Raw genomic sequence first — 123076 nt, forward strand, 5'->3', positions numbered from 1 at the left:
AGTGATCGAAACTATCGTTGGGCGTTCTCTATTTTTCCTTATATCAATTATTTTGTTAGGAAAATGGAATTAAATGAGTAAAGTGGCCTGCAGATTACTTTTTCGCAAACCCATCTCTTTCTGAATTCTTTGTCAGTGAATGGTCGGTGCTTTGTGTGGGAGTTAATTGCACTGTTCCTGATGAGGAAGAAGCCAGGAGTTTGGCTGTGCACAGGGTTCTGTCTGCTCTGCCTCTGATCATTTTCTAGTGAATGTCATTAACATTATGGCTCCCAGGTGTTTGGAAATGACACAACTGCTTCCAATTAACCCTCTCTGGGTGAGTCACGCCAGGCGAACCATCGCTCACTCAAAAGCCCAAGGTGGAATAGCCCATGAAGATGGTAACTGCAACCATTGTTGCTTATCATTGGTACATTACATGTTGTTTGTTGGTGTTGACCAGCGAGAACCAACCAACAATTTTGCTAGTGGGTTGAGGACAGTAATGGGGGGCATATTGCCCTGTTTGTTTTGCTTTCATTAGAAGTTCTGTGAATGTTACTGTCAAGTAGAGGTCAAACAGGAGTTAGCCTCTCTCCACACAAACACATACTCCTTTCTCTCTCTGAGTCTTGTCTTTACATATGCTCTACAGGAGGATAAAAGACAAATAAACTTGTGAGGAACATGTAGCAATGATTCATAATTCTGAAGCAACATAATGAATTTGTGGCAATTTATAAAGGGGATTCCGTGCTTTAAAGTCACCTTTTGTAAAATCCATCACTGAGACATTTTATTATTGGCCATTTTCATTCCCAAAATTTACCAATAACTGGAACTCAGGCAGACCCGTTAACGAAAATTCTCTTTTGTGAATCCTAAATGCTAGAGTCGATTTACGAAGTACACAGATGAATGAATGCCCTTTGCCGTGGAATTGTTGAGATCAAATAAATCTATGTTATTAACTTTAGCTACAGGATGATCATATACTCCCCAGTAGTTATACCAGAGGGATACCTGGTTTACCACCTCTGCCTCCAGATTTCATTGAAGGAGCTTCAGTTCTGTATCAGGTAACATTATTTTTGGAATTACAAGCATGTAATTACAATACTAGTTCCAAAGGTATGACTCCCATTGCTACATGACAGAGAGGTCAGTTCCCAGTAAAAGATCTTCAAAAATCTAATGCTCTATCACTCATCTAAAGAGTAGTGTCTTACCAGGGTGAATTGCTTCGGACTTCAAACTACTGGTTAATAAGGCAAAGACTATCTTTTTGCCACCGTCTCATTTATCCCTAAATTTATTCCCAGTCTCTACTATTCCATTTGCGACATACACTCTTTGGGATGTTCTTTTACAGATGATTCAATGCAAAAATCTAATTAAAACAACGAAAGCTCACGTAATGTAACAGCAATCAAAGTGGATTGTTTCTGGTTGAATAACCAACACTGAATTGTCACCAAGAACATCAAGGTGGCTGGCACATTGCACATTATCTTATTTAGGTCCTTCCACCACACTGAAGGCAGATGTTTGTCGAATAGTAGCTGATGAGAAATCTCTGGGTCCAGGAAAGTGTTATCTGGAGTCTGAGTTTGTGAATACATGCTCAAATATTCAGTGCTTGGTATGCAGAGAAGTAAGCAGATACTTGTATTTACAGCATTTGTGGCAATAACTTTATTCCTTCTTTAGAGAGACTTGAGTGCTGAAGGTGGATTTTCATTGTCAAGATACAACACTTAATAAATCTGGTCTGCTCCAAGAATAAGAAAACAAAAAAATCCTAAAAACTGTACATTTGTTTAATTCTGTTTTTGAAATAGTTGGAGTTAGAAATCATTAGAAAATGCTCACCTTGTTGTTTAATGAAGTGTAGTTTTTCCCTAAGCCTGTTGTTAAAGAGTAATGACTTGGCCTCCAGATTGGTTAGCAGTGGCCTGACTTTGATGGGATACACACTCACTAAACGAACAGTCAAACATGTCACGTTAGTGTGGTCATTTCTTACTATATTACTGCAGAATTTGCCTGGTTCAAGGTTTAATACAAAGGATCCCAAAGGGTTTTTTCTATAATACTGAAGACTGAATGGATCACGAGAAAATATTAATTGATTAAACTGTGTGATACATTTGTGAGCATTTCCTCATTAGAAATAACCCTGGATGTTATCCTGAACACGCTTCTATATGGTCAGACGATCTATAGTAACTAAGCACATGTTAGTTGGTGACCTTCATTTTTAACTTTAAATGTTTGGTGAAACATAGAAACAGGAGGAGGCCATTCAGCCCCTCAAGTCTGTTCCGCCATTCTGTAAGATCTTGGCTGATTTGTACCTCAAGTCCAATTACCCACCCTTGCTCCGTGTCCCTTAATACCCTGACTCAACAAATATTTATCTATCACCTCCGTCTTGAAGTAGAGTTGGTGTGGCTTGTCCTGTAACCGTAGCTTATTACTTTTCAGATTGTCCTTCAAAACAGCCAAGTTCCTCCCATAATGCAAGACATTTCATGGCCCTTGGCAATTCCATACAAAGAGCAACGCTATTTCAGAAGCCCAAGCGAATCAATCGCCAACAACTACACGCCGTCGGCAAACAACATGAAAATAAAAGATTTACAAAAGAAATTCTCGATTCCTAAGGAACCCAAAGTGATTTCGTCCTGCATACCTCAGAATCAACCCCGTATCTTTTGAATGGAAGACGTGAGGAAATGTAGACGTCTGCTTTCTCTTGAAGGCGTTGTACTTAATGTTGCCGAGCGGGGGGACAGGACTGATGTGATTTTGGTTATTACAATGTTGTAGGGGGTGGTGGGGGGGAACAACACGGTTTGGTTGGAAAATGTGGCTTATCCCCAGCGAATGAAGTGTAACCTTTAACGAAAAGATGATTTACTACAGTGTACCTGCAGGTGATCATTTGGCTTTCTTTTTGGAAACAGCCTTAACTGCCTCACTCAGTGAGAGAGACATCTTCTCCACCCGCTCCGAAAAAGCGAAGAATGAGACCAAGAAAGGTATCATTCCAAAGCAGGTAATGTGAAGCCTCCGCTAATTCTTCCTGTTTTATATATGGAAGAACCTAGACAAAGAGCCAAGGCCTCTGGTGAGAGAGGCGTTTAAGTAGTTAATACAGCAAACGATTGACTTTGTGTTCGTGTGAGGACAAGATGAGATAAGGGAAGGGCAGGAAAGACCCAATGCAGTCCTGCCTGAAAAGCTTGCTCTTCGACCGTGCTTATGGTCACCTCCGCGCCAAACCCCCTCCCCGGCTTAAAGTCAGGCTCCGCCACTGTTAAGCGCTCTGAGTCGCTATCCTGCGTGGAGGGCGCTATATAAGTGCAAGTTGTTGTTGTTATTCTGACGAGTTTCATTCCATCTGAAATTAGGTAGATCTTCATCAAATGCGTTCCTGTAATACTGTAAGCTGCAGTGCATTCAGTATCTTTCTGAGAAAATCAACTTCAGGTCAAGTTCTGCCTAAAAATACAAAAGTACTCCTGAAATGTCTCTTCCATTCTGTTTCCAGTTCGATGGAGGACTCTAAAGCTGTTATTCATTTCACTAATTTGATGGATCAATCCGCTGGCTATGGATGTGATGTGGGAGAACTTGGAGTAGATTTTCATAGAAGTCGACCAATGACCCCAATGGAGCAGATGAATATAATCATCGAACAGGAAGAAGAGATCGAAGAAATAAAAGGAAGCCCCTCTCGAAGAGATTATGAGGTTGCACGTTTCCCAACTCACCTATAAAACAGTCTTAAGTTGCTTCAGCATTCTAGCGTGTTAATACCCTGAAAGATTTGACTTCCACCAGCCTTTCAGATAATGTATTCCAGATCCGAACAACTCGTTGTGTGAAAACATTTCTCCTCACCTCCCCTCTGTTTCTTTTAACAACTGTTTTAAATCGGTGTCCTCGGGTTATCCCCTCATAATTTTGAAAACTTCTGTTAAGCCTCCTCATAACCTTCTCTGCTCCAAGGAGAAAAATCCTAGCTTCTCTCGCCTCTGCATTCCTGGTACCATCCTGGTAAATCTCCTTTGCACCCTCTCCAATGCCTTGACATCCTTCCTAAAGTGTGGTGCCCAGAACTGAAGCAGTGTCAAACTGTCACCTTGAGGAAGGTGTTACCCCAGAAATATTCCCTGCAAATATAGCCCCATTTTGGGATTGCATCTGCAGAAAACTTTTTAAGACAAGTGAAAAGGTGCAGAATGATCGAGAGCCAATAATGTCATCATTAATTTGGTATAGGATAAAACCAACTTTCTTGACTCACTTGAAGATTGCAATGATATTTCTTAAGAATATCCAAATATTAGACACAGTTAAGAGTGTTACATTTCTCCCCGTGTGTATGGAGAGGAGATGGTCTGTGAATCAGTGATAGAGAGCATCAATTTAAGATATTTGGTAAATGAGCAAATGGGGAGGTTAGGAGAATTTGTTTCACACAGATTAGTTACGAATGTTTGAGGCAGACTCCATATTGGCTTTCAAAAGGGAACTAGATAAATAACTTACAAGAAATTACCAATAGGGGTTTGGAGAAAGGACAGGTTAAAGAGCCTGAAAGGTTGCTCTTAAAGGAGCCAACACAGACATAATGGCCTTCTCCTGTGCTGCTAATTTCTATGTTTCTAGGTATTTGCTGATGTGACATTTTACATACACCCAGTAATGTGTGTTACATCAGAGAGTTAACTTTTTTTTTCTTCTGTTCTGCAGAGATACCTTCATTACATTGAACACGGAATCCAAAATCACATGCTGGAACCACAAGACCCAGAACAGATCAATCGAATACAAAAACTTTTATCGAACGAACTGAAAACTGTGGCTTCCTTGCAGGAATTGCGTACTGAGTTGATTGAAGAAATTCACAATGATTACGTTTACAGCCTTAGGAAAAGCATTGGTAAGAATATGCATGTAAATTATTAATTTGGACATTCTCCTGACGTGAAAGTTGCTTTAAAAATGTAACTTTGTGGTTTTTGTTGCATTAGTTAATGGAGAAGGAACCAGATAGATCTTTATTCCAATGTTATCTTTTAACTGGTCACTTTGAATCCATTTACAAAGGTTTTCCACAACTGCGTGAAGTTTACTTACGTTTTCACTGTAATATCCTTTTGTTTTTAGTTGACTACATCCTAAAGGATCCTTCTGAAAGAATGAGGCTTTTTGTTTGTTGCATCCCTCGCTCTTTCCCTCGTAGAATAATTCGTGCCCCAGTCCCTTGGCACCAAACCTACAATGAAGCTAAGACATGGAACGGATATCATCTCTTCAGTATCAATCCAACAATGCTTTACCTACAGGATCTCTGGTTTTCACAGTAAGACAATCTAGTAGAGACCAATTTTAAGCGTGAATACACAATCCTGTATTTTTAAAGGATTACATATCATTAGAAGGGTCCCAGAATGATATGGAAATACATTATTCCAGTAAAGTAGCACCATAATCATTTGGGCTATTCCTATTTCACCTGCCTTTATATTTAACAAAAAAAATTTAATAAATGCTAACCAAAGTTTTATTACCAGAATATTTTTCGCAAGATTTTGTGATGGATTCATTTGTTTCTCCGTCTAGGGCCGACTAGTACTCATTTGTGCATTTTGTTGTTTACGCCACCTTGTCTATACATCACAACTGTAGCTACAGTTTAAGTGTCATTTGTCCTAAAACAATCATTTGGATGTAAAACCACAATAACCTTCACAAATCGGTCCTGTTCAAAAGTGCAGTAATGTACATTAATCCCTTGCAAGGATCCCATACTTTCTGCATATTTGCTGGTCTTTCCCTCCTGACGAGACTCAGGTTTGACTTCTTAATCATGTTTGATTTGAAGCCTGATTTTAATGCTTATTTTTAATGCTGGGATGAAATTCTAAGAGTTAATTTAAAACAATTGACACGAAGTAATAAGCATGGCTGAGCTTTGTTCTGAAGTTTGGCGTGGCTTTCTGCCGTTAGATTTCTGAGAAGCAACAATCTGTAGCGGTAACTAATAACCAAACCATTTGCTTTGTTCAGGTTTAGTAACGTGCGTTTTATTCAACTCGATGAATTGCGTGTGGCCAGTCTGCCGCTGCTTCCTGAGGAGTTTGAAACCCTTATTCAAAATCAGTGTTTGGAGGCTCGAAATATCTTTCAAGACAGGTCAGAAAGTCATAACAACACTAACGTGGATGAAAATGTTCACAAACAGCTTTATATTTCATGGCGCATTTTACCTGTAATGATTTAACTTTTAGTGATCAAATAGGATCAGAGCAAAGTCGTTCAAATCAATAAGTTAACTTTTTGGCTGAGGATAGAGTAGATTTTATAATAATAATAGTAATAATAATCCTTGCATTTTGATACGGCGCATTATCACATCATCGAGACGTCTCAAAGCGTTTCACAGGATATAAAGTATATCTGCAGCATAAATGGAGCATTGATTATTTCACACTTTAGTTGAGCCATGAGATCAGTGAATGTCTCTCTTTTCACTTCATACGAAGAAAGCTCCTAGAACCAGAATTTTTTTTTACAAATGTACAGCAGTTGGAGGCCATTCAGCCCCTTTCTTCATGTCAATATTGCGTACATGTTATAGTCAAGGCCCATCTCAAGATCCTCCTCTTCAACTGCACCTTCGGTCACCCTCCTACCCCTACCACCCAACCTGCTCTCCAACCCTTCTGATCCCAAACCCCAGCTCGGGTCGAAATCCCTGCCTGTCCAGTGCCTGGGGACGTTCTCCCGATGTGAAATGCGCTGTGTAAACGTAATTTGTTGTCGCTTCTCCAAGAAACCATCCATTTATATCCGTAGGTGGCTACCAGCCTGTGCTTCTGTTTTCCTCGCCCATAAAGAAAACTGGATGCATCTGGTGCCTCTGAACGACTGCGATTCTACTCAGCAAGTCAGAGAGTTCTTTGCGTGCGCCGCCTCTCTCATGTCCCTGCAACTCAGGGAGGCCGTGATCAGCTCTCTGCAGGATCTCCTCTCGTTTTTCTCAGTGCACAAGGTAGGCTACAGATGCTTTGCAAAAACAGCTAGAATTGCAAAGAGCGACATGGCACGGAGACAAACCATTCGGCCCAACTAATCCATTCGGGTGTTAATATAATAACAATAATAATCCTGCATTCGATACAGAGCCTTATCACGTCTTCGAGATGTCTCAAAGCGATTCACAGAATATATGTAAAGCGAATTGACTGTAGATTTTGTGGGCGAACCACAGCAGCCAATCGCACACAACGGTGTCTCACAAACAGATGCAGATTGAGTGACCAAATTATTATTATTATCATATTCCACATGAATTCCCACCCTTCATATACCCCTCTCCTATGGCCCTCTATTCCCTTCTTCCTCAAGGTATGCATCCACTCAGTCACTCTATTTGAATCAAAGTCTATTTATATCCTTTAGTGGAAACGACCCCCCCCTCCCCCATAGAAATGCTATAGTTCTATTCAGTCCACATGATACAATACGTTCAAATTCCAATAATAGTTGCTGCGTTTTGATAGTTTTGAAAGTGAAATCGACTTTTTTCATCAAACAACTTCTCTTATATCAATGTGATATTGACGCTAATTCTGAATAAATGCATATCGGTGTGCACACTTGGCATAGTCTGTGATATAATGTGATATAATTTGCTGCTATTGATTGGAATAGACCGGGAATGATTTTGGAAAGGAATACAACGAACTACTATACGTCTTTCCCCAAATCATGATCATCAAACTGAGAGTGGAGGAACCGAAAATTGTCTTTGAACCAAACCTGAACGAATGCTGGGATCTGATCAAAAGAGCCTTCATGGAAATCCTAACCAACGCTGAGGGAATCCCCAGGGTATGTGAACTGATATCTTGCGTCCAAAGAGGTTAGGAATCCAGCTGCTCCTATCAGTGGCGAATCGTTCTGGACGCACCAGCTTTTAGCATTTATTGTCTGAGGGTTTCCACAGAGTTTATACGGATGGGTTGTTATCAATAATTTGGCCCAACTGGTCCGTGTGGGTCTTAATATAATAATAATAATCCTTGCATTTGATATAGCACCTTATCACGTCTTTGAGACGCCTCAAAGCGCTTCACAGAATATACTGTAAAGCGAAATGCCTGTAGATTTTGTGAAATTCACCGGCAGAGAGAATATGTACTCGGGTCTCTGCTGTAAGATTATATTTGTGATGCTCTAAACCTTGGTTTATTACACCACTGTGTTGGTTGTCTCCATTCGAACATCTTACACTGCTAAGCTGATCTGTATAGTTACAATCAAGTTCATGAGAGCAGCCCTGGCTGAAATGTGTGTCCTGCAGTTAAAAGAGGGGCTTCACCCCTCTCCCAAAGGAAGCACGTGGCCTCTCATAAACTGCAACACACTGTTTTCCAATCGGAAATAATTGACGTATTCAAAAGCATCAATAAATTATTGGTGAGTCACATGGCGTTTTCCTCTTTCCCAACAGGTGGAATGTGAACTCTTCCCAGAAATTCCGGGTGAAAAACTTGTACTTCGTACAGTAAGAGCAGAGGAATTTCTTGTCAGTGATTTTGTCAACAAAGCCTTGGAAACGTTTCATGTAAATACCATCGGTCCTCAAAAGTAAGCCTGCTCTTAGTTATAGAGGGTACACTTTCCTTCAAGACCCATCTCAAGTCCCTTCTCTCTGACCGTGCTTTGGATCTCCCTGCTTACCCCCCTGCCCTCCACCCTGCTCGGGTCCGAAACTCTGTCTGTCCAGCGCCTTGGGAAGTCCTCCCGATGTGAAAGGCGCTATACAAGTATGATTTTGTTGTTGCTGTTGTTGTGGCTGTAAACCTGTACCTGCAATTCTCCAGTGATGTTTAACAATAGATAATAATAATTTTACCCCTGGGGAAAAGCTGGAAGCTATGGGAGTTTGTGGGAGTCCTGGATTTTATTCCAGCTCTAAGGTCAATGGAAGTGTTTATGGCAGACTCACTGAACCTATCTTTTGCAACGTGGGTATGGCCGAGTTGTTCACTGTCACCCAGCCTGCTCTCAGGAGAAGGTATGGAGACTGTTAAGCATGGTGATGGGTTTCCATGCGAGTCAGACACCCAGTTGATTAAAAATAAAAACATTTGGAGTGCTCCCTGAGCTATTGTTAGTATACACTCTGGACTCAGCCGCTGGAGTTTCGACCCCATTGTTTGTTACACCTTTTCTTCCTTTCGTTCCAATGTAGATATCTCAACGTGTACAAAATCTACAACTCTCTTTTGAACAATGTGGCTGAGCAAGATATTGATAATTTTCTGAAGGAGAAACATTCCTTGGAAGCATTTGTAAAGGTGCGTGTACCAGTTTCTACTTAAAAGCCTTTGAGGGAATTGGCAGCTTTTCACGGAAAATCCAAAAACTACTAATTTAGCAATCAGGATTTGTGTGTAGCCTGATGTAATGCATACATACAAGTAGGGTTCTTGTTGGATTTACTTTGGGTAACTGGGCAACACAGCTTGACTTTAATTTTGAGTGCTTTAATATTAGAAACGCAGGCTCCAATGTTTTTTTCCCCCTCCCATGTCCCCTGCTCCACCATTGGTCAAGCCTTCAGCCTTTCTACCCCCACCCTTTGGAACTCCATCCCACAGTCCCTTTGCCTCACCCCTCCCATTTGGGTCCAAATGCTTGATTGTCCAGCACCTTGGGATGTCCTCCCAAAGTGCAAGGTGCTATGCAAATGTAATTTGCTGTTTTTGTTGTGTGATGTAGAGGAGAGAGGGAACAAAATCAAATCAAATTCTTGAAATAAATCAATCCTATACCTTTTTGTCAACCGCACTTTTCTTCTCATTGCCAGAAAATCGAGAGTTTACAGAACCTGAGGAATGAAATAGCTTCAATGCATATTACCATCCCGCTCGCTATGTTTTGCCTTGACGCTGTTAACCTGAACGCAGACCTCTGCTCTCGTGCTGAGAAACTGAAGGAGCGTTTAATCCATTCTGTGGTGGAGGAAAATCGTAATCTTAATAACAGGTACGTCAAACCCCTCGCTACTTTGATAATCTTGGTGTCTGATAACTCAACAGATCTCTCAATTTGAATGCTTGAGTGCTATGGGCCATCATATCTATCCTAGTCCTTTCTCAGAGCAATCCATTAAGTACTGTTTATCTGTCTACTTGGAACAGCTGGAGAGTTTTATTTATGAATTAAAAAAAAACACACTTTTGCTAAGTGAGATTATTTTAAGCAATTAAAAATTTTCCGAGATGTTGCAGACGACCTTTTTGAGCTCTCTGCTGCAATGAAGAAAGCACCATACATCATTTACCAAAGAAATGTCACGCAGCGTTCCACAATTCTCACCTTGTTCTTCCCAAATGTCCAAAGTGAGTCCCAAATGCCACTCGTGTCCCTACATCGAATTAGATTTGTACAACGTCTTGCCTTTCACGTCACAAGGACTTCTCCCAAAGCGCTGGACAATCAAGGATTTGTACACAAGATGGGGTTTGGGATCAGGGGTCGTGGAGGTAGGAGGATGACTGCAGGCGCGGTCGAAAAGGAGGGTCTTGAGATGGGCCTTGAAGGAGGGGAGGGAGGGGGCGAAGCGAAGGGACAGTGGGATGGAATTTCAAAGGGTGAGGGCAGAGAGGCTGAAGGCCCGACTACTGATGGTGAGGCGGGCTCTGTCGGGGGAAACGTGCATCAGGCCAGAGTCTGCTGAGCAGAGGGAGCGGACAGGTCGGTATGAACAATCCTCCTCACTTGTTACCCGATGAGCTGAAAGATTCTGGCCTTTCGGGCGTAAAGGAAGATTGGAGAATAACGTGCAATTGTTGCCCTCTTCCAGTATATGTCAGCGTTATGACGAGATCGCCAATCGTATCAGTGAAATACCAGAGACCACAGAAGAGCTGGTCATTCTTGACCAATTCCTGAAGAAAGCCAGCGAGGTCACTGTGTACAAGCTGAAAGATGAAATCTATGAAGCGGCAGAGAGACTGGATTTCCTCCTGGACTACGCAACACTAGTGTGTAAGTCAGAGACGCTCGGCTCCCGTGTGCTTTAGGGGGTTGTGAACATCTTACGTATTGTTTCTAGGAAAGCATTAGGAATACCGTGCAATGCAATGCTTTCCTTTTTGTGTATTAAGCGCTCACAAGGTCAAGTGCAGTTGGAGTTGAGAGATGCTGTGACGCTCTCTCCTCTGTGCTCCAATCCGTTTTGGTTCTACTTTACTGCTCCAACAATGACCTCTTTTGAGTGAGGTTGCTGATCCCAGTGTCAAATTAAGAACAATTTTGTGTTACATTCTCACTGTTCAGTGGTTGAGCTCCCACTACCCCCCCACCAGCCCTCCACACACACACACACTCTCCGCAACATTTATCTAAAAATCTTACAGGCATTTGTCCACTTCACTTGTCTGCAATATTGTACATTTTGTGATGTGCGTAAATAAAGGAAGAGACAAATGAGGGATTTTGTTTCGATCATCTTGACATGATTAACCAAACAGGACTTTGTGGATGATCAGAAATTCCTGGTGTGTCTGTGGATTCTACGCACATATTTTTGCTTGTCTATTCCTTGGCAAGGCAGGACTGCTGAGTGCCTTGCGACGTCCTCCAGATGTGAAAGGCGCAATAATAATAAAAATGATAATAAGCCTTGTGTTTGATACAGCGCCTTATCACCTCTTAGAGACGTCGCAAAGTGCTTCGCAGCATCTACTGTAAAATGAACTGACTGTTTTTGTGGGCAGAACTGGAGGGAGAACGTGTCATTTTCTAATGTAATTTGTTGTTGTTGTTGTGGTCGTTTCCCACCTTTCACAGATGAAGATATCAAGCTGAATAGTCAGGTGTTTCATTGGCCGGAACAAATCTACAATCTGCTCGACTTCCACCGCAGCCGTTTGATGAACAGGAGGGATCACGCAGAGGAGGAACTGAGGAAACAGTGAGCAATCACCAAAACACACAGCCGATTCACTTTACAATACACAGTATTCTGTTAAGGGCTTTGAGATGTCTCAACAACATGATCAGGCGCTGTATCAAATGCAAGGATTATTATTATTGTTAAATCGTCAAAAGTAAAACCACAAACCGCACCCTCTCCCCGACAGACGGTCTCCCTGTCTGTCTCCCTGTCTGTCTCCCTGTCTCTTGGTCTTTCTGTCTGTCTCTTGGTCTCTCTGAAGTGCAAAGGCACCAGAGAAACTTGTCAATAAATTCACAAGGTCAACCATAACAACCTGAAATTCACAAAAGCAGCGGGACAGACATGGAGTGATCTCAGATCCTGATTACCCAATTATTTTTGTTTATTTCTCTCTTAACATAACGTTTGTGTGGAGATCACACAAATCAGGACATTAATTGCATTTTCCCCCTCCATGGAAATTAATCCCTTAGAGGTTGGGTGTCACAGTGTTCTACATAGCAGCTAATCTATCATTTAGCAGTGCCTTTTGTGTCGATTGTACGTCAGCATTGTTTGCCTTTCAATGGCACAGAACAGCGCATTGCAAATGATCCTTGCCTTTCGAACAACGAGGCTTGATGGATGGATTTGAAAACAAAATTCGGACTTTATAGGCGTTCAGTAAAACAAATTGAACATGAGCAGAGCACTTGTGGTGTGTTTGTGCTTAGCAACTGTCCTAAGGTCAAATATTCCACCTTGTTCTCAGGGACACACATATAAATCATTTAACAACAGTTGATTAACTTGTACTTGAAGCAATTTCATATTTTAATGTAAAACTTTATTCAGACAAACACAGCAGCCAATTTGTGCGCAGGAACATCCTGCAAAAGGGTCACAAAGTGAATGACCAAATTTATTTGGAGGATTGTTGGCCGGGACACTGGTAGAGAGACACTCCCTTCTCTTTTTGAATAGTGTCGTGGGATCTTTAATGTCCACCTGAACAGGGAACTGAGACTTCAGTTTAATGTCTTCTCCGAAGGATGGCATCTCCGACAATGCATCGCTTTGGGTGGCACTGCTTTGGGTATTACTGTAATACCTGGGGGGAGGGAATTTATTTCAATTCTCTAAAGTAATTTCTAGGATTGCAAGTGACATTTGAAAAAGAACTTATTCATTAATTGGGCGATGTTTTGCATTCAGAATCAAAGAATTCGAGAAGAAGCTTGTCATGTACAGCAAAGAAGTTGATAGCTTCAAGAAAAAAGAAGTTGTAACCACTGAGGAAATGAGGAACAATGTGGAAAAACTCAGCGAATTGACTAAGAATCTGGATACAGCCTTGGAAGAGCTAGAGGTTTGTCCTTGGTAACTTTTTCATGTAGATAATGACAGACTGTGGAACTTTGGCTTACTAGATGTGTTTTGCTTACCAGTCCTTGGAAACTCTGTGTGTTTGAAAATGTCCTTGTTCTGCATTCTGAACCAGAGAATGTTTGGTTTCCGTGGTACCTGGCATTAATACTGTTGTTTCTCCTTTAATTGACGAAACATAATAAATACATCACAAGCACTCAGCAGCACTCACCTCACAGGTAGAGTGCGTTGGGGAATCAACACATAGCAAAGTACCATACCCTCAAGTACTCTTATGACAACAGCAAATATTTGTTATCAGTCAAGTAGCGGAAACCAAAACACACACGGAAACCCATCACAGGGCTTAGGAGTCTCGAACCCAAACCACTGAGGTTTCCATTAATGTATGCTTTCCATTTGCCCGGTATGGACTACAGATTCCCTGTCTGGAGGGGAGGGGAAGCACCCTATTTTCTTAATACCAGAGAGTTTAGTAGAGATTGGTACAAGATGATGCTTGGGCACCCAGCATGTGGTGTACTGTTGGGATTTAACCTGCTGCATACCAATTGGGATAGGCACCTGTATTATATGATGATGTGAAGGCTTTCACACGATCAACATGCCACTAGAATTGAAATACCTTCTATACCCAGTATACTTTTCAAAGTGTTGGTATGTTCGTCCGATTAATATGCCCACAGCCAGCAGTCACCTTATAGTTTTATACAGCATCAACTTGCCTTTATATGGAAGAACTCCGGGATGCTACCCTGTGTGAGGGGCGCTATATAAATGCAAGTTGTTGTTGCAGTTTTGCTCCGATTACTCAGCCAGCGATGCACTTTAAAGTTTACGAACTTCAGTGCGATGCTTGTCTTTAATCCAGAGATCTTAACCAGACCCAGGCAGTCACTTGCCCAAAGGAGTGATTGCATCCATCATGAAGTTTGCTTTGTGTTTCTACAGGCCATCAATCGAGAGGAGGAGCTGCTGGAGCACCAGCTGACCCATTTCCCTATGCTCCTGACCACCATCAGCAACAAGCAACCTTATGATCAGCTGTGGAAGACAGCATATAACTTCTACACCAAATCAGAAATGTGGCTGAATGGTGAGTTTCACAACGGGGAAATAAAATTGCCTCAAACCAAAGCCTGTGAAAACACACCGTGCAATATTCTCCCCCCTCGGCCCACTTATTACAAACAAAGGAATAAGTGGAGTCTTCATTTTACCAGAAACACACCAATCAGGTAAAAGAAAATTGACTGAAATGATAGCTTTCATTGATACCGATGACTGGAGTAGTTTTGATCATTTGAACCATTTCCTGCTGATATAACCGTCCTCACTGTTTCCCAGGACCATTTCAAAACTTAAACGCCGAAGAAATTACCGAAGAGGTGGCCACAATGTGGAGAACAATGTATAAACTGACAAAGACATTCGCTGACCAGGCTGGGCCCAAACGGGTAGCAGAGAATGCTAAACTTAAAATTGAGAAATTTAAGCCACACTTACCAATTCTCTCTACCATCTGCAATCCTGGGATCAAGGAACGACACTGGGAACAGGTAAAGCTCTTTAAACACAAGTGGTGGCAGGAATACGAGTTTTCCTCTTTACCCGGACACCCAATCTTGCACCTATTTTCCACATAATTTGCCTTCAAGGTCTGAAAAATCTTTCCAGTTCAGTGATCTATCATTATTTCAGCCTTTTAGCTGTCAGGGTTTGGTTGTATGAATGATTCAGCTGCATCGATGCTGTCTGGTCATCAGCATCGATGCTGATGGTGGATTGTGAATTGGCGTGGCTGTATATCCTTGCTGAACGATGAATTTATTTTCAGATCAGCGTCGTTGTTGGGCAAGACGTCAAGCCTACTGCAAACACCACCTTGATGGACATGTTGGAAATTGGATTTGCCAACTTCAACGCACAGTGAGCAATTAATACAGTTCTTTGCCATATTTGGGGCGTGTGCATGTGTTTGGGGCATGTGCGTGTATTTGGGGCGTGTGCGTGTGTTTGGGGAGGCTGTGTGTGTGTTTGAGGTGTGTGTGTTTGAGGTGTGTGTGGGGGTGTGTGTGCGTGGGAGGGTGTGTTTGAGGGTGGGTGTGTGTTTTTGTGGGTGAGTGTGTGAATGGTGTGTGGGAGGGGTGATTGAGACTCCCTCTTCAATTGTAAGATACTTTCTTCCTTCCTTCTCTCTGTTCCCTGTCTGAGAGGGTGTAACTGGGGACTACGTTGAGGTCCTCTGTGAATGCAGTTCAAATGGACTCTGCCAGTCAGGGGATCAGTTGGTGATGATATGAAACTCATCACATGCAGAGTGGTCTTTGGCTGATGCTACGTGGGGCAGTGGGCTGGGCTCCCGTCATGTCTCTTCACTGTGCCACCTACTTTGAGCCTTCATTCAGACGGTGATCAAAGCTACACTACCATAACCCCTTCGTTATTTAAGTGTCCCCGTTCAAACACATAAGCCTGAAGAAGAAACAATCATGTTTCCTTAGAGCGGTAACTGATTCTGTGAATGTTTAACAATAACAGATTGCATTTGCACAGAGCCTTTCACTTCAGGAGGGAAGATGACCGAAGGCACGGTCGAAAAGGAAGGTCTTAAATTTTAATTTGTTCTCCACTGCTTGCTAAAATAGTCAAATAACTGAAGCCTCTTGTGTTTAGACTGGAGGAGATTGGAGTAGCAGCAACCAAAGAGTATTCGCTGGAGAAATCTCTTGAAAAGATGAAGTCCGAATGGGTGGACCTCACCTTCAATTTCACCAAATACCGAGAGACTGTGAGTACGCAAAGCCAATGGAACTGAAACAATTATCCTTTTTTATCTACAAAGTACGGGAGATGTCTGTGTTGGAGGATGAAATGTATTTCCATCTGTGACATCCAATGTTAATGGACAGAGCAGAGGCCAGATAGAGCAAATCTCTCTCTGCTCTGCCCCAATAATGTACATTAACACAGTGCACTGGTGCAGATGTCTCCAATTCACACACCAGCCAACTGGGAAAAGAATGTTGAAAAGAATCCTGTCCGAATACCTGCAGGTCAAAAACCATTGCCTTCACCTGGCTTGAATAAATCCCTCGAGCTTCACTGAATCCCTCCCCCATCCGTCGGTAAAATGCTGTAACACAACCTTCTGTTTTCAGAACATCAGCATTCTGTCTGCGGTAGATGATATCCAAATGCTACTGGATGATCATATCATCAAAACACAGACTATGTGTGGATCCCCGTTCATCAAAGCAATTGAAGTAGAGTGTAAGGTAAGAGCAAACCACATGAACAAAGCCATCACCGTAATCACTCAGGCCTAACAATACAAGAACAACAAAATTACATTTGTATAGAGCCTTTCACGTTGGGAGGATAATAATAATTATAATAATAATAATCTTGCATTTGATATAGCACCTTATCACGTCGTTGAGATGTTCCAAGGCGCTGGACAATCAGTGTTTCGGGCTGGGCAGTTGAGATCGGGGAGGGTGACCGAAGGCACGATTGAAAAGGAGGGTCTTGAGATGGGTCTTGAAGGAGGCAAGGGAGGGGGCAAGGTGGATGGACTGCGGGATGGAGTTCCAGAGGGTGGGGCAGAGTGGCAGAAAGCCCGCCTGCCAATTGTAGGGCGGGCGAGGTGGGGGCATGAAGCAGGCCGGAGCCCGCTGAGCGGAGGGAGTGAATAGGTTGGTAGGGGGTTAGGAGGTCGCAGACAAATTTACATTACTATAGTGTCTTACATGGGTAACTGGCTCAGGGGGAGGGGATGGGCAGGGGGTTAGGAGGTATACAAAGGGGAACGATGACCAAAGGCACGGTTAAGAGGAAGATCTTGAGATGGATTGTGAAAGGTGAGAGAGGGAACCAGTCGGAGGGACTCGGAATGGTTTTCCAGGGAATGGAGGCAAAATGCACCAGTAAATGTAGGTACCAAATCGAAGCCCATTCAACCAGTCGTTCCATAAAGCGAGAGTCAAAAGCAATATTCTGATTTGTTTCTGCTGTGTATAATCTAGCAATGGGAGGTGAAAATCACCATGATGCAGAACATTTTAGATTCCTGGTTAAAGTGCCAGGCCACCTGGCTGTACCTGGAGCCGATCTTCAGCTCTGAGGACATCATCGCTCAGATGCCCGACGAAGGTCGGAAGTTTGGCATTGTGGACAGGTACTGGAAAGATATCATGACAGAAGCGGTAAGTGAGAGGCTTCATTGACTTAATTAACTGTATATTCAACTATGTACTGTTGTTTTATTTTTCAATCAATTTGTTCAGTGATGTGCCCTACCTTTGTGACCATTTACCGTTGTGTATATTTTGACGAAGGTGAAAGATACACGGGTTTTGGTAGCGACAGATCAGCCAAACATGTTTGAAAGGCTTCAGGAGTCGAACGTACTTTTAGACGAGATCCAGAAAGGACTCAATTTATACCTGGAGAAGAAAAGACTTTATTTCCCAAGGTAACAGTTGCCTGACATTTTTTAGAATGTGCTAAATGTACTTTCAGGCATCTATCTTGAGTCAGAATGTTTTAAAAATGATCTGAAAAAAGTTATTATTATTATTATATCAGGAGTCCTTTATAGGAGCTTCATTTTGACCTTTGGGGTTAGAGAACTCAAGTTCAAATCCCTTCACTCTCTGGCCCCTCCCTACCTCTTCAACCTCCTCACTTCCCAATCCACCACCCGGCACCTCCGCTCGACTGACACCGGCCTCCTGCTTGTCCCTCGCAACCTCCGCCCCACCATCGGAGGTCGTGCCTTCCGCCATGACGTCCCAAAACTCTGGAACACTCTCCCTCAATCCCTCCGCCTTGCCCCCTCCCTCCCCTTTTTCAAGTCCCACCTGAAAACCTTCCTCTTCGACTGTGCTTACAGCCACATCTCCCCCACCCGGCTCGGAGTCAAGCTCCGCCACTGTTAAGCGCTCTGAGAAGCTACCCTGAGTGGAGAGTGCTATATAAGTGCAAGTTGTTGTTGTGGAGCATGAAAGGAGCAATTGAGTTGAGGGGAGAAAAGTTACAATGAATTCAATGAGATCTGAATAAATAATCACCATAGCTTGCCGCTCCTTCACTTGGCTCGCTCATGCTCACGAACTCGCATCTCTCCAAAGGTTCTTCTTCTTGTCCAACGATGAGCTGTTGGAGATTCTCTCGGAAACCAAGGACCCGCTTCGAGTTCAGCCCCATCTGAAAAAGTGCTTTGAAGGAATAGCAAAGCTTGAGTTCACTGATCAGCTCGAGATAACGGGCATGATCAGCTCCGAGAAGGAAACTGTACCGTTTGTTAAGAAAATCTTTCCAGCAAGAGCAAAGGTACGCAAAGATGTCTTACCTAAACAGCTATCACAAGACCTTCCTTGCGACCGTACCTACGTGTAGATGGGATGCATGAAGGGAGCTATATTTGTTGCTGTTGTTGGGGGTTGGGGGGGAAATTGGTTCATTGTCAAACCAACATAACAATACCTCAAATCCTGTCAGAACATTTTAAGGGAATGTTACTTGTGGTTTCTCTGTTTGCAGGGGATGGTGGAAAAATGGCTGCTGCAGGTTGAGGGGATGATGCTTGACAGTGTGAAGCACGTCCTTCAGCAAGGTGTGGGGAATTATGTTCAGGTAACAGGAATTCAGCATTAAGCCTATCAGCCCGTGCATTGTCACAACACCAAAGCATCCGTGCTCGCAAATAACGTTTCCTCTTATGGACGTGAGGGGAAGAAAGTTGACGTGAATTCCTCGAACAATATTGCTTTTTGCAGCCTGGCTCGAACCTTGGATTTTCCTTTATTATAGCGAATATTAATAATACTTATATTTGATATAGCGCCTTCCAGGTTGGGAAGACATCCCAAAGCGCTTCACAACATATCCCTTTATTTTGTTTCTTCGGTTAAACTCAGGTGTCCGATACATGCAGAAACCCAAGAGCATCCCTAAGAGTATCTAAATCAAACCGAGAGTATCATGCATCCCATCTACACGTGGAAATTCCAGAGATGTTTATTGGAAAGCAATGCGCACTCTCTCCTTGGACGGCACATCCCATCCTGCTTACCTAATTCCGGAAACTATTAGGGGTAGGTTGGCAAAGGCCAAGACTTGGGGAGCCCAGAGCATACTGCTGCAGTCTACCCAGCTAAAACACATTAAAGTGAAGTGACTGTGCGTGTTTTGTGGGCGAATGTGACAGGCAATTTGTGCACAGCAATGTCCCACAAACAGCAATGAAGTAATGGCCACTTGATGGATTGTTGGCCAGCAATAGTGCCATCAGATCTTTTCTGCTAAATGGTTCCATAGAACTTGAAAGAACTCCAGTTTCTTGATGCCCTTGTGGTTATTCTTTTTCTTTTTCCTGGTGCCTAAAAAATCTTAGTAGAGAGCAGCTTCAGTGATTGCTGCCCCCAAACGCTTTGCTGTTGGTGATTGTGAATGACTTGTTCGATGTGTGTGACGTTGTTGGCATTTGACAGGTTCATCGTAAGAAATGGGTTCTCCATTGGCCTGGACAGGTGGTGATCTGTGTGTCTACAATCTACTGGACCAGTGAGGTCTCCGAAGCGATCAGGGACGGGAAGCTAACAGTAAGCTCCGACATCCCAGAGCATCCTCGCACCTGGTGCTCAGCATCGTTCTGAAGTGTAAAAGCAAAATCGATCGCTTTAATAATAATAATAGTCCTTGCGTTTGAGATATAGCGCCTTTCACAGCAGGAAGATGTCTCAAAGCGCTTCATAGGATTAAATGTAAAGTGTAGTGGGTGTATTATTTTTACAGTATTGTCATAGCAATAGGTTCCCATTATTACCCATTTAACATTGCTGCTGGACTACACAGACATCTCTCTTTCTCTCTCCTGTGAGCAGCAATCCAACCTCCGTGATTGGAATTTTTTTTATATATAAAGGGAAAGGTGGGGGGGGGATTTTTGGGTGGGAAAAAAGTCATTGATCGATTTGCAGCGCCGTTAATTAACCCTCTGATGGCCATTTTTGAAGGACTATCTGAAGAAAAGCAACGAACAGATCAGTGACATCGTGGAGCTGGTGCGAGGGAAGCTGTCCGGTGGAGCACGGCTGACTCTCGGAGCACTTACTGTTATTGACGTACACGGTAACTAATAGTCTGTGTCCTCTCAAGGTTAACAAAGAAATTTACAGTGTTCTACTGGCTGCTAAAGGCAGAGCAGAGGAGAGCAGCAAGGATGAACCCCAGTGTTAGAGGAACAAGCCATGAGCAACAGTTGAATAAACTAGGGCTCTTCAGTCTAGCGGACCTTGTAGATGTGTAGAACATTTTAAATGGGATTGAGAAAGTAAACCTGAGCCACATTTTACAATGCACCGACACAGTAGAACAAAAGGACATTAATTTAGAGTTGCAGGACTGACACAGTGAAATGTTCCTTTACCCAGCGGGTAATTGAGGCGAATGCGTACAAATGTGTCAAGATCAAACAGGTCGAAGAGTCTTCTTCATCCAAACCAATCTTGGGATCTGATCTGTTTTGAAGGGCTCCTCTAACATAGAGCGATCCATAGAGCGATAAGGCACGGAAATCACCCATTCAGCCAAACTAGTCCCTCATGTGTTCTATCCCTGCAGCTCGTGACGTGGTGGCTCTCCTCAAAGAGGAACACATCTCAAACCTGAACGATTTCCAGTGGATTTCCCAGCTGAGATATTACTGGGAGGAGAACGATGTGTCTGTGCGCATGATCACAACAGAGCTGAAATATGGCTATGAGTATTTGGGCAATTCTGCACGGCTTGTCATTACGCCTCTCACTGATAGATGCTACAGGTATGATAGGTGGTCTTACAGGCTAAGCCGAGGTGCAAGTCTTCTTCTGATTGAAACTAAAGCCAGTGTTTTACCAGTAGCAATAATACAATTGCATAGCTGACCATATGGCAACTGCTATAGAGATGTTGGAAGGATTTTGACACAGCTGTCCTTCAAGGCTCCTCTGAGGCTCAGCTGGGAATGAGAATTAATACCAATAATAATCCTTGCATTTGGTACAGCACCTTTCACATTGCGCGGATGCCTCCTAGCCCTTCACGGGATAGACTAGAAAGTGAAGAGACGGTGCATTCTTAGACATACACGGCAGTTGATTTGCGCACAGCCAATGCCCTACAAACAGCCGTGAAGTGAATGACCAATTTCACATGGGGGAGTGTTAGCCAGTACTTTCCACCACTCTGCAGATTGCTGGTGTAATTTTACAATTTCACTGGGTAATTTTAAAGAATCGCTGACATTTCGGTACGAAAGGACCTTTAGCCTGAGTCGGCTGGTTTGCTTAATTATTTTCTGTACTGTATCTAGGACCTTGATGGGGGCCTTAAAGTTAAGTCTCGGGGGTGCCCCAGAGGGTCCCGCAGGAACTGGCAAAACAGAAACAACAAAAGATTTGGCAAAAGCTGTAGCCAAGCAGGTAATTACTCACTTGAAATCTTTCGCTGGACAGTCAAGGATGTGCTCCCGAGCTTGGGGTTGGGATCGGGAGGGGTGGAGGGCAGAGCGGATAGGGATAGGAGGGTGACCGAAGGCACGGTTGAAGAGGAAGGTCTTGAGTCAGGCCTTGAAGGAGGTAAGGGAGGGGGCAAGGCGAAGGAACTATGGGCGCTGGAGTTCCAAAGGGCGGGCGCCGTCTGCAGTGAGAGAGTGTTGAGTTGTGAACTTTTTTTTAAAACGTTTATGTTTTCCCTCTCGCTCTCTCTCTCTCTCTCCTCTCTCTCTCTCTTCACAGTGCGTCGTTTTCAACTGCTCAGATGGGCTCGATTATAAAGCCATGGGGAAATTTTTCAAAGGCCTGGCACAAGCGGGAGCTTGGGCTTGCTTTGACGAGTTCAACAGAATCGAGGTAATAAAACAGTGGATGCCGAGGCCCGAACTGTACAAACTCCTCAAAGTTTCATTGAATATTGAAAAGCTCCAAACTCTTCGGTGCTTTGCTATCTCGCTAATGTTATAGCCATGGACCAATATAACGTGAGTCCAGACAGTTATTGTTGGTGGTTTTCTGGACAACTGGTGGCCAGTACAGACCCACATCCCGGATACTCCTTGAGGTGTTTCCGTGCGATAAGGCGCTTCATCAAATGCAAGAATTGTTTATATTAATAATTATTATAGCTGCCCGCCCAAACCAAGCTCCACGCCTGTCATTTAGTTGCAGTCATTTATTATTCTCGCAGTTTCTGACTGCCAGTGTTAGCTCTGTTGACTTTTGGCTGAGGGTGAATTATCTCCACAGGTTGAGGTGCTGTCTGTAGTTGCACAACAGATTCTCAGCATTCAACAAGCTATTCTTCGCAAACTCAAGAGATTCAATTTTGAGGGCACGGAGCTTGCTTTAAACCCCACATGTTCAGTCTTTATTACCATGAATCCCGGCTATGCTGGCAGAGCTGAACTCCCCGACAATTTGAAGGTAAAGACTTAAATCTTTCGTCCCATGTGTATTGGTATAACAGCTGCAGTAGGTTGAAGAAAATGATAGTTAAATTAAGTTTGGGAACTTCAGTATAAAATATTAAATGTGACTTATGATAAATCTTGTTAAACATGCTCGTGCTTGACAAATGCCCCATTTGGATCATGCGTTTTCAGATTAACCCGATGATAGTTTGACCGTGTTAATCACAAAAAAATGTTTGGATAGCAGGCTGGTGATCATCTGAGGGTTCAGACCTTCTGTTTTAAAGCCCTGTATGTCCAAATGATTCCCTTCAACCCCACACACGAGGATTGCTGTACCTGCCTTAATATCATCTACATTAAAGCAGCTTTTGGGAAACAGTAATAGGACAGAACCTCAAAGGGTCAAAAGACTATTCTTACTCCATTGGAGTCATGGTGAATGCCAATGTCCTATTCTATCTATTGAGTTCAGTACCGTCTTTGAGGGCTGAGGTCTTTCTTGTCTCACGTGCCTTTGCCTATGTTTTCCAAAGGCTCTGTTCCGGACAGTCGCTATGATGGTGCCAGACTACGCTCTGATCGGTGAAATTTCTCTTTACTCAATGGGATTTATAGACTCCCGAAGGTAAAGGACAACCTATTAAGAATTGTTACTTAAGAATGTTCTGCTGTTTCTATCTTTTTTTAAAAAAAATTCAATTCTTTATCTATAAAATGTGATACTTTATTTATCTGCAAGATATGTTTTTTAATAGAATTAAGATATTTATATGTATTTATAAAACCTTTAACTGGAGGACCACTGCCATTGTGCCTGAAATTTGCACAAATGAAATGAAATATCGCCATAATAATCCTTACATTTGATACAGTTCCTTTGATTACGGAGAATGTCTCAAGCACTTCACGCAATATACTGTAAAGTGTAGTAACTAGGAATGAAATGTTCAAGAGTGATCTGTCATCTTCTCAGCGCATCACTGATGTTGTAAGTAAACAACTGTTGGTAGTAAACAACTGAGGAAACCTTAAAGCAAAACATCCATCCTCACATCTCCACTCTTAATATCTGGTCTTCTTCCCTCCGCACCCCAGGCACAGCACCAAAACGATTACGTCCGCATTTCCTCGCCTGAGGGTCTTGTTCGACCCTCAACTGTCCTTTCTCCACCCCCCCATATCCGTGCCCTGAGCTGTTCTGCCTTCCCTCACCTCCGCAACATTACCCGACTCCGCCACTGCCTCACCCCTCTGGCCGCCAAAACCCTCATATTCGTCACCTCAAGGCTCGACTACGGAAACTCCCTCCTTGTCGGCCTCCCAACTCTTCCCTTCACAAGCTGCAGATCATCCAGAACTCTGTAGCTAACAAGTTATATAGCACAGTCCTGACCTACACTTGAAGGTTAATGGCTGGAGAGTGGGTAAGATCCTGGAACATTCATTTGAAGTAACACTCTGACCCCAATAAATAATATATTCTGGTGAGTGCTTTGAGACATCTCAATGATATGATAAGGTGATATATCAAATGCAAGGTTATTATTATAATGATTATTATTATTACCAACTGAATCGGCTTCTTTTATTTAAACATGTGGAGGTTTAAATAAAACCGCTGTGGAGTCCTGTAGCTCAGTGGTTAGAGCACTCGCCTTGCAAGCGAGACACCTGGGTTCAATTCCAGGCACAGGGCGAAACCTTGAGCAAGTTTCCTTACTCCACACACCCAATAATAATCCCTCCAAAACAATAATAAATTGGTCATTTTCAATCCACGACTGTTTGTGGGACATTGCTGTGCGCAATTGGCTGCCGCGTTTCACCCACGAATATACAGTCAATTCACTTTACAGTCTATTCTGTGAAGCGCTTTGAGACGTCGAGAAGACGTGAAAAGCGCTATATCAAATGCAAGGATTATTATTATATTATTAGTATTAACCTCTGGTAGTTTTGTACACAATCCGAGCTTGAAGTAAACATTAAAAATCATTATTTTTGTGCAAGGTAAAACAAAAGTTCTGAAGCAAACTATTTCTCTCTCTTTCCTCCCCCCCCCCCACCCCCAACCTCCTCCCCCGCTACTTCTTTCCTCCTCGGCCCAGCCTTGCCCAGAAGATTGTAGCTACCTACCGGCTGTGCTCGGAGCAGCTCTCATCGCAGCATCACTACGACTATGGAATGCGAGCGGTCAAATCCGTCCTGACTGCAGCCGGCAACCTGAAGCTGAAGTACCAGCAAGAGAACGAGAGCGTCTTGTTGCTGCGAGCCCTGTTGGACGTCAACTTGGCCAAGTTTTTGGCCCAGGATGTGCCTCTGTTTCAGGTACAGTGTGGGTCAGTGCTCCGCGACCCTGGGCGGTGTGAAGGACGCTGCATAAATTGCAAGTCTGTTTATAGAGGAAAACCACGTCAGCTGAGAGGCCGCTGAGCATAATGTGCGACGGATGTTACCTTACGGACGATTCAAATGAATTATCCAACGCAAGACGGAACACCTTTCTAGTTGGAGCCGCGAACGTTATCATAGAATAGAATCATAGAATCGTACAGCACAAAAAGAGGCCATTCGGCCCATCGAGTCTGTGCCGGCTCTTTGAAAAGAGCAATGTAACGTCAATCCCACTCCCCAGCCCTTTCCCCATCACCCCGCAAACCCCCCCTCCTCAAATACCCGTCCACCGCATTTTTAAAAGTTGTTATTGAATCGGCCTCGACCGTCCTTTCAGGCAATGCGTTCCAGATTTTTCACTCGCTGCGTGAAAAAATTTCTTCTCACCTCCCCTCTTTTATCCCTTTGGTTTTAGGGCATCATATCTGACCTGTTCCCTGGTGTGGTGCTGCCCGAACCAGATTATGAGGTCTTCCTCGAGGCTCTGAATGCAAATATCAAGAAGTTGAAGCTTCAACCTGTTCCGTGGTTTATCGGGAAGATCATTCAGGTCACTGTGCAGTTGCTCCACACTGTCTATTCCACATTGAGCACCGGTCTATTTGCTTGTAATTTACAATAAGCAAAACTCTGGAGCACTAGTTGATGTTTTAACGAGTACTGATCTTTCTTCCCAGCTGTGTTAGGTTATTAGATTCTAGACTATGGAGAGGGAATTGAAGGTGAGGATGAGGATCTTGAACTCGAGCTACTGGGGAAAGGGGAGTCAGTGGAGCCGGGCAAGGAGGTGGGGAGAGAATGGGGTGATAGATACTCACTGAACCTAATGTGGGAGAGGACACGAGGACACGGCTACAGTGTTCTGTGTAGTCTGCAGCTCTATAGGGAAGGATTGGATAGTCCAACGAGCAGAGTGTTGGTGGAGTCAAGCCCGAAAGTCATAAATACATGGATTAGGGTCTTGTAGCCCGAGGGGTAGATTCACCTGACCTCATGTCCCAGAGTGTTGTACAGCAGTGTTTACTGTTGTGCTTCTGTTAATAAAGGCACACACCAGGCAGATGTCTATTCTTTCTGACTTTGCTGGTCCCCGAACAATGGCAGTGCAGTCAGAGGGTCCAACACCGAGCAGGACCCTGAACAAACCCCCTGCGTGACATTCCAGCGAGGGTTTGCTAATGATACGTCTAATCGTGGTTGAAACACTGGGAAGCGAGTGGCATCTCGTGACACGGTAAAAATAACCAGGTCGGAGTTTGGTTTCTTATATTAAAAAAANCTTCTAATTCTTCAACACTCATCCCTCAGCTTGTCCATCATGGCTTGTCTGACTATAGATGGATCTAAAACTCTCTTGTTGTTAGTTACACCAGCGATCTCATGTTTGGTCTTCGGTTGTTTGATTGGAAGGCTCCTGTTCAGGTTAATTGAAGGCTCTGTTTGGTTTTGCTTCCTCAGATTTATGAGATGATGATGGTGCGTCATGGATTTATGATCGTCGGGGATCCATTGAGTGGTAAATCCTCTGCCTACAAAGTTTTGGCTGGAGCCCTCGGTGATCTGTTTGCAGGTAATTGCTCATCACTGCGACCTAACCAGTCTAGCTATATAAACAGTGTGATAGCTTCCTAGCTGTGGTGTGACCAACTGTGTTGGCCCCACCAGGTTCTGGGAGGTGTGTGAAAGTGATTTTCCGACTTTCTGCAACCTCTTCCATCCTTGCAACCCCTGAGTCAGAAGGTTGTGGGTTCAAATCCCACGTCGGGACTTGAACTCACACAGTCTTAACTTATGCTCCAAAGCAGTGAGGGGGTGGGGGGGGGTGGTTTGCATTGTCGGAGGTGCCATCCTTCGGATGAGACGTTAAACCGAGGCCTCGCCTGTTCAGGAGGATGTTAAAGATCCCACGGTACTATTAAAAAAAGAGAGGGGAGTTTCTCTCTCCTGGTGACCTGACAAACAATCCCCCCACAAATAAAAAAAAAGGTAATTTGTTTCATGGCCGTTTGTGGGAAATTGCTGTGCGCAATTGTGCTGCCACGTTTGCCCTCAGCTGCACAGTCACTCCATTTCACACCGAATCCTGTGAAGCACTTTGAGACATCTTACCGACTCTATACCAAACACAAGGATTATTATTATTTTATTATGAAGATACATTTAGGCATAGCTCAGCTCTTCCTGTGTTTATCTTTTAGGTGGGCTAATGGAGGAGTTTGCGGTTCAATATCGGGTAATAAATCCCAAGTCTATCACCATGGGGCAGCTGTACGGCTTCTTTGACCCTGTAAGCCACGAGTGGACAGACGGAGTCCTCGCCACCACCTTCCGTGAACAGGCGGTGTCTGTCTCTGAGAAGCGCAAGTGGATTATATTTGACGGACCCGTCGACGCTGTCTGGATCGAAAATATGAACACCGTGCTGGACGATAACAAGAAAGTACGTGCAATAGCTTTTCCTACTTATTTTGCCTTAATGACTGACCTAAAATAATTATTTGCCAATTTGAACAGATAAAGACAATTCCATTACATCTGACTCTCTTCACTTTCCACCAGTCATAAAAAATAAGGGCAAGAGTTATTTTATAATCACATTTTATGCGTTAAATTGCAGGACAAGACATTTGCCTCGCTATACTTTTTGCCAGTGGTTTTGTGCTGTTTTCCTTCTTCCTCTTCCAGTTATGCCTGATGAGCGGTGAGATTATCCAGATGAGTTCCAAAATGAGTTTAATCTTTGAGCCGGCTGACCTGGAGCAGGCCTCTCCCGCCACTGTCAGCAGGTAATGGGGTTCACGACTGTTGAATGTTTCAGCACAGCTTTTTTTTTTTTTGCAGCCATTCTTGGTCAAGTGTTTGACTTTTCTCTTTATGCAAACAGATGTGGCATGATTTACATGGAGCCCCACCAGTTGGGTTGGTTACCTCTGAAGAATTCGTACATGGACACTTTACCACAGTCTCTCACCCCTGAACACAAAGAACTGGTAAATCTGTACAGTGTAAAAATAGTTACCATTTAGACCAGTGAACCGAGTGTCAGTGTGTGTGTGTGTTTGTGTGAATGTGTGCGTGTGGATTTTTTAAAAAGTTACTGGAAATATGCAATGTGCTTAAAGCAGACCTAAATGTTGAAAATCTGCAAAATCCTCACTAATTGTTTAAAATAGCCCGGGAGGGAACAACAATTTACATTTACATCACGCCTTTCAAATCGGGATGACGTCTCAAAGAACTTCACGCAGCTGCCTGGGAGCCCACACCTGTTTCCGGGGGTATTATTCCCTTCAAATAATTTGGTCACTCAATCCACAACTGTTTGTGGCATGCCACGTTTCGCCCACAAAATATACAGTCAGATCACTTCTCAGTTTATTTTGTGAAGTGCTTTGAGACGTCTCGACGACGGGATAAGGCGCCGTATCGAATGGGAGGATTATTATTTAAGAATCTTCAAAAGAATGAAGATGGCTGAAAATTTCCAAGAAGCTCAGCATGGAATGTGTTGCATTTAACAATTCCACCGGGTGCAAATGGCTGTTTGGCTTCTCTGTTTTTAGATCAACGACATGTTCCACTGGCTGATGGCACCTTGCTTGGAATTCATCCGACTAAATTGCAAGTTCTTTGTGAAGACATCTCCCATCCACCTCGCCTACACGATGATGCGTCTTTACACCAGCTTAATGGGTAAGGTGGGCTGGCTCCTCTCTCCAGAGCCTGATTGGAGATCAGACTCCAAGTTCAAGCTTACACTGTTTAAAAATGCTCTCAGTCCGGGTCGTTGACTTGTTCGTGTCGTTTCCCGGTAACCGAGTTGTTGACCAAAATGCCTCGCTGTGCGGTTTTTGCTGCTCCTCCACAGATGAAATCGCTGAATCGGGAAAGGAGGAGAAGGAGAGCATGTCGAGCCAGCAGATTACCCTGTGGCTGCAGGGTCTGTTCCTCTTTGTTATGGTGTGGGCTGTGGCCTCAACAATCACCGGGGACAGTCGCAAGAAATTTGACGTTTTCTACCGTAACCTGATTTTGGGGATGGACGACAATAATCCCCGGCCAAAGAGCGTGAAACTTACCAAGAACAACATCTTTCCCGAAAGAGGTCAGATTGAAATGAAATACCAGCGCTAACAATCACCGGGTGTGACACAGCGCCTTTCACGTCGGAAGGACGTCTCAAAGCACTTCACAGGATTTACTCTAAGCATGTAGTGACTGTATATTGTGTAGGCGGTACTACGCAGCTGAAGTTAAATGGGAAATAACACAGATCGCCTTGGTTTAAAATCAATGAACAATTCAATTTTTTTTTAAGCCGCAGCATTCATTGTGTCTTCTAGTTGCTTGTTGAATTGAAGAACATCTTCACTGTCAATTAAACGCTTGCGAAATTCCTCAACACACCGGGTTTGGGAAGGTCGGGTTAGAAGCAGTGCTAAACGATGCACTGTTACTGCATTTCTCACCCAATCCAGTTGTGGGTTGCATTGTTTTTACAGCCATTGTTTCTGTTTCTCGTGGCCTTTAAACAGGGAGTGTCTACGACTATTATTTCCACAAGCAAGCCAGCGGGCAGTGGAACACGTGGACTGATTACATCAGCAAGGAATCGGAGGCCATCCCCACCAATGCAAAGGTGAAGGAAACTGTCATGGAATAATAGACCGTCTTTCGAGTCTAGGAGCTTTTGTTTTTGCCGGAGGCTGATTTCCCTGAGGTTGCCACAACAAAATATTGCTGCAAGAATCTTTAGCAATTTGTAATGAAGATTGCAGTCAATGCACATCATGGATCCAAACGTGCAGCTGATTGTATTTAGGATTTTTGACCTTCAAGTCGACTAGTATTTTGACTTTCTGCACGTCCACTAAACGCTTTATGTTTGGTTTGTTTGCCACTTTTCCAATAATCCACTATCACGTTCAAGTCAATCTGTTCAAAGACAATCAATAACAATCAATTCATTACTCCCAATCTCTGCTTGGACAATATCTGTTCAGACAGTGGGTCTCTTGAGCCTGTCCAGTCCAGCAGCCTTTCTCCTTGGATGGAGTTACCTGCAGCTGATTATTTCTAGGAGCATTCACTCGATTGCTGCTAGCAGCTTGCCTCTGTGCCTGACCGACTTTCTTTGTCTCGTCCGACAACTTTAATGAAGGCGAGAGCTCGCTATAAATTCCTTTAATAACTAGACACTGAAGAGCAAGTCTTAACATACACTTTTAAAAATCAAAAGGGCTTCCACAACATAATACTTTCCTGTCAAACCTGAGACCTCAGCGAAAAAGCTTCATCCTTTGGGCTGAGTTAACAATGGCGTATTTATTGGTGTTAATTCGTGTTCCTTCTAATACTGGTGACTTCTCCAATTATTACACAGAATGAATGTGTAGCATATGAATTATAGAATTCAATTATAAAGGAATAAAACAACACAGGCAAGCCAGGTGCTTTGGTTTTAATTTTTTTTAAATAATGTATTACAATTTTACAATATATTGCTTGCAAGAATCTTGATTTTTGTCCCTTTTGAATTGACAGGTTTCAGATCTCATTATCCCGACCATGGAAACAGCTAGGCAGAGTTTCTTCTTAAACACCTACGTAAAACACAAAATATCTATGCTGTTTGTGGGCCCCACTGGCACAGGAAAATCTGCCATGACGAACAAATTCCTCATGCTCCTGCCCAAAGAGAAGTATATTCCCAACTGTATCAATCTCTCTGCCAGAACGTCCGCAAATCAAACCCAGGACATTATCATGTCCAAGCTGGACAGGAGAAGGAAGGGAATCTATGGCCCACCTTTGGGAAAGGAATCCATTGTGTTTGTAGGTAGGAGATTTAATAGTAAGATAATTAACCTTACATTTCATATGGTGCCATTTGATCATGTCGCTGAGACATCGCAAAGTGCTTCACAGAATACACTGTAGAGCGAATTGACTGTAAAGTGAATTTTGTGGGCAAAATATATTTTTATTATTGATTTATCGATTTAGAACTTTTCTTCCAACAAACAGTTTTGGTGAAGCTGTTTAAAAAAAAAACCTACGTCTGTGAACTTGTTGTTATCTAATAATGCATTTAAAACTGCGGTTCACTTGCCTCCGCGCTCCCGTGTTTTGTGCTCACTGAACTAAACTTTTTTTAAAAAAAACAATGGAGCAGAATCTGTAAAACCAAAAAGACTTAAATGTCACTGGCAGAGAATAAAAGACATCTAATTTTTGTTAGCCTAACGTGCCATCCGAGAACAATAGATTTTAGCAGTTTGTGTTTGTTGGCGGCTTTTAAATTGCAAAGCAATCTTTATAATTTCAACAGCAACGACAACTTGCATTTATATAGCGCCCTTCACCCCAGGGGTAGCGTCCCGGAGCGCCATTTTATATTGTGCAAAAAGTGAAACTTCTGCTGAAGTGTTTCGATGTGTGTTCTTTCTAGACGATCTGAACATGCCTGCAAAAGAGATCTATGGAGCGCAGCCACCGATCGAGCTCCTTCGACAGTGGCTGGACCAGGGCCACTGGTACGATAGGAAAGACACATCAAAGCTTCACATTGTGGATGTGTTGTTCCTGTCAGCAATGGGGCCGCCTGGTGGTGGCAGGAATGACATAACTGGTAAGTCGGATTGCAAACCCTTTCGATTCGGAAATCGGTGAGATAATGATAGTGAAGAGTTATTGTAGGTCGTAGCAGCGGGAGGGTTCTGCTTTTAAGAAAAAAAACAAACAAACATTGTAGGCATTTTATTTGCAAGTCAGACCCAATCAATTAACTTCACTCTTGTAGCTTAAGGTCCTCTTACATTTAAATGCCCTTCTCATTCCCCACCTCTACGATGTCGCGTGAATATATTCTGCGAAGCGCTTTGGGACATCTCAACGACGTGAGATGTTGTTGAACCTGTTCTTATTTAATAATGGATTTAAGTACATATTTCTATGTCCAACACTGCGTAAATTACCACACTGTCATCTGTATGGACACAGGTAAACCCCTCAGTGATATCAGACGCAAATTGCTGTTTCTCGATTCATCTCAAAGTTCTGCCAGTGTCTCTTCTGTTTTGATTGACAGGCCGCTTCACTCGCCATCTGAACATAATCTCCATCGATTCATTTGACGATGATACGATGGTAAAGATCTTTACTTCCATCACAGACTGGCACTTTAACCAAGGGTTTGATGCCACCTTTATCCGGTAAGTTCTACACCTTCTAGTCAAAGCGAATCAAAATGACATTCTTCTGGGGAGCTAATACCTTGTTTTGGGGTCATCACCAATTAGATAACAAAAATAATAATAATTCTTGCATTTGATGTCGGGCCCTTATAATAATAATCCTTGCATTTGATATAGCGCTTTTCACGTCGGGAGGACGTCCCAAAGCGCTTCATAGAACATACTGTAAAGTGAGTTGACTGTATATTTGTGGGCGAACGCGGCAGCCAATTGCGCACAGCAGTGTCCCACAAACAGTCGTAGATTGAAAATGACCAATTTATTATTTTTTGTTTTGGAGGGATTATTATTAGGCTCTGTGTGGAGTAAGGAAACTTGCCCAAGGTTTCGCCCTCTGCCTGGAATTGAACTCAGGTCTCTCACTTGCAAAGCGAGTGCTCTAACTACTGAGCTACAGGACTCCACTCCAGGACTTATCACATCGTTGAGACGTCCCAAAGCGCTTCACAGAATATACCTCAAAGTGAATTGACTGTATATTTTGTGGATGAAATGCTGGTTTCATGTAGCTGTTCTAAATTGTTCTGTGTCTTAGATTGGGTAAGATACTGGTGCAAGCTACCATGTCGGTTTACAAGGCTGCTATGGACAATTTCCTCCCAACTCCTTCCAAATCCCATTATGTGTTCAATCTGCGAGATTTCTCTCGAGTCATCAGAGGGGTGCTGCTCTGTCCGGGAACCCATCTTCAGGTGGGTGATGGAGATCTCTGAGAGCATTTTGAATGTCAAACACATTGTGTGTTCTATTTGAAGTAGCCTTGAGCTATTGTATAAAAAAAAGTTTGCATCTTTGGAAAAGTGTGTGTGTGTGTGTGTGTGTGTGTGGTTGGGGGGGTGGCCGGGCAGGGAGTGGGGGGGCAGGGCGAGAAAGAAAACGCCGATAATAAATTAACTGGCAAGATTTGTTTAAGGTTCCATCCTTTGGATAAGACATAAAATGTTCGCAGGATATCTGCCTGTTCAGGTGGACGTTAAAGATCTTATGGCACTGTTTGAAATGAGAAGGAAGTTTCTCCCAGGATTCTAACTAACAATCCCTCAGATAAACTTGGTCATTCACTTCATAGCTGTTTGTGGGACATTCTCTTCTGCTTAACCCACTACCCAAGGCTTCAGGGGCTCTTACTTTTTGAACGTGGATGAAGGAGTGATATTGACCAGGACAGCATCTCTACGCACAGCATTACATTTGCAAACTGCCAGAGTTACACGCTATGAATATTTTCCTTTGCTAGGAGGGAGAGAAACTAATCCGTCTCTGGATTCATGAAGTTTACAGAGTCTTTTATGACCGGTTGATTGAGGAGCAGGACCGAGAAGTCTTCTTCCAAATAATTAAAGAAACCACATCGAGTTGCTTCAAACAATCTGTGGACAAGGTACGTTTTATTCCTCACTCAATGAAAAGTTGTTTTTTTTTGTAAAAGGTAAATCAGAAAGGCAGTTTTTACTCCAGCCCATGTATCAGTCAGCCAATGATGCGTGTTCAATTCCAGTGATTTGAAGCCAGATTTATATTTCCGGTAATCCGTTCTAGTCATTAACTACTATCTGTGTAAAGAAATACTTCCTGGTGTCTGTCCTGATACTCCCCTTTACTAGCTGAAGCTGTACCCTCTTATTCTTGTCTAAGGCACATCTTAAAATATTATTTTGGGTTTATTTTCTCAATCCCATTTATCATCCTAAATACCTCTATAATGTCTCCTTTGAAATGTCTCTGAAATGTATGTTTCGTTTTCAGTGCTGAAGATCTTTGAGTATCTCATTGTTGCTCAAAGCTCACTCTTCTTATTTAACCATTGCAATCAGGCCAGAACTTGCCTTCACTTATCTTTCCATACGTGTGCACTTACAGCAGGGGATCGCTGAATAACAATCAGGAGAGACTGAATTATTTTCTTCTCCTGGACATGTTAAGGATAGTTGTGATAAACTCCCAATACCATCCCACTAAGATTAAACTATTCTAATGGGTGTAATTCCACAGCAGATCATGTAATGCAGTTACTCACAGGAGAAACATTTTAGTTAGTTTTTTTTGAAGGACAGGGGAAAGTCAACCAACAAACTCCTTATATAATCTGTTTATATCCTATTATGCTGTAGGTTTTAAGCCATTTGACTCCATCAGGGAAAGTGACCGATGAAAATATTCGCAGCCTGTTCTTCGGAGATTACCTGAACCCAGATGCTAACGTGAAGGCCTACGACGAGATTATGGACCTAAAGCAACTTACATCGATCATGGAATTCTACCTGTCCGAGTTCAACAATGTTAGCAGAACTCCAATGTCCTTGGTCATGTTTAAGTTTGCCATCGAACACGTCTCCCGAATATGCCGAGTGCTTAAGCAGGACAATGGTCACCTGCTTCTGGTTGGCATCGGTGGCACGGGCAGGCAGAGCGCTTCGAAACTGGCCACCTTCATGAACGACTTCAACCTCTTCCAGATTGAGATCACGAAGAGCTACGGCAAGAACGAATGGCGCGACGATCTCAAACGCATCATGATAAAGACCGGCGTGGAGTCCAAACCCACCGTCTTTCTGTTCAGCGACAGTCAGATCAAAGATGAATCCTACGTGGAAGACATCAACATGCTGCTGAACACAGGAGACATCCCAAACATCTTCCCAGCCGACGAGAAGGCAGAGATTCTCGAAAAGATGCAAGGCGTGGCCAGAGCAGAAGGGAAGAGAATTGAAGCCAGTCCACTTGCACTGTATAATTTCTTCATTGAAAAAGTACGAACTAATCTGCACATTGTGTTAGGTAAGGCTTACTGCTAATCTTGCCAAAAAAAACTCTTGCTAAACCTTATACCTCTAGTCTCAAATCATAGAATTAATCCACGTCCGCAGGTAACTTGGTGACGACTCATTAAGATTTATGCCTGGCTATTCCAGTAAGCGTCCAACGCTAACGTGACTTGCTTCATGACCACACAATATAACATTACATAAATAACCCAAATAAATAAACAATTTAGGCTGCTGAATAAACAACCTAAAATAACGTTTGCAATTGAAATAGTACCTTATCACGTCATTGAAATGTTTCAAAGTGTTTTACAAGATTTACTGTGGTGTGTCATCACAGGGTATTTTGTAGCTGAACGTGGCAGCCAATTTGTGGACAGTAACGGCCCACAACTAGCCACAAAGGGAGTCAGGTCTTAAGGTGGCAGGGCACCTTACTCCAATCTGTACGAAGAAAACTGGGCAAACAGTGCCATGGAATCCAATCATTGCTGCTGCAAAAGAAAAAAAATCAGCGTCCACATTAGTGGAGATTAATTCGAGATTAATGGGTGGGAAAGGGCTATTATACATGCTGGACTGTTGAGATTAAATGCAATCTCTTTTGTCCTCACAGCCGGGAAGGTGGGGATGCAGATGGGGGAACAGGTAGCAATGCAGATGGATTGCCCATATTTAGATAATATGGATTTGGTTTCCAAAACCAATTGTTTCGGTTGTGCTTCTGTTGCACCAAAGTCCTAACCTTTCCCGGTACCTTATTTTGCAGCCATGAGTCCAATCGGAGATGCCTTTCGGAATCGTTTACGAATGTTTCCGTCGCTTATAAATTGCTGCACCATTGACTGGTTCCAAGACTGGCCAAGAGATGCTTTAGAAATGGTGGCATATAAATTTTTGGAAGATGTAGACTTGGAGTACGATGTCAGGAAAGAGTAAGTTTTCTCCCCCAAAGTTTCAAAGCTTCATTGCCATAGATCCTGTTCGATCTGCTGTTTGTATCCCTTTTACAGTGTATCTTTCTTCTGTACAAAATCATTAATTTGTTCAACCTATAAACTGGATCAAATCTGACCTACTTTACAACAACAACAGCTTGCAATTTATACAGTGCCCTTCACATGTTTTTGATTGCTGTGTATTTTTTGTTTAAATGTACAAAAAAAAGCTTTTGTATGATTTGGCGTCTTATCACATCATTGAAACATCTCAAAGTGCTTCACAGGATTTACTGTAAAGTGTAGTGACTGCGTATTTGTAGGTGATCGCGGCAGTCAATTTACGCACAGCACTGTCCCACAAACAGCTATGAAGTTAATGACCAAATTTATCTGGGGGAATTGTTGGTCGGGATACCGGACAAAATTCCCTTCTGTTTTCAAAGAGTCCTCCCGATGTGAAAGGCACTATACGAATGTAATTCTGTATTGTATTGCCATGGGATTTTTAATGTCCAACCTGATCTGGGTGTCAGGCAGGTCATGTGAAACAAGTAGGAAATAACAGTATAATCAAGAATTTTAAGGATGTCCCTGTCAACTGTTGTTTTGTCTGTGCAGAGTTGTTTCATTGTGCAAGTATTTTCAAATGAGTGCAAGGAAGCTTTCAGAAAAGTATTTTTCTACTTTGCGGAGACCTAACTATGTGACACCGACCTCCTATCTGGAGTTAATTATGACTTTCAAACATCTGATTACCGTGAAGAGACATGAAGTTGAACTGATGAAAAACCGGTACCTTGTGGGTCTTGAAAAGCTGCAGTTCGCATCTTCACAGGTGTGTTTTCTGCACAAATTTATTACTGTTGAAAACTATATGTAGGAGAAGATAATAATAATAATCCTTTCATTTGATATAGCGACTTATGACGTCATGGATATGTCGCAAAGTGCTTTACAAAATATATTGTAAAGTGGTTGGACTGTATTTTGTGGGAGATCATTCACAGGAGATTGTATCAAAGGAAGAGTTTAAAACTTACAGCTAATAAGATGTTACTCTGAGATGTTTAAACCCTGTAGACGCAATAGAATCATGATGGCAACTTTTCAGATGTCCTTTCATTTAGAGAAACCCTTGAGAATCACAAGACTTCATGCCTTTTACAAACAAAAAGTAAAACTTTTTTTAATCTCGTATTGTTATTTCGCACCACAGCACCAACCTAAATTTGGATATATCAGTCCTTTTAGGTGATTTCTGATACTATTAGGAAGTATTAAAATTCCTGAAAATCCGGTTGTTAGTTGATTGGCGGATTGCTTTTCGGGCTAATAATCCCTCTTCCACCCCAAAAAAAAAATTGGTCACTCAATCCACGGCTGTTTGTGGGACACTGCTGTGTGCATTGGCTGCCGGGTTTTGCCCACAAAATACCCAGTCAATCCACTTTACAATATATTCTGTGAAGCTCTTTGAGACGTCTCAACAACGTGCTAAGGCGCTATATCAAATGCAAGTATTAATATTATTTTTATTATTACTACTAATTACGTGTCTTCTATCCACCACAGGTGTCTGTAATGCAGAAGGAGCTGACGGACTTGCAGCCAGAGCTCATTAAAACGTCTGCCGAGACCGACAGGATGATGGTAAAAATTGAAGATGAAACAGTTGAAGTCGATGCCAAGAAAGAACTTGTGTCGGGAGATGAACAAATAGCGAACGAGGCTGCAGCTGCCGCCAAAGAAATCAAGGTACGAACACTCAGAGTCAGTAACTAGAAATAAGCACTGGCTGTTTGTAGCAGAAAAGGTATGTTTTGATATTAAACTGCTGTGAATCGTGGTGAGTTTATGTTCACTGCATCTCTCGAAGCACCTGTAAATCTGAAATGTAACTTTAGCCAGTGCCTTATCATGGCTTCGAGACCATCTCAAAAACCCTTCACAGGGTTTACTGTAAAGTGAATTGATGTAAAATGAATTAAGCGCTCCGAGACACCGTCCGGATTGAAGGACGCTATATAAACGAAAGTTGTTGTCGTTGACTGTATGTTTTGTGGGTGAAATGGAACTCCTGTGTATGCTGTCAAGCCTGTGTCGGATGCAGCTTTGTAGATATTTTATTGGAAACGGGCTCTTCTTGGTGAGTTTGAGGCCCTGTTTGTATTTGTGGGATGTGTGTTGCAGGATGAATGTGAGGGTGACCTGGCTGAAGCCATGCCAGCACTGGAGGCTGCTGTAGGAGCGCTGGACACCTTGAAACCTGCTGACATCACTGTAGTGAAGACCATGCAAAACCCGCCAGGCCCAATCAAGCTGGTGATGGAAAGTATCTGTGTAATGAAAGGAGTAAAACCAGAGAGAAAACCAGATCCAAGTGGCTCAGGTGTAGTATTTAGTTATTCATTAGATCACATTAACAATTCATCACACGATTCAACATTAAAATAAAGCTAAAACAAAGCCTTTGCATATTTGACCTTAAGAGTCCAACAGCACTTTTTCTTCACTGAAGGTGTGATGGTCTATATATGTACATATATTATATAGAGCTTAAGACAATACAATTTACACTTGTGTAGCGCCTGCCTTCTACGTCAGGAGGACAGCCGATAGCACTTGATTTCTGCAGGAGGGAAGGGGTGAAGCAGAGATACTCCAGGATGGAGGTGAGAGCAGGATGGTTGAAAGCTTTCCTACTGATGGCGGAGCAGATTGGGCGGGGGACGGGAAGCAGGCTGGTATGCGCTGAGTCGAGGGAGAAGCCGAGGCAATAAAGTAGTAAAAGGCTACAGAGCGAGGCGAAGCTGTGGAGCGATTTGAAAGTGAAGACAAAAATCTTAAATTGGATCCACTGGGGGATTGGGAGGGAGTCTTCTAGATAATACTTTTACTTTGATGATATAAATAATATATTTATATATTGATTGGTATTTAGCAGTAGAAGGACTTAAAAAATTACTTACATGAAGGCTAAAATTCGAAAGTATGTTTTTCAAGCCCTGACTTTTTTCACACAGGCAAAATGATTGAAGACTACTGGGGCCCATCTAAAAAGGTCCTTGGTGACTTGAAGTTCCTTGAAAGCCTAAAGACTTATGACAAGGATAATATTCCATCTGCAGTCATGAAGCGGATTCGAGAAAAGTTTATAGATCATCCGGATTTTCAGCCCGCCGTGATCAAAAATGTATCGTCCGCTTGCGAAGGGCTGTGTAAGTGGGTCCGAGCCATGGAAGTGTATGAACGGGTAATCAAGGTGGTCAGCCCAAAACGTGAGCGCCTGAGGTTAGCAGAAGCAGAGCTTGCTATCCAGATGGACAAGCTGAACATTAAACGAGGGGAGCTGAAGGAGGTGGAAGACAAACTGCAGAAGCTAAATGACGAGTTTGACGTGATGAATAGCAAAAAAAAGGACTTAGAAAACAGCATAGAGCTTTGTTCACAGAAGCTGGTGCGTGCCGAAAAGCTGATAGGTGGGCTTGGCGGAGAAAAGTCTAGATGGACTGAAGCTGCCCATAATCTCGAACTGATTTACAGAGACCTAACTGGAGACGTGCTTCTATCATCGAGCACCGTAGCCTATCTGGGAGCGTTCACTGTCGATTACCGTATTGAGTGTCAAGACGAGTGGCACATGTTGTGTAAGGAGAAAAAGATCCCTTGCTCCGACTTTTTCTCCTTGAATCACACATTAGGAGACCCCGTGAAGATCCGTGCTTGGCAGATTGCGGGATTGCCCATTGACTCTTTCTCCATTGACAATGGGATCATTACATCCCAATCTCGGAGATGGCCTTTGATGATTGATCCTCAAGGTCAGGCAAACAAGTGGGTCAAAAATATGGAGAAAACCAACCGGCTTGGAGTAATAAAACTCTCTGACAGTAACTATGTGAGGATTTTAGAAAACTCTATTCAGTTTGGCACCCCTGTCTTACTGGAAAATGTTGGTGAGGAGCTTGATGCAATGCTTGAGCCTATACTACTGAAGCAGACATTCAAACACCAGGGAGTAGAATGCATGCGGTTGGGGGAAAACATTATTGAGTACTCGCATGACTTCAAATTCTACATAACCACTCGTTTGAGGAACCCGCACTATCTCCCTGAGGTGGCAGTAAAAGTTTGCCTCTTGAACTTCATGATCACGCCACTGGGTCTCGAGGATCAACTGCTGGGAATTGTGGCCGCCAAAGAAAAGCCGGAACTGGAAGAAAAGAAGAATCTTTTGATCTTAGAGAGCGCAGCGAACAAAAAGCAACTCAAGGAAATAGAGGACAAAATTCTGGAAGTCTTATCAATGTCCCAGGGAAATATCTTAGAAGACGAAACTGCCATCAAAGTGTTGTCCTCTTCCAAATTGCTCTCAGAAGAAATATCTGAAAAGCAAAAGATTGCGACTGCCACAGAGAAAGAAATAGATGCCACTCGATTGGGTTACAAGCCTGTCGCTGTCCACTCATCTATTGTCTTCTTTTGCATCTCCGAATTAGCTAATATTGAACCAATGTATCAATACTCGTTGACTTGGTTCATTAACTTGTACATAGTGTCCATTGCAAACAGTGTGAAAAGTGAAATCTTGGAAGAAAGGATTGTGGGCATCATAGACCACTTCACATTGAGCATCTATAACAATGTCTGCCGCTCTCTGTTCGAAAAGGATAAGCTGCTGTTTTCACTGCTTCTCAATGTGGGGATAATGAAGGGCAAAGGGAACATTGACGAAGATTTGTGGCACTTCCTGCTAACTGGTGGCGTGGCTCTTGATAATCCACATCCAAATCCCGCTCCCGAATGGCTATCGGACAAATCCTGGTCCGAGATTGTCCGGGCGAGCAACATGAAAAACCTGAAGGGTTTTATGGAGCACGTACAGGAAAATATACAAAGTTGGAAAGAAATTTATGACTCGGCAAAACCTCATGAAGAGAATCTGCCAGATGAGTGGAACTTTTTAACTGGAATGGACCACTTGGTGGTTCTGAGGTGCTTCAGACCCGACAAGATTATCCCAGCGATGCAAGATTTCATTTCTAATGAAATGGGCAGTACGTATATCGAACCCCCAACATTTGACCTCGGAGGCAGCTATGTGGATTCCCATTGCTGCGCTCCTTTAATATTCATCCTGTCACCTGGTGCCGATCCCATGGCAGGTAAAGTGCTCACCTGAATATTTAATCATTGATACCATTAAATTTTATTGTTAAGAATAGCACTATAGGATGAGGGCTATAGAATTGAGACTAGAAACTATTTTAGTTTTGTCTATTAATTTGTTCCCGTGCAATAATCTCAGGCAATATACAATATTAGATAACTGTTATCGGTGATAACTACCGTTTGTAACAACTTAATACAATTACAGTTTTGTTGAAGTAACGTATTGATCACTGCTTTCAAATTAGCCAAGGTTGCTCAAACTTTTAGTTTAAACATGTTACAAACACTCTAATATGAACCTAACTAAATAAAATGTTTTAAATATATTTTTTAGTATTTATTAATTAAATTATTTAAAATATAAATTGTTAATTTATTAATGTTATCCAAATTTTGTTGGAAAGTGGCGTACTTCTGCCTGCTGTTCAGTTTTTTTTTTAAAAGTACTATTTGATCTGTTTTTTTTTAAAAAAAGCTTAATAAATCCTGGCTTTTAATGCGGGAGTGTGTGAAATTATAACTAGATAAATAAGGAGTAAGCTAAAGCGATATGAGGAAAGGTTCTTAAAGGAGCCAGCACATACCCAATGGGCCGAATAGCCTTCCTCCGTGCTGTCAATTTCTATTCATTACTGTGTATACTTCTTGCAATCCACTTCTCGTTGCTTTCTGCCATGCTCACAGGCTTGCTGAAGTTTGCAGATGATCTTGGGATGGGTGGTGGAAACACTCAAACAATCTCGCTTGGTCAGGGCCAGGGACCTATTGCAGGAAAAATGATCGAGTATGCTCTTAAAGCGGGAACGTGGGTTGTGTTACAGAATTGCCATCTTGCAACGAGTTGGATGCCTGCTCTGGAGAAAATCTGCGAGGAAGTAATAATCCCAGAAAACACCAAACCTGCCTTCAGGTCCACACTTTTTCTAATTCTGTTAAATATTTACGATATTCCTTACATTTGATAATAGACACCAAAATGCCTCAATGCTCTTCACAGGATTTTATTACAAAGAAAGAGTAACTGTGATTGTGTAGGTGAAAATAATGTTTTCAGGAATTTTCATTGATCCAGGAAAGGTTTTCTACAATGTTCCAAGACATTTTTTGAGCGTTTATCTGATCTCTTTCTGATCAGGTAGTTCTGATACGGTAGAAGTTAATGGTGATTGCAATATATTAATCCAACAATATGCAGATTCATTCTTTGTTTTGATAAGTATTTATAGCCCCAGATCTGTCAGTTCTTCAGACATGCTCAATAATCAGATGTGTTAATTGGTACTTCTACCATTGAGTTTCGACCTGAAGAATTTTGCCTCATTTGCAGACATTGTTGCCCTCTGTGATAAAGGGGTGGGGGGAGAGGGGTGGCATTAAGTGAGTGGGATATTGGGAGTGAGTTCCAGAAAGCAGGGTTTCAGTGACATCAATTGCCAATGAGTGTTCCATTGGGATGAAGGGGGTGAGAGATGTACAGCTTGACCACTGGCAGGCTGAGGCAACTACTTTATAAAAACGATATATTATTTTGCTGTCAAAACCCGTCTTCCTAGGTTGTGGCTGACGAGTTACCCATCGGATAAGTTTCCTGTCAGCATCCTCCAGAACGGAATAAAGATGACCAACGAACCTCCGAAGGGTCTCAGGGCGAACATGCTCCGTTCATATCTCAATGACCCAATCTCGGACCTTACCTTCTTCAGCAGCTGTGACAAACCAGAAGCCTGGCAAAAGCTTCTCTTCGGGCTTTGTTTCTTTCATGCTCTCGTCCAAGAGAGGAGGAACTTTGGTGCACTCGGTGAGCTTTCAGATGAGATTGTTTCATTTTGTTCCATTATATTATCTACTATTTTTCATATCATATTGTCTACTAGTGTTTATAAACTTTCCCGTAGGAAGAGCATCATAAGTTCTATATATTTTGTGTGGAATTTTGATTTGTAGATCAGAGATCAGAAAAAATACAACAAGCATTTATGTAGCGCCCTTCATGCAGGGTAGCATCTCGGAGCCGGCTGAGCATAAGGGGGCAGGTAGAGGGCTGCTGTGAAAGCGCGTTAAGAGATGTTCAGGGCTGCCAGGGAATGAAGTGACTTGTAGGTGAGTGCGATGATCCGGAAATTGATCCATTTGCAAACGGAGCCAGTGAAGCCAGGCAAGTCGTAGGGTGATGGGGATGCGCAATTTGGTGCAGTTGAGAATACAGGTGGTGGAGTTTTGAATTAATTGGATTTTAGGAATAGTGGCCCTGGGGATTGGCAAGGAAGGGCATTGGAATAATCAAGGTGGGAAGTGACAAATTTATTGATAAGGGATTTGGTTGAGTTGGGTGTTAAAACTAGATGTTGATGTAAATATTTAACTTATTGTTATTTAATGGCTTATTACGATCAATATTTTCATATCTTTGGAATTTCGGCAGGTTGGAATATCCCTTATGAATTTAATGAGTCTGATCTGCGAATAAGCATGAGGCAGATCCAAATGTTTTTGAATGAATATGAAGAAGTACCACTGGATGCTTTAATTTACTTAACAGGTAATGTGGTCACTTTTGACAGCTCAGTTGAAACTGAAGTTTAGGTGATGTTTTCAACCATCTACTCAGTTGAAAACACATTTTGGAAGAAACTACCAATTGCTGTGAATGCTGTGTGTAATTTGTGTGTGTCTTGATTCCTAAAGGTGAATGTAACTATGGTGGCAGAGTGACGGATGATAAAGACAGAGTCTTGCTTTTGTCCCTTCTAACCATTATTTACAACAAAGACATAATAGAAGAAGACCTTTATAAGCTTGCTCCTGGCCCTGAATACTTTGTCCCGCTTCATGGTTCTTATCAGGTAAACTTTCTGTTAAATACTGAAAAAGCACCATCTTACTTTCAAAATCAAAGTGCTGGTCAGCTTGTCCAGCCACTGCAACAAAACACGTCCTGCAATCTTAGTAGCACTTTCTGTAGCTCCAAATCTGTGGTTAAAAATCACGAAATGTGGCTTTGGGCTGTACCTCCCCACCCCCCCCCCACCCGAACGTGAAAGGGGCTATACAAATGTAATTTTGTTGTTGTTGTTTTGCCGATGTTGAAGGAATGTCTTGTCAATGTTGCCTGAAACTGACTTCCAGGAGATAAGTAAGAATGATCTAGTTTCATTCAGTGGCAAATTCTCCAGCCATGGAGATGCATCTCTTTAAAACAATTAAGTGTTCAAGTTCCTGGCCTGGCTAAAATCAGCAGAGTTCCTACAACCAGGAATCAAACATGTGAACTGCATGTCTACACTAGTTTAGTGCCACAGACTGGATGTTACACTAATCCATTAGGTTATCAGATAGCTGGAAAATATTAAACAGATTGTTAAATATCCTTTTTCCTTTCAATTTATTTCACTTATATCTCTAACTCCTTTTTTTGCATATGTATTAAGATTCCTTTGGATTTTTTTNATATACAGTCCTACATTGATCACTTGCGAAACCTACCAGTCATATCTCATCCGGAAGTCTTCGGACTTCATGAAAATGCCGACATCACAAAAGATAACCAGGAGACAAATCAGCTGTTTGAGGGAGTTTTACTAACTCTTCCCAGGCAGGCCGGCGGCGCTGGGAAATCTTCCCAAGTAAGATGCGTACATGTAAAGATGTAAGGTACATGTTTGGGATTGTTTGCGTTTGAGCACTTGTTACTTATGGTGCTGTACAGCCTAAGTAACAGGCCATTGAGTGCAACTAGTCACAAGTTCACAAGAATGGTTTGAACATAAGAATGAGGACCAGGAGTAGGCCATTCGGCCCCTTGAGCCTGCCCCGCCATTCGATAAGATCATGGCTGATCTTCAGACCTAACTCTAATTACCTGCCCTATCCCCATATCCCCTAATCCTTCTGTTTTTTAAAAATCTATCAGTCTCAGCCTTGAAGAGCATCTACAGCCTTCTGGGGTAGTGAATTCCATAAATTCACTACCCTCTGAGTGAAGAAATGTTTCCTCAACTCTGTTCTAAAAGGCTGACCCTTAATTTTCAGACTGTGACCCCTGGTTATAGATTCTCCTACCAGGGGAAACAGACCCTCAGTGTCTACTTTATCAGCCCTTTAAGAATCGTATATGTTTCAATAAGATCCCCCTAAGATCTCTTGGTAGCAGGACACGTGGAATTAACAAGTGGATTGAAGAAGGCCCTTTAGCCCCATCCGCTCTCAACCTTCCAGAACGTTTACCCTACCGCCCCTCTTTGCTTTTTTTGTTTTTCACCTGTTCCCTTTTTNGTGAAACTACATAGTTTATATTGTGAATATCAAACAATCCAATCGAAATCCAGCTTCCCTTGAACATTGTCTAATCATTTCAGGACGCTGTTAGAGATATTGCTGTAGACATCTTGTCTAAACTACCAAATGATTTCAACTTGGAACTGGTGATCAAAAAGTATCCAGTGGTGTATGAGGAATCCATGAACACAGTTCTCAGACAGGAACTTATTCGATTTAACAGGTATGTGTAGTAATTGATCTTTCTGTCTGAAATAAGCCTTCAGAACCCCAAATGTCTGAAACGTAAAGCTGCAATTACCACAACCAAGGCAGTGCTTATTGTTTCCGACTAAAACTTCTGAGCTATTATAGTGCAAATTTCAATTTTGTTGCATTTGATTGTGTAACTGCTTGGACCAGTGCCAAACAGATTGGCTTTTGAATAAAGCCTACTATTTGCTTTTTTTCCCCAGAAAAAAATATTTAATAAGCTATCCCAAAACAAATATTCCAAGAATTTAGTTTTTCAATAACTTTTCTGTCCTCTGGAAAAAATAGTAGGATTAACTCTAGTTCAAAGACCAATACTGTTGGTGAAAAGAAAACTCCCAACAATTTATTTGAGTTGGATCTGATCAGCAATACATAAAGCTGCATTATTCCAACATTTCACAGTAGTGTACCAGCATACTGTGCCTCACTCAGACTGTTCCTTATTCTGAGCTCACATGTAACTCAGTACAATAAACCCAGTGATATCACTTCCAACAGTGAAGACATTAGGAGCAAGATGCCTGATATCAGATTGCACAACTAGTTCTTTAAATAGTATTACAAATGGTCACATTATTATAAACGAATAAGAGTTTCTGAATGGAGCCCAAGTAATGCCACAGCATGGGATACAATGTACTGCTGAAACCATCTCCTATAGGTGATCTTAGTAGCAGGACATGTGGAATTAACAAGTGGATTGATGCAGAATGTCAAGGTGCAGCATTGTGTAATTACTCGTGTTGAGATCATTTGAGATTAAATACAAGCAAGTCTTCTGCGTTAACACTGTAGAAAACAGAGCCGGCAGCCTCGATTATTTCTTTAGTTGGTTCAAATGTTCACATCATAGAATGTGGGACAAACCAGGCGTTAAAATTATAACACTATCATGGACAGATTAAATCTGAAGTAACAATATCTGTTGTGAAGACTTTATGTTAAAATGTTCTGTTATAAAAACCTTTTGGAATGCTGCAGCACTTTCTTCTTTGGAATACACTCTACGCTCTTTCTCCCAGGCTCACCGAAGTTGCACGCACCAGCCTTCTAAACATTGGTAAAGCTATCAAAGGGCTTGTGGTAATGTCTTCTGAACTGGAGAATGTGTTTGAGAGTATGCTGATGGGGAAGGTTCCATCAATGTGGGCAGCCAAGTCCTATCCATCACTCAAACCGCTGGGCAGTTATGTGTCAGACTTACTGCAGAGGTTGCAGATTTTTCAGGTACTGTAGTTTTAAATAAAATAGGGAATATGCATGCAATTATTGAGCTATTTAGTGCAATGCCATTCTAATGATGAAATTTCTATGTAGGACTGGATAGACCATGGACCACCAAATGTATTTTGGATATCTGGATTTTACTTCACTCAGTCTTTCTTGACTGGTGTTTCACAGAATTATGCAAGAAAATACACTATACCTATTGATCATATTGGATTTGAATTTGAGGTAAGAATGATTGCCTACATTTGTTGTCATGGCAGAATGTTTATATATTAAGATGGGTCATTGAACTGAAGTCAAACCGTTGACACATGTATTGAAAATGTTTTAGTGTAACATTGCCTTAACAGGAGCTGAGTGGGAAGAATCCCTGCCCCCAATGACTCATCTGCCCCTCCAAATCCTCCGATGTGCCGGCTGGCTGAACTGTCATCAGCAATACCATGGAGTACTGTGGACTTGCCTGGCTCAGCCTGAGGGTTGACTTGATTCCAACATTCCATTGCCAAGCATGGTCACCTTAGAGCCAGTCTAGCTCCAAGGAGACTCCACTTACCTCTCCCCCCCCGGAGGATAGTCATTAGTTGTCCATTTGACATCTGACAAACACAGGTTTGAGGCCTGGAACGGATAGCAGGTACTAGGAATTCCCTGTGAGCTTCTTGGTGGGCAATAACAACAAATTACATTAATACAACGCTTTTCACATCTGGAGCACTTCCCTAAGGTACTGGACAGTTGAGGATTTGCCCCGAGCAACAGCGTAAAGTGCATGAGAGCACTGCCACCATCTTCCAGCCAAAGATGGAATCCAATGAATTTTCTACTGCTATTGATGTCTAACATTGTTGTGCTTCCTAGGTCATGAAAGAAGAAAATGACATGAATGAAAAAGTAAAAGACGGAGCCTATGTCAAAGGCCTATTTTTGGAAGGAGCTCGCTGGGATAGGGAGAACATGGTTATTGGAGAGTCGCTTCCAAAAATTCTGTACGATAGTTTGCCCATCATCTGGCTGAAACCAGGAAAGAGTTCAGAATTTCTGCATCAAAACATATACTTATGTCCAGTCTACAAAACCAGTGCTCGCAGAGGTACCTTATCCACAACTGGCCACTCAACAAATTATGTACTTTCAATAGAGCTTCCATCAGACAAGCCACAAAGACACTGGGTAAACCGTGGTGTGGCAGTTCTGTGTCAGCTGGATGATTAACAACTCTCTGGAGTCACTGAATTGTGTGTTAAACTTTCAGTAAATATTCAAATATTACTGACCGTGACTATATTGTGAAAACTCACCTTGTTGAGTCTGGAGAGTAAATAAACCTGATTTTATTGAAAAAAAGCATATGTTTTTTTCTCTCACTAATTTACTTATTAATAACAGGCCAGTGTGTCAAAGTTAAATTATGATGAATCTGCACTGGAAAATAAAATATTCAAAAGTATTAAACCTGAAATTATTATTTGTGAGTGAAAGCTGATGAGGGGGGTCTAATTCCCATTATTTTTCAATATGGTTCCTGTTATAAATTCCATCAACCAGCAGGAACCTCTGTTTTGTGGCGTTCCCATGCGTCACCCTGCTGCACTTAAGGTTACCAGAAGGAATCCCTATTTGAATTACGACAGATTAATGCAATATGTATTACTTAATTGGAGGGGGAGAAACAGACTTTTAATGTGTTTCATTTATCCTTGATTGTAAAAGCCATATGTATAAATAACTAATGATTTTTACAACGACAACAACTTGGATTTATATAGCGCCCTCCACGCCGGACGGCATCTCAGAGCGCTTCACAGTAATGGATCCCGGGGCCGATCCAGGGGGAGGCGGAGGAAGGTGACCAAAGGCGCGGTCGAAAAGAAAGGTCTTCAGCAGAGACCTGAAAATAGGAAGAGAGGGGGTGAGGCGAAGGGAGCGGGGAAGGGAGTTCCAGAGCCTCAGAGCATAGTGGCTGAAGGCACGGCCCCCGAGGGTGGAGTGGAGGACTCGGGGGATGAGGAGGAGGCCAGACCCGGAGGAACGAAGGCAACGGGCACTGTTTTGAGGAGAGAGGAGGTCAGAGAGATAGGGGGTTGCAGAGGAGTGGAGGGATTTGAAGACAAGGGTGAGGAATTAAACTATCTCATGGTTTCATCCAATGTTCTAGAGAAGATATTACATTAAGTTGGTTTTGATACCACATAAGAGATATTATAGCCACAGACAAAATTGAATTATTTTTACTTTGGATTACATTTACTTTATTTAAAGGACTGAAATAAATTTGTAAAAGTTGGAAGCAAAGAAATATTTTTTTCCCCATTAGTAAAGCATTGTGGAGTGAGAAGGTTAGAAATTCACATGTGTTTCATTACCCTTCCTGGCTGATTTATTACCATTAGTATTCGAGCAGGGATAATCACTGTGAAAATACAATGCAATACAAAATGACATTTGTACAGCACCTTTCACGTCGGGAGGACAAGATCAATGATATGATAAATGATAGATAATGGATGGTCAATATGTTTATATGAATCCAGTTGGTAAAATTAAAAGGTTGGAAAAAGGGTTTCAAAAGGAGTACTTAAGGAGTACTAACTGACATAGTCATCTGTTGAACCTGGGTGATAGCAGTTTTCTTAAGGTTTGAAGAAATAAGTTACAGCAATAAAACTGAAAGCATGCTTTAAAGTATGTGAATGAGTAAGGTCAAATTTTCATACCTACTTTGGTACAGGCTGGTCCAATAACCGCTACCCATTGCAAACCTTTTTGTTGGCAAATTATGTAGGTTTTTTTTGGCAACAGAAGTCTTCTACAAATTAAGCATAACTCAAACAACTCACCGCTGTCAAATATATTTTAGCACAGTACAACATAAATATTAACACAAGGGGTTACAAATTTCCAACTCAAACCACTGTTATGTCTCCTCTTGGGACTGTAGATACACTGGTTTTGCTATTTTCCGCAGTCTTTCTTGTGTGCGAAGTTTGCGTTCTTTTTTACCACCAAGTCCCATAGGAGGGAGATGCATCTATAAATAATGTAGTGAAGTTAAGGCGCACAATGATTCTTTGCAGCTAGATTTATTTTTAAAAAGTGGTAAATGTCATTTTCTTATGTTTAATAAAATCAATTTTGTGACTGGTATACTTGCATAACTAGAGCTTTGCAAACTATGAAAAGATTTATTTTCATTCCTTTCCTGTCCTTCAATTCTTTTTAATTTCATAGCAGCTCATGTTTCTATTAGCCTTACAGAGTACGTTATCTTTGATACCAATTGTATTTGTTGACCGACTGGCAAAAGATATGAGTTTAAGAGGGACTGGTTTGGCAGAGTGAATTAATATGCTGTCCTTTCATTTCAGGACCTGGACAAAAAATGACCACAAACTGACTGACTAATTACAACTTAGGTTTCAAAATTGGAAATAAAATTCCCATTTATTATATTAGAATCGTAAAGGGTACACAGTGTTCGTATGCCAAAACATAGTTATACATTAAATAATAACACAAGCTGCAGGTAAAAGTTTCTTAATTTAATATTCCAGATCAATATGATGAGAATAAGTACAATCAGGCTTCTCGATTCACAATTAAAAATCTACCTGCTATATTTTGCAATAGTGTAACTTACCGGTCTAGGATAGGGAATTCTATAATGTAATCCTGTAAACAAGAAATCAAAGGTTACACCAGAAATTAGTGATTTTTGTTCTAAAACCTTTGGACTACAGAATTAAAGAACGCTATAATAACTTATTCTTACCCATTTCTATCCTTGCGTGACATTCCTTTATGCATTGTTTGATTTCCTCTAAATCTGTTAACTGAAAAAAAACATTATTTGTAGGTAAAGAAACTCAATCGTATATTGTACATGACTACTACCCAAACACAATGAATTACAATTGTGAACCTCGTGAATAGCTGATCATACAATAAGTACTTGACTTACTGTGATCGCTTGGAATGACAGAGGCTTTGTTTAGAATATGTAGATGTTTAAATGACGGCATTTCCGTTAATGCAACACATAGTCAGCACTGCATCTAAACTATGTTGGTTCAAGTCCTGATGTGGGGACTTGAACCCACAACCTTCTGCACTAATTGAGGTAAGTACATAAGCTAAAGTTTCCAATACTTTATACAAATCTTTACTCCCAGGAAATCAGCTGGGATGATACTTTTAAATAACCCACAGGAACCATTGCTGACTTCTCAATTTAGTAGGACGTTTTCGCAAAATTCTATTAACCCATCATCATAATAATAATAATCCTTGCATTTGATATAGCGCTTTTCATGTTTTCTAGACGTCCCAAAGCGCTTTACAGAATATAGTGTAAAGTGAATTGACTGTATATTTGTGGGCGAACGCGGCAGCCAATTGCGCACAGCAATGTTCCACAAACAGTCATGGATTGAAAATGACCAATTTATTATTGTTTTGTTTTTTGGAGGTATTATTAGGCTCTGTGTGGAGTAAGGAAACTTGCCCAAGGTTTCGCCCTCTGCCTGGAATTGAACTCGGGTCTCTCACTTGCAAAGCGAGTGCTCTAACCACTGAGCTACAGGACTCCACCATAAAGTGAACCTTAAATATCCTAACTCACATCTTTATTTTTTCTAAACAATGCTCTGGCTTCTGTGATGATGTACTGCTTTTCTTTCATAGTTTCATCTGTTAGGCCTGACAGTGACTGCCACGTCCTCGCTATTCTGAAGATTTTGCTATAAAGGCTAAGTGCCTCCCATCTGGTCGCTGCTGTCATCCTGCTGAACTAAGAGGAAAAAAATAAGGAAGGTTGCCACATCCTCTATTAACGAATCACAAATTTCCATTTCATAACAATCAACATCACTTTTTGTTAACAAATCACCTACACCTGCGTTTGGTGCGAAGAGGAAACTTAATATTCACAATAACATTTGAACAAATATTATTTTATTGATACCTCAGTTAGGGTCTGAAGAAATACCACGATTGAGCATTTTTACTGGGGTTCTTTCTTCAAATAATTATTAATACAACAATAATTCGAACTACCATATAATAATCCACGATAATAATCCCTCCAAAACCAAAAACAATAATAAATTGGTCATTTTCAATCTACGATTGTTTGTGGGACATTGCTGTGCGCAATTGGCTGCCGCGTTCGCCCACAAATATACAGTCAATTCACTTTACAGTGTCTTCTGTGAAGCGCTTTGGGACGTCCTCCCGACGTGAAAGGCGCTATATCAAATGCAAGGATTATTATTATTATTATCAATGGATTATGCTGTACGTAATGTTACTGTACATGATGTCTCGTGGCAAGGTTGGAGTGGGTCAGGCGAGAGCGCAGCGAATCTCTGTGGTTGAAATGTTTAGAATAATTGCTTTAAAGGTTGAATTTGTTTTAACAATTATTATTTATGAATTTGTTTCACAGCGAAGCCCACGGGCTGTAAGGATGGAATGTGGCAATGTGGAGCCAGGTCTACCAGGGTTGATCCGGGTGTGCTGTTCAGCAGCTTCACTGCAGGATCCAGGTACTGTGATGTTTAGAGCTGTGAGGCCCACACACAGCACTGCACACCAGCCCGGGAGCACTCGGGAACTGTGTCCTCTACCTCCTTCCTCTCTCCCTCTCTCTCTCTCTTTCTATCACCTTCCTCTCTCTATCTTCCTCCTCTCTACTTCCTTCCTCTTCCTCTCTCTCTCTCTACCCCTTCCTCCTCTCTCTCTTCCAACCTTCTCTCTCTCTTCCTCCTCTCTTCCTCCTTTCTCTCTCTCTTCCTCCTTTCTCTCTCTCTCTTCCTCCTTTCTCTCTTCCTCTTTTCTCTCTCTTCCTCCTCTCTCTCTCTTCCTCCTTTCTCTCTCGCTCTCTACCTCCTTCCCCCTCTCTTCCTCCCCCTCTCTCTCTCTACCCCCTCCCTCCCTCTCTCTCCCTCTTCCTCCCCTCTCTCTCTCTCTCTCTCTACCTCCTTCCTCCCTCTCTCTACCCGCCGGTGGGGCTTTCTCTTGCTGTGTGGTGGTGGTGACGGTGGTGACGACGGAGAACAGGCCGCAGAGTCACAGAGCGCTCCGGTTGACTTTCGGTTGACTCACATTTTTGTCCCGGATAAGATTCCAAACAAAACTTTTCCGACTCGGGGCGGGGGAGGAGAGGAGAGGAGGTGAAATATAGGGTAACGAGTTAATACCACATCACATCACATCACACCCTCCGCAGTCGGTGAAGCGACCGGACGACAGCACTGCGAGCTTCCGGTTACTGCGCGTGCGCCGGAAAGCAGTTGGTGTGGGGGGGGGGGAGAAGCGGCTCTGCGCACGCGCCCTGCTCTGCGCACGCGCTGTTCTGCCGCGCGCGCCGCCTTCAAAATCCTGACCGTTTGTTTCGCTTTCATTTCCTGCGCGGGGCGGGGAGGGGCGGGGCAAAGCGTGAGGGAGGGGGAGGAGTCAGGCGGGAGGGAGGGGGAGGAGTCAGGCGGGAGGGAGGGGGAGGAGTCAGGCGGGAGGAAGAGAGAAACCAACGCTGCTGCTGCTGCTGAGGGTGGTGGTGGTCCCTTTCCCCTCCCCCCCCCCACCAACCAACCAACCACCCACCCACCCTTGCGCTCCACGTCACTGACGTTTGACCGCAAGGTTTGATGACGTACTGCACAAGGCAGAAACTGCTGCCCGGCGCAGTAGGAAGTGATGAGGGGCAAATTTTTGTCTCCTTGTGTTATCCGCGGAACGGTGAGTCCCCCCCCCACCCCCTCCCCTCCCCACCCCCCCACCTCCCCTCCCCCGCCAACCTCCCCACCGTGCAGCCCCCGCCCGCCCCGAGCCCCGAGCCGCCCGCGCCGAGCCCCGGTTTGCTTCAGCGACTGCTCGACGTGAAGGGCCTCGGGAGGGAGGAGGAGGTGGGGGGGGGGTGTTGGGTCTGGGACGGGACGGGACGGGGGGAGGGGAGAGTCAGCGTTTTTATTTTTTTTCTAACCCCCCCACATTGTTTTGAAGGTGTTGTGGGGAGGCCTGGCGCAGGCCCCGCTCTGCCGAGGGAGGAGGGGGTGGTTTGCGAAGGGGAAAGCCGCACCGTCTCTCTCTCTCTCTCTCCCCCCTCCCCCCACACACCTCACACCACCCCACTCCCCTCAGTACAATTAAAATCCCCCCCCCCCCCCCCCCCCCCCCACACTCTCACACACTCACACACCTGCACTAACGGGTTCACTCCTCTTCTGGCCAAATGTGCAGTCGCTGTAACTCGTTCCGAGACCCCTGTCACTTCCTCCTCAGGTTTTTATTTTATTTTCATTTTGTTTTCTGTTGTTTTTGCTGAGAGCTGAAGGCGACGGTAACAGTTTCATTATCCACTGGAAGAATAGCAAAGCCGATTGTCAAGTCAGTATGAGCTCCCACATTCCCTTCCCTTCCTCCCTCCCTCCCTCCAGGAGTCTGAATTAACTCGACTGAATTAAACAACTTTGTTTGTTATCCACATGTTCAGGTTTGGACGTTTAAAGATTCAGTGAAACTGTTTTTTTTNAATATAAAAAAAGAGAGAAGGGAGTTTCTCTCCCGTGTCTCGGCCAACAATTCCACCCCCCACCCCCAGACAAGATTGATCATTCACTTCATGGCTTTTTGTGGGACATTGCAGTGGGCAATTTGACTACTGTGTTTGCCTACAAAATATACAGTCACTACATTTCACAGTAAATCCTGTAAAGTGTTTTGAGGTGTCTGTCCTCCTGACATGAAAGGATGATATATCAATTGCAAGGATTATATATGGCCTACTTTTACATAGCATCTAATCTGGCCTTTTGCTGCTTACTGTAATAACATTCAGGTCTTGAATGGTAATGTTCTTCTCTTATAATATAACATTATCTGTTTGCTGTTGAATGGAGGAAACTGATGCCAGTAATACAAACTGTACTAATGTTTGACAATACTCGGAATCTCATATTGATAACTGGCAATACTTGGAATTGCATATCGGGCTTTTGGTGAATAAGTATAAAAATCACTTCTTTAAATTTTGAAATTGTACAGTAATGTGAAGTAATTTAAATAAATCTACTTCCTTAATTTATTACTATTAGTTCCTGCTGCTGCTATTGCTGCCCTATTCTTCAGGATAGAGTATACTGGAGAAAGAAATTATGTTGGAGAACAATTTAATTTCAGCTTTTGTAAACAGTTTGTACTCGGGCTGACTGAATTGTTCTTTCTGAATCTGCTTTCTTCAGCTTAGCATTTGGAATGCAAATGTAGTACATGTAGGATACACCTAATTTTGCTTTAAAATCAAAACATCTCTTCATATTGAAACATTTACAAGGACCTAATCTATCTTCTGAAATTGATAATGTGGTTATCTGTGCCTGCACCTATTTAAAATCAGTGTTTGGCATTGATGAGAGGCACTTATATAGCCTTTCATGGTATACATTGCGGGTCGATATGCTATGCAGTACAATTTATATTTATATAGCAACGTTTATGTTGGGAGATTATCTCAAATGCTTAACACTGTTGACTGGGCATCTGAACTGGGGGTGGAAGCTGAAGGGGTTGAGAAGAAGGGGAAAGATGACTCAAAGCACAGTCAGAGTTGTTGTGGTTGTTGTTGTAAAGTGTCCCAGATTGTTCAAAAATCCTTAATGTGCTGGGATACAACTGCTGTATTGGCACTATACATAGAGAAACTAAATCAAAACTTGTGATTTTCTTGTGAACTTATGATTCACCAAAGGTTGATTTGAATCCTGATTTGAATGATACTAGTGTTTTGTTTAAGTTGATTCCAAAAATAAGCAAAGCCTTACTGGGATGGACTGGTATATTCCCCTTCTCAGGTATGCTACCTGGAAGGCACATCAAAGCAATGAATTGACTGCTTTAGTGGAGCTGTCCTGAAGCTGGACTGCCGTATCTTGCTTCCTAATCAATGGATGCATAAAGCTACCCCAGCGATGTGTTTGTAAAAGAAGTACCACAAGTTTAAAATTGAACTCAAAAGTCCCATGAGGTATGAATGAGTAACTGAAGGTCTGTACGCTTTAAAATCGCTTTAGCTGCTTTTCCCCCCTGCCCTCCCCACCTTCCCTGATCCGGAGCCCCAGCTCAGGTCTGAAACACTTATTGTCCGGCGCGTTGGGACGTCCTCCCGACGAAAGGCGCTATACAAATGTAATTTTGTTGTTGTTGTTGTTGAAGGTCTCAGTTCTGAATTGGATACTTTCAGCTGGGTGGCAGAAGAGGTGCTATAATTGACCTCGGCGTCCTTTGTTGGGACTCCTGCTGGAGGTTTACATGTGAGAACAATAGATTTTAGTTCAGCTGCAATGCCCTTTTTAATTGTATAGCTTGTTGCACACACTTTCAATGCTTGCATATGAATAACGGACTCCTGGGTGAGATTTTAGGGGATGACCGGCGGTGGCCTTACAACCATATGGCAGAATTAAAAAGGAGTCAAATGCCTTCATGAGGGAGAAGGGAATCGAGGAATATGGGAGCAGGGGATTGGGGTAGGGGGAGAAGGAGGAGGCTCATGTGGAGTACAATCATGGGATTTTCCCCTGCCCTAGAGACTGCTTAAAGCTGTATAACACCTTCAGGAGGGGAGAAAAATAAATTTGAATAAACAGCTAAAATCTAAACGATCTATTCTTCAGCAGATAACTGGTGGCATGGTGAATTGAAAAACTGTCTGTTCACTTCTGGGATTACTATTTGAATACAGTTTAGATTGAATGTGGTGCAAGGTCCTTTTGTGAAATAAATTCAGCTGCTTTCAGTCCGACCCTTATTGCCCAAAGGTTTCCGGCTTCACAGTATAGAATCCCCTTAATTGAACATTAATTAGCAACTTCCTGATGAGCTGCACAAAAGTGCAGGCAGTGAGAGACACTCAATGCGGGGGGGGGGCAGGGTGGAGGAGAGGAAGCGGTGGGGAGTGCAATAAATGCTCTTAGAAAGGATGCATTTTACCCACAAAATATACAGTCAATTCACGTTACACTATACTCTGTGAAGCGCTTTGAGACGTCGCAACGATGTGATAAGGCGCTGTATCAAATGCAAGGATTATTATTATTATGGTTCTAAGTTGGTGGCCTGAAGAGATCTCTTGTTAGCCGAGACAAATAGCAGGAGCTTTTCTCTGTAACTCTGCTGTATGTGACGTGAGAATGCTCAGCCCTAATGGCACTAATTGCACCTTGCATGAAGCATGTCTTGTGGGATGAAGTGTTACACCAGCGATGGATGGAGAGGCATATTATCATATGCTTTGCACTACTGAGTACCCGAGTAGCCATGTGGCATTATATTTACAAGTGACCTTGCAATAAATTAGGTGCCTTATTATCTGTTAGCCCCCCCACCTGTTTTGTCGTACTGCAAAGTAGTTCACTCAAAAACTATATATAGAGAAGTAAAACTATGAGATGCTCCTCCTTGTGAGCTATCTGTTGCTATGAATTTCCTCATTGAAAGTGCTGTGATTATTAAACCACTAAGTTGCTGGAAACTAGAAGTAACTAGGGTTGCAGCAACACTGGTTGAATTGCTTCAGGCAAATCTGCTTCTTTTCCCAGATTGTGTGCATTTCTGCACCTTCACCAAATGTTCTTTTAGATGAAGATTGGAGACATTAAACCTGATTTGTATTGAAGAATCTTCCTCTGTTTTGTACCATTAGGACCATTATTGTCCTATCTACGACGTATGAAAGATTTGATTTAACTTTGATTTGAAAATGACAAGCTTGCTTGTTCTGTTTTAACTTCAGATTGTACAGATAAATAACATTTATAAAATGTTGGGTTTCTTCATTTTTGCAGCTTTACATGTGCAAATCCCCTCACTCTGCATATGCAGCAAACGCTATGCTACAGAGATCACCTGTAACTCCCTACACTTGCTTTGTAAGTACAACGGGGTCGTTTTTGTAATTGCCTCCCGAGGCTCGACATTTAAGATGAATAATTTTTTTTAAAAAAATGTGTGTTGTGGTCTAGCTCACAGTGTAAAGTTAATTGTCTATTTCCTTATTTTCACGGATGCCTCACTCAAGTGATTGATAGCAATTAATAATAACAATAGAAATCCTTGCATTTGAAATAGCGCCTTATCATGTCGTTGAGACATCTCAGAGCGCTTAACAATGTATATTGTAAAGTGAATTGACTGTATTTTGTTGGTGAAACGCAGCAGCCAATTGCACATGGATAGCAGTGTTCCACAAACCGTCATAGAGTGAATGGCCAAGTAGGCTTCTCTCCCTCTCTGAAAACCTGAACAGCGAGACTTTCTCCCTATTCAATAGTGAGGGAATTACCTCCTGAATAGAGGGAAAGACTTCCTTGTAAGGCTTTGTAAATTTGACATTACAGGCCAACCAACATTCTTTTCTCTGGTAGTGTTTTTTTTACAGAAACTTGCTTAACACCATTACCGTGCGTTTTATTGTGCTGTTTATTAGTTACTAGTGCTGTCTACACAAAGCGCTGGTTTTGTGACTTATTTCTTTGGAGAGTTAATTCTACAGGAGTGAGGCCTGCAAACATGAGCTCTGCCTTGTGCTCTTCCGCTCAAATTGATGCTGATGTATGCTTGTGCACTGGCAATAACGTGCACTGTAAGTTCGGTGATCTTATCAAACTGATCCGGAATAACAGCTTCTGTTTTACTGTTGGAGTATATAATAGGTTCTTTGTGTTGGCCCAACAAATACACTTTGTGAATTTGTGATACCTCTTTAAGCTTAAATTCAAGTATTTCCTGCTGGAGTTTGGTTTGATGAGAATGAATTGGACTTTCCTTTGGCCAATGTGGTGTAACTAATTCCCGTGTTTTAATGCTGCCAGTTCCCATTTGTATCTTTTCCTCCTTCCCCAGAAATAGTCTCTTTTTATGGTCTTATTTTTCATTCTCCATTGGCTTGTTTTGTTTGGAAAAGAGGGTTGTCCTCCTCAGTTTATTTTCCTTGTGTTTTTGTGTGTGCGACATCAATGTTGCTATTGTGCAGATGGATCCAGATGTCCCCAATTGCTGTGCACAATTGACTGCCGCGTTTCGCTCACAAATATACAGTTGATTCACTTTACAGTATATTCTGTGAAGCGCTTTGAGACATCGAGAAGACGTGAAAAGCGCTATATCAAATGCATATTTTATTATTATTTATTTAAATACGGATGCCTTAAAATTAATTAAAAGCCAAAGTACTGCAGATGCTGGAAACTTGGTATAAACATAGAAGTCGCTGGGAACACGCAGAGTTCAGGCAGCATCCATGGAGAGAGGAAAATGAGCTAACGTTTCAGGTCTATGGGTTCTGACAAAAGGTCATAGATCTGAAACGTTAGCTCAATTTCCTCTCTCTGTGGATGCTGCCTGACCTGCTGCGTGTTCCCAGTGACTTCTGTGTTTATACCTTAAAATGAATTAGTTATTTCAGAACCATTAAATAGTCTATTTTTAGGTGGATTGGCGGGAAGGTGATTCTTGCATAAATACATATCCCAGAGTATGGCGGTATATAAAATGTGTATAATTTACAAAACTTTACGCCACGTCACCTGACTATCAACAGGTTGCTTGACGTTGTAGTTAGTGGTGGTATAAAATAAATTAACATTATGGCTATGTGCAAATTATATTCTCAGGATGAAAGTGGATCATGCCATGCAAGTATTAATTTGTAAGTAAAATCTGCCTATGTTATCGGGGCATCGGGACCAATATCTACCACACTTGTTTTTGGACTTGTAATGCTTTTGACTAAGAGGAAGTGAAACATTGAATCTCAGATCTCAACGGTTCTGGTTTTTTTTCACCCTTCCTCCATTTTGTCACTTGCTGGTGATGCTGAACACCCCGCCAGATGTTTAAAATTTAAATGATTCTTCAAACAAGGGGATGGGCTTGTTTCAAAAACAAAATGTAGCAGAAATTTTAATGTTTGTTTAATGTTCAGATGTCACCCCAATAAAAGAGTGGGATTTTTGCCCTTCGTTGAAATGTTCAAATTAGTTATTAAAATAGAATAATTTTGTTTCTAAGTGTGTTTGTTTTCTCTAGCATATTTGTTAAGAGATGTTTGTACCTTTTTAAACTTGGGGAGGCAAAGCCAAAACATGTACATTTCTAGTGATCCAAGGCTCAACGTTAGTGAATAAGATCAGTCAACAAAACCCTGCCTTGGGGTTTGAACTGACGCATCACTGAAGTCAAATTTGAATTGTTCATCCCTTATATTCACGTGAGTGAATGTTCTGAGGCACACATTGTATTTTTGACTTTTCCCACAGTTCAGTTGTGTGTTTTTTTAATAAAATTGAAGGTAAAAGGAAGAATAGTTGAGATGTATTCATTTTATCAGTTTTTTTTTCCAAATAGCATCCCTGATGGCATGTTGAAGTGTATGGAGCAGCTGGAGCTGAGAGGAAGCTTGACTGGAAGGGGACTGCTCTAGAGCCGCAGTTAAGAAACATGGGCCAGTGTGTCACCAAGTGCAAAAACCCCCCTTCCTCTCTGGGTAGCAAAACTGGAGACAAAGAATCAGGTAGCAAATCGCATGGTAAGAAAAGTGCCGTCCCCAGTGAAGAAATTAACACAATGTGTGGAAAAGCCTCTGGAGACATACTTGTCAACGGAACAAAAAAAACGGATCTTGTATTGGAATCAACTCAGCCACAACTCGCTCACTCTGGAGACAGTAAAAAGGATGAATCTGTTGTAATTCTCAACGAGTTCTCGCTTAAGAGAGCTGAAGAATTCTTTAGCAGGTACAAAGACGCACACGAAGATGCTATACTAGAAGAGGGCATGGAATCGTTTTGCAACGACCTCTCTGTGGATCCGACGGAATTCATAGTGTTAATATTAGCTTGGAAGTTTCAAGCGGCCACCATGTGCAAGTTTACCAGGTAAGGATGTTTGCTCGTTTGAAAATAGTCACTGCTGCTTTTGTTTAGCCATAGTTTTCCTTCTTCTGTAAAACAATACATGTTTCTGATACTGTTCATGATCAATATGTACCATCCTTGTGAAACATAGAGCAGATATGTTCTAAGAAGAAAGAATCGTGGTAAGCCGTCTTTCAATGTCTAGAATTTCTGTTGAATCAGGGAGAGCACATGATTCTCTCTGACTGGATTCTTTCACAGGGCTTGCCATCCAAGCATGCCGAGAAGATGTGCCTGATTTTCCTACCACTGAAAAATCATATGGCAGAAGGTCCAACAACCTGTGCATTAAGGGTGTGTGTTGGACATTGTTGACATATCATGAGCTGTGTGCAACCTTCCTTTGGAGTCGGAGTGAAGTATAACAGACTCCGCTGAATTTCATTGGATTTAATTCATGTGCTCAATGTTCATTCCTAGTATTGGCACCAATGAACTTGTCCTGAAGACATGCTGAGTGCTCATGCAACCCGTGTTCCCTCCATGTAACTCATGGTCTATCTGTGATTGAGAGAGAATTTCAGTAGGGCATCATTGAGTTGAAACTGGTGACTATAGCACTGTAATGCACTGTTGATTGATCACTAGCAAATGATGTTCAATACAGATGCATTCAAATGACTGCATGTAGGAAGTAAAAAGGGGCATTTAAACTCCTTGGACAAGATGGAACTTGTTAAGTTGAAAGAGACCTATGGTTGTTAATTGACCCCATCACTCATGTGAGAACAATGCGAGCTGTCAAACAAGCAAAAGGGACGCTGGGTTGTATTTCAAATGAGTTGAATTCAGATCCCCAAAGTCATGCACCAGCTGTACAATGCTCTGGTTAGGCTGTTCCCAGAGTCATGGGTGCAGTTTCTGGTTGTCACAAAAGTTAAGAAGCTTTTTATTAGAAATGTTTGGAATTGGCAGCACCAGGCTCAGTACAGCTATATCAATGCTAGGGTCAGGCATGGAATGATGAGCTGTTTCATCTCTTCCTAGTATGAGGATTCTTTAGCCATTTGCAGGCCTCTGCCTTTGTCTATTTCAGTACAGACTAACAATTTCCAAATGGGGTTTCTAACAGATCTTGCACTTACCCCAACACCGATAACCTCAGGATTTAACATTAGGTTGTCTATCTCCAATATTGCTTCCCTTCCACCATCCCCCCCCCCCCCCAACTCCCACTGGACCTAGGGGAACCTACCCAATCCCTTGAGTAGAGTCAGGATATTCCATCGTACCAATACTTTTCCTTTCTATCTTCCCACCCATTAAATCTTTACTGAGCTCCAGGCCACAGCAGCTTTCTTTTGATGTTATAATCTCCAAATAGATTTGATTAAGACGAGCTTTTGTGATGCCGACTTACTATGCAAATAGCACTTCAGTCTGACAGCACTTTATACTGTAATTATTCATGCACCGTCCAGTCTGGTTCTATATGTATTGATTATTTTGTTTTTTTGTCCTTTTGAATAGGAAAGAATTTGTGGAGGGATGTAAAGCATTAAATGCAGACAGTATTGAAGGAATCCGCGCCAGATTCCCAAGCCTTATGAATGAAGCCAAAGTTGAGGACAAGTTCAAAGATTTGTATCGGTTTACGTTTCAGTTTGGCTTAGACTCTGAGGAAGGTCAGCGATCACTACGAAGAGAAATAGCTGTTGCTCTTTGGAAACTCGTGTTCACACAGAACATACCTTCAATATTGGACCAGTGGCTGATCTTTCTAAGTGATAATCCATCTGGAGTAAAGGGAGTCTCTCGAGATACATGGAACATGTTCTTAAATTTTACTCAGGCGATAGGCCCTGATCTTAGCAACTACAGTGAGGATGAGGCTTGGCCGAGTCTGTTTGACACTTTTGTAGAGTGGGAAATGGAACGAAGAAGAAGAGAAGGGTTGGCTGACCAGACACCGCATATACATAAAGAATCTGCAAATGTGGAAATGTTAGGACTGATTGCAACAGACTACGAGTCATAGATAATGAGTAGTGAGCAATAACTCTGAATATGACAGCAGATGTAGTTTTCTGCTCATCACCACCCTCAATTGCCTTGTTGCTGAAAGGGCTCCAAGATGCTGTAATAAATTTTAGGCACTTTTTAAGCAATTGGGTAAATACCTTTTTAAATGCTTGTTCATGAAGTATGCAGTAATTCACTCGATGCCCTAGTAAAAAAAAAGCAGCATTGGTTTCAGCCTTTGAATACTACCAATATGAAGTAGTCTCAATTATTACAAAGATTGTCTGCTTATGAAATACGGTGTTGCTCAGTTCTTTGGTTTAAAAGATGAATGGTGGCCAGAGATCGCTTTGGCAAGTATAGGGAGCTCTTCGTTTCTGTGCTGCAGCAAGCAGTGCAAATGGTTTGTATAGAAATGTAATAACAGTATTAAGCATTTACCAGTTTACTGATAAGGAATTAAAAGAAACGTTGCTCTTATTGCGATATTGAAAATGTAAGGCTTTTGTCAGTTGTTCAAGTGGCTCTGCAGTCTAACATTGCTGGCAGTTGTATAAGCACTCTACTGTATATCTATACAGGGTTTGCAGTACATACACAGTTGAAATTGGGCTCATCTCTGCGGTGTTTCTTTTGTGTGTGCACCAATGAACATGTAGGTTGTTCTGAGTTGTTCCAATAAAGTCATGGTGATCAGGATCTCTGTTCAAAAATGGCAGTTTTTCAGGTCATTGAGTCTGTGATGCATTGTTATAATTTAGACTTCATTACTGGTGCATAATAATTCATGATTACATCCACCACTACAGGTTTTAAAAAACAAATGTGCATTTTATGTCCACTGGACTTGCAACATGAATGCTAGAATGGAAGGTCTTGCCTCCATTCCTGGCATTAAGTCTACGCCTTAGCATCTCTCTGGAGGGAACACCATAACTACCTTGATGTTGCTGTAGACCATGGTGGCTCACAAAGCTCATTGCACTATTTTCAGAGTCTTGGCACAGGTTTAAAACCAAGAGTATTTAAGAAGCAATAGGCAGCAGGGCTTAAAGGAATGGGATCAGTTCTGCAAATACTGTTTTGCCTTAACTAAAGTCAATTAATTTTTTTTCCTTCAATTTAATATTGAACTACAGCTTTCTTTTATCTGATGATGGTTGCCATTCTTTCAGTGTCCATTGTCCATTCGATGGTTTGTCTTTCAAAGTTTAAAAATGTCCGCTTTTCTGTATAAATTCATTTATTCCGAGCGATGTGTAAAGTCTACTTGTACCCTTACATGATATCACTTACATTTGCAGTTTTGCAACATATTTGTTGAATGTGTTCATCTGTTGGGTGTATCTTTTTGATCTTTACAAATGCTTTGAATGAAAGGTTTCTAACTTAAATTGGTAATTTTTTTCAAATTAAATTTAATTCTGGTCTTGGCTGAACTGCCATTTTGATCGTGGATTATAAATTCATTCTTACCGTTTACAAAGAGAATCAGCATCTCTGATTTTCTGTAGCAGGAATACTAAATTCTTAAAACTCATGGTCTGTCCATTTAGCTTGAGCTACGTGTATATTTTATAGAATACGTTTTTTGGTGCTTTTGACTTCTGGGCTGCACTTTGTAGTCTCTGGGGTTGTGAATCTTTGGTTTATTTAGAATGAAAGGTCTCAACTATTTTCTGTACTTCTGAAATTTACTGTCTCACTTTAAATCACTTAGGTAACTTACTAAAAACTTTTTGCTACACTGTGTTTCTACAAACAGTTTGGTTACCATTGACTGTACATTTTATGTATTCAGATATTGTACAAATGAATTTATTTAAAGTTGAAATGCTTTGTATGTTTTATGTACTGATTATTTTCCAATTAAAATGGGTCTTGCAGCCTGAGCAGTAACTTTATTTTTGAATGATTTACTTTTTGCTTATTGATTTTAAAATCAATTGGAGTAACGTTAATTACTCTGTCTTAATTGGGCCTTATTCTAAAATGTTAAGTGATGAGTTGATAAATTATACAGGCAGAAAGTGCAAATCATGTTTTTCACCTCCATGACGTTCAGTACCTAAAGTGCGAGGTGCTTTAAATTCTTCTGTGCATTTTTATGTGCACAAAATAATCAGACGCAAGAATAAAAATATTCAAAGTAAAATTAAAACTCTGAATCACAGGACATTTGTTTTATTCATTCACAACAGTAATGCAAAATTGCCAATATGACTTCCATCAGTAGCTACAACACTGCAACTAATTTACAAAACTTTGCAGGTACACATATAAAAATATGCATATATATATATACAATGTGCAAACATATGGCATTCAAACAAGATATGGAATTTATCTCATGGGTGCAAACAGTATACAAAGGCATTCATGGTTCAATTGAAACACATTACATTCTTTAGGGACCTCCCAATGGCCCAAATGGTTATATGAATCATCTAGTAAAATGTACAACTCCCAACTTTGGAGTGATGCTAAGACATTGTGGCTATGAACATAAAATCACTTTACACAAAATAGCATGCCTACCATATAAGCAGTAACTATCTAAAATAAGTGGCTATGAAACAACAGTAAAATGTATTTTTTCTTCAAACAACAATGAATGTTACTGACACTACATTCAATCTTGCCATTTCTTGGCCGTATAAAGTTTTCAGGCAGCAGTAACATTCATATGGTAAAATGACATTTCCTTTTTAAAATTATTTTTCATAATTATGATAGATAAAGTTCACACCAATTTCCACTTGGGAATGTACTTCAGCACAATTAACCACAAAGAAATCTGTGTTCACAATAGCTTCCACATGAGAACAAAATCCAATACACTTCCAGCATTTATTTGACATTTAATAATTACAGTATATTGGTATTTGGGTCGTCTAAGAATATCAGACTAAGATTTAATCCTGTAATATCCCTTGTTTGCCAAATAATTGGCTTACTTTGCCCTTTTAAACCTTGAGACAGTAAAAACTAAATCTATTCTGATCAGGTTGCCTTGTATCACATTTAACTGATAACCAATCAATAGCTATAAAATATATTCTGGCACAAGAACGTAACATTCATTTATGTTTCTTTGGCAAAGTCCGTTTGATATTTTGAAAACTAAGATTGCACTTAAATGTTTTTCATAAATTCCATACACTTCAAGGAGATACAGTTAAACCCAATGTCCTAACACGCTGTTTGTCATTTAGAAACCCGATGTCCTAACACCCTTTATGTCTCTGCTTACATTCTATGTTTATATAATACTTATTTGGGCTGATTTATATTGTACTCCTAATTAAGAAGCTGGTCACATTGTGTCTGATAAAAAGTACTCAAACAGAATCTTCCCCCGAAGGAACACATGGTTTAGCCACTGCTGGGAGTGAAACTGAGCCATACAGATCTTGTAGGTCTGATTTCATCCCTAGTTTGTACTGAGGTAGCTGAGCCCGAGCAGCAGTTTGATCATAAGGTCCCTTTGTGGTCGGTGAACAAAATAATTTTCTAGGATTGATGCCATCAACATGGATTTACCTCGTCTTGTGTGAATGTTGGGGGGAGGGGGGAGGGGGTGCAAGGGCCTTCTTGATGGTCCTGAGGGCTTTGCGGCCCACGGGCCACATTGTGGCAGCTATTCAAGGCTAATGTTTCCTTATGAATTAGTGTTCTTTTGACAGGAAGTTCTGTGAATGTAAAACATTTGGCCTTTAGGCTGCTCTGCTACTTGGTTTGCCTTATACAGCTCTAGATTTCCATACTCAACCACATAAACGACAATAAAAGGTTCAATATCCTAATTGTAAAACGTAATTACACTGCAAACAAGAAACAGGTTTTATGAAACAAATGGGTCAACTGTTGGAATTCCCGATGCCAAACACTCTAAACTTAATATATCAAGACCATAACAATCTGATTTTCTTTTACTGTGGGCTGGACTGATCAATTAAAGCAACCTCACATACTCCCAAATGCTCCTCACATGCTCTCTGAATACAAATCTTTAACCCTGGAAAGTGCCACAATTAAAACAGCAGGAAAGATAAATTATATGAATCAGATTATATGTTCATGCTGATTTACTTACTTTCACGATTGCATGTCGATTCCTGATCTGTTAAAGGCAACGGTTTAATTTCCATTTACAAATGTAATTAAAGGCTTCACACTGTATGTGAATATTTACGAATTCAGAGTTAGGCTTTGAGTAAGTTAACATTCCATACCCCTCAAATCAGCACTTGTGAAATATAGACAATCCTTCATTATTCTGCTAACGCCTTCTGAAACCCGAAACTCTCCTATAGTTTTCCAAAAAATTATAGTTTTTGTTTAATTAAAGATCCTTTGGCTAACATCATTAATAACATGACTGCAGTGCATGGCAAAGCGTGAGGTGTTTGGGCACATGGTGCATCATTGATTCAATGTGATGTCATGTGCCAATTTGTGTCATGTCCTGGTAAACAAATGAAAAGGTTTTCTCCAACACTTTTTTAAGAAGTAATCCTCTCTTTAAAGTCGAGGGTAACCAATTCAAACAATGCAATCTAATTTGGTTTATGATTAAAGAATATATCCATTTCAGCCTGACCTAATCGTTCTTGGTTTTGTTTAGGAATGAACTCCACAAATACTCAATGGGTTCAGATTGTCAAAATATGCTAAGAGTTACTGAATCGTTTCCTGGGTCTCTTGTAGGATCACATTAACATTTATCCATAAAAAGGCACTGAATCCCATTTGGAATTCTCTAATCATTATTACAACCTAACTTCCTTTCTGAAATTCACTAAACATGATTGGTGCGAGTGTCAAGCCTCTTGTCCATTTCTGTACACTGAAAGCAGTTGATTGTGAACAAGAGTACTTGTTGGGAAAATTATATTACAGACTAAACAACCAATACTTCAATATAGGTTAGCAATTACAACATCAAAGAGTTAATTGAAACAAAAGACATATAGTACTCACACAGCTTTACAGAATTACCCAAGTTACAGTACATAAAATATTGTAATGTGCCACTAACCACAGGTTCAGTATTCCTGGTCCTGGTAAATTTGATGTTTTTGCCTCAATCACAATTCCCATTTCTAATTAAATGGGTTCAAACACCACACACAGAAAACATTGAAAGAAAATGTAGGTTCCCAAGATAGGAAAAGAATATGAAGCAGTTCAAAAACATGACTGCATTCAAAATAATGAAACACTTCCGTCCCAGATAAAAGTTCACTGAACCAGGCAGTCCAGTAAATTCTGACAATAATACACTCTGTGTTTGGCTCAGGCCATTCACAGGAAAACTCTCTTGCATTGAGATCAGAGAAGAAATTTGTTAACGTTTTCCATACTACGTCTATCAGACCAGTAAATGTTCATTAGCTGAATTAGAATTAAAGTTTCCACAAATGTACAAAACCTTACCCGACCTAAACGATGAGATTGTCAGCTTCTCTTAGATTGTGAAAGGAATAAACATATGTACATCCCTTGCTATTGTTTTGCCGCAACCTTTAGCGTCCACTGTGCTGTCCAGAGAGAATGAACTGAACTGGATCTGAGAATCCCATCTTGGTTTGGTGTTCACTACTTCAAAGGACTGACCACTACTGGACATCTGAGCCACTACGCAAATTGATTTTGCTTATGTGCCACTACGCCCGGATATATTAATCCCAATTTAGTTGAAGGTCTTGGCTGTCCAAAAAGTCAGTGGAAAATACGCTCGGAGCAGTACTATTAACAGGAGTAAGTCCTGTGCTAGAACCTGGCATTGTCAGATCCAGCCAGTCCATATTGTCCAAATTAGTGTCTGGAAGGTCCAGGTTCAGGCAGGTACTTTCTGTAGTGAAATGCATATCACAGGTATCCATTGGTGAACGATGTTGATCAAGAATGCTGGATGTATTCAATAGGTCATTTTGGAGGTGCTCTATTAAAGAAAGTGCCTCTGTGCCCTCTTGGGTCACTGTGAGCGGAGAAACATTGGCACCTGATGACAATGGACCATCCAGCAAGGCCTCCAGCTGATCTTCTGAACAAATGGTGAAGTTATTTCCTGGTTCGAGGGATAAAGGAAGAGGTGCCATCTGAACCTGCAGTGGTGGCCGGGACAACACTGTGTTTACTGGCAAGGAGGATATGTTAGCTACGACAGCTCTCATCTTGGTGGCTGGCAATGGCTCCTCTTTAACAATTGGTGAAATCTCTGTTACTCAAAAAAGGTGAAGTTAGTTTCAGAACGACCACAAGAAAAAAACGTTTGTCATTTCGGATAGATCTGATAACTTGGGTAACCGACAAAAGGAAGTGTTTTATGAGATATGAAAACATTACGTGATGAGATCATATCTAGGATTGTCGATTTTCATTACTTTTTAATTTAATCATTTTTATTTTACCTTCTTCTCTCCCCGCCAGCCCATTTGTTCGATTTTTAGCACTCTTTCCAACTACAAGAATGTCACATTTCTGGGTTGTAAGGCTACTGTGGATATGATTTCCTGCTCACTGCACGTGGCTATGTCACGTCCTGTACATCAAATTTTCAAATGGGGGAAACCCAATGAATCCTTGCATTTGATATAGCGCTTTTCATGTCTTGTAGACGTCTCAAATTGCTTCACAGGATGTAGTGTAAAGTGAATTAACTGTATATTTGTGGGCAAAACGCAGCAGCCAATTGCGCTCAGCAGTGTCCCACAAACAGTCGTGGATTGAGTGACCAAATTATTTTTTTTTAAGGATTATTATCCCCGGAAAAACGATCTGCCAATCGACTAACAACCGGGTTCCTACTAACTACTAGGTAAACAGAGGCGTGTGGAGTAAGGAAACTATCTTGTTATATATTAAATATATTTTCTACCCACTAATATGGGAAGGTGGCAAGTCCAATCATATTAAAGGCACAATCTCTCGACGGTGACTTGATCTATTTGCTGTGCGGATTACAAATAAAGTTACTTTTACAGAAAGCAAGTCGGTGGCACTCTCGAGGACCTGCCCCGAGTTTTCTACATGGAGCTACGACGATCAAAATAAATGAAAACGCTTTCTTAAAGGTTAAACCAATCTTACCTCCACTCTCAATGAGGATATCAAAAAGGTCATCCATCTGCTGGCTGTGTGCACTGGATTCCTGTACAAAGCAAACTCCAAAATGTTATCTTCCGTTCACAGGTATGAAATGCGCTTGGCAAAAAAGCACCCAACTCCCTTCCCACCTCCAGACAGTCTTAATATCAAATGAAGGTCAGTGGTTCTCACAATTGCAAGGTTTAACAGCCAAATTAAAATAAACATTACAAAATGATCTTTTAAAGAAAAAGTGTTGTTCCAAATGGATTGGTTTGGCAATCCATCATACTTCAAGCCATAGCGGGAAGTTGGTAAGTTTCTTATTGTGAAAGGATGAAATCCAATGAGCCTGAAGCAACCTTCATTTTCAAACCTGTAATACTAAATTGGGCCAACATTTTATTACAGTTCTGTTCAATCTATGTCTCAATAGCCTGACGGTTGTAGTATGGAAAAAGAAGCATTTAACACCTGTCTAAGAATAAAAGTGACTTTAATGAATCAAGCCTATTTGGGAGGGATGTACACTGTAAGCAGCAATCAAATTTGCCTTTGGCATCATTTACTGATAGCACTCACATTCCGTGATCAGTTGTATCATTTTTTCCTGTTCCCCAGAGCCCAGTAGTAGCCGTTCCTTCTCCCGCACTAAACTAAACTACCAGACTTGCACGACTTCCATCAGATGAATGCGTTTTCCTACCTCGCGGTGCTGCAGATTGCAGACTTGCTTGACTGCTTCCTCGTAGCGAGGGGGATCTTTTGTTTTCGGTAACGAGTTACTGAAGACCGAGCCCTGAACCAGGAACTGCTGTTGCTGCGACTGAGATGGTGAGCTGGAGGAACGTCCAGACTGTGGAAGCATAATACACAATTTAAGAATAAGTCACTTTGGAGTAATTTCTTCTCGTGAACAAGTTTCTAATTTAATAATTCACACAGTACATACAGCAGTGGAAATATTTAAAGCTTCTAAACCCTCGTCCACATAAAGACTAAAGTGAGGAGCCGTAACAGAGAGAGAGAGAGAGAGAAATAAAACACGTCTGCAATCTTTTCTATTGATTCTCCAATTACCTTGTTTGATCGGCTGGGTCCATTTTGCAGGGAACTCACACTGTTTATCCTTGGGTGAAGCATTCCGTTTGTCGAGCTGTTCATGAAACATTGCTGTATAGCTGCTGTACTGGGACTCTGGTAGGGGAATGCACTGCTTGATGAGGTGGAGGTGAAAACCTGTGGATTTACAAGCTTCAGTAATGGTACCTATTCTCACGTGCTTTTACGGCAATAATATCAATCCCAGGGGTACAAAATTCAAAGCAAAGCAGAAGTTGCTTCTTTGCTCAGAGATCTGGATTATTTCATTCTTACTTTGAGGTGGTGTTGGAAGAAAATCATATCCTAGCTACTTTTAGTACTGCTGCTAATTCTTACTTAACTGCCAAAAAACGCATGTACTGAGGTGCCGAAATATCTCCACTACGTTCCACAGGTCACATCAAAGATTGCAATCACTGCTGAACAGTTAAGGGGACTACACTCAACAGATGAGGACCACTTCGTTATGGAGTAGAGTATAAAAATGTAAAAGCTTATAACAAGCTTATAGTCCAATGAAAAGTGACCCAAGAGTAAAGATAAATCTGCAAGAGAAAACCTAAAGTAAAAACGATTCATTCTCCACCTACTGGGCTGAAGTCTGCACCAAAGTTAGTCGGACTAAATTGCACCAAAGGTAGAGAAAAGGGTTCTATTTGAACACAAACCTTCCTATTTTGCGGATGGTGGGAGAAAATATGGTGGGACACAGCTTCTTGTTTCTGCGCTTGCTTCTGAGGGGCTGAAGGCTGGACAAGAGCAGGAGCTGGTACTGAAGCTGGAGTCTGGATCTGTGATTGAGACTGTTGTGTAAATACAACAAATATAGAAGAGTATCAATGCAAATCTCATTGTATACAAGTTTTGGTGATTTTACTTTTTCTCTAATACTCGGGATTTTGCCCGACAACAACTAAAAAATGCATTGGTACCATCCAAACAGGCTAACTTAATTCTACATGATACATACCTGTAAGGTTATATTCACTGCCTGTAGCTGCTTTGAGTTGCTGCAGGTGTTTGTATTCTGTGTTTGGATGGGGAATGGCAGTAAAAGCTGTGGTTTTGTCTGAGTGGTCAGTAAAGTGTGAGGCTGGCCCTGTGCGATAACCTTATCCTGTGTCTGTCGTGATGGACTTGAGTAGAGCTGAGAGGTTGTATTGTGCTGCTTGGCGGCTGTTGGTGGAACTTCCTCTTTTACAATCAATGGGATTTGCTTCATTGAAGTCTGGCCAGTCATCCCAACGTTAGCAATGTTAGTAGAGCCGAAACCTTGGTTGGAGGCTGTAACAAACTGTCTTGAAACTGGGCAGCTGGAGAGGGAGGTTTCCTCTTTGATAACACTATTCAAGTGCTTCTGATCAGCAGATTGTTGCTGCTGCTGTTGGCATCTTTTTTCGATTTCCAGTTGGATCTTCAGTTCTTCCACTAACCTTTGCTCATTCTCAAGCTTTCTCTTGAGGTCTTCAATTTGCCTCTCCTTGTCCTGCAGTTTCCGGTCCTTTTCAGCAGAGTTAACGTCCACACCTGATAAAATGGCACCTTGATGTGCCAGATTACTCGTTGCCATGTTTATCCCCTTGCTGTCTTCATTAACTGCCAACTTGACAGGTGAAGGATGCATCGTGAGTTGCGAAGGAGACATCACGGTCACCAGTTCTGTAAACATGTCGGTGAGGTTGCTGTCATCTGTGCTCAGACTGGACTGCTCCGAGGGAGTGGGAGAGATGGGAGAAGGAGAGTTCAGGCTTTCAAAGGGTTGCACACCATTTGCTGCTGTCTCTGTGTTAGTCATGACACCACTAAAATTGGCAATTGGAAAGGTCACAGTTGTATGATTGCGTACAGAAGAGCTGGAGACTTTCACTACAGCTGTATTAACTCCAAGGTTGATGGTGTCATGGAACACTTTCAGCCTCTCTATAAGGTCTGTTTTAGTCCCAGACACCGGTAGTCCTCGAAACTTTAGCTCCATCTTCAGCTCAGCCACCTGCAAACGAAAACAGAGAGTGGGGATGAATGGTTTAATGAGGACTATCTGGGAAGCTGCTTTTTGTGTAATTAATAAAGGAATTTACAGCATTCATCGCTGTGAGGTTTTTATTCACTCTCTGAAATCTTCAAGGCTGTTGAGGATATTTGGTGCAATAATGCTCTTGAACTGTAAGAGCATTTAATTCTCTCCAAAACATTGGCTTCCTATTCCTGATTGCAATCCAGTGACCATTGCTAGAAAATATGATTGTGGATGTCTGCTGAGGACAGGATAAAAACATGGCTATTATGCCCTTCCCTCCCTCCCTCCCTCCCTCCCTCCCTCACTTTCCCTCTCCACCACACCTCAAATTCAATGCACAAATTCTTGGACAGACTACGAAAAATGCCTATTTTAAATTTCAGTTCCTTGAACCTCACGATTTTATCATGTAATACTAAGGATGAGGAAGGTCACTTGAATCCAAAGTGGGTTGTACACATTAAGTGTACTTAACATTACCTAAACATGACCACTGCAGTATTACTGTATTCAGAGATATTTCTTTCTTTATTCTAAAGTAAGAGGTTCAAGGATCATTACTGGTAGTCTTGAAACTAAAACAGTACACTTCTAATGGACTTTATGGACATATGCATTAGCTGTGATAATGAACAATTTGCAGGGTGGGTATTGCGTTTCCGGTCTGTGCTTTCACTCAATCGAATATCAGATGCAAGCACTGCTTGTTTAGAATGTTGAATTGCCTCAAAGCACTTCACGGTGATCATCAATTGCATATGCAGTGACTGCTTTTGTAGGCAAAAGTGATTGGTGTTTTGCACACAAGCAAAACCCACATACAGTCACAGGGCGAGTGATCAACTTATGGGTTCAAATACTGCCCTCTGATGGGACAGAATGGTTATAAAAGATCTATCTCCATGAAGTTTGTAAAGTTTCAACTGTTACTTATCGGGCATGCGTCCAAAGCACAAAAAAACTGTCCATAATTTCACAATTCACTGGCAACTTCATTGCACCTGATTATGAAGTGTTATTATGACATGACCTGAAACAGTAAAGTACTCCCTCTCTCTCTGTACTATAACACCTGAAGAGCGAAAGATTTACCGGGCAGAAAAACAATGTTTAGAAACAAGCGGTAACTGTAAATTAAGGTAAGAAGTAAACTTGTTTATGAGACTATTCAGGAGGTGGCAGTACTGCACCATTAGAGCAGCTATTGTTAGCCGTGTGTACAATCTGAAGTACGATCTGCTTCCCAAGAGCCGCACATTAATCACATAGGGATGAGAGCAGCGATTGTAAATGTAGTACGAATGCTTGAAAATGGAACATTTTATGTAAAACCCAATCCGAAACAGATGCCTGACAGTTAAAAGCAGACAAATTGGCTGCCCTTGGGCAGATTCGCTGCAACTAGTTGGGTTTTGTTCATTCTACAAAACCTAACCTTTGCACAAGATTTCCCTCTAAAATAGTTTAGAAATAATAGTTAGTGATAACCATTATGCTATGAAAACATTCAAGGTGATACAGATGAATGTCCTCAGAGAGCCATGATCCCCTGTGACAGATCACTTGTTTCCTCAGTTTAGTTAACATGGGCTAAATTCAATCCAAAAAAGTATCTGGGTTAAAAAACAATTTGCAGCTGCCTGGTAATCATGCCATCTCTTTATTTTGAAGGTCTTCACTGTGATGTCTTGTGCAGCAAGTATCGAATGACCAGAAAAGCTCATTTTCATAAGGACCCTTTGAAGTCTGAAATATCGGGGGTTTCGCTTAAGAAAAATGTACCTTCAAGTCATCCACATTGGAGGGTAGCACTGCCAGCTTCCTACAGGGAAAGTTGCTGTTATGTCTTGTGACACCTGCAGAGCTCGATAATGTTCCTGTGCTGTTAGTACCCAGAGCACTCGACATGCTGGGGCTGTTCAGAGTCTGGTTATTGGTACATGACCTGGGAATGCAGAAGTTTAATAGCTGTTGAAAAATACTTAAGATTAGGAACATAAGAACAAATCACTTGTCTCCGCTCATTGAGCTCATCGACCCTGTTCCTCCAGAACCCAGTGATATTCTGCTTTTGTATCACATCCTCACTCTAATACCATATTGTAGATATTGTTTCTTTCTGTTCCTTCCATGTGAAAACAAAGCATTTACTAATTAAATATGTATTTAATTTTAAGATGGAAATTCACAGCTAATTTCTGTGCTCACTTAGGAAAACTAAAACGTCATCAATCATGGTAGCTACGTGTGCCAGAGTAACTGAGGATAAATGATCCCATTTACCTACCTTGCTTCCATATTTTCAAACACCTCAATTGATCTGGTGTGAAGGCTTTCCGGGGGCTGAGTATTCCAGCATATTTCTTCACACAAGCAGTTGTGATATTCCTCATTCTCACAACCCCTTGTGTGAAGAAGTATACTCATTTCAATTCAGTTCTAAAGACGGATATATATATATATATATATATACATATTTTACAAAATCCTTCCTCCCTGGTTAGAAGTGGACACCTGCACTATATGCTTTTTGGGTTCTGAGAAAAACGTAGGAACATCTGAGAGCAATGGCTGCCAAGTGTGAACTCTGTGAGGACCAGCATCGGAAAGCCAAAACACTGGTTATTTATACTCACTAAACGTGGAAAGAAATCGCCTAAGACAAAGTTGATTCCTATGAGGCACGTGAAAGGAAACATACTTTGGTGGGGCAGGCAGGATGGCCGGGTAATTGTAGTGTTGCTGTTGTTGGCTCAGGATCTGCAGCTGGAGGAAGAGCTGTTGCTGTTGTAGAAGACGGGCGTAGTTTGTATCCATGGGAGGTTCGGCTTTCTCATGCTTTTTGTCTGGTGGAACGTACTGATGGTATTTGAGCTGTTTGACTCTGGGTTTGGTATCCTTGCTTTTCTTGCTCCGGTTCTTATCATTTGCACTCTTGGGTTGGCTTTGCTGGTGTAAAAGTGACACAACAGACTTCATTGCCAGACACCAGACAAAAACATCTGATTCGTAAACAAATCCTCATTTTATTTAATAAGAACAGTATATTTATCATCACTATCTCCTTCACAACTCTTGCAGTTTACTTAAGAGAACATCTGCAAATGTCTCATGGAAGGACTATTGCAAAATATTATTTCCCCTTCTTTTCCAGAAAAATATTTATTTTCTCTGACATCTGGTTACTCCTCTGTAGTCAACAGAGCTCAATTAACAATAAGATGTTGCACTCTGTTGTACTGTAGTGTTGAGATCAATGCCAAGGCCCTTAAAGCTATCTCTGTACTACATTTCTTCCAATTTGAAAGAATCAATGGGACATTCAGGAGGAAATACAGTACCGATTGCAGGTGGCAGAATACGTTCCACTCTCTATACATGCACTAAACTTGTCCACTCCAGAGCTTCATCATCACTTCCATTACTGAGAGGAGCCAGTACAACACTGCTTCAAAAATATAGTGGTTTACTGCACTGCACAGGCAATAACAAGGTTTCAAATGTGTAGAGACTAACCTTTATTAATGTTGGAGTTGGTTTGGATGAGGTGCTGGTGCTCATAAACTGTGTGTTACCTGCTGAACGTGTAGTTTGTTGGTCAGGTAGAGGAGCAGGTTTCAAGAAGTCAGGCATTGGTTGTGGGTGGTACTATATCAAAAGAAAAATCAGAAACCTTAGGCAAGTTTCCTTACTCCACACACCTGATAATAATCCCTCAAGAAAAATAAAATAATAATTTGGTCACTCATTCCACGACTGTTTGTGGGACGCTGCTGTGCGCAATTGGCTTCCGCGTTTCACCCATAAATATACAGTCAATTCACTTTACAGAATATTCTGTGAAGCGCTTTGAGACATCTAAGACGTGAAAAGCAGTATATCAAGTGCAATGATTATTATTATTATTAAGTCAACTTCAGCAAGATATAGAAGCAAGAAACCAGTATTTACCATATATATACAACTTGCACTTGTATAGCATCCTCCACGTACGGTAGTGTCTCGGAGCGCTTAACAGTGGCGGAGCCTGACTCCGAGCCAGGGGTGGTGGGTAGTGGGAAGTGACTGTCAGCACGGTCAAAAAGGAAGGTATTCAGGCGGGACTTGAAAAGGGGGAGAGAGGGGGCAAGGTAGGGGGATTGCGGGAGAGTGTTCCATAGTTTCAGGGAGTAGTGGTTGAAGGTGTGATCTCCAATGGTGAGGCGGAGGGGGTGAGGGACAAGCAGGAGGCCAGTGCCAGTCGAGTGGAGGTGCCGGGGTGGTGGATTTGGGAGTGTAAAGTGTGTGTGTTAGCAAACATGACAGCCATTATTGGGAGGGGATTTGCAGATGCATTCAATTACTAGCAATAGTTAGGTTTTCGGAATAGCAGAAAGCAGGAATGTGGCTAATCTCTCGTGGTCTGGTTGTGGTCTGTGTCTGGATTGCTGCTAGACTAATGGAGACTCTCATTGAGCAGCTAACTTTTCCACTTCCGAATCATGATTCAGAGGGCTTCAATTTTGGCACTTCTGATCTCAAATCTAAAGGCTTACCATTTAAATAAAGGCTCAATAAGAATTGCCCATTACAGTAGTGAACCTAGAACTTATGTAAAACCTTCACCATTACAAACAACCTGCATTTTTTTTTGTTAAGCCATAGTGTGTGATCTAGTTTGTTATGAAGTACGCCTGTTTAAACCAAATAAGACTAAATTCTAACTCAGCAATAATTTCCCACAGAATTTGTTTGATTTTAAATAACACTGAAGAACATGATAGAATATGTTCCACTCAATATTCACTCCAAGAATGAATATTTTCATGAATCAGAGCAGGTGCAAGAGAAAAGCCACATGAGATGCTCGTAGCTGAATGGCAACAGTGGTGGCATTTATGTTTGTACTTTCAGGTACAGTTTGAATCAGAACCTTGTTTCTGTGGCCCAGCCGATAAATCAGGGCTTTTGAAGTTTAGGGAATGATTCATTGAAAGGATCAGAACAACATGACTATGGTTCAAAGAATATCTGAAAATGCAGCAGTAACAATGGATCTGTATTTTCCCAGGACGTTCAGGAGAGCAGCCCGTTCAAAAGGTACAATATATAGTCTCAACCTTCAGACTGACCCAACATTACCAACACTTAATTCCTAACTAGCTGGTCCTCATCTCTGGTATCAGACCCAAATCCCAAATCAATTAGTTTCTTTCTCCATGTCTTCACTCGGCAGACTACGCAAATTTTAGTGACTTTTGTTACATACCCAGTTCCCGCCAATAGGTACCTGGATCAGTGATGAGACTGAACACAAGCTATTGACTGAACTCAGTGAGTGAACTTCTGTGGCTGACGTAGCTGCTCTATATCAGAACACACACCTGGATTATGGTGTTTGGTATAGGTGACGAGGAACAAGAGGAGGATTCGCTGGCTTTCATTTCCCCAGGAGAAGGAGCTGAGCTTTGTGACTCCTGGCTCCCCGGCTGCTCTGGAGACAGGGCATCGCTGCTGTCCTCATCGAATGAGAATCTGTCGGAGGGATCAGAGAATTGCACCTGACCAACTGCAGGGAGAAGTAGACTGTCAGCTCATCATTCACTCAACCGACATCACATTACACACCCAGCAAATTAAAGCTGCTGCGAACCTTAAGTTGAAAAAAATATTAATTTAACAACAATTTAAGTATTTAAAAGTAGTTTGTTATTGTCCGTTCTTTATTTTATTATTTTTTCTTCCCCCCACCCCCACCCACATAAGATACCTGAAACAAACCATTGCAAATGATGTTTTGCAAGCAGTTTTTTTTTCTCCTTTGCCTTTTATGGCGCTACACTGCCACTTGATAAAACTCCCACTTGAGAAGGCTGATTGATGGAAGTTTTAGGCAGCTTTTGTGGATAAGAAGAGATAGCAGGACTTGAATCACAGTAGACTTTTTCAGGAGAATTTTAATCAGACCCAATGAGGTGATTAAGTGCCATTTTTACTCAAATTCCACATCAGGATCCCTCAATCTTTGTGATCAATACACACGTTTGTAAACATTTTTATGGTGGCAGAAATAGGCAACGGTGGCATCCGAAGAACTGCATCTCCGATAATGCAACACCCCCCAGCTCAGCTTAGACTATGTGATTCCAAGTCCCGACATGGGATTGAACCCACAACCTTCTGACTCAGAGGCGAGAGTGAGCCAGGCTGACACACACATACCCACGCACACGCACAGACAAACACACACACACACACACACACACTGACTTGGCACCAGAGTAATAGAAGGATACCAGGACTGATTTTACTGTCTATAGTTTTCATTTTTAGAGGAGAATAACAGCAGGGAAAAAAAAATTGCGATTTAAACTTTATGGGAACAGCTGACATACTGTCCTGGGTCAACAACAACAATTATATAGCCATTTATTCAACTCTTAAACAAACATGCTAAATCTACCGGGGCACAAGGCATCTAGTTTCTTTTATAGGGTGATAACCATTATAAAAAGGAAGAAAAAATTAACATACCAAACATGAATAAAAACAACTTGACAAGCCTAAACCAAACTGCAGTGACTCTAATGTCATGTACAGAACATACAGAATATTTATTCAGATTTATTCACCAGAAATATCTGCTGCATTCACATACTTGACTCCTTAGACCACTGATTAGAATTTAACTCTACAATTTTCTCTCCAATGAGCAGTACAACCTGACAACTGCTGATTATATTTGAACTGCTCTCGAGAAGCTCTGTAAGGTAACTAAAACAGATTACGAAATAGTCGCTTGCTAAAACGGGGAATAAAACAAAATGAAATGCTCTCATTAGAGCACAAGAGAAACTATTTTTCTACAAGACTTTTTATTAAGCAAAGGTTTGGAAATAAATGTGTTAGTCCTCAACATTCTACAAAATTCTACAAAATGATCAAAATCAATTTGAACTACTCATTATCACAATATTGCTAAGCGTGAAGAATGGGGTCTAAAATGCAGGTTGAGCTAATAGACATATATATGCAGGGTCCCTCATTTAAATAACAAACCAATGAACAGTATTACACAGGCAACTGTATTTCTTTCCATTGGTGCTGAATTACATGGCTCATGTTTGGTTTGAACATGGCCACCCCACTTGGCATTTTAGACCCAAATATACAGGAATCAATGGCCAACATGACACAGTCTGTTGACTGAGCCACCATCAAGCACTCCAGGATGCAAGTTGTTGTTGTACTGTTTTTTAAGAACACATCTTAGGAATATCTTTAAAGGAGGAGTTGTGTGACTTGGTGACCTGGTGGGTCTGCACCACTGGGCGGTGGATTTTTCCCATTTTGTCCATCCTGATTTCATAATCTTGGGCAGCACAAATGAACGTCTCTGATAGCAAGAAACTAGTCAGCATGTGCCAGTGAAGGACCGAATGATTCGGGGTGGGGGTGGAATTTACACAAACACCTGGAAAGATTTTCGTTACAAAATATTTCATTTAGAAACATCTGGACAGCTGATTTCCACAATACAGAACCGATTTAGCTCTTGGTATTTGTGGTAATTTTCTCCTGATCCAAATCAGTGTGTTCAAAGCACACTGGAACAAAGTAAAGATAAGCTCAAATTAGTTTTAATGCAAAACTTTTCAAAATTCCTTTATTGCTACTACTTCAGAGATTTTTGCATTTTACTTCACATGTCGGGTGCTCTACAGAGCTCCCCCCCCCCTGCCCCGTCAGCTATCCGTGTGGTATTAATAATCACAAAAATAAGATTTGTAAATGATAAGAAATTGTTACTCGCCTTTAATTGCTTCCTTTAAACTGGAATCTACAGGCAGGATGTTCTTTTCCACAAGCTCCATAGGGCCTGGTCTCTGAGCTATCTTTTCATTCAGATCATCTGCCAGTCTAGCTCTCTTCAACTTCATTTGAGTGGCTTGCAGTGAGGGCTCTGCCAAGGTCTCTACAGATTTTATTCAGACATTTAATGAAAGAACAAGTCAACAAAAAGATGTACTTTCTAGAAATGTTCCACATATGCTCGAGTTCTAAATCACAGTAAAATCCTCCTGGCCGTGACATAGTTTTACCTTCTAATATGTGCATTCTGACCAGTTCAGACCTGTCTGGTCTACTCCGTATCTTATGCTTCAGGTAGTCTTCAGTCTGAAAAGTTACAAGTTTACGTCAATTACTTTAAGCTCTGATTAAATGCTGATTTTTAAATAAAAATAGATTCCACTTCCCCTTGCCTCCTCTATTTTGCTTAAGTTACATTTCACTTTTAATTCTAACCAACTACATTTCGTAAAGCACTTTGTGATGTTTATTTTGTGTCAATGGTGTCATATCAAGCAAGTTGTGATTATAGTTCCTTGGTATGACGCAAAATACTGGAAAGTCTTCTTTGGCTTTGAGGAAGATAGCATAACAAACAAATTCTTCCAATGTTTCGTTGCCAACTCGGTATTTCCCACAAGGTGATGTGCTCTCAATAGCGCTATCTAAATGTTAGTCAACGCCTTCCTCTTTTCCATCCTCCAATCGCAGCATCTCAGGTAGAGATGGTTGGAGGTTTGACTGACAGAATAATACCACTCACTCTTCCTGGGTGGGAAAGTAGCTCCCATTCATTAATATGGTGTAGCTAAACATAGTATATCTTTGTTGGTAGGAAGAGTAAGGGAACGACTGTAGGAGACTGCTTTGCTGTTCAGCACATCTATAACAAGAACAACAACTTGCACTTATATAGCGCCCTCCACGCAGGTAGCGTCTCAGAGCTCTTAACAGTTGCAGAGCTGGACTCCGAGCCGGCGAGGGAAGCTAACCGTAAGCACGGTCGAAAAGGAAGGTTTTCAGGCAGGTCTTAAAAAAGGGGAGGGCGGGGGGCAAGGTTGAGCGATTGAGGGAGAGTGTTCCAGAGTTTCGGGGCATAGTGGCTGAATCCAGGACCTCCAATGGTGCAGCAGAGGCTGTGAGGTACAAGCAGGAGACCGGTGCCAGTCAAGCGAAGTTGTCGGGAGATGGAATGGGGGGAGTGAGGAGATGGGAGAGGTAGGGAGGTGCCAGGGAGTGAAGGGACCTACTATGACGATCCTGCAGGGGTACTGAAACTGCATTAGCAGAAGCAAAGCTGTTGAGGTTGCAATGGATGCAATATCCGTACGTAGTACAAAGGAAACAAATGAGCATAAATTAAATCTGGGGATTTTTGAAAAAAATCTTCCGTGAGATTTAAACTCTGTTTTCAAAGAAATTATGAGAAACATTTTGGAAAGCGTTTACAAACCCATTTAAAGAGGCACAGTACATTGTTCCTACTTTCAATGTATGTTTTATTTGCATCCCAGGGCAAGGTGAATACAATGGTTTTGCACCTTTAAGGCATTTTCTCACTGACCAACTATGAGGGTGGTGCCCTGGTAAAGCCTTTACGTTGAACGGAAAGCACAAGATCAGCTTCTTACCTTTGCTCGCTCCAAACTCTTTCTCTGTTCGTGGAATGCCGCAGGGCTTTTCAAAGCTGCAAACAGGTGACAGGCAAGGAGTTAAGCCAAGAGGAAACGTCTAACACAGGAAATGAGGGCAGTCAGACAGACTTCTGACAAACTCGGCGCAGAATGAGAGTAAAAACATGCCTTGGAATTTCAAATCTGACTCATCGATTCTGTTATCATAGCGACTGATAGAACCAGCGGAAAAGGCTTTTTTGCCCACTGAAATGTCAAAGCCTGCCCTCAATGATTGTTTGCCTCTGCTACACCATGTAACCGTTTAACTTTTGTCTGCACAACATTGAATATTGATCAGTTTATTAGACGTTTGTAATATTTTTCACCCAATGTAAAATGACTACAGATCATTCTTTCTTCCTAAAAAAAAATTTTGTACAGTGAATCCATGTTCCGTCTGCAGGACGGATTCTGCTTGGATTAATGGAAGGAAACTGTGGAAGGCTGTCGAGAATGTGGGAAGTGATTGCTTTACTTCACATCTTTACCAATTAACCTTCTCTGCTCCTTGTGTTTCTCTGCTTTCATCTATATTATGTTAACTGTATAGATCAAAGAGGCAGAGGCAGTTCAAACGGAATACCTACAGTAACTAACAGAAAGTAACCAAGGTACTGGTTTGCTAAATAAGCTGCTACCAGACATTAAGAGGGTTGGTTTATAGTCCGGTTAATCAACCAAAGGTAGTAAAAACCTTAATAAGTTTGCCTGGGGCCTAGGAGGGTAATTGCATCATACCAATGGTATAGCACTGAGTCCCACACACACACACCAGAACATTTCAGGTTTAATCTCCGATCTGTGTTGTGATCTCAGCCAATGCAGCAGTTGGGTGGGTCACAATTTGCCTCAAGTCTCTCCAGGTCTCATAAGAAGAAAAATCTGCCATATTCCCACTTCCTCGTCCAGTCGAAAAGAGCGAGTGTGTGTGTGAACAATAAACGAGGTCTGGATTGGGCCCCAATAGTCATATATTAGCTGTTTAGGCCCAAAGTACAGTTCTGCTGCCAGCAACAAGGTAGCAGTGAATCACTGCCTTCAGGAAAGGAAAGGAGAGAGCCACACAGAAAACAAAAACCCGTGTTAGTTATTAAGCAATTATTTTTGTTTAGATGCCTTTTATTTTTGCTTAACTTGCATCCATTTTTTCCAAACTAGTAACTCATTGTGAAAAACTACTCCTCCCTAAGATGTATTTTTAGAAACACACTCCACTGTATATTATTGATCTATAGTACTTACTTATGGACCTGAAGTGAATTGCAGCAGCTTAATATATCGAGTACATTCCAACAGTTTAGCATATCGAGTAGATGTCTTGGCTCGGCAGAGACTTAAAAGTTTTGCTTAAAAGTCAGTTGGGGTATTAGGTAATGGATGTGAAACATAACTCTTAACCGCTGCCAAATAAAACTGTCGTGAAGTAAAGTTCTTACTCATTGGGCTCTTACTCCTACAAAGCCTCACCGTTTCTCTCAGATTTACTGAGCAGATTTGCATCATTTACCGCACACCCAGCAATGCAGTCACTGCTCTAAGAGACAAACACATGCCGTCAGGACTTTGTGCAAGAAGCAAACGTTGGGTGTAAAGTATTTTATGGAGATTATTTATTTAAAATGATGAGTGACTTAACTGCTTGAGGGTAATCATTTGATTTAGGTAACTAAATTAAACCTGAGAGGTTAGGAACAGGAGTCAGTTCATCAAGTCTGTTGAAAATTAATAATCAACTGTTTTGTTGCTGTTATTGATAATAATAATCCTTGCATTTGATACAACACCAATAATGTCGATAACAACTGAAATTACTTCACAAAGTTTTCCTGTAAAGTGCGAAAGAGGCTTTGATTGAACCAGGGTTTAATGTTGTGTGGCATCCCTCTGGGCTTCCTAATCTTTGCAAAGGCCCAGGTTCCTTATTCAATCATTTGCGCGCTGATTCTGAGCAACCAGATACCAGGGTTCTGTCTATTCAACTCTATAAGATTTTCAAGAGTATATGAAAAAGTTATAACGTGTCATATTCATCAACCACAAACCAACTTCCTCAGTAATTCAGTTGTGACATTACTCTTGAGAACCTGCTGGTTGTTCATTCACATATTAAACAGGAAATAAAGCAGACTGGAGGCCTGTTTGCACCTAACAGTAGTATTTAATTTCAATAGAAATAAATGACCCATTTAGCCTTTGAAGTCAGTGTTACTGTAAAATAAAAGAATCAAACTGTTGCCTCCAAGATGCCTCCAGTCACCCACCAAAGTGGGTCCTACCACTAGAGGCAATAACATCTTACACAGAAATATAACTATAAATACTTCCCTCTGGCAAACAAATCTCTATTTTCTAACTGGAAGCTGGCTGAGAACTGCATTACAATGACGTGCTCTGGGTTCAATAGCTCAGAGGCCAGTTTATAAGTGAAGAGTAAATAAATGACCAACTTCTGGGCCGTAAGGATCCAGGGAATCACATCAATTGCAACTTGGAAATCAGTCTTTTTTTAGCTGTCTTGTCAGTGCTGGAAGCCGGCGTGCTCAGTATTGCTTGTGGTAACACCCTCAGTCCATAGGACACCAGCTCTGTGAGCAATACTGAGGGTGTTATTATAACTTTCTCTCTATATACCAGAAGCAGGAAGTTATGCACACAAGTTCTTATAGAGTCTGTGCTTCCCCCACCTCACACACACAAAAAAAAACAAGGAATCGTACATTTTCAGAGCAACAATATAATAATAATATTAATAATCCTTGTATTTGATACAGTGCTTTCAAGATTTACTGCAAAACATAGTGAGAACATCTCAATGCGCTTCACAAGATTTACATTAAAACATAGTGACTCATTTTGTAGGCAAACACAGCAGCCAATTTATAAACAACAACGTCCCACAAACAGCCATGAAGTGAAGGACTATAGAGCCCTAATTATTATAAATACCAATCTCATGAAATGGTCAGTGCAGATACCATTTTTTTTCTGACTTATTAAACTCACTATTACTCTACTAACTTGTCATATGTAAAAATAAAGACCAGCACTAAGCAGTTTTTCTTTATAAAGAAACCGAACAAGCAGTTCTACTAGTACCCTGTATAACCTTTAAAACCCAAGCAGATTGTTGTGAAGTGAAACCATCCCCTACTCAGACATCACTAAAAACTTTGGAATGTTTGTGTACATTACTAACCCCGGCTGATTTTAATTAAATGGTTCGGAGCCATTACTGGGTTTCTTATCTCTTACATTGACAAGGAGTCTTTGAGTCTCTGCACAAATGCACAAATGCAAGCTAAAGTAATATTGCATGGGGTGAGTTTTAATAACACTTTTTTTGCTTTAATATCTGTCCAATTTCTTTGACTACATGTTATCTCTTGGCAGCCTGCTCCCAGACTGTCATCAGGTTCTCCCCTCCCATGTTTGTCAGCTTCTCGTACTGACGGGTAGGAAACTTTAATCTCAGCTTCCGTCTTCACCAAGGTGGTTGCCACAGCTTTGCTTGGCGGCTTCCCACTTGGCATGGATACGAAAGGGAACACAGTGACAGAGAGACTGAAACTCCATTTGTACCAACCCACCATGAGTTCATAAAAGCATTTGCCTTTCAAGTATTTAAGTGATTCAAACAATGTGAACGATTCAATACCTCTTCATTATTAGTCCTGCTAATCTACTCCTCGGCATTTGGAAATAGTTATGTTGACAGATGAAAAGAAATCTTAAACGTTACTACTAAAAAAAAGCAGCCGATCCAGAAAACCTTTAAAGAAATTTGTAATTCCTGCTCTAGCAATTGCACGAGGAAGATTGCACAAGAATGAAAATTATATTGGTATATATTACACTGTATATTTGTCCCACAAAATATACAGTCAATTCACTTTACAGTATACTCTGTATATTCTGTGAAGCGCTTTGAGACGTCTCAAAGATGCGATAAGGCGCTATATCAAATGCAAGTATTATTATTATATTCGGTGAAGCACTTTGAGACGTCTCAACGTGCTGTATCAAATGCAAGGATTATTATTGGAAGGTTTTAAAGTTGCAGCCAAATGGGTTACTAGCATAAAAGTAAATTTTAAAATCCAACAGGACTTTTTGACCAAACCATTATCTGTGGAATATTTTCTTCTTGAATGGATGGATGACAAAAGCTGATATTTTCTATTTTGGAAAGATTTGTCTTACGTGGCATGATTCCTTGATCCACCAGCTGTTCTCGTGTCCGTCTCTGCTGTAACCTCAGCTGAAGCACTGTCGGAACAAAGGAGAGGAAAACATTCAGTACAGATAAGTGCCCATAGCAGTCTACAAAACAACTAGTACAGCTGGACGGCAAGACATGTTACTTTTTGAGAGTTGAATACCTCATGGGCAAACAATGTTGAGGGCATACAAGTCACCAACGTAAACTATGCGCAGGATACACAGGCTGCATACTTGAGGAAATCATGAGAAATGACAGAATTTCCTCAAGGCAGCAGTAAGGGGGCTCTAATTGGCATCAGCATTCCATCAGCTATGAAAACAACATCACCAGTTCTGACGAAGGGTCGTGGACCCGAAACATTGACTCTCCTTTCTCTATAGATGTTGCCTTGACCTGCTGAGCGTTCCCAGCGACTTCTGTTTTTGTTATCAGCTATGGTTCCTGAAGGAATACAAGTGTGGGTTCTCAGGACAGAGGTCAGATGTGATATTCACCCAAGAAGAGGAACAGTCTCTTTCCTAGAATCAAACTGGTCAGGATCAGTTACTCGCTGAAACATTCCACCTCCACTGAAATACATTGAGCCACTGACAGAAACTCAGTTAGCCCTTCCTTCGTCATGTGACAAAATAGCTCTGCAATGTAGGAGACGGGTTCTGATAATCCTCCAAATGTGAGTATTCTTAATTTAATAGGATGATTTTTTAAAAATATATATAACTTGTTAGTACTTTAAGCAAAAAGTTCTTCCCTAATCTTTAAGTAATTGTTGTGGCTTTTGATTTTCTAGGCTGTGCTGCATCTTTAATTACATCCCACATCCTCTGCTAACTTCTAGGGGCACCACAGTTAGTCAGAGGTCAGGCTGTTAAATGTGATTTGTACATTTAGTTCATTAACCTATAAACGTTGTTGAAAGTATATTGAAAACACTTGTGAAATGCATTGGGAACATATTAATTAAAAGGTTTGTGAAAATGTGAAGTCTCTGAACGTCCTGTGAAATAACAAAGGTAAGAAAACCAAACAAGTCATTGTCAAGGTTTTCAAAGGTAGTGTACAAAACCACGTCATATTTGTTTTTAAAATATTTCAGTATGGTGCAAGCAATAGGATATTTGCCATTCGGTGTTCACATTTGTTTAAACTGAACAAATTACTTTATTCTCGACCTTTAATCCATCTCTATTGTATGAGTTCCAAATTCAATACATCAAATGAATCAAAGCGGATTCTTATATATTTTCTTGCTTGGACAAATAAAATCAAGATCAACTTTCACACTATGGGTATAAAAAGCTGACATCACCAAACTGATTTCAAGTTGGATCTTTACAGCCAGCAGAGACGAGACTTTCATGCCAGGCATTAAAGCTGGAGTCAAACACAGATGCTGGGAAATGCATCAACCCAACCCACTACCTTGTCCGCTACAAGTAAGTACACAGCTCTGGAGGCCTGCAATTTGTAAAAGCAAACAACCTCATCATACTTATATATAAAATTCCATGGCACACCATCTAGAAAATTAACTGCAGCTGTTGATAGATTTCTCCACAAAGTAAAAGTAAATCACCAGAAACGGATGCATCCTGTGCAAAGGCTTTGTGTGGAACCCATTAACTTAACATTTCTTACAGACTAGATTTTCTATGCAAAACCAAAGATATGGCCTGATTTTGTCTGTGGGGCTTGGCAGTGTGAAGGCTGCATATTCTCGCTCGCACTCCTTTACAGGATAGTTGTGCTACAGTCACTTTTCACGTCATAACACTGAAATTCAAAAATACACAGACCTCCACATGAAAAGGTACCCACAAAACAAGTCTACAAATTACACAAAATGTAATAATGAAGGGAAATTTCAATGGAGTTAAAGGTTTTATAAGCAGAATCAGATATTGAGATTGTTATGGAAATGAAAACTGCATCCACTTTACATAGCAAGATTGGCTGCAGGCCAATCTAACAAGCATTGCTATTACTGTACGTCACTTTGATTGGAATGGTTTCACTGGGATCCTTAAGTGTTCCATAATGGAATTACATGCAGCAAGTAAAAGTCAGCTCCAGCATAAAAAGCAAAAGGATGAATTGACTGTTAAATCCACGTTGGTTAAATCCACTGTTCGTTTACCATAAACAGCTAAGTTGAGTGTTCTGCGAGAACCAGAGGCAACTAGGAGTTTTCTTTTATGTCACCACATCTGGCTGCACTAATGCAAAAGCCTATAATTACCTGAATTCAACATGAGCTCCAGCTCCACATGGGAATTCTCCTTAGTTCTGTTGTATGTGCATTATCTTGTTCAGCAACTCATTTCATTTAACAAGAGGCAGAACGCAAGCCTCCCACCAGAAATGCTTTGATCTCAACTTCTTAAAAGTTTGAACTTTACTGATGTTTGTCACAATCATTTGAAGTTCGCTGTTGCAATTACACATTGAGTTCAAAATATTAATTTTCTTCTCCTTAGGTTCCTGACACCAATTCACTGATAGACAGTAGATAAGTGAACCATTCTCAGATGTCTGTTATTTGAGCTGGCCTGGGCAAACAGGCCTCCAACCCTGCAGAGAAAACACATTAACTCAGCAGTTCCGTCAAGTCACCCATAAACTGTGGAAAAAAAAACTAACATTCTACGATTGTGTAACATTCTTTGCATTAACTTCAAATTATCTGCCAGCTTGAGAAATGGTGAAGATGAGAATGATTAATTCCCAAAACAGCAATAGTTCTCCAGACATCATGCTGTACAGTCTCTGGTTAGACTGCAACTCAAGTACTGCAGACAATTCTGATCACTGTGACATACAATGAATTGCTGCCCAGGTCTTGGAGGTGGTGCAGAGGAGGTTAAGCCTCTGTTTGAGGAATAACTGGATATGAAGATCCCAGGGCACAATTCAAAAAGAGAAGGGAATTTCTTCCCATAGCCTGGTCAACAATCCCTCAGATAAAATTGATCTTTCACTTCATGGCTGTTTGTAGGACATTGCTGTGCATGAATTGGGTTTACCTACACAGAATACAATCGCTGCACTTTACAGTAAATCCTGTGAAGCGCTTTGAGACATCCTCTGGACATGAAAGGCTCGAGATGAAATTCAAGGATTCTAACTGCATGTGTTTTTATTTCAAGTTTATTTTTGTTTGCTATTGCTGCACAGCATGTTGATGGGAATGATTTGTAAATAGTTGTACTGTTAATGCTGACTGGTTTTCCTCACTGGTTCAGTAATATTTACATAACTTCAATTAAAAATAAAATTCAGTAATACTCCAATCGTAGAATACTAATTTACACATTATAAAATTAAAGGCAGTTTACTACCTATACATAAAACACACACATATTCATAAAAAGCAATAACAGGCAGCACATACACACATTGCAAAATTACTGCATAAGCAGTTTATCAAATGTTTAAACCACATTCCTTTGATATTTTATGTGCATATGTCTTCCAACTGCTGACTGCTCCTGTATAAGAAATACTTCCTGTTCATCTTAAACTTGCCCTTCAGAACAATGAACCAACATCGCCTTGCCGAGCTCAAAATCCTATGGGAAGGACATGTTCAAAAGCTTGTGCTTAAATCAAAGGAGCTGCATTTTGTGCACTAACAGGAGGTACTGCAATCAATACATTTCCGTCATTGTTACAAAGGAAGTGCCTGCTTAACATCTTTGCTAATGAAAAGGGTCACACAGTCAACACAGTATAAATACAGGTAGATGGTTTCCGATCATGCTCCAAGGGACAGCTTGCTGCAACAATCCAGATGGACTGTTATCCATCTGGTAAATGCTCGATCATTCTGACATCAAATGTCTGCCACACTGTGCCCTCTCATGGGCCCTGAGGCTACCCGGTCATCTAAATATTTTCATTTGGTCCTGTGAACATTCTTATCCTCTTACCCGCACTTAACAGGCTGTTTCCATAAGGATTGCTGAAGTATAATTACAGGATTAACAATTTCTCAGACAAGAACTACAAGTTCTATACCTCAACTCAATGAACAGTCTGTATAATACATTTTAAACTTGTCATAAAATAACCATCAATGGTTAACATATTGGTTTTATGAACTGAGTCAAATAGGGCATACCCTGCAGCCCTGTTATAACGCACCTTCTCATAACGTGAACTTGACTATAATGCTGCTGCATTGTGAACCTTATTCAATGGGCAGGTACACACACCTGGCCTGCTCACTTCACACTCACAGACTGGTATCAGGGTTATACCTCGAAGTTGACCATTTTGGTTCCCAAGTTTAAAAAGAAGTTGAATTCTAGATCATCAGGTCATCCCTGACATCACTTTCAGCTTTGTGCAAGCGCACAAGAAATGACGTTGGCAATGACCTGATGATCTGGTGGTCTGCCATTTTCCTTTTTGCACAAGAACCAGCCATATGTATGGTTCCCTTTTTTTCTGGTATGAACTGCGCACTCTGTCTCTGGAGGGACACATTCTACTTCCCTATTCCCAGAGAACTTGGGCACAGTGACAAGAGACAATGCTTGGTGTGCAATGGAGGTACTGCTTGAGTTTAACCAGCTACACTGCTTGTTCAGCTAGGACCACTCTCCCTGTTATAACGCTGTGTTGCAGGGTTAACAAGAGCGGAGCGGGAAGAATCCCAGCAACCAGGAACTGCTTTTCTGCTTTAGTCCACAGAAACAGATTACCACAAGATACTTTTCTGCCCGAAAGCTTTTTTCCAAAAGCTTTTCTTTCTTTCCCCAACAACTAAGTGATCCACGAGCGTTGTATAATGAATAGCATGGTAACTTTATCAGTATTAATATCAACATAATTGTAAAAGTGCACAAGATGTACAATCTTGTACGAAGCAGGAGATCTGTTCCCTGTTCCACAGAAAGTATAAATCTTTTACCTGATTTAAATTTGCTCCGGAACACAATCGACACATCTGATGCCAGCAAAGCCATCTGTTAATCCCTGGAATCTTACAGAACACTAATACTTTGCTTGTGATTAGTTCCATTGAGATACATAAGAAACATGTCATGCGTTCCAGTATGCCCAGTGAAAAGAAAGCCTCTAACAGAACCGAAGGAACTGCTTGTGAGTTAAAGACTAGAAACTAGTTCTAGCGGAGGCACCAATCAGATCAGCTAGGATTGAAAAAAAAAGCAGCCAGTTAGTCTCAGCCCCTTCAGGAATCTTGCCAGACAGCTATTACAATATTACACAAAACCCGGAACTGCCACCTTTCCACCCATGATCTTGAATATTTTTGTGGTTAATGAACCCTACAAAAAAACACTCTTCTTCTCACGCAGGCAAAGCACCCAAACAACTCCAAAACGTCAGTTTTCACAAACCTACCCCCCCCCCCCAACCCAACAGTTTTACCCTCCACGATGAGCATGCAGACCACGTCAGATCAAATTGCTCAAGTAGCGTTCCCGACCCTTTCAGATTATACACGGCTGTTGAATTTTCTGGTAGACTGTCAGCCACTGTTGAAGGCTGGGCGTGCTAAAGTTACAGAACATGCGCAAATTGAAATCTGTAATGCCTGAGCTATCTATTATTTAATCCGCTATATGGATCTAAAACTCATTTAAATGCACGCTCATTTATAATGAAATTCAGAAACAGTACAACCTGACTAATTTAGCGGTAAAATCTGTTGGGTTCTGATCCCGAGCTGTCATAACTCAAGCTGTATAGTTCTTCGGGTCAGGCTGCACCTACAGTACTGTTTACAGTTCTGGTCATCGTGACACGAGGGGGAGTAGCATGGCGGGGACAAAAGAGAGTGGCTGGAAGAGAAATACTGACAAAGAGGGGGGGGAAAAAAATGGTTTTGAAAAATATTATAGTATTGTTGCAGTGCTTTCAAATGTGGTCACCAGCTCTTAAAATAAGATCATTTAAAATAAGATTAATGGACTGTGTGTTTGTGCTTGGACACAGAACTGCTGAATAATAATCATTGCCCTTGCATTTTGAACATTTGAATTGTTCTCATGTTTTCATATCATATGGAAGTCGTTTACAGGATATCCAAATATTGGGATATCCAAGCAAACAAACTAAACATTTGCCAATGTGGAAGGCATTTATTTCCCTGGGGCTAAGAGCATGAGGGGGTGGAAGGAAGTTAGCAATTTGAGTACAAAATCTGTGGTTTTCTGTTCTGAGATTGACCTTTGCTGTGAAAGCTGTAGGACTTTCATATCAATGCGGCAAAACTACTTTTCTTTAGCATGAGGCTGCTTTAGTTTCTAATTGTACACCAGATATTGTAAATGATGCAGAAACTTCCGAGGCACTGAGTTGTTTAAATAAACAAACTCCGTCCGCGATGCAAAAGCCTGGATTCAAGGGTAATTAACTTCATAAGGACGGGAACTACCAATCAGGTTTTCAGACAAAATACGCAGAACCATAGAAACCACACAAACCGTGGACTTGTCAAAGCAGAAATCATAAACAGTAAAAGGATACACTGGGTGAATTATCAAATGACACAGAGTAATTATTAATAATCCTTGCATTTGATTCAGCGAGGGGTCTCAAAGCATTTTACTGTGGAGTGTAGTGACAGAGTATTTTGGTTAATTAGGAAAGAGATTAATGCAGCTGTGAACTGAAATTAACTCACTTGGGATGAAATTCCGGTCAACATTTCCTGTAGAACTTTTAGCAATGTCAGCATTCCTAACTTACTAATTCACAGTACAATGGCCACAGGATTTGGCAATATGAATTCAATGGCTATGGGTCCCAATGCGGTTTTCTCCCAGCATTTTGTCTCATCAATATTCTATTTAGAGTCTGTTACATATTTAAAGTATTACATTCCCATCATTTGTTTATTTCAATGAAACGCATTTTTATCTTAAAAATACTGAAAAAAATCAGTAAATTGTGATGACTTGGAGGGTTTGCCGAGGCCAACTAAATGTGGTTGTGGTATTTACATACTCAGCTAAAAAATGGCAGAATCACTGAAAAGCACTCTGCTTTGTCTCTAGATACAGTATTAACTTTGCTCCCTCACGCTCAGTAATTCTTCCAATAGAGTATGCCAATTTTGTAATGAAAATATAATCCAAGAAACTGCCCAAAAAGAAGTTTGCAACTATCAAATCTTTGAAAAAAGGCAGCGAGGGTTAGATTTATCTCAAGTACAATAGGGCCAAAAATAATCAATTACATAAATAACCCAACAGAGTAATGCCAGGCAATCCATATACATTTTTAATGTTTCAAAATGTAGTAATGGAGCAAGACCATGGAGGGCATTGAAGGTGAGGACTAGGATCTTGAACTGTAACCTCTGTGTGATGGGAAGCCAGTGGAGTTGGGCAAATGATGGGGGTGATAGGGTCAGTGCGTGAGAGAACACGGGCTGCAGAGTTCTGGATGATCTGCAGTCTGTGGAGGCAGGAGTTGGGGAGGCCGACAAGCAATGAGTTTGCATAGTCGAGCCTCGATGTAGTGAAGGCGTGTACGAGGGTTTCGGCGGCCTGCGGTGTGAGACAGTGTCAGTGCTGGGTGATGTTGTGGAGCTGGGGGAAGGCAGAGCGGGTCATGGGGCAGATCTGGGGTAGAAATGATAGTTGATGGTCAAACAAGACCCCAAGGTTCCGGACTGGCTAAGCAAGGTGGAGTGTGCAACCACGGATGGTGATGCTGTCAGCTGTGGGCACCTCAGAAACCGGACTGAAGGGGTTTGAGTAGGGAGTGGTGGGAGAGATGTGCACGACAAAGCTTTGGCAAGGAAGGGCAGGTTTGAGACAAGGCGGTAGTGCCAGAGGTTGGCGGGGTCGAGGGTAGGTTTTTTAAGGAGGTGGGTGATGACAGTGGTTTTGAGGGGAAGTGGGACTGATCCTGAGGAGAGGGACTGTTTAATATACTGTAAAGTGAATCACTGCATATTTTGTGGGTGAAACACAGCAGTCAATTGTGTACTGAGATGTCACTGAGCACCTTCCAATCTTTTTCACAATTTAAATTCTAGGCAACGTACTATTCTTCTGGCTGGTGGGATTTTTCTAAATTTTCTGTTGCTGCTGCACTCAGTGGACTTACGGCAGAAACTAGAGGTGGAAATCAGAGTTCCTCTGTAAGATTGGGAGGCCTGGCATAAGGATGAGCTGCATTTCATGAGGATTTTTGCTTCTTGAATACTCTCCGTCTGCCCCTGTTAATCATTTAGTTCTTAAAATTAGTTTTGGTAAAGTAAGTAAAACACAATATAAGTATTCTAAGTGGTTCATAAGAACAGCAGAAATGCTCCTTTAAAATAAGCACTTTGCCCTCATTGTGAGTACACACTAATGGCAATACTTGTGATAAAAAAGAAGCAAAGAATTGTTCCAATATAAATACGATTTGTTCAGTTCTGTGGTCATCAGATGACTAAATGCAACTCTGTGTGACACAAATTTAATAGCCTTCAAACTTACTTCACATTATTTATGTTACTTTATGTTTTGGGCAAAACTTGTAATGTTCTCAGAGAATAGAGGATATCAATCAAGGTTTATAACCTCAACAGCTATGAACTGTGATGCTGCAGCAAATCCTCTTGACATTTTTGCAACGCCTCGTGAAAATGTCTGAATGAGGCATACATTTCAGGAGCGGTCTCCAGGGAGCTCTGTATTTTGGCCAGAAGCACTTTTCACATGCTTAATGAAACAAAAAAACAAAAATACAAGTTTTTCCGAAGATTCAGACTGGAGGCCGGGGGGAATACAACATGTGTGGGAACTGGCTACTCTAACTACAAAATGGGATACTTTCTGAATTTTATTATTTCTACTTTCTCTTGTCTTTTTTCTCCCATCACACGGCCTTTTCCAGTTGAGTACACATGATCTCTTGTCACTATAGCCAATAAACGTCTCATTAACATCATTGGTGCCTAAGATCAACATTCAGCAGACACAGCTCAAGTAGAGAGAATGACAATGATGTCTTTTTCCTCCCTTCCAATGTTGGAAACTTTTCTTCTACATGGTCCTCATTCTAACACTGACAAAGACTGGTGAAGCTTTCCCAACTGGCAAACTTCAGATAGTTTGTGCTGTGGACCCATGCCAATTTGTCATTGGCTGAAAGCTGTCCAAACTCTTGTTAATTGGGATCTGTAGAGACTACAGTTAAAGTACATTTCCATCCCGTCAGTTTGCACTGGACTGAAAGGTCCCAAAAGTTAAAAGGGCAGAATGTGATCTTGGAACACCACACAAACAGCCTGCAGTCGCGTTCCCTGTGGAACATTGTAATGTAAAAATAACGCATTTTCAAAAGTTTAAAGAGAACAGTTTCTTAAAGAAAATGGAACAGTTATAAATATCACTTCGACTTTCCCAGTACATGCTGGTATTCCCACTACCACAAAGTAAGGAAAGTAGGAATGGGGGGGTGGGGGGGGGGCACAATCACGTCTTTTCCCCTCCCAAGTTGATCTTTGGTTAATTAGATATTTGTCTGCCAGTTTAAGAACTGTCTAAGCAACCATTCTTAGGGCGAGAATTGGGACAGGTATCTGACCCTGCCCTGAAAGCATTTCTTGTTTGAGCCCTCAATGGCACAGCCTACAGCTTTCCTCCCACCCTCTCCCAGCTGATTGTAACTCTAGCAGGCCTTGGTGAGACCACATCTGGAGTACTCTAAGCAACTCTGGTCTCCTTATTTCTAAAATATATATTCAGTTGCTCAAGGTTGTGCAATTGGGGGTTTCTAGACTGCAGTTTGTAGGGAAGAACCAGGAAGACAGTTTGATCCTTAGCTTTGTTCCGTAGCACTCTTGCCTCTAAAGTCCGAGTTTTTTTGTTTCAAGACAGCTCGTAACCTAGACTGACACTCATTGCAGTGCTTGGGGAAAGCTGCATTGCATTGCCATCCTTCAAATGAAACATTAAATCGAGGTCCTGTCTACCCTGTTCAGGCGGATGTTAAAAGATCCCAGTAGCACGAATTCGAAAAAAAAAAGAGTTTCTCCTGATAAAAGTCCCCCGGATAAAATTGATCATTCACTGCATGGTTGTTTATGGGACATATGGGATAATGAGAAAAAATATGTTGAGTAGGCAAGCAGGACCTATTGCCTGAAACAATTACTAAAGTTGTGTGACAGAAAATGGTGTTGCGGGGGGATGGGGGGGATAGAAAATAGCTATTAAAAAAGACAAACAACTAGACAAGTTGTCAATGACAGCCTGGATTTAAGGTGAAAAAGGTGAGATCTGCCTCAAGAGATATTTTCTCAACCAAACACAAACAGTTGAAGTTCTCCCTCTTGTGGCACCAGCCTCTCCCTGATTGTGTAGATTAGAGACACTTTTTCTCCCATTACCAGCCTTTGCATAAATGTAAGTCGTTCTTGTTTTTGTTGTATGTATATCTCTTGCGATCGAGAAAGCTCTGGAAGCTGGAAAGGAAAGCTGCCGTGCAGAATCAATAAATCTTTTCTGGTTTTAGATCACTAGGGTTTATAGTGCGCATATGCTAAACTAGTGAGGTGCGGTCTTAATGGGAGATAAAAGGCACGGAGAACAAATACCACATTATCTTTCTTTATCTGTCTGCTTTTGCAATGTTTTTTTTGTTCAAACAGTGAATACCATCATCACGGAAACTGACTCAGAGAGTTACTGAAGCCAACTATGTCAGAGGAGGTCAATTAACACACAGCTGAAATGACAACATTTCTGAACCGCTTGTCCTCATGACTGTAATTACAGTGGAGTCCTGTTGCTCAGTGGTTAGAGCACTCGCTTTGCAAGCGAGACACCTGGGTTCAATTCCAGGCAGAGGGCGAAACCTTGGGCAAGTTTCCTTACACCACACAGAGCCTAATAATAATCCCTCCAAAACAAAACAATAATAAATTGGTCATTTTCAATCCACGACTGTTTGTGGGACATTGCTGTGCGCAATTGGCTGCCGCGTTCGTCCACAAATATACAGTCAATTCACTTTACAGTGTGTTCTGTGAAGCGCTTTGGGACGTCCTCCCGACGTGAAAAGCGCTATATCAAATGCAAGGCTTATTATTATTAGATGTTAACCCAAGTCGGCTGTGTTGTCTGATTCAAGGACTTCTCTAAACCAGCTTCCCACCCAGCACTCACTATTTATAGACGGTGCTTGCCAATTTCCCCTCCCTTTCTACCCTCCTCCTCTCCCAGAGAAGGTGACTCACATTTGGTATGGATCCTCAGCCCTCCAACACTTTTCTCAAATAGCCATTTTTCATGTCAAGACGGGTCAGTAAGTGTTATGGGGGTGTAAAGGTTGAGCTTGAGCTCTGCTCACCCAATAGCCACACATGCATTGGGTTCACTTCCAGCCGGGGGAAGGGATAACAAGTGACTGTTTACCATCTTATTGCTGTAAAGGGAGGATGGTGGGGTGGATCCTATTCTAGAACGATGAGATCAAATGGGCTGAATGAGTTTTTTCACCCGAACCTCTCTTGCAGTCTTGTGCAAGAGTGAATGTATATTCGCCCACAAATATACAATCAATTCACTTTACAGTATATTCTGTGAAGCGCTTTGAGGCATCGAGAAGATGTGATAAGGCGCTATATCAAATGCAAGGATTATTATTTTTATTCTTGTGATTTGCGCCTCCTGGTGGTTGCTTACAGACTGACATCAGCAGAGCCAACCAGGTGAATGCAATAAAATCTGCAACAGAATCTATAGAGGGTAAAACAGTTAAAAAAATTTTTTTAAAATTGCTTACAACATTCAATTGAATCTGGAAAAGTTTTCCAATTCAGCTGGCGTTTCATGCAGATGCAGAGCAGTAATATTTGTGTAATATAACGGTACAACATGATTTACCTAGTCATTACTGACAGTCTGATCAGCACGTATGCTCCTAAAAGGGTTGTCTTCAATTTACGATCGCAGATCAAACCAACGCATGCATCCGCCAACGCAATGATGTCAAAGGAAACAGTAGCAATTGAATGAGGGAAACATTTGGTGCACTGCAGAAGTGCTGGTTCCATTGAAAGGCGTCTAGTGTATTATGATCGTTCTTTTTATAGAGGAAATCCTGTCATAGTGACCGAATGGAAGCATTTTATTAATGAGCACTATATCAATCTCCTTGGAAACTGCTTTAAAGTTTGAACAGTTCAAGCAGCCACACACTGATTGGAGTGCACGACTAAAAGAAACAAAAAATAAAAACAGAAGTCGCTGGGAAACCTCAGCAGGTCAGGCTGGAGAGCTCTCTGGAGAGAGGAAAGTGAGTTAACGTTTCAGGTTGATGATCTTTAATCAGAACGTTAACTCACTAAAAGGAAGCTTGTTTCAATGGAATGATTCAAAGTTAAATTCAGAACACCTGAATTTACACATGGTACATTTATGATGTAAAAGCAAGATCACTAAAAGATATAAATAAAAGGGCAAGTTTCCTTACTCCACACGCCTGATAATAATCTCTCAAGAAAAAAATAAAAATAAATTGGCCGCTTCAATCCAGGACCGTTTGTGGGACGCTGCTGTGCGCAATTGGCTGCCGCGTTTCGCCCACAAATATACAATCAATTCACTTTACAGTATATTCTGTGAAGTACATTGAGGCGTCCAGAAGACGTGCAAAGCGCTATATCAAATGCAAGGATTATTAATATTATATTATTATTATAAAAGATCCAGAAAAGTTTTTTTTAAGTGTTTTTTTTAAGTTCTAGTTTCCTCAGTACATATCTGTTTCTGGGGAAAGTCTCTGGAATTTGATTTATAAAATAAAACCTGTGTCCAGTTTGGATATCTCAATGTATAGACAGACATCAATTTCGAGGAATGTGTGCGTATTATGCACGTGGTTTTGTGTGTGTGGGGTTACCAGTGAAGGAATTTTCATATCATTATTTTTACACGACTTTTGAATTCCTTATTTTTCTTCAAGGCATGTGTGGTAGAGAGCTCATTACATGAGGGAGGAAAGAAGATTGAGAAGTTGGCAGAGACAGACATTTTTTTCCAACATACCATTTCAGTAAAGTGCTCTGATATACAGAAAGTAGTTTCACAAGTCAGCCCGAAACATTATATTTTCATGTTGATTCATGTTCAGACCAAACTGAAGTTCCCAATCTGAACAGACAGTCACTGCAGTTACGGCACTAATCTGTACAGTACTCACCATTCTTTCTCTCGTTCAAGGGAGGTAGGTTTTGGTTGGTCTGCAATGATAGCTCTTCAAACTCGCAGGCAACTACTTCGCTTTGAGGGCTTGGGGTGATGAAGCATCGTAAGTGTGAGTCCTCTTTGCTGAAAACTGCTAGGTGATCATTCAGACTAACCAAGATGGCAGGAGGCATCCCATGATCCATGTTGACTCACACAGAGAGTGGATTGCACTGAGGATGTAAGAATTGTTTCTGGTTTAGATCATTACTATTTCAAGCAAAATAGTTCAAAACATTTAATGATGTGTTTCTGTCACAATCTTTGTTTCTTGGACAAATGTAAACTTGCATGCTGACATAGCTTATCAGTTGTGCAGGATTAAGGGTCACTCCTCCAATGGCTAAATCTATTTATTTTCATTATTTGTGACATACTGAGGTTAAAGCGGAAGGAAAGTGTGAAGGGTTTATTTTTCGATCACAAACTAAAACACTTCAAAGTATTCCTGCAATACTATTCTGCACACTTCAAGAAATAGATCATCCAGAAATAGATTAGCACATAGCTTTTCTTCAGTTCTCCCAAATACAATAAATCCACATAAAAGAGCTCAACATTCCCCCCTCCAAGTCTTTGCTCTTTAAGCAATACTTGCTGGCAAGAGTTCTTGAGCATTAATGACTTGGAGATGTCAAAGTTCTAAATGTGAATAATATTCGCAAAATATTGATAAAATAAATATCGTTTTATCTACTACGGGGTAGTGGACTCCAATGGGATTTGCCAACGGATGCAGATTGCATTTAAAGGGAAAGAAAAATCCTGCGTGAATACTTTGAAGTAACTATAAACCTCAAGCTACATTTTACCATACTTAAAATAAACGATTGTACCTTTAAAAGAGAAATCCTGATATTTCGCAGAGCTCTCGCACCAGTCTCTTCTCTGCTAGTCTACTTTGGGGAGGTCACTGTTAGGTAGCTGACATGTAGCTCTGTTTACTTGTCCAGAGTCACCTGATCACGAGAAAAGCAGAGCATCAACCGGTATAACGTTACACCCACAATTATTGTGATACCCTGGCAACTTCCAGACTGACTCCCAAGCTAGTGCAAGATGAATATTCCACTGAAGTATATGGCGTCTATACGTGCAGCTCTTCTCTGGCAGTGATTTCACTTTGTCAACCAAGCAGAGCCAGCGGTGGTTCTCTGCAATTCTCAAAACTTCTCGTTAAAGGTACAATAATATTTCATAAGCATATTATTTTTTTTAATATAGTCCAGGGACATTGAATGGGAAAAACAACACCCCTCAAGTGCTTTCCTTCCTCTTTAACGTAACAATATCACAAGTAAGTAAAATAAATAGATATAATCAGTAAGTAAATTAAAATAACAGTGCTAATGTCAAAGACTGCAATATACAAGGAAAATATTAAACAGAGGAAGATTGGATCATTCCCCATTTAAACAATCCAAATAAAGATTTAAGAGTCTTTATGAGGACCTTTGATTTGATAAAACTAATGGAGCTGACTAGCAATCTAACTACATAGTAGTGACCCCAAACCTCATAGTATTATCTTACAGGCCAGACCACCTTTTGTTCCAGGAGTAATATTAGAAGGGAAATCAGGATTCCACTATTAAAATAACCCATTTAAAAAAATATTTCTTTCAAATTCTTGAATGCTTAACACAGTGTGTGCTACTCAAGATCAAATAGTAATTAATATTTCGCTAATTTTCTTCAATGTTGTTTCAATATTATCTTTGTCAAAAGTTTTTGCTCTCTGCTATCATAACTATTTAACCCTCACCCCTTATAGCACACTATAACCCCATTCATACAATGTCAAGTCAGCAACAGGGTTGCTATAATGAACTATTTAATACGCATTCTGTAGTACACCTGTATGATACTTTATTCGATTTGTACATTTATTCTATGGCACGTGGCACTTTATGTATAATAAATTCGTACCAAAATTAAAATGTCTTCTTAAATCTCAACGAGATGGAGCTCCAACAGGAAAAAAATGTTTTGCAAGTCCCAATAAGTTTGTCATTGTGAGGCTTGGCTGCTAAAAAGTTTTCAACATCAAAAGAGATGCTTGTATGAAGAAGACCCCCTTTTCAAATGTAAACTATGCACACACCCCGGGAAAGGACAGATACACACAGCGTTGTCCACTTATCTCTTTTCTGAGCAAAGGTTTTAGATTGTATCAGCAGTGAAAATATGGATCTGCAATGCACCTTAACAGCTAAAGGGTATCGAATACGGTATTACCAACTTTCTACGGAGCCTCTGACTTTCTACAGGCACTCGTTCAACAGCCGTCTCAATGTTAGGGAAGTTGAAAATACCACAGCTATGACATGTAAACAGTTTAATGACTTGTAACACTACTATGGTTCTGGACAAAATTTACAGTCGCCAACGAACAAACCTTTCAATAAATAAAAGTGCTTTGAATTTGCTTGCTTATTTCATATCTAAATATTGAACCCGAATAACACCTCTCTTGTGGAAATAAGGTAAAACAAGTATATGTACTTCTAGTTGCAAAATAACACTCGTCATTCTGAAGTATACATAATGTTTCTAATGAGCGTTTTCGAGGTCTGGCACTGAAGTAAAACAGGTGCAAGATGTAAGCCTGACTCTGCCAATAGATTTTACAGTGTTTAAATTTACTGTCAAAAGATTCTCAAGAGACTAGTATTTTCTTAGTAATGTAACTGTACAGATGGCATATAACAAAAAAAGAACAGATCTTCAATAATTATGGCTACTTCAGAAACAATGAAACATGACTTAAAGTCGCAAGGGATATACAATTGACACAATACAAAGAATTTATTGTTAAAAGGCACAAGGAGACTTTCCATAATCAGCCAGAATCACAATTGTTTTAAATCATCTTGCTTTGATTTAAGATAACATTTCTGCTCACTTATTTATCAGTCTGTTTGTGCAAGAGTGTATTAACTATTAGATACTTATTTGTTGTACCACATTATAAACAAGGACGGCATAAGGCTTCAGACCGTAACAGCTCACCTTCCCCCTCTTCTGTGACCATTACCACATCATTTAGGTCCCGGACACATCTTTTCTCTCTCTCCTCGGCCTGTTCTGTTGCATTTTCCCCCTTCCCTTTGTTTTCCATTATTAACACCTCTACTCTCCTGTTTTGTGCAACCTCCCCTTTTGTTTTGCATCATTAACCCATCATCCCCTATCCTCTACCCCATTTTCTCCTTTGTCTTCCTTGCCCTGCCTTCCCCCCTCTCTGTTAGCCCTTAAAAGCCTCTCCCTCCCAACGTGCCCCAGTTCTGTCGAAGGGTCATGGACCCCGAACATTGACTCACTTCCCCTTTCTCAATAGATGCTGCCTGACCTGCTGAGTGTTCGAGGCGACTTCTGTTTTTGTTTCAGATTTCCAGCATCTGCAGTATTTTGTGTTTTGTACATGGCTAAGGGGGTTGTTAGGGCAATGGATCAGCTGGTAGCACTCCCTCCTCTAAGTCGGAAGGTGTGGGTTCAAGCCCCACGTCAGGGCATTGATTGTATTGGAGTGTCATGGGTCCAATACAGTCCTGGAGGAATGCTGCTTAGTTGGAGGTGCCATCCTTTGGATCAGATGTTAAACCGAGATCCCATCTGCCTATTCAGGTGGACATTAAAGATCCAAAGAGAAGGGACTTTCTTCTGGTGTCCAAGGCACACATCCCTCAGAGAGAATTGTTCCCATACTGATTGTTGTTGTTGGCTGTTTGTGGAACACGACTGTGTGCAAATTGACTTCTGTGTTCTCCTATAAATACTTTGGGAGGTAAAAATCCTGTGCTTTGAGGTGTTTGACGACAACCCACAGCCTTCTGACTCAGAGGTGAGAGGGCTACCAACTGAGCCAGGATTTCACCGAGATATGTAAATATATGTATTTTCAGTTGAATAGTGGCGAGTCAGTTTCCAGAGACGGAAAGACCATCTAACTTGGAAAGTTTTCCTCGTTCTTTGAACCAGCTATCCTGTACGCATCCCTATATCATGTAAAGATAAGCAAAAAGGATAATGATTCATTGTAAACAGAACTCGGTGGCTTAATTTGAAGACTGCGCCAAGAAGATTCAGGCAGTAGCTTAGCCTTAGGGATGGCCTTTTTCATGTTTGACAAAATCCCTTTCCTCGTGCCATGTCAAGGTTAGATTGATCAACAATCTCAGTAAAGTCTTAAAATTTACCCTCAGCACACTGCCTGCTGTGTGGCCTGGGACGTCCTCCCGACGTGAAAGGCGCTCGATAAATGGAATCTTGTTGTTGTTGTTTCCTCTGAAGCTCAACCTTCACGTTACCACTGCTGTGTGGAATACTCCACCATCGATATAATCTTGGAGAAATCAGCCAGTTACCTGCATCAAAGAAACAGCATTCAGATTACAGTAATGCAAAAATGCGTAACTTGGACTTAAATGAGGCACAAATAGCAAAGCAAAATTTCCCCCATCCATGTTTTTGTTCCTTTTCGCTCCACTGCTCCAACAGGCACTGACTCATACTTTGCTACAATCCCACGTACACTGGAAATCATTCCATATATCACATCACAGTAAAACTAGATAGTGAGGTTTATTTTCCCCGTTATTTTTGTGAAATTCAACCAAATAAAATATTTTATTATTGAGGTTCAGTAAAATGGGGCTGTGCAATTTAGCTTTAACCACAAATGTTCTTTGGATGCTACTGTACTATTGGGTTAATGTGCATTGTACAGCGATCTAGTGTGTACTGCTTGTTAAAAACAGCGACATATTCTTCACATCTTTACAATGGGATTTCCAGTTAAAAAGAGACTTTGAAGAGTTTTTTTTTAAAAGCAAAAAGTGGTAAAATATTCCTCAAATGTCCATTTGAATTATTAGTCTAATAATAGGAATATAGGAAATAATATATATAATAATTGTAAGAAAACTAATATTTTGATTACAATTAGTTAATAATGCAAATTGGCTACAACTGTGTTTTGCTCTTGTTTAATCTACTGCTTGCTTTTATTGGCATTACATCTTGTGCCTGTTGCTGAATTGAAACTGAATAAGAAATATGCAATTTGATTTAATGAGACTTAAAAGAGCTAAGCAAAATTTCCCTCTTCACATTAGTGTTCCTTTGCGCTCCCATGTTTCTGCAAGCACTGACGCATACTTGGGTACAATCCCACATACAATGGAAATTGTTGAGTACATCACATCGCATGTAAATCTAGATAGTGAGTGTTGGAGGACTTTTTCACCACAGAGGTAGGAATTACAGCAGAGTCTTGACTCTATCCACATCAGATACACGCAGACAAACGTTTCAGGAACAGGAATCTTGACTGATTTTTCTCGACCTTACCCTGCAGTCACTCCAGATAATTGCGCAGGCCACCAACTTTAAGTGGTTAAAAATAAAATGTCTTTTTCTATGGGCTTCCAAAAGTACAAAAAGTACGTTTTTGTAACCGACATCTCAATCAAATGATAATGCTCACATCAAGAGGACTATACCTTCCTATCCATCTAGAAATCCATAGTCTTTGAATTTTTGGCTCTATCTTAATACAAGTGACTTAAAAAGATGTGTTTAAATCAGATTAAACATTGGGAAGAAGCAGCGCTCAACAGCGCTCAACAATTAAACTTAAGATGTCCTTTGAACCCAAAGAACTTCTGACCCCAACGTGCCATCAAGAAAGCACTAACAAAATGTAATGGCTCGAGGATTTAGTTCATGGCAATTTTTAAAAACCTATAATTTAAAAACGTATAGTATTTTAGACTTCTCACACTTCGAGCGAGTATCGACTCCCTATTATGTAACCATTGAACATACAAAAATTTCGGAAGAATGTAAGGTATGGAAACAGGCCACTTGGCCCAACCAATTCAGCCGGTATTTATATTCCATAGGAGTCTCCACCCATTCTTTGCTCCCTCCCATACCTTTCTATCCACCACTTCCTCTTGAATGCATCTACACAACTGGTTGCAACTAACTTGTTGAATTAACATGAGATACTCAGCTTCTTCATCAACAAACCCCACACCTATTTGTTTTCATGACTATAAAAAATAAAATGTGAATTTCATAAATTTGAAGAGCCTAGAATAAAGATTTTATTGTGATGTCTTCTCTACAACAAATAATTAGTAGCTGGTAGTAAACAACTCAAATCCAGTACATCTTTTGCCACAAAAGATCCAGTCAATCCACTTTACAATATAGCGCTTTGAGATGTTTAAACAATGTGATAAAGCACTATATCAAATGCAAGGATTATTACTATTATGACATTGTGCAAGTGCAGGACAACTGACCACAGTCCCGAATCCAAACAGTTATATGAACATTTTCTACCACTGTTTCTCTCTTTCCAAAGACAACTATTAATACCCTATAAAAGTGCTTCCTCAACTGTTCTACAGTAATTAGAGAACATTTTCAGATGACCAGAAGAAGCTACAGTATGTGTATGTGAGCTTTTTATAGGGCAGGGGAGTGTTGAGGTAGCATTCTGGGAAGGATGGAAATATTCTCCATGATTGGGATCACACATGCATTTCTGTATGAAGCTGGCCAGGTATAATAATGGTGTCTACGATACCATGAGTTGAGAATACGCCATTCTTCTTGAACCAAAATCATTATATCATATTAATTTCACTTTACTTAGAACCTGTACAAATGTTGAATTTAGTTGAGCAGTCTCCAGTGCTTTACAATGACGAGACCGTACAAGGGTCTGTTCAATAAAACAGCTGTGCAGAATTATTCATGCAGAATCTGGTGAACTATATACATTTTAATATGATTTATCTTCAATAACAATTACAAGGCCAGATACACCTCATCCAACCAAATGATAGCTCTGTGGGTATTGACAGTAATTGATAGTTTATGAACAAGACTTTGTTTGATCTCTAGCCTCTGTTTCAGTAGGACATCGTAGTAAGGTTACAGAAAAGAAGATGTGATGATTTTTAATGCATGAACCTAGAGAGTGAATTCTGCATACTACGTGGCTCGTAATATCCAAACACAATTAACCCAATCCCTTCTTCTTCAGCATCTACATTAACTATTGCTTTAAGCTATTTGATTTGCTAATGTGTCTTGTATCCTGCGTTAAATCTGGAACTTAATAGATGGGAATTTGTAGCTGTCATCTGGATAATGATCAGAAGCAGCAACCTTGATCAATTTCCTATCCTTCTATAATACAATGTACTGAAATTAATGACTCCTGACTCACTACCACCGAGTTAGGCTAACTCAGCAGCTATTATGGAGCAAAGCTCATCTGCAATTGTGTTCCCTCACTGAGCTATCGGGGGACAAAATCTTTTTTAAGCAATCTAAAGTTACAAACTTTTTTCAGAATAGCTTTTCTGCATGACTCATGGAATCAGCAGTTAACACTTCTGCCTGAAGAAATGCTGCTAACTACAAGTTAATTATGGTGTCCCGGCAAAGTTCAATTCATCAGTTCAATACATTCCTAAAAATAAGTTGAAACAAAGGATTGCTCCATTCTTTTGCAAATCTGCTGCTAATTTTGCCTTTACGTATTGAAGTACATACATCCTTTTATACAGTAAGCAAATCTGCTCATACATCAGCTTCTAATAAGATCCGTTTCCCTGCTCCTTCCTGTTGATTTCAATGGTACCATAAGCCATTTTAAAGCATTAATCTCCCATCTGCTAATTCTAAATACACAAGGGGAAAAAAGAAAAAAAAACTGATCAATCATTGATGCCAGGGAAAGAATACAAGTATAAATGCTGCCAAAGACAAGCTAGCATCCCGGATTTCAGTTATTTATCATGTTGCAGATGAAAAAAAAATATAGGCTGGTTAATAATCTCTGGGATGTAGATCCAAATCCAAATCAGACTGATGGCAAGACAGTCTCCTCTGACATCTGCACGGAGTTTCTGTAAGACCACAGAAGATAATTCAGCACTGACTAGGCTTACCATACTCAACTGGAGCACAGAAGTCACTGGTGCTGGAAATTGAAATGTTATTTAATGAAGAAGAAAATGGTGCTTATTTGAGTTCAGGGTTCAGCACATTGTTTGGGCAAAATAGATGAAACATTATCCAGCATCAAACCTGTGCTGTGCATGACCTGGGAGCCCAAGGCTGCTAAATCCAGGTAAAATACTCATTCCTTGATACCTCGCAGCTCGATAAGCAGAAAACAGTGCCAATCCTGAAATAAATAAACCTAATGGCTGTAAATAGCTTCCATGTTTTTAAGACGTATCCACTGCTCTATAAATACAAATTATATTTGCTTCTATTTGTATATATCGATCTCTTTAGGTTGGTATTTTTACAGATAGATTTCATTGCTATTATGTTTAGTCATTATCTCTGGTGGCAAAGTATTTTTCACAGCATTGTCGTATTCAGTGGGTAAGGTGACAAATACAACAACTTGCACTTATATATCGCCCTCCACGCAGGGTAGCATCTCAGAGCGCTTAACCTGAGTCTGAGTCTGAGCTGGGGGAGAGGTGGCCGTAAGCACGGTTGAAGAGGAAAGTTTTCAGGCGGGACTTGAAAAAGGGGAGAGAGGGGGCAAGGCAGAGGGATGGAGGGAGAGTGTTCCAGAATTTCGGGGCGTAGTGGCTGAAAGTGCGACCTCCGATCTTGGGGCGGAGGGTGCGAGGGACGAGTAGGAGGCCGGTGTCAGCCAAGTGGAGGGGTCGGGTGGTGGATTGGGGAGTGAGGAGGTCGGAGATGTAGGGAGGGGCCACAGAGTGAAGGGATTTGAGTGTGAGGATCCTGAAGTCGATCCGTTCGGTGATGGGGAGCCAGTGGATCCTGGGCCAGAACTGGTGAGATGGGGGTACAGAGTTTGGTCCGGGTCAGTATGTGGGCGGCAGAGATCTAAATGAGTTGAATCTTTTGAATGGTGGAGCTGCGGAGACCGGTGAGGAGTGAGTTGGAGTAACCCAATGGGGAGGTGACAAGCGCATGCACGAGGGTTTCGGCTGCATTTGTGGTAAGGTACGGTCAGAGGCGGGCAATGTGGCAGAGGTGGAAGAAGGCGGTCCTGGTCAGGGACCAGATGTGGGGGAGGAAGGACAGCTGGGGGTCAAACCAGACACCCAGGTTGCGCACCGGTTCTTTTGAATGGTGGAGTGAGGGGGAGCCCAGGGAGGTTGAGGAGTTTAGATCCGCAGGAGTGAAGATGTTGACGGGAGCCGAGGAGTATGGCTTCCGTCTTGTCCACACTCATCTGCAGGAAGTTTACAATCATACAGGCTTTGATGTCTGCCAGACAAGCTGATAGAAACCACTTCCTGAGATGAAACGGAGGCAGTTTGTTAAGTAGGATCCGAACCATGCGAGTGCGGTCCCACTAAGGTGGACATGGGAGGAGAGGCGGTGGAGGAGGATGGAGTGGCCGACTGAAAAGGAACCGACAAGCTCCTGAATTCTGTTAATATATTTTCGGAATCGCAATATATTTTGACAGATCAATCTCATAATTGACAAGTGCTTCCTTGTGATAACAAGGTTTCGACGATGTGTTCTAAATGTGTATTTTAAATTGGGAAAGAAGTGGCGCAGGAAGGAAAGCTGCACCTGCACGAGCAGAGCAGCAGATGGTTTCTGGGATGGTGACTCACACGCTGACGGATGTAAATGATTGTGCATAAAGGGCTCGCAGCTAACCAGATGGGAATTGTGCTCGACATGTTTCTTCCTTCCATCGTTTGTTCTCCTGTTAGTCGAATAGCTATGAACGTATCACGTTCTCTTAAAATAATTTGAAAACCTTAAGACCAGCCATGACATAGGCCAATAAATTAATGTCATTCCTCTAACTTTTCTATTTGTGCCCTCGGCACCCGTCCCTCCCGAATCCAACCCCCCGGCTCAGGTGCAAACCCTTAACCGTTCAGCTTTTTGGGATATCCTCCCAACATGAACAACAACAACAAGACTACATTTGTATAGCGCCGTTCACGTCGGGAGGACATCCCAAGGCGCTGGACGTGAAACGTACTATCCACATGCAAACGTCTATCCAAGCAATTGTTTCAAATGACGCTTTAAAACTTTGCAGCCACACATCTCTTGCATTTGATCGACTGCAACACAGAAAACAGCTTCTTTTTTTTTAGGAAATTTATATTTTTGCAATCAATATTGCGAATAGCTTTGGCGATGGTGATAAGCTTCTTGAAGGTACTTTGAATTAAATACAGTGTATTCTATTCCAGAACTTACATATTTCCAGATATTCACTAAAAATGAAACACAACAGTTGCCAATTATAGGATACACTTGAAAGGATTTAGAATGCATTTGCCTTTCCGACGAGCGAGTGGTACAAAATAGCACGACAAAAGTAGCCAAATATAAGGGAGATTTAGTTTTAACGGCTATTATTATTGAGACAAAATGTTTTTTTTTTCAGTTCCTGAATAGAAGGAAACTAAACAGTAGCAATACAGTGCAGTAAAACAACAACGAGCGTTTATATAGCTCTCCTCGCATGGGGGTGGGAAGCCGCTGCAATTGCTTAACAGTGGCGGAGCCTGACGCTGAGCCAGGGAGAGAGAGAGACGATGCGATGGGAGGCATGGTCGAAGAGCATGGTTGAAGAGGAAGGTCTTCAGGTATGATATGAAGATGGACAAGGCGGGGGCAAGGCGAAGGGATTGAGGCTCAGAGTTCATAACAGCTGAAAGCACGGCCACCGAGGGTGGATCGAACGGGCGGGGAGACGTCCAGGAGGCCAGCTGAGCGAAAGGGACAGGTAGCGGAGCACTCCCGGGAGTGCGAGGTAATGGTCAGAGACAGGTGATGAGGCGGAAGTGGAGGAAACGCAAGGGATGTGGGGTAGGAATGACAGCTGGGGACAGCTGAACCTGACGCCAAGATTGCACGCAGGTTCAGTAAGTCTGAGGGATAGATTTGGAGAGGTTAACAAGGTCAGAGTCACAAGATGAGAAGATGTCGATGACCCAGATGGAACTTCTAGCCCTTGAACCTTGCACGAGCAATTCAACCAATGAGTTTCTCATCCGTACTTCTTGAGAAACAGTTTAAACCGAAACGGTTCTGCGGCCAAAGACGCTGCAGGTTCAATTTTCTAATGATAGCTAAGATTTGCACACAATCTTCATTAGCTGGGAGCTATTGGCAGAGCAGTATTCCCAGATGCTGAGAGCTTCCTGTGGACTGTGCAATGTTTCTTAGACTTTCTTGATGACTTTCCTGTATCCCCAAAGGGCTAAACAGATGCAGACAAGCATGAAAACAATTGGGTTATTTGGCTAACTAGCAAAATGGTACAAGTCACAGCGAGATAATAATAATATAATAATCCTTGCATTTGATTTAGCTCTTTTCGCATCTTCTGGACGTCTCAAAGCACTTCACAGAATATGCTGTAAAGTGAATTGACTGTGTATTTGTGGTGAATGTCCTCCAGAGAAAGGGTGGGGGGGGAGGGGGGGAGGCGAGAGAAAGGGTTGGGCGAGAGAAGGGGGAGGGGTGAGAAAAGGGGAGGGCGAGAGAAGGGGCCGAGGGAGAGGAGCGAGAGAGGGGGAATGAGAGAGGGGACGAGAGAGAGAGGGGGGGGGGGCGAGAGTGGGGAGCGAGAGGGGAGGGGGGGGTGGCGAGAAAGGGGGGGAGGCGAGAGAGGACCTATAAGCGCCACAGTGGGTGCTTGACATTAAAAAGTGCTATTTTTGTGTTGGGAGGTATATCCCCAGGGAAGGTTGTTTGATTGATTCCATATCTCACATGCTTTAGAAATTCCTCACGTCCTATTTTTACAATAGAGCGTGTTACCAACCGAGCCAGGCTTGACACCACAAACCGCACTATTAAAAATCGAGTCAACATCATCTGTAGTCCTCGCGCGACAAACTCCCGGGCAAATAAAAAGTATTCATTGAAACAGTGACCTTTATATTATTCTTATTCCAGCTTTTGCTGTAACATTGTTTTTCTTTTAAGAAAAATGAGATTATTAATCATCATATGGTCGAGAGTATTTGCTAAGAATGACAAGAATTTGCTGCCTCGGTCTTCTAGTCTTCGTGAGTAACAACAACTTGCAATTACCTAAAGCCCTTGAAGTCGAACTGAGCCTTAGAGTCAAAAGCTCGGTTCACTCTCTGCTGAGTTGGGTGATGTGGTCAGGGATGTCAACAGACTGTAGTGGACAAACCACTAACTATACAATACACTGAAGTTGCCTGAGCCTGAAATAGTAACCATCAGTAACATCCTTTTAAAATATAGATTGCGGCAAAAACAGACGAGAAGTTTTGTAAATTTACATCGGATTGGTAAGAAAACGCTTCAAGAACCGTTCCATAAATATTTACAAAGGTTGGCTTTCCTGGAACAAGTAATCCATGCTCTATGTGCATTGCTCAAACAACCTTTTCCCTGAAACAGGTGAAACGTGTATCTTATAATGGATTCATCTGGACGCGATAAACCTTCTACTAATTGAAATGAACATACACACTAGAGGAAAGAGATATGTCTTCCTTAAGTACAGGTTATAATTAAACTGTTATGTTGAGGAATTCTTGCAAACCTGCGGTGATGAGAGATCACGCTTTAAATGGAAGAGAGAAAGAACAGGAATATAGACATATAATGAATTAAGAGAAAGACAGTCAATAGGGCAGAGTCTGAAGTTGAGAGGAATTTATCAGATAAGACCAGATCAGTGAAAGAGAAAAACCTGGGAACAAAAGCCAAAACTGAATAGGAATAAGCAAGAATATTTACTGCCTTCAAGCCAGACTCCCTCGGGAAAATATCTTCCGATAAAGAATATGTACAAAGCACAATTCAGGGCTAAGCAAAAGTAAATCATTCTGAACAAACAAAAGACATGTCGAACTAGTTAGAAAAAAAACAAGCCCTCCAGACTAGAAATGATAACTTCCAGAATGATCAGTCAGTTTTCTTTCCAGTTTTCCACAATGCAGACACCGACTTGCAATAAATAACTCTGAGATCACATACATAATCTATGGTAAATCAAAGTACAAGAAATGCTTTGCAGTGGTGATCTAACGTTAAAATTGTTACCTTCTGATGCTTCAAATTGGTTCCACATTCCTCGTAACTCTGAAATGATGCAACAGCATGAGACTAAATACCATTAAGAGGAAAGGAAAACTGATAAACTAAAGAAGACCCAGTTTATTTCAAATTGATAAATGTTGCACAGGTACTGCACAACGTTTGGAATGGAAAGTAAGACGCCTCTATTAATTGGTTAAAACGTGGCATGTCATTAAATTACAAAGGTCACAAGTTGTTTGTTTCAGTGAATTGACAGTGAATAAATAATCCGATGTCCTTCTTTGAGCACTGTGGTAACGTGTGTTAAACTGTGAGGTTATTTAAGTGTCAATTCAACGGTTTACAAACTGTCAGTGTCAAACAAACACTCTCTGCTTCCTCCCTCATTCCAGGTCTTCTGATAAGATGGATTTGCAGAATACTGTACTTCCTCACTGCCCCCAGTTTTATGCACCAACTTTCAGCGCTGATTCAAAAAAATGTTACCATAGAAACCCGCAGTGCAGTCCTAATACTGAATGTTCTCACGCAGCAAGCACAATATACAAATTTCAGCTAAAGGGAATTTGGAAATACGGTTAAAAATAAATAGCATTAAAGATGATTTGATGATAAACAAGTGATACCATACGTGGATTGTTTTTAGATTAAGAAAAAGGACAAATTGGATCAATTACAACGCTGAAGTATCGTTGATAGCCACTGAATATTTCGATTCATTTGTGCATTTTAAAGATTTGCCTGAAGCGAGGCTGGTTGCTGCTGTTGCGCATTCGTCTCGTTTCGAAGCCTCTCAGAATCTTCCAAGAAATATTTGTATCCGTGAATAATCCTGAAAATGATTGTCGAGATCGAAAAGTGTGGCGAGCTGCAGATCAAAGTGATGACTAATTATAGTTACCAAGGCAACACACAACCAGATGAAAAAAATAAAAAATAATGGTGCCATCAGAAAAGTAAAGACGTACTCTGTTTGGGAATTGTTCTAATGAGATACTGACCCCGGTCTGCAAAATTATTTTGGGGGGAGGAATGCCTGGTACTATGGCTCTCACGACTGACAAGCATTGGAGACAATACAGACCCCGCACCCACCCCCTCACTCGAAACATACAACATTACAGACGCCTTTGCTGATTCCTTCTCTATTGCTGGCAATACCCGTTACCTTTGGCAGCAGTGAAACCGGATGTTTTCAATCAGTCGACTCCAAGAGAGGAATATATCGGCACAAACCTGCTCTCCTAAGAGGTGGCTTTACTGAATTCTGATTTGCAGCACAGCAATAGTCTAGTTTCCAAATCTATCAGCTGACTGTGATCACCAAACCAAGTGTAGATGTCAAGTCATGGTCCTCTTGTGCTCCTTCAGCTAGCTCCTACACTTACCTACCTTACCTGTCCATCTTTACAATGAGATGCTATTACACAGTTTTTCCATCTCAGCTTTGTCCTTCCATACAACCGTTTCCAAACTAGCATCAATTCCATAATCTTCTGAAAATGCCAACCCTTGAGCCAATCAGTACAAAATGCTCTGCTCATCATATCATCCTTTATATAACCGATTTGATTTCCACGCTCAGGTATTCAGAGTTGGCCACTCTGTTCTGCTCGCTGATGCAATGAAACTCACATAAGTCGTATCAGTCGGGACCATAACATTTAATATGACTTAAGTGATGCGGGCAAACATGTGTAAACCATATAAAATCCGATTTAATCAATAATCTACACCACACATGTGTAATTCAATGCAGAATGTAGGTGACCATGCGGTGATAGGTCAAGACTATATTTCCATTCAATGGATCTTGACCCCACCGCCACATGCGCATTTACCAGCAAGCATTGGAATTGCATTGAATCGCGGGAAATGAAGTTCTTCTGCGCATACGGCGACAGATCATACATTTCTTGTGATTCAATCAAGTTATAGTAGCAAAACTTATGAGAGTTTCACTGTACTGAACATTCTCTTGCACAATAATGAACATATTGCTCTGGTTGAAAATTTTATTGATAGACTATTTGGGAGAGGATAGACTGATTTTCTCTTTGACCCTCATTTCTTCAACCAACAAATCATTTAAAACATCCCTCCTTGTTTTGTGCCTGAAGATTTCCAGCAATTGCTCTATCCTCTTAACAATATAATTGGAATGTCCTGAAGCTTGTTGAATAATTGAACGTTTAGTTTACTTTTTTCTCCCATTAGCAGGTAACTGCCAGTGGATTTATTGCACAGGACTTGGAATCTCTTTAACACAGTGGGAATTCATAACACTTTAACTTTACTGCTGTATTGTTTTATCCGATGTTGTGTATTGTTTTATCCGATGTTGCAGACTCTGAATGAGATTTTCTTCTGTGACAACATAACAGGCATATCGCTTTTTTCAAACTGACGAACAAATAGAGGACCGGGATAATTAGAACCCATTTAGAAAACTTTAGATATTATAACCACCCCCCCAAAAATATGGAACAGATCTCACTCTCATTCCTTACCATCTGTAAGGGATTAGAGCAGAAGGTCTCACATATTTTCTTTGCACAACATGGTGGATTGATTTTCAAACAAATTATTACATTAATTTACAAAAGATGCTGCTAAATATTTTTCAGTTTAATCCATTACATGTTGGCATTTGGAGCATTTAACCTAACCCGATTGTTCTGAACTGCCAGGTTATATGCATGTTTTTTTCTTGTATATTCTTAATGATTTTTAAAGGGATGTTACATTACAATACCACATTACAATACAAAATTATATTTGTGCAGCGCCTTTCATGTCGGGAGGACGTCCCAAGGCGCTGAACAGTCAGGGATTAGGGATTAGGACCAAATACCGTCGATTGAAAGTACTGCACAGCATCTGGTGCCTATATCATCGACTCAACATTTGCTGATGCAGCCCCTAGTTGTTAAAAGAACATTTACAGTACTTTTATTAAGTTAATGTGGTCTAAGTTAAAAACACTTCTTTTGTAAGAGTGAACAACACAAGCACGGTCACCAATATAATGAATCAGCCAGACCACGTACCAGCCGGCCGGGATACACGAAGCAACAGACCGGCTTCAGCAGACGAGTTCCTGAAGTGAGTTCTCTCTCTATTCCTGATCCCAACCCCCAGCTGCGGTGCACATCCCTCACTGTCCAGAGCTTTGGGATGTCCTCCCGATGCGAAAGGCGCAATACAAATGTAATTTGCTGTTGTTGTATTAGTTAGGAAAACATATAGAGTGGAAGAAAATAAGGAGATTGGAAAGGGAGACGGGATTGGAGAGTGGTCAGGAGCTGAGTAGGAAGAATCCCTATTCTCGTTAATTTGCCTATCCCTCCAAGTCCTGCAAAATCCCGTTAATATAAATCTCCAAGACAACAAATGGGAGCCGCTGGAGAAATAACTTCTTGCTGCTGTTTTCAGACTTACTCTTAATGACAGAATGACTTCAAATATGCAAAACAGTAACTCTCAGATTAATAGGTTTATTGCCATCAGATAATGGGATGATATGTAATTGGAAGGTTATAATGTTTTGAAAACAATTTAAGTTGTGACATTGACTGACCAAAATGGGATTGATCTTTAACAATGAACACAGTGTGGGGTTTAAAGCGATTTTTAAAAACAAAAATATTTACTAACAATTTTGGAGAGGACAGTGCAAGATGTGGCTTTTCTAGAAACTCAGCACTGAGGCAAACTTCGCAAGAAATCACCTACAAAAGCCGAAACAAATTAAGTTACATGATTTTTGTGGCATTGTTATCGCATCAAAAGATTTTCATTCAATCTCATGCAATCTTGCAAGAACTGAAGCACGTAACTAATGTTCTGTTGGCTGCAAACAACATTACTTGAATTCTTGCAGCATTGTGAATGATATGGGGCACATCCATGATGAATCTTCCGTGTTTCAGTTTTACACAGACTCCATAACTGGCCTGAAAGAGCACATTCAACCACAGAAAAACATTTCAGTTTTTCCTACCAAAATGGACAGTGAGAGCCGGGAGAAGATGACAAAATGGAGTTTATAAGAAAGAAGTCAGAAAAAGATTGTAAGGAGTTAAAATAAAGAATAGAGGAGAGGGGGAGCGGAAAAAATGTCAATAGGCAAAACAGGTAGTTTTTAAAATGTGACTTCATATTACGTTATTGTATTGTTTTAGTGGTTCAGCTTTTATGTTACAGTAATATACCTAACCTATATTTGAAAGTTATTTTACTGTATTTGTATTTTTTCAATGTAAGAGCGAAAATCTGAAGCTTTTGATAATGCCCATGTGATTTTGGAGACCACTGGAACAACCATAACGATTAAAACCTTGGTAAGTGGCATTGATGCAATAAGACAGAATTTTACCGACAAATAATGAGGTTTACTTCTGTTTCGTACCAAATACAGACAGGCCTTTTAATTTATTCCACAGCTAGATGCACTAACCTTGTAATACAAATAATCATGTCTAGTGTGAGATCACTTTAACACTATACAGACACTTCCACAGCAAAGCAAAAGTGCGTGTCCTTACTGATGAAGAGGAAAACCTTGCTAACCATAAACATAACAATTCTAACCACATGAACAGCAACCTTCTATTATTAGAACGCATTTGATCCTGCAATCAGTGCCATTGCTATCAGGTTCCCACAACGTTAACCTAACCCTCAAAAAACACACATACAGACAACAACCTTGTAAATTGGGACCAGTTCTTGCAAGTTTACAAATGTAAAATTTTAAAGCAATTTGCAAAAGATTCCAGTGAAACACTCCACACGAAGCACACGTCCCACTGGGGATTGCTATTACAGTTGTGGATCGGGTCTTGAAAACCTCCTTTAAAAATCTTCTTTGTTTCCATTCGCAAAAAATAATGCAAAATGATCAACTTTTGAAAACCAGGATTACAACAAATGACAAAGATAGGCTACAAAAAGCACACTTCTCACTAAGTACAATAACATGTAAGGGTATACGGGCTATTTTCCACAGCTTTACTTTCTCAATAGCAAAATATAAATGCAAGTCTTAACAAAGTACTGCATTTAAAACATCTTGGGTTTCCAATTGAACGAATCTTGATAAATACAGTTAAAAAGACATTCTTGTATCTGGTGGCCGAGCGCAGTGTATCTGGCACATAAAAACAGTTATGAGCTTGAACCTCAGAGCAGTTCATGGTTTTCTCTCCCTCAACCTATTTGTCTCATCCTCTTCTCTGCCTGACTTTGAAAGCTACTTCACTCTTTGACCATACCCATCACCTCCTTCCCCTCTTATTCTCTCTACTTGGTGTCCAATAGTCTCTAATAAACGCGACAAGGCATTGTGTCGTCAGATTCTTTGCGTTAACGATGGAGCAAAATTGTTCTACACTTTATCAAGGACGTATAGGGTGACTGCAATTGTTATAATCTTTGAGACTACATATCTATATAACAACTGCACGCAAGTCCAGGACTTTGAGCTCTTTTGTCACTCCAGTACAGTGCTGGGGAGCGATGTATTGTTCATTGTCTTATACTTTGGACGAGACGTTAAACTAAGTTTCTGTTCAGGTGGATGTAAAGATCCCACGTGACCTACTGTATTCAAAAGAGAAGGGAGTTTTCCGAGTGTCTGACCAGATAAAAAATATTTCATTTGCTTTATAGCCGTGTGACAGATGTGCCTTGTGCAAATAGGATGTGGTGTCCGTCTACAAATAGAGTCACTACACTTAAGGAAAAACGCTGAAGAGCTTTGAGACACTGACCTATAGGCACTATATTAAGGATAATTCTTAATAATAATAATAATCCTTGCATTTGATGTAACGCTTTTCACGTCGGGAGGACGTCCCAAAGCGTTTCACACAACACACTGTAAAGTGAATTGACTGTATATTTCTGGGCGAACGCAGCAGCCAATTGCGCACAGCAATGTCCCACAAACAGTCGTGGATTGAAAATGACCAATTTATTATTGTTTTTTTTGGAGGGATTATTATTATTAATGTGTGGTTACACTACATTAACGGATAGATAATCTCCCTCAGGTTTATTATTATTGACGTGGTTTAACTTCAGAACAGACACTGGCTAATCCCTATCGGGGAACCAACCGCATGAACTGAATGATGCTCTGGACAGCAATGCTCACCGTGAGGCACGACTGGGACCCACAGCGCACACTGTGGGGCTGTGATTGAGGGGAAGGCTCAGTTGGCTGAGGCCGGTGACATAATGCCCCCCCAACCCCCGCGCACACACCCCACACACACACACCCACACACACCCCCACACACACACACCCCACACACACACCCACATACACACACACCCCCCACACACCCCACACACATACACACCCCACACACACACACCCACACACACCCCACACACACCCCCACACACACACACCCCCCACACACACACACCACCCCCCACACACACACACACACACACACACCCCACACACACACACCCCACACACACCCCCCACACACACACCCCCCACACACACCCACACACACACACCCCACACACACACCCCCCACACACACACACACCCCACACACCCCCCACACACACCCCCCCACACACACCCCCCCCACACACCAACACCCCCCACACACACCCCCCCCACACACACACACCCCCACACACCCCCCCACACACCCCCCCCACACACACCCCCCCACACACACACACCCCACACACCCCCCCCACACACACACACACACCCACACACACCCCACACACACACACCCCCACACACACCCACACACACACCCCCCCACACACACCCCCCCACACACACAGACCCACACACACCCCACACACACCCCCACACACCACACACACCCCCCCCCCCCACACACCACCCCCCCCACACACACTGTGGGAAGCTGGGGGAGGGGGGGAAGCAGTGAAGGGGGACCCACACACACACCCCCACACACCCTCCCCCACACCCACACCCCACACACACAGAGGGGGGACAGTGAGGGGGCACAGTGAGGGGGGGACAGTGAGGGGGGGCACAGTGAGGGGGGGGGGACAGTGAGGGGGGGACAGTGAGGGGGGGGACAGTGAGGGGGGGACAGTGAGGGGGGGCACAGTGAGGGGGGCACAGTGAGGGGGGGACAGTGAGGGGGGCAGTGAGGGGGGGACAGTGAGGGGGGGACAGTGAGGGGGGCACAGTGAGGGGGGGGCAGTGAGGGGGGGACAGTGAGGGGGGGCACAGTGAGGGGGGACAGTGAGGGGGGACAGTGAGGGGGGGGACAGTGAGGGGGGGGCAGTGAGGGGGGGCACAGTGAGGGGGGGACACAGTGAGGGGGACACACAGTGAGGGGGGACAGTGAGGGGGACACAGTGAGGGGGAGACAGTGAGGGGGGACAGTGAGGGGGGGACAGTGAGGGGGGACAGTGAGGGGGGGGCACAGTGAGGGGGGGACAGTGAGGGGGGGCACAGTGAGGGGGACACAGTGAGGGGGGACAGTGAGGGGGACACAGTGAGGGGGGACAGTGAGGGGGGACACAGTGAGGGGGACACAGTGAGGGGACAGTGAGGGGGACACAGTGAGGGGGGCACAGTGAGGGGACACACAGTGGGGGACACAGTGAGGGGGACAGTGAGGGGGACACAGTGAGGGGGGCACAGTGAGGGGGGGACACAGTGAGGGGGGACAGTGAGGGGGACACAGTGAGGGGGGGCACAGTGAGGGGGACAGTGAGGGGACACAGTGAGGGGGACACAGTGAGGGGGGGACAGTGAGGGGGACACAGTGAGGGGGGGGCACAGTGAGGGGGACAGTGAGGGGGCACAGTGAGGGGGACACAGTGAGGGGGGGGACAGTGAGGGGGACACAGTGAGGGGGGGACACAGTGAGGGGGGACACAGTGAGGGGGGGGCACAGTGAGGGGGGGCACAGTGAGGGGGGACACAGTGAGGGGGGGGACAGTGAGGGGGGGACACAGTGAGGGGGGACACAGTGAGGGGGGACACAGTGAGGGGGGGCACAGTGAGGGGGACACAGTGAGGGGGGGCACAGTGAGGGGGGGACAGTGAGGGGGGGACACAGTGAGTGGGGGGGCAGTGAGGGGGGACACAGTGAGGGGGACACAGTGAGGGGGGGACAGTGAGGGGGGCACAGTGAGGGGGGGACAGTGAGGGGGGACACAGTGAGGGGGGCAGTGAGGGGGGACACAGTGAGGGGGGCACAGTGAGGGGGGGGACAGTGAGGGGGGGACACAGTGAGGGGGGGACAGTGAGGGGGGGGACAGTGACGGGGGGGGGCACAGTGAGGGGGGGGACAGTGACGGGGGGGGCACAGTGAGGGGGGCACAGTGAGGGGGGGACAGTGAGGGGGGACAGTGACGGGGGGGCACAGTGACGGGGGGGGACACAGTGAGGGGGGGCACAGTGACGGGGGGGGGCACAGTGAGGGGGCACAGTGAGGGGGGCACAGTGAGGGGGGGCACAGTGACGGGGGGGGGACACAGTGACGGGGGGGACACAGTGACGGGGGGGGGCACAGTGAGGGGGGCACAGTGAGGGGGACACAGTGAGGAGGGGGCACAGTGAGGGGGGGACACAGTGAGGGGGGGGCACAGTGAGGGGCACAGTGAGGGGGGACAGTGAGGGGGACACAGTGAGGGGGGGCACAGTGAGGGGGGGCACAGTGAGGGGGGGGCACAGTGAGGGGGACACAGTGAGGGGGGACAGTGAGGGGGGCACAGTGAGGGGGGGCACAGTGAGGGGGGGGCACAGTGAGGGGGGGGCACAGTGAGGGGGGGGACAGTGACGGGGGGGGCACAGTGAGGGGGGCGTGAGGCACAGTGAGGGGGGGGGCACAGTGAGGGGGGGGCACAGTGAGGGGGGGCACAGTGACGGGGGGGGGCACAGTGAGGGGGGGACACAGTGAGGGGGGGCACAGTGAGGGGGGGGACACAGTGAGGGGGGGGCACACAGTGACGGGGGGGACACAGTGAGGGGGCACAGTGAGGGGGGGACACAGTGACGGGGGGGGACACAGTGAGGGGGGGGGCACAGTGAGGGGACACAGTGAGGGGGTGGGACAGTGACGGGGGGGGCACAGTGAGGGGACACAGTGACGGGGGGGGGGCACAGTGACGGGGGGGGCACAGTGAGGGGGGGAACAGGAGAGGGGGGACAGGGGGGGGGACGAGCAGAGAGGTGGGGGGAGACAGATGAGGAGGGTGGGGGGGAACAGATGAGAGGGGGGGGAAGCACAGGAGGGGGGGCAGACGGGGAGGGGGGGAGCGGAGTGAGGGGGGGGGGAGCACAGGAGGGGGGGGGAGCAGATGAGGGGGGGGGGAGCAGGAGGGGGGGGGGGGGAGGGAGCGCCGTGGGGGGGACAGAGAGGGGGGGGACAGTTGAGGGGGGGCACAGTGAGGGGGACACAGTGAGGGGGGGAACAGTGAGGGGGGGACACAGTGAGGGGGGGGACACAGTGAGGGGGGGGGACACAGTGAGGGGGGGCACAAGTGAGGGGGGCACAGTGAGGGGACACAGTGAGGGGGGGGGACAGTGAGGGGGACACAGTGAGGGGGGGACAGTGAGGGGGGACACAGTGAGGGGGGGCACAGTGAGGGGGCGGGACACAGTGAGGGGGGGGACAGTGAGGGGGACACAGTGAGGGGGGGGCCACAGTGAGGGGGGACACAGTGAGGGGGGCACAGTGAGGGGGGACACAGTGAGGGGGGGGCACAGTGAGGGGCACAGTGAGGGGGACACAGTGAGGGGGGGCACAGTGAGGGGGGGCACAGTGAGGGGGGGCACAGTGAGGG

The 123076-nt window shown here is 42.0% G+C and overlaps 4 protein-coding genes across 10 annotated transcripts; 2 read left to right on the forward strand and 2 right to left on the reverse strand.

Annotated features, from left to right (window-relative positions):
- Nucleotides 1–537: 537 nt before the first annotated feature.
- Nucleotides 538–48561, forward strand: dnah3 (dynein axonemal heavy chain 3). The gene is made up of 60 exons (XM_042341172.1): nucleotides 538–598; nucleotides 958–1061; nucleotides 2470–2692; nucleotides 3631–3740; nucleotides 4747–4936; nucleotides 5164–5359; nucleotides 6067–6192; nucleotides 6856–7051; nucleotides 7714–7893; nucleotides 8516–8652; nucleotides 9260–9365; nucleotides 9878–10056; nucleotides 10877–11061; nucleotides 11866–11989; nucleotides 13169–13322; nucleotides 14294–14438; nucleotides 14690–14901; nucleotides 15180–15271; nucleotides 16019–16133; nucleotides 16504–16620; nucleotides 17371–17550; nucleotides 17683–17819; nucleotides 18478–18679; nucleotides 18890–18982; nucleotides 19840–19950; nucleotides 20365–20479; nucleotides 20972–21170; nucleotides 21702–21810; nucleotides 22126–22239; nucleotides 22633–22809; nucleotides 23333–23424; nucleotides 24908–25127; nucleotides 25609–25743; nucleotides 26652–26763; nucleotides 27392–27633; nucleotides 27879–27979; nucleotides 28078–28183; nucleotides 28757–28886; nucleotides 29062–29298; nucleotides 29729–29832; nucleotides 30738–31032; nucleotides 31645–31824; nucleotides 32284–32407; nucleotides 32985–33141; nucleotides 33687–33830; nucleotides 34561–35227; nucleotides 35984–36149; nucleotides 36774–36990; nucleotides 37728–37910; nucleotides 38346–38544; nucleotides 39179–41320; nucleotides 42012–42237; nucleotides 42881–43125; nucleotides 43750–43866; nucleotides 44013–44170; nucleotides 44783–44950; nucleotides 45683–45825; nucleotides 46880–47084; nucleotides 47175–47312; nucleotides 47949–48561. The coding sequence occupies exons 1-60, from the start codon at nucleotides 538–540 to the stop codon at nucleotides 48300–48302; spliced, it is 12096 nt and encodes a 4031-aa protein (XP_042197106.1). The 3' UTR covers nucleotides 48303–48561.
- A 609-nt stretch (nucleotides 48562–49170) lies between these two features.
- On the reverse strand, nucleotides 49171–54450 carry LOC103178767 (LYR motif-containing protein 1). 3 transcript variants are annotated; one of them, XM_042341139.1, is made up of 5 exons: nucleotides 54286–54450; nucleotides 51709–51876; nucleotides 50860–50920; nucleotides 50728–50759; nucleotides 49171–50118 (listed from the first exon to the last, which is right to left on the reverse strand). In XM_042341139.1, the coding sequence occupies exons 2-5, from the start codon at nucleotides 51865–51867 to the stop codon at nucleotides 50005–50007; spliced, it is 366 nt and encodes a 121-aa protein (XP_042197073.1). In that variant the 5' UTR covers nucleotides 51868–51876; nucleotides 54286–54450; the 3' UTR covers nucleotides 49171–50004. The 3 variants fall into 3 exon arrangements, with proteins under 3 accessions (XP_042197073.1, XP_042197071.1, XP_042197072.1); XM_042341137.1 differs by lacking the exon at nucleotides 54286–54450 and adding an exon at nucleotides 53193–53362; XM_042341138.1 differs by lacking the exon at nucleotides 54286–54450 and adding an exon at nucleotides 53288–53346.
- Nucleotides 53753–64923, forward strand: dcun1d3 (defective in cullin neddylation 1 domain containing 3). Of its 3 annotated transcripts, XM_042341136.1 has the most exons (6): nucleotides 53753–53825; nucleotides 56298–56395; nucleotides 57929–58012; nucleotides 59756–59790; nucleotides 60489–61018; nucleotides 62528–64923. In XM_042341136.1, exons 5-6 carry the CDS (start codon nucleotides 60582–60584, stop codon nucleotides 63033–63035), a joined length of 945 nt encoding a protein of 314 aa, XP_042197070.1. In that variant the 5' UTR covers nucleotides 53753–53825; nucleotides 56298–56395; nucleotides 57929–58012; nucleotides 59756–59790; nucleotides 60489–60581; the 3' UTR covers nucleotides 63036–64923. The 3 variants fall into 3 exon arrangements, with proteins under 3 accessions (XP_042197070.1, XP_042197068.1, XP_042197069.1); XM_042341134.1 differs by lacking the exon at nucleotides 56298–56395; XM_042341135.1 differs by lacking the exons at nucleotides 56298–56395; nucleotides 57929–58012; nucleotides 59756–59790.
- Nucleotides 64924–65187: 264 nt separating this feature from the next.
- Nucleotides 65188–104541, reverse strand: mrtfba (myocardin related transcription factor Ba). 3 transcript variants are annotated; one of them, XM_007893691.2, is made up of 17 exons: nucleotides 104383–104541; nucleotides 101020–101142; nucleotides 100140–100356; nucleotides 86939–87004; nucleotides 82694–82749; nucleotides 81314–81389; nucleotides 81025–81186; nucleotides 78596–78780; nucleotides 76749–76880; nucleotides 75934–76181; nucleotides 75015–75177; nucleotides 72186–73205; nucleotides 71884–72018; nucleotides 71192–71350; nucleotides 70818–70967; nucleotides 70115–70175; nucleotides 65188–69242 (listed from the first exon to the last, which is right to left on the reverse strand). In XM_007893691.2, the coding sequence occupies exons 3-17, from the start codon at nucleotides 100327–100329 to the stop codon at nucleotides 68704–68706; spliced, it is 3342 nt and encodes a 1113-aa protein (XP_007891882.1). In that variant the 5' UTR covers nucleotides 100330–100356; nucleotides 101020–101142; nucleotides 104383–104541; the 3' UTR covers nucleotides 65188–68703. The 3 variants fall into 3 exon arrangements, with proteins under 3 accessions (XP_007891882.1, XP_007891884.1, XP_007891883.1); XM_007893693.2 differs by lacking the exons at nucleotides 100140–100356; nucleotides 101020–101142; nucleotides 104383–104541 and adding exons at nucleotides 89200–89531; nucleotides 91876–91928; XM_007893692.2 differs by lacking the exons at nucleotides 100140–100356; nucleotides 101020–101142; nucleotides 104383–104541 and adding an exon at nucleotides 91876–92038.
- Nucleotides 104542–123076: the final 18535 nt, after the last annotated feature.

This window comes from Callorhinchus milii, unplaced genomic scaffold, assembly GCF_018977255.1.
Source record: "Callorhinchus milii isolate IMCB2004 unplaced genomic scaffold, IMCB_Cmil_1.0 Scaffold16, whole genome shotgun sequence".
Classification (NCBI taxonomy): domain Eukaryota; kingdom Metazoa; phylum Chordata; class Chondrichthyes; order Chimaeriformes; family Callorhinchidae; genus Callorhinchus; species Callorhinchus milii.

Coding starts and splice junctions, on each gene's coding strand:
- dnah3 (XM_042341172.1), top strand. CDS start 538: ATGTTACTGTCAAGTAGAGGTCAAACAGGAGTTAGCCTCTCTCCACAC. Junction 15,272..16,018: donor TTTGCCAACTTCAACGCACA/GTGAGCAATTAA, acceptor TCTTGTGTTTAG/ACTGGAGGAGATTGGAGTAG. Junction 21,171..21,701: donor CTCACTGATAGATGCTACAG/GTATGATAGGTG, acceptor TACTGTATCTAG/GACCTTGATGGGGGCCTTAA.
- LOC103178767 (XM_042341139.1), bottom strand. CDS start 51,867: ATGACAGCAGCGACCAGATGGGAGGCACTTAGCCTTTATAGCAAAATC. Junction 50,760..50,859: donor TCACGCAAGGATAGAAATGG/GTAAGAATAAGT, acceptor TCTTGTTTACAG/GATTACATTATAGAATTCCC. Junction 50,119..50,727: donor GAATTCCCTATCCTAGACCG/GTAAGTTACACT, acceptor CATTATTTATAG/ATGCATCTCCCTCCTATGGG.
- dcun1d3 (XM_042341136.1), top strand. CDS start 60,582: ATGGGCCAGTGTGTCACCAAGTGCAAAAACCCCCCTTCCTCTCTGGGT. Junction 61,019..62,527: donor ACCATGTGCAAGTTTACCAG/GTAAGGATGTTT, acceptor CCTTTTGAATAG/GAAAGAATTTGTGGAGGGAT.
- mrtfba (XM_007893691.2), bottom strand. CDS start 100,329: ATGGATCATGGGATGCCTCCTGCCATCTTGGTTAGTCTGAATGATCAC. Junction 78,781..81,024: donor TTTAAAGGAAGCAATTAAAG/GCGAGTAACAAT, acceptor TTCTCCCTGCAG/TTGGTCAGGTGCAATTCTCT. Junction 75,178..75,933: donor ATCCTGCCTGCCCCACCAAA/GTATGTTTCCTT, acceptor CTGCATTCCCAG/GTCATGTACCAATAACCAGA.